The sequence below is a fragment of the Pteronotus mesoamericanus genome, unplaced genomic scaffold, assembly GCF_021234165.1.
Source record: "Pteronotus mesoamericanus isolate MK-2021 breed Mesoamerican mustached bat unplaced genomic scaffold, CSHL_Meso_final contig_55, whole genome shotgun sequence".
Lineage (NCBI taxonomy): Eukaryota > Metazoa > Chordata > Mammalia > Chiroptera > Mormoopidae > Pteronotus > Pteronotus mesoamericanus.
In genome coordinates, this window is record NW_026555198.1 from 3,863,686 (window position 1) to 4,007,864 (window position 144,179).

The following is a 144,179-nucleotide window of genomic DNA, read 5'->3' on the forward strand; positions in this document are numbered from 1 at the left end:
TGGTGTTGACAAGTGCCCAATTGCACCCCGGCTTCCCTCCTGGGAGAGGGAGGAGCTGACAGGAACAGGGCAGTGGCGGTTGGACAAGCTGCCCTATAAAGTTAATATGGATCTTCATTCTGTGACACTGGGTGGAAACAAAGCCTGGGCTCAGGGAGGGCACGGGGAGGACACAAGTTGGGGGAAGGCTCCACAAAAGGAGAGGCAAATATTTTGGCTCCACAATGGAGGGAGCTGAGCCCCTTTCTCCTGTTCTCCCAGCACAATACAGGTTTCAGTGCAGGAGTGGGAGTTGTGGCCAGAATTGTGCAGTGAGGGAAGGCTGGGGAAGCCAGGAGTCTGTGGCTCTCAAGCTGTGGAGGGATGAGGTGTGGGGAGGTCCCCAGGCAGCCCTCAAGTTAAACAGTCTGTGGCCCAGCCACACAGGACATCTCTGTCAGTCAAAAGTTGAGAACAGGCACATCAAAGTGGTCACAGACACCTTCACTCTCATCCAGGTTGGCTTGTAGATGTAATTGTGGTCCCTGGGGGTTGGAGAAGGGAGGCTAACACTTTTTAGAACATCAGCTCCTCCAGCAGCTCTGAGCTCATGCACTCTTGTGTGGGATCAAAGATTTCTGTCAGCTCTTTGGGGAGTTCCAGAATGCTTGTGGGGTCTGCCTTGATGAACTCAAAGGAGGTAGAAGGGTTGGGTCCAGATAAACTGCTGTTGCTGCTGCTGCTGTTGTTGCTGTTGTTCAGCAGAGCAGAAGACTGCAGTGGCCAGGCGTCCAGTGCTGTCAGGCCCAGTGGGAGCGAGCTAAACTCACTACTGTCCTTGCCACCAGTTCCAGAGCCGCCAGTTACTGTGATCTCAGCTGTTGGATTGGCCATACCTTGGGCTTCAGTGCTGCCAGGGACACAGGTAGTGGTTGTCATCTGGGGACTGCTTGGGTGTGAGGCAATCTGGGCAGGGCCACAGCTGGTTTGGGCGGAGGTGGAGGAGTAGAGACAGCAGGTGGGCTTCTGGAGCAAATCTTCAGGTGGTGGCACAGGCACTGCCACAGGTAATAAGCTCCAAGCCTCCTTGTTCACCAGCAGCATCTCAGTGGGGCCACACACACTCTTCAAATGAATCTGGTACTTCTTCTGCCCATTGAGGCCCTCTGGGATGGGCATCTCCAGACTGGTGCAAGATGAAGCCCGGATGGCCAGGAGGGTGTCTACAGCAAAGCATCTGTAGATGTCCTCATGAGTCACGTAGGCCAAGCAGCTGTTCTGCATGTCCTTGGTGATGTTCTGGATGACCTGCTGCATCCACACCTTGTGCTGGTTCAGTTCTTGCTTTTGCTGCTGCAGCTCCTCAATCTGTGCCTTGAGCTGAATCAGCTTGTCCACAATCTCCCAGGTATTGCAGCCAGACCCTACACCCTTTCATTGGATGCTATTCTTGGATTTTTTCTCAATCAGCCCATGTCTTCCAGCACGTTTGTAATGTTGTAAATCTGCCACTTCTGGCCTACAGCTAGGGTGTCAGCTGCCAGCTTAAGGTCAAGCACACTGTCCTTGGCTTCCTGCAGAAGTAAAATGAACTTGGTTGTGAGAAGTCCCAAGCTCTTCTCCTACCAGCTTGAAGTGCCCAGTGGCTGCGGCACCTGTGGCCCATCCACCGCCATCATGCCCCCCTCTTCCTTTCCCCCTCCCCACATCCAGGCCAGGCCAGTCCAGGCCAGGCCGGCGCCATCCACATTTTCTTATTATCATTTTCATCTCTGTGAAATCAAGAGCAACAGCCTCACATTCATTTCTAATTTTTATCATTTGAGTATTTTTCCTTTTTTTCCTGATAATTCTATTTAAAAGTGTGCTAGTTTTGTTATCTTTTCAAAGAAACAACTTTTGGTGTCTTTGATTTTCTCTATTGTTTTTCTATTTTGTATTTGGTTTATATTTACTCTGTATTATTTTCTTTGTTCTTTTGCTTTGGGTTTAGTGTGCTCTTCTTTTTCTAAGTAGTAGTTTAGGTTAGTCATTTAACATCTTTCTTTCCTTTTATTTTTTTTTTTACTATAGGCATTTACAAGTATAATCTCACTGCTCTTGTTGCAGCCCATAAATTTGGTATGCTATATTTTTATTGCCATTTATCTCAATGTATTTTTTTAGTTTCCCTGAACTTCTTTTACTTGTTGGTTATTTAGAAATGTGTTGTTTAATTTACATATATTTGTGAATTTCCAAATTTCGATCTGTTATTTATTTCTAATTTCATTCCAATTTGGCCAGAGAACATTCTTTACAGAATTTCATTTTTTAAAAAAGTTATTTAAAAATTTTTCATTTTTAGTTTTCAAAAGAATTTTCATTTTTAAAAAGATACTAATTTTGTGGCCTAATAGATGGTTTCTCCTGGAAACTGTTCCACATGCACTTGAAAAGATCGGGTATTTTACTGTCGCATGGCATGTTCTAAGAAGTCTGTTAGGTTCATTTGATCCAGAGTGTTCTTCAAGTTTTCAATTTCCTTGCTGATCTTCTTCCTGGCTATTCTATTCATTATTAAAAGTGGGATATTAAGTCTCTAAATATTGTTAAAATATTCATTTTCCCCTTGAATTCTGTCAGTTTTTGCTTCAAGTATTTATGCCCTCTTGTTCAGTGCATAATTGTGTTTTCTTGATGGATCGACCATTTTATCATTGCATAATGTCCTGTGTTTCTCATAACAATCTGGGTCTTTTTTTTTAAATTTATTTACTTTTTAAATACATTTGTCTCTGCCTCCCCCCCACCTCTTTCCCTTGCCCCCTAGCACCTTCCCTCCCTCAGCTCTTCCCCTTTGGTTTTGTCCATGAGTCCTTGCTATAAGTTCCTTGACTTTCCCCTTCCCTTCCCTTTCCCTGCACCCCCCTTCCCTCTTGTCTCTGTTGATTTCTTTTCCTTTCAGTGTTGCTGGTCATATTCACAATCTGGGTCTTAAAGTCTATTTTATCCCATATTTTTATATATAAATATTGTTTCTTTGGATAACTTTTCTTCTTTTTATACATTTTGTGTTTTAATTGTTTTTAGCATTTTATGGAATAAAATATAAGATTATTCATTTCTCCCTTACATTTCTACATCTAATTGAATTGTGCTAAAATAGTCAAAGAAGATTATTTCATGAAAGACTTTGATTTGAAAATCTTGTCCTTACTACAGATGCCACACCAGAGATAAATGTGGGCAATTCCTCAAGTTCAATACAAAAACCTCAACTGGGATGATAATTCTAATACATGAGTGCCTTGGTTTTACTTTGGAAACTGCAATGAAAATATGAAGGGTTGGTAGTTGTTCACACCACTTAAACTGAATATTTTATAGTCTTAATTTTTAAGATTTTTTTGAATTATGGTAAAAATCATGTATCTTAAAATTTACCAGCTTAACCACGTTTAAGTGTATATTTCAGTAGTGTTAACCATATTTACATACTTTGTGAAACAAATCTCCAGAACTTTTTCTTGCAGAACTGAAATTCAGTACTCATTAAACAATTGTCCTTTGCCTTCTTCCCTTAGCCCCTGGTAAATAACATTCTTTCTATATCTATAAATTTGACTACTGTAGATACCTCATATAAGTGGAATCATATAATATTTGTCCTTTTGTGACTGGCTTATTTCATTTAGTAGAATGTCTTTAAAGCTCATCCATGTTGTAGCATGTGACAGGGTTTCTTTCTTTCTTAAGGCTGAATAATATGCCATTGTATGTATGTACCACATTTTGTTTATCTGTTCATCTGTTAATGGACATTATAGTACTTCCCCTTCTTGGCTATTGTGAATAATGCTGCTATGAATATGGTTGTACAAAGATCTCTGAGACTCTGCTTTTAATTCTTTTGGATATATACCTAGAAGTGGGATTACTATATCATATGGCATATTTTTATTTTTTTGAAGATCAGATTATTTGATATATAATTCACATACTATAAAATTCACCAATTTAAGTTGTACACTTTAGTGCTTTCTAGTATGTTCAAAATACTGTGCCACTATCAGCACTATCTTATTCCAGGAGAACTCTATCATCCAAAAATGAAATTCATATCTGTTAGCAGTCACTCCTTACTTCTCCCATCCTCCCAAGCCTGAAACAACACTAATCTACTTTCTCTCTTTATGGATTTTCCAATGCTGGTTATTTCATATAAATGGAATCATATAATATATGATCTTATACAAATAACTTCTTTCACTTAGAATGATGTTTCCAAGGCTTGCATGTGTTGAAGAATGTATGAGTATTTCATTCTTTTTATTGCCAAATAATATTCATTGTATGGATAGAACTCATTTTGTTAATTCATTTAACATTCAGTAGACATTTGGATTGCTTCCAGTTTTTGACTATTATAAATAATGGTGCCACGGACATTTTTTTACAAGCCTTTGTGTGAATATATATCTTTCATTTCCTTGGGTATATACTTAGTAGTGGATTGTTGAGTTACATGGTAATTCTGTTTAAATTTTCAAGGAACTGCTGAAGTGTTTTCCAACATGGTGACATCATTTGACAATTTCACCAGTAGTGTATGAGGATTCTGATTTCTCTATATTTTTATCAAAGTTTGTGTTGTCCATCCTTTTTATTAGACTCATCCTAATGTGTGTGTGAAGTGGCATCTATGTGATTTTTATTTGAATTTCTCTAATGGCTAATTATGTTGAGCACCTTTTCATGTACTTATTGCTCACTTCCATATATTCATTGGGGCATGGTTATTCAGATCTTATTCTAAAACAAAAAGTTTAATTTTGAAAAACCTGGATCAATGTTCTACAAATCTGTGATGTGAATTACTTAGCTCTTTGGGATTTGATGACTTGCCCAATGAAGCACAGTGGATTAAGAGCAGAGATTGACTGATCTACCTACATGGGGCTTTCTGCTACCTTTTGATCCAGCAAATTACTCAATGCAGCTCACTGTGGTGGGGTGCAGGTGTCACAGGCTGTGGACACAGTCAGACCTGGGTTACATCTCAGTTCCTTCATTCCAAGCTTTGTGACCTTAGACAATTAAATTAAGGTAGCTAAGCCTCACTTCCTTTCTCTGCAAAATGGGGATGTTAATAGGACCTGACATGCAGTGTTCTCCTGAGGATTAAATGGTATAATGCATATAAAGTGCCTGTGTCTTGTTTGCAGATGAGATGATCATGTGTGTAGAATATTCTAAAGGACTGATAGAAAGAAACCTCTTGGAATTAAAGGGTGATTAGTCACAGGATAGAAAGGTTAATATATAAAAGTCACTTCTTTCATTCATACAAACATGAACAATTAGAATTCAAAATTAAAAATCAATACCATTTATAATAGCACCAAAATAAATATTTATATATAAGTCTAACAAAACACTGGCAGGATTTATATGCATAAAACTGCAAATCTCTGATGAAAGAAGTAAAAAAAAATCTAAATAACTGGAGGAATATTTCACGTTCATGGATTGAAAGTCTCAATGTTATTAAGATGTCAGTTCTCAACTTAATCAAGAAATTCAATGAAAGCCCAATCAAAATCCCAGCAAGTTGTTTGTAGATATTGACAAACTGATTCTAAAGTTTATATGAAAAAGCAAAAGGCTTACTCAGTCTTTTACTATGACTACAAGACAATGTAAAGCCACTGTAATCGAGACAGTGTGGTGTCAATGAAAGAATAGAATAGATCAATGGAATAAAATACAGAGCTCAGAAATAGGCCCAAACAAATATAGTCAACTATTCTTTGACCAAGGAGAAAAAGCAATTCAATGGAGAAAGAATAGTCTTTTTTAAAAACAGTGCTGGAACAACTAGACAGCGATTTTAAAAAAATAAAAAAAAAAAAAAGAACCTAGACGCAGACCTTGTATCTTTCAGAAAAATGAACTCAAAATAGATCATAGACCCAAATGTAATGTGCCTGGAATGTGGCAGGTGCTCCATTAATGGTCACCACGGTCATTTGGAACTGTTCTGAAGCTTTGTTCAGTTGGCTGGTCAAGAATTTGCGGTGCTTGAGGGAAGCTGAGAAGGCTTTTGGGAGGCCTGACCTTCCCCAGTGTGGCCAGGGACCACCTGCATCAGAAGTCACATGGGGTCTTTATGAGAAAGGCAAATCCTGGACCTACTGCAGGCTCAGACTCCCTGTGACTTTAGCGTTTTTGTTTGTGTTTTGTTGTTTCTTAAATAACACCCCCAGGTGATTTTTTTAATCTTCACTCGAGGACGTGCTCAGTGGTTTTAGAAAGAGGCGAAGGGAGGGAGAGAGAGAGGGAGAGAAACATTGATGTGAGAGAGAAACATCTATCTGTTGCCTTCTGCATGCACCCCGACCGGGGTCCAAACCCACAACCTGGACATGTGCCCTGACCGGAAATCAAACCTGTGATCTTTCAGTTTACAGGGTGACACTGCAAGCAACTGAGCAACACTGGCCAGGGCCACCCTCAGGTGATTTTGATGCACATTCAGGTTTGAAAAATTTAGGGTGTAGGAGTTAGTTAAATAGAGTCTGTCACCATTTAGGTGATAGACCCATCCATTGCCATAGCCCATGGTATAGTGGAAAGAAGAGTAGGTTCTGGATTCAGAGGAACTTGGGTTCAATTTCTGGCTCTGCCCCTTATTGATGGTATGACCTTAGGCAAAGCACCCTTCTCTCTGAGCCTTGATTTCTCTGTTGCTGAAAGAGGACGGTGAAATAGTGATGCTTGCCTCCTAGGCTTCTTGGGAGGTTTAAATGAGACAAAGCCTGGCCTCATTGGTATTGTTAGTGTCAGCTGAATTACATCTAAACAGCCAACCAAAGGAAGATAGGAGAGAGGGGAAGAATGAAAGGGAAAGGGGGTACTTTGTTGGTTGTGAGGGAGTTGCAGAGAGGAGCTTTTGATAACCAGAAGGCAGGGAGTGGGCCATGCATACTGTCACAGGGTAGATAGAAGTGATGCTGGAAAATTCAGTGGTTTAGCATTCTCTGGGAGCTGGGGCTGGGTGCCTGCTCTTATATAGAAATGACCCTGAGAATGGAGATTCGAGGTCTGAGTGGCTGCCTAAATTCTGTCTTCAGAATATGAAAAACCATTTAGAGACCATAGCTATCTATCCCCTTCAGGAACTGGCATTTCTCAAAGGAAGGTGTTTTTAATGTATGCTCTTGGCTTCTTCAAGATGGGGAAAAAAATTCCTGAGCCCCCTCTGCTGGCTGTACCAGAGAAGAGCAAGTGAGGAAATAACGAATGATTTCTAAAAACATGCACTTTCACAGGGACATACAGTCAAATACAATTACAGTAATAGAGAGCCACATGCACTCCCATGTCCTTGCACACAGACCACACACAAAGATATGCACAAGCATGTACTAACATAACCCACACCCACATTACTGCAGGGTGGCTGAGGGTACAGTTCAGGCCTCAGACCTGTGTGTTCCATTTTGAACTGTACAACCTTGGGCAGGTTTATTTTTTTCTTCCACCCAGATTTACTGAGGTATAGTTGACAGTTTAAAATTGCATATATTTAAGGTGTACAACTTGATATACATACACCTTGTGAAATATTCAGTGTAATCAAACTGCTTAACATATCCATCACCTCAAGTAGTTGCCATTTTCTTTTTTCCCAAGTTTCTTAACCTTTTTATTTTATTAATTTAAAATATACATATATACATACATATGTATAACTATACATGTGTATATTTTATGTGTATACTTATGTTTATCTGTATTATAATGTATGAAAACGGCCTTCTTAGCACATAGTAAGCACTTGGTAAATGGAAGCTATTACGCTTCTATTATTGTTATTAGTAAGTAAAACTCAACTTTTAAATTGGGAATATTAGCAAATGTTTTCATGTTGTTTACTATGTGCCAGGCACTGTTCTAAATGCTTTCTATGTATTTTCTCATTTCATCTTGACAACAGTCTTATGAGGTAGGTACTATTGTTACCCTCATTTTACAAATGAGAAAAATGAGTCTCTGAGAGGGTAAGTGACTTGTCTAGGGTCACATAACTAGTAACTGGAAAAGCTTGAACTCAAATGCTGACAGCCTGGTTCCAGAGATTGTTCTACATCTGCTTAATGAGTAGGATTAAATAGGATGTTGCATGCAAAGTGCTTGACATAGTACTAGGCACATGATAAACACTCAATAAATATCATCTATTACAATTCAGATTTAACCTTGCCACACTTACTAACTGGGCCTACACAGATCTATACATACATGTGAGCACATATGGAGAGGTTAACACCAGATGTGTCCACACATGAAAATATAGAGATGTATGCATAGATACACACAGGTCTATTAATTTGTTCAGTGTATTCAGTAACATTTACTGAGCACACATTACATTATGCAATGATTGGAGTTCTTCTAGGTACTGGGGATGCAGCACTGCATAAAACATAAAAATAATTATTTGCCATGTGGATCTGACATTTCAGTAAGTGAGAAAGAAAAACAAGATTAAAAAACTATATTCCGTTGATTTGATAGAGTTCAAGAGAAAATACATGCAGGGAAGAGAGACATGGAATGTTAGGGGTTAGCATTTTAGGTTAGTGTGGCCAGGGAAGGTTCAACTAAGATACACTTTTGAGTAGAGATCTAAAGGAGAGGAGAGAGTGAGCCATGCAGCTACCTAGGACAATACCTTTTGAGGGTGAGGGAACAGCAAGGTCAAGTGTCCTGGGGTGAGAGAGTACCTGGCATGTTCAAGCAATAGTGAGGAAGCTGGTGTGTCTAGAGTGGGCTGAACTAAAGGGAGAGTAGTAGATGAATGGCAATGGACTAGATCATAGAGGTCTTTGTAAATAGTATAAGGGCTTTGAATTTTACTGTAAGATGGAGAACTATGGCAGAATTTTGAGCTGAGGAGTGACATAATTTAATTTATATTTTAACAGAATAAATTTGGCTACTGTTTGAAAATAATTTGAAGCGGATCAAAGATAAAAGATCACAAACTAATTAGGATACTACTGTGGTGGTCCTGGCAAGACATGACTGTCGGTTGTCCCTGAAAAGAAGGAAGGTGGTGGAGGAGTGGTGAGGTTCAGGATAAACATGGAAAGTAGAGCCAACAGAGTCTGCTGCTGGATTGATTGGATCAGGGTTGTGAAACAAAGAGAGGAGTCAGGTTGACTCCAAGACATTGGCCCTGAGATACTACAATACAAATGTGGAGTTGTCATTAAAAGATAACAAATACTAAAGGAGGACCTGATTTGCGCTGGAAGATTGGGAGTTGGGTTTTTAACATGTTGAGATTGTGACTAGATATCCAAATGGAGATACAAATATTTACTTGAGTGTGCAAGTCTGTAGTTCAGGGAAGAAATTTGACCTGGGGATAAATATTTTCGTGACTTCTTGGAGAACAGATAGTATTTAAAGTTATGAAACTGGATACAATCACCAAGACTGAGAGTATAAAGAAAGAAAAAAAAGATTCAAATTCTGACCTTTGAGGCACTACAAAGTTAAAAAGTCAGATGTTAAGAAGGAGCCAGCAAAGGAGATGGGAAAGGATTGTCAATAAAATAAGAAAAGAGGGAGAGTGGAGTGGGGCGTTCTGCAAACCAAGTGAAAATAAAGTGTTTCCAGGAATGATAAACTGAGCCAAATGTTGCTGATGAGTCTAACAACATGAGGCATGAAAATTTACTATTGTATTTAAAAATGTGGAGGTCACAGGTAAGCTCGCGAAGGCCAGTTTAGAATAGAGCGGTGGCATGGAAAGCCTGACTGGAATGGGTTCAAGAAGAAAGAGGGGAAAGGAATTGAAAATAGTGAACAAATATTACTCCTGAGTTTTGCTATAAAGGAGCAAAGGAATGGAACTAGAGCTGGAGGAGAAGTGAGGTCAAGAGAGATTTTTTTTTTAATGGAGAGAAATCCTGGTGTGCTTGTATGATGAGTAGAATGATCCAGAATTACTGCATCCAGTAGAGAAGGGAAGATTCATGATGAAGAAGAGAGAAGGAAGAATTACTGAAGGCTCGATTTTGAGTACAGTAGCCCCCCATTATCCATGGTTTTGTTTTGTGTGATTTCAGTACCCACGGTCAACTGTGGTTCAAAAATATTAAATGGAAGATTCCAGGAGTAAACAATTCATAAGTTTTAAATTGCACACTGTTCTGAGTAGTGTGGTCCCACTCCATCCTGCCAGAGATGTGAATCATCACTTTATTCAGTGTATTCATATTATATCCAGTCCCTACTCCTCAGTTACTTAATAGCTCTCTGAAGTGTCAGATCAACTGTCACCATATCACAAGTGTTGTATTCAAGTAATCCTTATTTTACTTAATGACCCCAAATTGCAAGAGTAGTGATGTTGGCAATTTTGATATGCTGAAGAGAATCTGTGAAGTGCTTCCTTGATGTGAAAAGGTGGATGTTCTTGGCTTACTAAGGAAAAAAAAATCGTATGCTGAGGTTGCTAAGTTCTATGGTAAGAAGGGATCTTCTATCTGTGAAATTGTGGAGAAGGAAAAAGAAGTTCAATCTCGTTTAGCCATTACATCTCAAACTGCAGAAATTATGGCTACCATGCATGATAAGTGCTTAGTTTAGATGGAAATTAATTTTGTGGGAGGAAGGCGTGAACAGAAAATGAGTTCTAATGAACAACACATGTTGTACCAGAAAGCCCAGAGCCTATAGGAAGACTTCAACAAGGGATCCTCTGAAATGAGTGACACCAAGCCATTTACTGCAAGTAAAGGATGGTTATACAGATTCAGTACTAGGTTTGGACTGAAAAATATTAAAATTACTGGAGAGGCTGTGTCTGCTGATGAAGAAGCTGCTGTGACATTTACGGTAGCACTCACGGAGGTGATTAGAGTTTGGTACTACCCATGGTGTCAGGCATCCACTTGGGGGTCTGGGAACATATCCATTGTGGACAAGGGGGGACTACTATAGGTAGAAGGAATGGGACAGCATGTACAGGTGAAGAGATTGAGCTCAGCTAGGAGCCTAGACTGTTTTTCCGTAGTAACAGGATAGGAAATAGCATATATGGGGGAAAAAAGCCAAAGTGTTCTCAGAGAAACAGGAAACAATGCCATCAGCTAAGCATAGGCTGTTAGAGATTTGAAGGAAAAGAAGAAAGCATAAAATTTTCTTCAAGAAGAAGGCCAAAATAAAAGAACTCAGGGACTATAACACGGTTCTGCGGCAAGTTTAACTCCTCACCTGAGGTTAGTAATGATGAATTTAAAGTGAAACCAGCAGAATAATTGTGTTTTAGCCCTAGCTCCACTCAGGTACACAGTTGCAGACACAGAGGAGTTGGAGAGTTGGATTAAATAGGATTGTTGCTTACATAAGTGCTGCAAGAGATTCTAATGTATGACCAAAATAATTTAAGCTGGGTAAGAAGAGAAGAGAGGACATTAGATAGGTAGACAGTGAAAAGGTGGTAGGAATAATGAAATGGAGGTCTCAGTAGGGTTGAGGGATTCCTGGATTTGCAGTATAAGAGGATCAAGCTGCAAAGACAGCAGGTGGTAATCAGAGAAGGTGATTATGAAATTGAGATTGCTCATGGCAAAAACTAGGTATAGGTGATTAAAAATGGCTTCAAATTCTTTGCATCTCCTCCCGTCAAAAGTGAGGTCTCTTTCTCTGTCTCTGGAACCTGGGCTGAGCTTGTGACTTGATTTGACCACAAGTAAGTAGGAAGTGATGATCTCTGAGCCTCAACCTCAAGAGGCCTGGCAGCTTCTTCCACTTCGTCTTCTTGGTAGGCTGCCATCACCAAGGTTTGTTTTTTTCTTAAAACCCTTTGAGGATGAAAGATCGCATAGAGAGAGAGGCCCAGCTAACCCGCCATCAGGAGCATGAGTGAGCACAAGTGAGGTTAGCAGAAGAACTACCCAGCCAATCTATAGTATTGTGAGAAATAATAAACTGTGTTTGTTTCTGGCTTTTTAATTTACAGTTGATGTATGATGTTATTTTAGCTTTGGGTGTATAATCTGTTTTTAGACATTTATATAACCTATGAAGTGATCACCCTGATAAATCTAGCACCCATCTGACACCATACATAGTTATTACAATGTATTGACTATATTCCCAATGCTGCACTTTATATTCCATGACTATTCTGTAACTACGAATTTGTATTTCTTAATCCATTCACCGTTTTCACCAAGTCCCCCAAACCCCCTCTCTCTAGCAACTGTCAAAGTGTTCTTTGTATCTGTGAGTCTTTCTGTTCTGCTTGCTTGTTAATTTTGTTTTTTATTTGTTATTTTATGTTTTATTTTTCCACCTTTTGCCCATCTCCACCTATCCCTCACCCCCTTTCCTTTTGGCTATCACCATGTTGTTGTCTGTTTCTTTGTGTTATATGTGTATATATATATATATGGGGTTTTTTTTTTGGTTAACCACTTCACCTTCTTTCATTCACTCCCCCAACACTTCTCCCCTCTGACAGCTGTCAATCTGTTCCATGTATCTGTGCCTCTGCTTCTATTTTGTTCATCAGTTTATTTTGTTTATTAAATTCCATATATAGGTGAGATCATATGGTATTTGCCTTTTTCTGACTGGTTTATTTCACTTAGCATAATATTCTCCAGGTCCATCTGTGCTGTTGCAAAAGGAAATATTTACGTTTTTTTTTTTTTTATGTCCGAGTAGCATTTCATTGTGTAAATGTACCACAACTTTTTTTATCCATTCATCTACTGATGGGCACTTGGGCTGTTTCCAGATCATGGTTACTGTAAATAATGCTTCAATGAACATGAGGGTGCATATATTCTTTTGAATTAGTGTTTTGGGTTTCTTTGGATGAATTCCAAGAAGTGGATATTTATCACTGGGTCATAAGACAGTTCCATCTTTAGTTTTTTGAGGAAATTCCATACTTGTTTTTCACAGTGGCTGCACCAGTCTGCATTCCCACCAACAGTGCACTAGGGTTCTCTTTTCTCCACATCTTCACCAGCACTTGTTGTTTGTTGATTTATTGATGATAGCTATTCTGATAAGTGTGAAGTGGTATCTCATTGTGGTTTTAATTTGCATTTCCCTGATGATTAGTGATGCTGAGCATCTTTTCATATATCTACAGGCCATCTGTATGTTCTCCTTGGAGAATTGTCTATTCAGATTCTTTGCCCATTTTTCAATTGGGTTGTTTATCTTCCTGGTGTTGAGTTGTATAAGTTTTTTATATATTTTGGAAATTAACCCCTTATCAGATGTATCATTGGCAAATATGTTCTACCATTCAGTGGGTTCCCTTTTCGTTTTGTTGATGGTTTTCTTTGCCTTCCTTTTAGTTTGATGTAGTCCTATTTGTTTACTTTTTCCTTTGTTTCCCTTGCCTGAGGAGATATATCAGAAAAAAATATTGCTAAAGGAAAATGCCCGAGATTTTACTGCCTATGTTTTCTAGGATTTTTATGGTTTTGCAATTAACATTTAAGTCTTTTATCCATTTTGAGTTTATTCTTGTGTATGATGGAAATTCTTGGTCTAGTTTCATTATTTTTGCATGTACTTGTTCAATTTTTCCAGCACTGTTTATTGAAGAGACTGTCTTTACTCCATTGTATGTTCTTGCCTCCTTTGTCAAATATTGAATGACCATAAAGGTGTGGGTTTATTTCTGGGCTCTCTGTTCTGTTCCATTGATCTGCGATTCTGTTTTTATGCCACTACCAGGCTTTTTTTTTTTATTACAATGGTTTTGTAGTATAGTTTAATGTCAAGTAGCATGATACCTCCCACTTTGTTCTTCCTCAAGATTCGTGAGGCTACTTGAGGTTTTTTTAGGTTCTATATAAATTTTTGGAAAATTGTTCTAGGTCTGTGAAATATACTATTGATATTTTAATATGAATTCCATTGAATCTATAGATTGTTTTGGGTAGTATGGAAATCTTAATTATGTTAAATCTTCCTATCCATGAACAAGATATGTGCTTCTACTTGCTTACATATTCCTCAATTTCTTTTTCAATATCCTATAATTTTCCAAGGAGAGGTCTTTTGCCTCCTTGGTTAAATTTTTGTTAGGTAAATGGGATTGCTTACTTAATTTATCTTTCGGATAGTTTATTATTGGTGTATAAAATGTGAGCAATTTCTGAATATTAATTTTGTATCCTGCTAATTTTCTGAATTCATTATAAGATTTTAGTAGTATTTTAGTGGAGTCTTTAGGGTTTTCTATATATAAGATTATGTAATCTGTGAATAATGACAGTTTTACTTCCTTCTTTCCAATTTGTATCCCTTTTATTTCTTCTTCTGGTTTGATTGCTGTGTTCAGTACTATGTTGAATAAGAGTAGTGAAAGCAGATATTCCTGTCTTGTTCTTGATCGTAAGGAAAACACTTTTAGTTTTTGCTCATTGAGTATGATGTTGCCTATGGGTTTGCCATATATGGCCTTTATTACACTGAGGTATGATTCCTTTATTCCCATCTTGCTGAGGGTTTTTTTAAAAATCATAAATCAGTGCTGGATATTTATCAAATGCTCTTTCTGTATCTATTGATGAGATCATGTGTGTTTTATCCTTCATTTTGCTTATGTGGTGAATCACATTTATTGACTTGCAAATATTGTGCCTACCCTGTCTCCCTGGAATAAATCACACTTGATCATGGTGTATTATCTTTTTGGAAGGCAGCTATGCTCACCACTATACCACCAATACTAACTGCATGATCTTTTTGATGTATTGCTATATTCAGTTTGCTAATATTTTGTTGAGGATTTTAGCATGTATGTCCATCAGGGATATTGGCTTATAATTTTTTCTTAGTAGTGTCTTTATCTGGTTTTGGAATTAGGATAATGCTGGCCTCAAGTTTGAGAGCCTTCCATCCTCTTGGATTTTATGAAATAGTTTGAGAATGAGAGGTGTTAGTTCTCAGAATGTTTGGTAAAATTCACCTGTGAAGCCATCTAGTCCAGGGATTTTGTGTGTTGGGAGTTTATTGAATACTGCTTCTATTTCATTAGGTATAATCTGACTATTCAGATTCTCTGATTCTTCCTGATTTAATATTGGAAAATTGAGTGTTTTTAGGAATTTATCCATTTTTTCCAAATTGTCCAGTCTGTTGGCATACAGTTTTTCATAATATTTTCTTACAACCCTTTGTATTTCTTTGTTGTCAGTTATTTCTCCCTTTTCACTTCTGATTTTATTTATTTTGATTCTCTTTTTTATTGATGAGTCTGGTTAAAGGTTTGTCAATTTTGTTTATCTTTTCAAAGAACCAGCTCTTGGTTTCATTAATATTTTATATTTTTTAGCCTCTATATCATTTATTTCCCCCCGATCTGTATTGCTGCATTCCTTCTATTTAATCTGGGCTTTGTTTTTGTTCTTTTTCTAGTTCTTTTAGGTGTAGGGTTAGATTATTTATGCGAGATTGTTCTTACTTCTTGAGATAGGCTTGTAATGCTATGACCATCCCCCTCAGGACTGCTTTTCCTATGTCCCATAGGTTTTGGGTTTTTGCGTGTTCATTTTCACTTGTTTTCAGGTAACTTTTGATTACCTCATTGATCTCATTGTTAACCCATTCATTGTTTAATAACATGCTATTTAACACTCCATGTGCTTAAATGTCCTTCAGGTTTTTAAAAAATTGGACTGGATATCTAGTATCAACCATTGTGGTCAGAGAAGGTGCTTGATATAATTTAAAATTTCTTGAATTTATTAAGACTTCTTTTGTGTTCTAACATGTAGTATATCTTTGTGAATATTCCATGTGCACTTGAGAAGAATGTTTATTCTGCTTCTTTGGGATAAATTGTTCTATAAATATCAGTTAAATCCTTCCAGTCTAGTGTGTCATTTAAGGTTGTTACTTTGTTAGTTTTTTTTTTTTTTGGAAGAGCTATCCATTGATGTCAGCAGGGTCTTAAAATAACCTACTATTACTAAATTGCTGTCAATTTCTCCCTCAATGTCCAGCAAAATTTTCTTTATCTATTTAGGTGCTTCCTTGTTGGGTGTATATATGTTTACCTGTGTTATATTCTCTTGTTGGATTGATCCCTTTAGTATTATGTAGTGGCCTTCTTTGTTTCTTGTTATGTTCTTTGTTTTGAAGTCTATTTTGTCTGATATAAGTATTGCTATTCCCTTTTTTTTTCTTCGTTTGCATGGGCTGTTTTTTTTTTCCATTCCTTCATTTGTGTGTATCTTTCTATTGGAAATGAGTTTCTTGGAGGCAGCATATACATGGATCATGCTTTCTTATCTATTCAGCTACCCTATGTCTTTTGATTGGAGCATTTAATTCATTTACATTTAAGGTTATTATTGATAGATACCTATTTATTGCCATTTTGTTCTTTATACCTATGTTCCTCTCTATGTTGATTTCTTTCTTTTTTCTCCTTAAAGTAGGCCCTTTAACATTTTTTGCAATACTGGTTTGGTGGTAATAAAACCCTTTAGCATTTTTTTTCTTTTGGTCAGGGAAGCTCTTTCACCTGCAATGGTTATAGGTCCTTGCTTTTCATCACTTTGAATATTTCCTACAAATCCCTTCTGCCCTGAAGTGTTTCTGTTCATAAATCAGCTGATAGCCTTATGGGAGCTCCTTTGTAAGTGACTAATTGCTTTTCTCTTGCTCCCTTTAAGATTTTTCTCATTGTCTTTAATCTTTGGCATTTTTTTTACCCTCACCCGAGGACATGCTTATTGATTTTAGACAGGGATGAAGTATTGTGAAAGAGAAACGTTGACTGGCTCCCTCTTATACGTACCCCAACTGGGGACTGAACCCATACCCAGGCATGTGACCTGATTGGGAATTGAACCCACAGCCTTTCAGTTTGTGGGATGATGCACCAACCAACTGAGCCACCCTGGCCAGGGCAACCTATGCCATTTTAATAATAATATGCCTTCGTGTAGGCCTCTTTGGGTTTATCTTAAATGAGACTCTCTGTGCTTTCTGAACTTGTGTGACTTTTTCTATCACCAGGTTAAGGAAGTTTTCAGCCATTATTCCTTCAAACAACTTCTCTATCACTTGCTTACTCTCTTCTCCTTCTGATACATATATGATATGGATGTTTTCACACTTGATGTTGTACCAGAGGTCCCTTGGACTTTCCTCAATTTTTATATATATTTTTTTATCTTCTGCTTGTTTGTTTACTATTGTCTTATCATCCAAGTTGCTGATTCAGTTCTCCACTTCATCTAACCTGCTGTTGATTCCTTCTAATATATTCTTCATTTCAGATATTGTATTCTTCATTCATGACTGGTTGTTTTTTATGGTGTCTTTTTCCTTTTTAATACTTAGTGTCTCTCTCTTTTTATTTTTTTAGGTTCTTACTAAGATCATCTATTCTTTCCCTAAAGTTCTTGAGCATCCTTATAACCATTGTTTTAAACTCTGCTCTGGTGTATTGGTTGCTTCTATTTCATTTAAATCTTTCTCTGGGAATTTGACTTGTTTTTTAATTTGGAGCATGTTTATTTTTCCCTATTTTGTATCAGTATCTTAGATAGATCTGCTATGACTCCCAAACTTGTTATAATGGCTTTGTGATGGAGGTATCTCGTGGGACTCAGTGGTGCAATCTTCCAGATCACCTCAGCTCCATGTTCCAGGAATGTTGCTTGTGGGATATGTGTAACCTCCTATTGTAGTTGAACTTTGAATGCTGTTGACCCTTCCATGAATGGAGTTAACCCTTCAGTCTGGCTGACTACAATGATAAACCTAGATCACCACATATGCGACACTGTGGAGGGGCTGCCCCATGAGGCAGAGTTGTTTCCAGCAGGGTCTGGTGCTGGTTAGAATCCACCTTGAGTGTGCCACTTGTATGGCAAGTTGGATCGCGCTTTTATGTGGTCTGAAGCCCACCACTAGTTATGTTGGTTCTGGGCTCACTTGGTCAGGGTTCAGGTACAGGTCAATGTTAGACATTATGTGTAACTGGCCTTGGGATACCTATTTGGAGCTACCACACTATTTACTGTTTGTGGCTTCATCTACTGGGCCTGAGTGTGTGTGGGAGCGGTCAATCTATATACAAGGATCAACTTCATCCAGCTTAGAGTTGAGAGCAGATTTGTAAAAAAAGTGAGGGTCCCTGAGGTCTGCCTCCACCTCTCAGCTATTTCACCTCCCCCTGAGTCTTCCATCTAGAGTCTTACAAAGAAAGGCTGTGTGTCCCTGTATGTCCCTGGTGTCTTTTAAGCTGCTGCCCCAGTGCTGGGGCTCAGAGGAGTGAATCCAAGTAAGTCTGTGCATGGACCCTTTAAAAGGATCTTCCTGGGGCTCCAGAAGCCCTCTGTCTTCCACAGCCTCAATCTACTCTGGTTTTTACAGCCAGAGGTTATGAGAACTTCTCTTTCTGAGACTGGAAACTTGGGTTTGGGGTTCTGGTACAGGACTAGTACCCCAAACACTTCAAGGAGCCCTTCATAGCTGAGATATCCCTCCTGATTTTTAACCACCACATGTGGGTGTGGGACCCGTGTGTTCTGTGTCTCTGTCCCTCCTAGCAGTCTAGAAGTGGCTTCTTTATATTTTTAGTTACAGAGCTTCTGTTCAGCTTGATTTTAGATAATTCTGAATGATTATTGTTCTGTAGTTTAGTTGTAATTTTTATGTGGTTATGGAAGGTTCTGAGTACCATATTTATATATCCTGCCTTCTTGACCAGAATCAAAGTGTATTTGTTTTAAGGAACTAAGATTTTGAGTGATATTTTTCTTTTGTGCAGAAACATAACTAACATGTAAAATTTGGCTGTGGGAATAAGTGGCTGAAATGAGGTCAAGGATGCAAATGTTGAAGGGGTGGAGTTTAAGGAACTGATTAGCCAGAATGTTGGGAGAATCATTTCTGTGTATACTGAAATTGCTAATAATTGAGATGGGAGTAGTGTTGGAAGGAGGGGTAATGGGCCAGGAGTGAAACATCTTCAAGAAATGAGTGGGCATGATTTGTAGCAGTATGATCTGATAAAATGAGATTCCAAGCTGGCTATTTTTATGCAGCTAGGTGTTTCTATATGTACATGTAGACATACATAAATATCTATATAGTTATTTATACATACAAACATGCAGATATGTGCATAGATATACACACTGATAGACATGTGCCACATATTTTTTTTGGACAGACAGAATACCAAGCAATAAAGTATTCACACAAGTGCATATAAACACAGTGATATACCTTAATACATATACAGTAGACTCTCTTTATCTGTGGGTTATGCATTGTGGGTACAACCAACTTTGGACTGAAAATATTTTTAAAAATTACGCTGTTGCTGACATGTATTATGTAGTTTCTTTCAACAATAATTGCATCTGTAATGAACATGTACAGACTATTCTTCTTGTCATTATTCCCTAAACAATATAGTATAAAATCTATTTACACAGTATTTATGTCACATTAGGTGTTATAAGTAATCTAGATGTAATTTAAAGTATAAGGGAAGATGTGCATAGGTTATATGTAAATAGTATGCCATTTTTTATAAAGGACTTGAGCATTTACAGATTTTGGATTCTCCAGTGGTTTGTGGAACAAATTACCCACAAATACTGAGGGACAACTGAACATATACAGGTACATGCAAAAACCCATGAATTCAAGCCACATGTGCACAGACATGCACTCCCATATGCATGCGTAGAAACACACAAACATATGCACACAGTGAAAGACACAGACATATAGATAGATGTGCAATGAACCTGCTTACCCACACTTGGCTACACACTATCATCTAAATGCATGTACTCAAATAAATGTTAACATGGACACATAGACATCAATATGCAATACACATAACTACACATATGTATGATCAGAACACTTACACATGTACAGATGTATCCAAACACATAGACATACATACCACAGTTATAGCCACACGTTCACCAGAAGAGAAATGTGCACACATGCAGATACAGGCACCAAACATTTGTGGCCAAACAAAAGACTCTGACCGCACACATGTGTGCACATACATGTTTATGTATACACATGATAATATACACATACATGTACTTACAGGTACATAGAGGCCCTCATAGCACCAAAACACATGTGGATGCTTTGTTATATTTCAAAACTATTTTAGATTCAGATTTGTGTTCTGCCTGTATTTACCAAGCTGATGGGATAGGAGAGCTTTTCCAATGTATAACAGCCACTGGGCTCCTGCTTCACTGGGGCAGGGGGCAACTGGGGCTGCAAAGAGAGCAGACTACTGAGCTTCCAGGAAATGCAGTGGGTTGGGGGAGGGTGAAGTGGGTAGGGTCAAATACATGATAACAGAAGAAAACTAGACTTTGGGTTGTAAGCACACAATAGAGTACACTGATGTCAAATTATAATTTTGTACACCCCAAAATTATAGAACATTATTAACCAATGTTACTCCAATAGATTAAATAAAAAAGAGATGCAATAGAAATGGGGATGGTGCAGTAGGGCCTTTAGTGCTTGTAGTAACTTAACTTAGTGACTATGAATACAGACTTTGGAGTCCAATGGGACCACATTCAAGTCCCAGCCCATCCACTTGTTAGCTGTATTATCTTGGGTAAGTCATTTTATCTCTCCAAGTCTCGGTTTTGTTTCGTTTTTTAATTTGGGAAATGGTGATGCTAATAGCAATTCCTCAAAGGGTTATTGTGAGTACTAACTGAGTTAATGCTTATAAAAACACTTAGAACACTGTGTGACATGCTGTTAGCTCTTAGTATTAGCTGTTGTTGTTGGTGGTGGTATTTGCACTCAATCTCCCTCATCAGCCAGCCAAGAGTTCTGAATTCCCAAAATTATCTCTATCTGTTACTTATATCTTTGTCTTTAGAGATCTCTAGGAGCAGAATACTGAGGCCTGAGGGGACAGGCCGTGGAAAAGAGAAAGCTTGGACTTAGGGAGAGGAAGAAGGAATGAAGGGGACATTCTGGGAGGGACAGGCCTAACTGAGATGCTTCGGGGACAGGCCTTAGGTAACAGGAAGCCTAAGACAGAGCTCAGGTTCTCCAAAACCCTCTTCCAAAGACAAGTCTGTATGCTCTTAGTGGAATCTGTTCCTAGGGCTGCTGTAGGGGTGGACACTGAAGGGTTCAGCTGTTCCTGTCTTGTTAATTGTCCCAGGGCTATGATAGATTAGAACACAGCCCTCTTGTAAGACCCTCTACCTTTAAAATTTTTTAAATAATTGAAGAAAAGTACACATGTCATAAGGGTATAGCTCAAAGCATTTTTATAACTAATATATCTGGATAATTAGCACTCAGATTAAAAAAATCATAAAATTACCAGCATCCCCCAAATCTCGTAATTGCTCTCTTCTAGTCACTATACCCCAAATACAACTACTAGCCTGTGTTTTTTTTCTGCCTAAAGCTTTATTGTTTCCATTTGGTTAAAGGTATGGTAGAGGGCTCCATGGTGGTGAAAAGGATGCCTAGCAGTTTCAGGTAGAGGCTCAGTCAGAAACCAGACACCAGGGGAATGCAGAAGGGCCTGTCAAAATCCCCTGGGCTCCAAAGGCTTCAAGTTGTGACTGAGGGTGAGCCTTTCAAAGAGATATTCACCCAGCCCAGCTTGGGAGCCAGGTTGCCTGCAGAGGTGAGCCAGGTGTCGCCCATCTTCTTGATGAGTTTCATCTGCTCATCCAGGGCGTAGTTCTCCAGGAAGTTACAGAGCTGAGGGACTGTGCTAGTAGAACTCAGGGCATGCAGTTGCAAAAGAACCTGGTTCAGGTTCTTCTCCAAGGCCAAGATGGGTTCCATGGTATCCTGAGTTTTACCCCACTCATCTTGGGAAGGCCTCTGCACATTCTGGAAGAGGTGCGGCCACATCCTGGTTTTGCATCTTCAAGAGACACTTGGCACCTCCCCGCTTCTCCTCTGCCAGCTCTTGGAAGAAGTGGCTCACACCCTCCAGAGCCACATGGTCACGGTTGAAACAGAAGCCCAGAGAGAGGTAGGTGTAGGAGGCCCCGCAGATACAGGGTAGAGAAGCGGTTGATGGCAGCCTCCATGTGGGTGGGATAATTATGATGAATTTGGGAGCTCACGGTTGTTTGGCAACAAGGAGCTAAATTCAAAAAGTGGTGTTGGCTAGTTTTGGAGTCTGAGAACGGCTTACGTGGCTCCAAAAGTAGCTACTGGAAAAGAGGTTGGAGGGTGTTCAGAGGCTGTAAGAAGGTCTGTTCCATCCAAACACTGTTGAAGCAAAAGACAGATCTGGGGAACCCCCAAGGGTAGTGCTAGCCTGGTTTTAAATAGCTGAGAGTTGGTTTCCCCCTATTTCCAAATGAAATCATACACTTGTCCTCTTTTGTGTCTGGCTTCTTTTACTCAAATGTGTGTCTGCGAAGTTCATCCTTAGTGTTACACGTGTCAGTAACTGGTTCCTTTTTTATTGCTGTACAGTATTGCAGTTGGAGAATGTGCTAAACTTTATCCATTTGAATAGATGCTAATTTGGAGCTATCAGATACTATGAATGTTATAGTACATCTTTTGGTGAACATATGCTTGTATCTTACTTTTTTATTTATAAATTTTCATCCCTTATAAAAGGGCCACTCTCAATTGGATAATCTCTAGGCTCCACAAATCATGGATCTGATCCTTCCCAGGAGCCAGGTTTTTTGAAGTTTACCACACTTCCATGTGCTGTATATGAATGGCACCCCTAGGAAACGATACAATAGGTCTAGTGCCCCCTGGAGTTGTGCAATGGATGGCTCCTCACTGCTCTCTTTCCCTCTCATCCATTCTCAGGACTTGGGAGATGGTTAATTTCACTGAACTCAGGAAAACTTTTTTTTCAAAATCTCTTTTCCTTTATGTCCTTTTTGATTTTAAATTATGAGACACAGAATCACAAGAGCCATGGGCCATTGTAAACAATGCCAACAACCCATCGGCTAATTCTATGGGGAAAAAAATAACCCAAACAGTTACAACAGGTGTTTGATTTTATAGAGACCAAATCACGAGGCTGTATTTTTTTAACCCCTGCAGAGGTTGTTCAGACATCAGGTAGACACATTTCAAGTCTCTTCCAGCCCTTTTATAAAGTCAGCAAAGGAGAAACAATTTAGGTCTTAGAAAGGAAATTTTGGTTTAAAGGCAACACTCTACATTCTGTCACTGCCCTAAGTTCCAGGGTGGGTGGGTATAATATAGCAGTGGGGAACATATTCTCTGGAGGCAGATTTACCTGCTTTTAGTCACTACTGGGCCTGTAATGATCTGGGAAAGTGCTATAAGCTCTCTAGGCCTCAGTTTCCTCCTCTGAAATAAATGTTTCCTATATCATGTATAGGAAGCAAGGGTACAGGAAGGAGACTCATAACCATGGTGGACTGAGCAGCCTTGTTTATGGCAAAGAGAGTTGGCAGGCCCAGAAGTGACTGCATGGACCCTAGGCTTGGGCAGCCCAGCCCAGTGCCCAGAAGATGGGCAGAGGAGGAAATCCATGAATTCCTATTTGCCGAATTGACAAATCTTGTTGGGCAATTTAGTATCTCAAGGATTTTGCAACTGGACAGAGCACAGGGACATGACTACTTGAGCAAGATTACAAAGAAGCTTCTCCCGAGGGCCCAGAAGGGCTCTGGAGTAGGACAGAATTGCGTTCAAGCCTTGGCTTTGGGCTTTGCATCTTATCCTTACATTGATATGTTATGCTCTGAGCCTCCTATAATAAAATCTATTATATTATTATATTAATAATAAATCCTCACAGGATTGTTGTGAGGATTATATGAGGCTATACATAGAAATAAGTTTTCAGTGGGCCTACACATAGTGATTTGTAGTCATTGTTACCATTGGAGTAGAAATGATACCTTTCATTCCGTTTCTTCAAGTGTTTTCAGAACTCTGAGTTTCTGCCTAATGCAGTGGTCCTGAACCACATCAGATCCCATGCCCCCTTGATAGAACACTTATTTTGTAATGCCCTCTTTTCTGCCCTGCAATTAAATGCATTGATAAGATAGTCTCTTACTTTTCAAAGTTTGGCCCATGGACAAGAAGCATCATGAGGATCACCTGAGAACTTGTTAGAAATGCCGAATCTTGGGCCCTGATCTTAGGCTCATTGAGTAAGACTCTGTATTTTAACAAGAACCCCAGGTGGTCTTTCTGCACAGTAAAAAAAGACAGAATTTTGTACAGGCCTCTATTTAACACCATATATCATGTTGAGATGATCTGTGTACAAATCTGCCTCCTTCACTGGATTGTGACCTCCTTGAGGACTGGACTCAGGGTCTTATTCACCTTTGTGTCCTCAGTAGCTAACTCAGGGCTAGCTCAGAGTAAGACCTCAATGAAGCTGTGTTGCAAATCAATATACCGGTAAATCACTATATCATCACTTTCTGGCTTTCCTGGCATCCCAAGGCATTTGTTATCCAGAACTATACCATACATTTTGGCACTAAGTCATCTTCCTCCTGGTACTGATTGCTCTTGATTTGTTTCATAGAGATAACGCTGGGCTCCCCAACATGGCTAAATTCCTTAAGAGCAGGACATTCCTTTATGTCTTTCTGTACAGTGCTTGTGAAAATAATAAGTTGGCAACCACCACAGTTTGATTTTGAAACAGTACTGTGTTATTGGGGTGCTACCATTTCAGTGCCCAGAAAAATAGGAATCTGTTCTTTGATGGAAATGATCTCTCCTAGGCTAAGGGGTCTCTCTTCCATCTAGCTGGTAACAATGGATTTTTTTCACTACATACAAGCACCAGCAAAATTGAACTTTCTGGGTATTTGGACTCTTGCCCAATGTTGATTACATTTGGTGGGCGTGAACATCTTGATTATACAAGCAATTATTACAGACATTTGGGAGACCGATATAGCCATAAAGATATTAGAGTATATAGTGAACCATTGAGAAGCCAGTCTATAGAGCTATTGAGGGATTTGAACATCTAATGAGTGAATAGTTTTATAGGTTATTGAATGTGAGCATCAAAAGCATCAGACATTCCAACTCTTTATGTGCTTACAAATATTTATAGATATTTTAAAGATCAAGTCCGTCATTATCAGTTTCGGTGCTGTATACTGGCAATATCCACGGTGACCCCAGAGGAGCCTGTGCTGGCAGGAGTACTGCTGTGGTATGTTCAGCTCTGCTGAATCTCCATAGAGGGGGGCTGGAATGCCTTGTGAAACAGTGCCCCAGGCTCCGGAGAGCAAAGAATGAAGGGCAGCCTAGTTTGATAACCACATTAAAGCACTACCAACATCTGTTCAAGCCAAAGACAACACTATCTCCAGGAATTAACCTTCTGAACCACTGAATCATTACCCTCAGCAGAGTGAAAGTTGGACAACAAGAGCCTATTTGTCAGTGGTTCATCAGAGAGACATGGTAAGCCATATTTTACTGCAAACAGCGTGAGAAGAGCTGGCTCAGCTTTATACTTTTTAAACACAGAATATATTATATTTGTGTGGGAAATAACTAGAAATGAATGTAAATAAACTTTTAATGATACCTTGCAACTTTCAGCATTTAACCTACTCCAGAACAAATGGATTGTGGAGCGTTGTCCCAGAGAGTAGAATTTCCTGGATGTGTACTTAAATGTTTCCCCCTTATTTTAATGAAACATTAGGTATCAATAATGAGAATGTTAATAATGCGCAAGATGGCACTTCACATTTGCACTAATAGAAGCAAATTCAACTCTTTGTTGAAAGTAGCATAATTCACTATAATTGTAATAATAACTAATTGGCTGGGCTTTATGAAGCTGCATCAGATGGAGAGGGATGCAAGGAAGATGGAAAGGGAAAATCTAATGAAATAACATTTTTAGAAGGGAAGCAAGCATAGAAGAACCTGTCATCAAACTTTAGAAGACTCTACAATTTGGAGGGGTTTTTTCTTTTAAAGAAGACTTTTAAGTAAATGGCTGCACCTTCTACTATGATAGATTTTAAGTGTCACATCACACTAATTGAAAAGTCTATCTCCAACTTTTTATTTTCTGGTACATTCCTAATTGCACTGACTCACCATTAATAGACATGAGGCTTCTCTGCCAAATCTGCCTTAGGAGACTGAAATTAAACTGAGCTTTGTCCTTATATTAGTTCATGAAACATACATGTTTTATTTTATGCATTCTTTTAAAAGAAAAATGTTAATACTATGTGGCAACTGACGTCTGTAATTGCTATAAAATATTCCCACTTTTAATGATTCAAAGTATATATAATATCCATATATAAAGTATTATAGTATATTAAAATGTATAATCTACAGAAAATACATACAAAGTATATAGACTTACTTAATCAAGTAAAGTAAGGCAGAATGGCTTGTTAGGATTGGACTTACTCTACTTGCCTTCCTAAAAGTCATCAGGTCTGTAATATTGTGGATGGCTCTGGGGCAGTTGTCCTTGTAGCCTGGTTTGCTAATGCTTACACAGTGTACCTGGGTTAGTGGCATGATATCCATGAGTGAGTGCAAAATGGCATGAGACCGTATTGGGTCTGGACAAAGAGGCTGCACTGGGAAAAGCCATCCTTGTGATCACCTGAGTGGACTCCTCCCAACTAGCAAGTTGGAGAAGGAGTTTTGTTTTAGTTCTAGCCCCTCAGCTTGATCTGGAGAGCAGATTGTAATGGTAGAAAATATAACTAAGGTGTAGGGGGGCTTACAACATAGCAGGTATTTAATGAATGTTTTTGAGTGAGTAAGTGAGTGAATGAGTGAGTGAATGAAATAAATATTTGGATGCAGGATGTATTTTCCCAGTGGTTCTGCCAACATGGTCCATGGCCTCTGCAGGTCCCCAGACCCTTCAACGGAATTTGTGAGGCCAACACTACTTTTATAATAATATTAAGATATTCTATGCTTTTTTCACTGTGTTGTCAATTGCACTTAAGGTGCAGAATCAAGGGAGATAAAGCTTCTGGCATGTTACTGTGAATCATGGCAGTGGCACCAAGCTCTCCCAGCAGTGATTGTACTTCCCACTGCCAAACACTCACAGAAAAAAAAAAGCTGGTTTTTCTTAATAATATCCATGATGAAGCAGTTAAAAAATACATTATTTTAAAATTTATTTTTAAAGTATATTTTATTGATTATGTTATTACAGTTGTCCCAATTTTTCCCCTTTGTCCCCCTCTGCCTGGTACCCCCTTTCCCTCCAGCACTCCCCCCCTAGTTCATGCCCATGGGTCATACATATAAGTTCTTTGGCTACTCAATTACCTACATTATTCTTAACCTCCCCCTGTCTATTTTGTACCTACTTTTTTGCTGCTTATTCCCTGCACCTTTTCCCCCATTCTCCCCCAACCCTCCAACTGATAACCCTCCATGTGACCTCCATTTCTGTGATTCTGTTCCTGTTCTAGTTGTTTACTTAGTTTGTTGTGTTTTTTTTTAGGTTCAGTTGTTGATAGTTGTGAGTTGTCATTTTACTGTTCATAGTTTTGATCTTCTTTATGAAACATTATTTTTATTAAATTTCAACTCACATGTACTTGTATGCATAAATTATTTCTAGTGCACACTGAAGTGCAATGGTTATCTTGAGGAAAAGCACTTGTAAAATTGAACTGCTTACTAAACTCGCCACTTTTTTTCCTGGAAGACCATTTATTTACTTAAAGGACAATAGATAGAAAAACTGTCATTATACACATTTGGATATTTGGCAGATATTTTCTCAAAACTGAACAAAGTAAGCCTGTCATTACAAGGAAAGCAGCTGACAGTACTTGTTGCCAATGATGGGATATGAACTTTTAAGCAAAATTTAGAATTTTAGAAAATACATTTCGACCACAGTGAGCATGACAGTTTTCCAGTAGCTAAAGTTTTATGATGCTACTGGTGATGGTAGTAACACTTATGACCTTTTGAATGTTGTAGAATTTAAAGTGTAAATCTTTAGAAGATCTTCACAACTCAGAAGTCAGTATTTTTAAATGATCAGTATATATTATGAAAGCATTCATGAGTCAAAGATCAATGCAAAATTCAAGATAGATCAATGGACTTTGGTATAAGAGACTATGTAAAGTTAATTGATATGACTTTAAATTCCACATTGCAGGTAACTTAAGAAACTATTTGCTGAGTTTTGCTTTAATATCAAAGAAGAATATACACAGCTGTCTCAAAAGGCAATTATAAAATGCTGCTCCATTTTTCAAAAGTACCTATTTTATGAGACTGGATTTTCTTTGTATATATTAATGATAACCACATATTACGACAGACTGAAAGCAGACACAGCTATAACAATGAACTATTTAAAAAAGAAATAATCCCATTTACAATAGCATCAAAATTATAAAAACTTAGGGAAAAAATTAACCAAGGAGGTGAAAAAGATTTACAAGATATTGAAATAAGAAATTGAAGAAGACAAATAAATAGAAAGATATCCTGTGGTTATGGATTGTAAGAGTTTACATTGTTAAAATATCTGTACTACCAAAAGCAATTCCTATTAAAGTTTCAAAAGAATTTTTCAGAGAAACAGAAAAAAATTTAAATTTATATGGACTCTGAATAACCAAAGCATTTCTGAAAATGAGAAACAAAGCACTTCCTGATTCCAAACTATGTTACATAGCTAAAGTAATCAGAACAGTATGGAACTAGCATAAAACCAGACACATACACCAATGGCACAGAATAGGGGGCCCAGAAATAAATCCATACATACATGGTCAACTAATATTTGCTAAGGGAGCCAAGAAAACTCAATCTGGAATGGATAATCTCGTCAATAAATGGTGCTGGGAAAACTGAACATTCACATGCAAAACAATGAAATTGGACCCCTATTTACACCACTCATAAAAATTAACTCTAAATGGATTAAACACTTAAATGTAAAACCTGAGACTGTAAAACTGCTAGGAGAGAATATAGGGAAAAAGGTCCTTGACATTGGTCTTGACAATGAGTTTTTGGATATGGCACCAAAAGTGCAAGCAACAAAAGCAAAAATAAACAAGTGGAACAACATCAGATAAAACAGTTTCTGTACAACAACAGAAACAATAAAAATATGAAAAGGTAACCTACATAATGGGAGAAAATATTTGAAAATCATATATCTTATAAGGGCTTACTATTCAAAATATATAAGAAACTCATAGAGCTCAAAAGCATGCTCTGCCCCTCAATTAATCTGGTTAAAAATAAGGAGAGGCCATACAAATGACCAACAGGTACATAAAAAGATGCTCAGCATCACTAATCATCAGGGAAATGCAAATCAAAGCCATAATGAGATAATCACCTCACTTCTGTTAGAATGGCTATCATCAAAAGAACAAGAGATAATGAGTGATGATGAGGCTGTGGAGAAAAGGGAACCTTTGCGCACTGTTGGTGGGAATGCAGACTGTTGCAGCCACCATGGTAAACAGTACGGAGGTTTTTCAAAAAAGTAAAAATACAACTGATATTATTTAGCAATCCTGCTTATGGGTATATATACCCATAGCAAAGAAAGTAAAGAAAGTAAAGAAACCAAAGAAAGTAAAATTAATATCTTAAGGGATATCTGCTCCCCTATGTTCATTGTAGTGTTATTCCCAGTAGCCATGACATGGAAACAACTTAAGAGTCCACCAATGGATGAATGGATAAAGTGCAAGATATACAGGGTCCAGCACAAATAACTCCCCTTTTTACTCTCTGAAATATATGAAGAACTCATACGACTCAACACCAGGAAGACAAGCAACCCAACTGAAAAATGGGCAAAGACTTGAATGGACACTTATCCAAGGATGACATGCAGGTGGCCCATAGATATATGAAAAAATGCTCAACATCACTAGCCATCAAAGAGATGCAAATTAAAACCACAATGAGATGCAACTACACACCAGTCAGAATGGCCATCATCAATAAGTGAACAAACAAGTGCTGGTGGTGATGTGGAGAAAAGACAACCCTCGTTGTCCACTGTCAGTGGGAATGAAGACTGGTGCAGCCACTGTGGAAAACAATATGGAATTTCCTCAAAAAACTAAAGATGGAACTGCCTTTTGATCCAGTGATCTCACTGCTGGGAATATACCCTAAGAATCCAAAAACACCAATTCAGAAGGACCTATGCACCCCAATGTTCAGAGTGCTATTTACAATAGCTAAGTGTTGGAAACAGCCCAAGTATCCATCGGTAGGTGAGTGTATAAAAAATCTGTGGTACAGAGGAGAAAGATAGCAGAGGAGTGAATGGGAATCACGCTGACCTCCTCCTCCTCCCAAGACCAAACTGGAATTGCCACTAAATAATGGAGTAATCACCTGGAAAACAATGGAACGATAGTGGGAGAGGAGACTTGGAGCCGCGGACAGACAGTGGATTCAACTCTCACACATCCCAATGGGTAAGAAGTGTGATGGAGGCTCGAGAGGGTGGGCTGGGTGCCCACAGGCACTAGCACCAGAGGGACATTGAAACGGCCAGTTAGCTCCCCCCGAGAAGAACGGGGTCTGAATCATAAACAGGGACCTCTAAACTACAGGAGATAAAACCAGGAAAACACACAGACAAAATGCAACCCCGAAAAGCTTAGGGGTGCTCTCTGCCAGAGACAGGTGGCTGGGGATGCAGAGACATTTAAAGGGCCAATGCAAAAATTGCAGTGGCAGCCGCCCTCCTTGATCGCTGGGTAGAGGCGGCAGCAGGGTGGGCTGGTGCCTGGGAAAACACTGGTGAGGAAAACTTTGTGAAGAGAACTGACACTGCGGCCGGTGGAGCCCGGGTGATAACACACTTCCCACTCTGCAGCTACCATCTCACTCAGGCATAAGGGAATCAATTAACCTGCCTTTTGTGCGCTCTGCACCCAGCTTGTGCGTCAGTGAGCTGGGAAGCTAAGTGCAAACTGGCTGGGAGAGCCCTGAGGAAAGACTGGAGGTGGAGGCGTTGGGGAAAGAACGGGAGGAGGAACCTGCGAGTCCCCACTCCTTCTCCTTTCCCTAGCCTCCATTGTGCGGGGAAAAGGACACACCCACAAAGAGCCAACAGTCAAAAAGCACACAAGAGAGAGCCCAAAACTACCCAGTGTAGGCACGCACACCTGCACTGAGAGGACGGCTACATGCAAAAAATTGAAATTGGATCATCAGCTGACACCATACACAAAAATAAACTCAAGATGGATAAAAGACTTAAATATAAGTCGCGACACCATCAAAGTCCTAGAGGAGAACATTGGCAGGAAACTCTCAGATATCCCACCCAGCAATTTTTTCACCGATATGTCTCCTAAAGCAAGGGACATAAAGGAAAGAATAAACAAGTGGGACCTCATCAAAATAAGAAACTTCTGCACGGCAAAAGAAAACATCAGCCAACTGAAAAGGGAGCCAACCCTATGGGAAAATATATTCGCTAATGATACATCAGATAGAGGTTTGATCTCCAAGATATACAAAGAACTCACTCGACTTTACTCCAAGAAGACAAACGATCCAATCAAAAAATGGGCAAAGGACCTGGGCAGACGCTTTTCCAAGGAGGAGATACAGAGGGCCCAGAGGCATTTGAAAGGATGCTCGGCATCACTAGCCATCAGAGAAATGCAGATCAAAACCACCATGAGGTACCACCTCACACTGGTCAGAATGGCCATCATAAACAGATCCACAAACAACAGGTGCTGGCGAGGCTGTGGAGAAAAGGAAACCCTAGTTCACTGTTGGTGGGAATGCAGACTGGTGCAGCCACTGTGGAAAGCAGTGTGGAATTTCCTCAAAAAGCTGAAAATGGAACTGCCTTTGGATCCAGGGATTCCCCTGCTGAGACTATACCCTGAGAATACCAGAACGCCAATACAAAATAACCTATGCACCCCAATGTTCATAGCAGCACAATTTACAATAGCCAAGTGTTGGAAGCAACCTAAATGCCCATCAGTAGATGATTGGATCAAAAAATATGGTACATTTACACAATGGAATACTATGCAGCAGAAAGAAAAAAAAAGAACTACTACACTTCGCTACAGCATGGATGGAACTTGAGAGCATTATGGTAAGTGAAATAAGCCAGGGGGCAAAAGACAAATACCATATGATCTCACCTGTAAGCGGAACCTACCCAACAAAACAAAGATGCAAGGAAAATAAGACCAGCAACACTGAAAGGAAAAGAAACCAACAGAGACAAGAGGGAAGGAGGCGGGGTGGGGGAAAAGGAAGGGAAAAGTGAAGGAACATATAGCAAGGACTCATGGACAAAACCAAAGGCTAAGGATTGAGGGAGGAAGGGAGGGGGCAAGGGAAAGTGGTGGGGGGAAGGCAGAGACAAATGTATTTGAGAAAATAAATTAATTAATTTAAAAAAATTAAAAAGAAAAAATCTGTGGTACATTTACAAAATGGAATGCTATGCAGCAGAAAGAAAGAAGGAACTCCTACCTTTTGCAGCAGCATGGATGGAACTGGTAACTATTATGCTAAGTGAAGTAAGCCAGATGGTGAAAGACAAATACCATATGATCTCACTTATAACTGGAATCTAATGAACAAAATAATGAGAAAAATAGAACCAGAGATATGGAAACATGGAACAGACTGATAGCTGTAGGAGGGGAGATGAGTGGAGGACAATGGTGGAAGGAAGGGGAAGGGAATAGTTAAAGAACATGTATGAATGGCCCATGAACATGGACAATGGAGAGGGGATTGACTGTGGGAGGGAGGGGTGGGATGGATAGAAGGGGGCAAAAAGGAAAAAATTTGGACAACTGTAATAGAATAAAAATAAAAACTTATGAGCTGTTTAAAAAAATAAAATAAAATTGTAATGCAAGAAACCCAGTTAATTTTCATAAAATATGTGAACATGTACTACATTTATTGTTATTTTAGGTGAATTAGTAAATATAATTTAAATTTGTTTTTACTTTTAATATAGTCCTTAAAGTCATAACTTACACAAATAGAACCTCTTTGAGATCATCAATAATTGTTAAATATGTGAAGGAACCTTAAGAACAAAACATTTAATAACTGCTGCTCTATTGGGTGGTTCTTGAGTGGTCCTGAGAGCACCAGCAACATCTTGGGACTTGTTAGAAATGACCCCACTCTAAACCTATTGAATCAGAACCTCTGGGGTTGGGACTCAGCACTCTGTGTTTTAAGCAGCCCTCTAGGGGATTCTGATGCTCACTAAACTTTAATAACTGGACTTAAAAGTTGGGATTCTTTATGTGCCAAACCCAGGTCCTGCCCTACAGATCAGTGCCCATAGTTATCCTAAGGCCTGATTATTGGGGACAGTGAGGAGCTGACTTCCCAAGCCAAGCATTACAAACTGGCATTTGCTTCCACCCCTTGAACAGATATCCTTTTCCTCACCAGTTGCCCAATAGCCACTTAGGTGAGCCCTGACAGGGAACTTTCTAGAACATCTTTCTAGAACATCTAAATAGTACCTTAGCGGGTGAAAGGAAACTGTTGGTGCGGCTGTATGGAAGTAGCATATAACATTACGCTTTCTCCCTGGCCCTTGCCCCATGTGTGCTTCTACTATAGTCCTTAAGTGAGCTCATTTTCAGAAGTCTGAGACCAGAATAAGTTTTGTAATGTTGATATCATCTCTTGCCATGATGTGCCTCCATTCCTGATCTCTGGGCACTGTTGGAACAGAATCCTGAAGCCAAAGACCTGCCCAGCACTTAATTACCTGGCCGTGGCAGCATTCTTTCACACTCTTCACAGTGACTATTCCATTCATTCACTGGCCTGTCTTCAAATTCCCAGGGCCTTAGACTATAGATAGCATTGAGTCTTGGCTTCTACCTCATTAAGAAAATGCATTGACATACTCACACATTGTATATCCAGCTACCGAAGCTAGAAAATTGGGCATCATCCTTGACTCCTCTCTGTCACCCTCCACATCCAGCAGCTGACAAACCCTGCCAATTCTGCTCCCCTTCCATCCATTGATTCCTTCATTAATTCTTACTCCATCCCTCCCTCCTTCCCACATGAATTGCTGAGAACTTAGGGAGTTAGCAGAGTAGAGCTGTTAAGAATATGGATTTTGGACTCAGATTGCCTATGTTCAAATTCCAGATTCTTAGCTTCTCTGTGCTTTGTTGTTTTTTTTTTCAACTGTAAAATAAGAAGCCTTAAGATAGTAATGGCACCTACCTTGTAGGCTTGTTAAAGGGGTTAAGCAAGACTACATAAGATGCTTGAAACAATGCCTGGCATATCTATTTCATTTAATAAGCACTTCCATGTGTCCCTCACTGCTTTAGGGTATATAGTGGTAAGCCAGCAAAGTTCTAATTCAGGTCCTGGTTGTTTCTCATGTGATCTATTAGTATCCCTGTCTTTACTGGTCTATGATCTGGCTCCTTCCAATCCATTCTCCACCCAGCAGATGAAGGAATCTTTTCCATCATGTTGTTCTCTTGACTAAAACCCTTCAATGGTCCTCCATTGCCTGCAAGATAAAGTTCAGCCTCTTTGCTATGGTTTATAATGGTTAACAGCCTCTTCTTCCTCACTACTTCCTGATTTATCCTGCCTGACTAAACCATATAGATGCACACTTACAGGTTCTCTCCCCTGTATTACCATAGCACTCTTTCTCTCCCTGTTGAAGTACCTACCACTTTTGTTGTGCTTATCTCTTATTCACCCATCTCTACAAATGGACTTTGAGAGTCTTATGGACAAGGTCCATATACTAGTCACATTTGTGTTTCCCATGTCCAGTACAGAAACAAGCAGGGAGAATGGTTCGGAATAATTGTAGAACACATGAATGAATAATCATATGAGCAGCTTCTTTAGGCTCCTTGTCATTTGAATTCTATCTCAGAACTTACATGGTATTTTCTTGTGTGTGGATTCTCATGAGCCAGCCTAGAAACTGAAAATTAACTCAGGCAGGGCTTCTGCTCTTGATTGTGAAGCAGAATCTTCTCAGGAGCTTATTAAAATGCAACTCCTAGGCCCTCTGCCCTAGGAATAAACATTCAGAAAGTATGAGGAAGGGCCTGAAATCTATATTTTTACAAGTCCCCTAGGTCTGTGATGATCATCCAAGTTAGGACTCACAGATTTTAGTGAGTCCAACGCCCCCCTTTTGTAGATGGGGAAACTGAGGCCCAGAGATTACATAATTCATTCGAGGTCATGTAGCTTGTCAGTGGAAGAGTTGGGATCCATTATACCAGTGTTTCTATCCCCACTTCACCCAGAGAAACTCCACTTCCATTTGCTTTATAGATGGGAGTTCATCAAGAGAGGTCTGTCATACCTAAGGAATGGCAGTGTGGTACAATGGGCTAAGCACTAAGCAGGAGCCAGAGGGCCTGAGTTCACTGCTTCTGGCTTTGTTGCAAAACACTGCATGATTGTGGCAAGTCATTTCACTTCTTTGGTTCTGAGTTTCTTCAGTTGTGCAATGGGCACAATGTGGGCCGCCCTGCTTAATGAGCCCCTGCTATTTGGCCAACATGTTTATTTTCTCCATAGAGCCAAGAACAGGCCTTCCCTGGAGCAGGAGTAGTAATAAATGTTTAGAAAATGAAAGTGTTTGGGAAATGAGAAAGTGTGTTATCAATGTAAGCTATTACTACTAATAAATTCAAAAGCCGGCTGCTCCAGTCGCATGGCCTTAATAGTAACTTGATTCAAAATGGTTTCTTACGGTACCAAGCCAACTTAACAGACTTTTGTTTTTGAATGTAAGAAAAGGACAACTTGCACTGACCAGTAGTGTCTACAAGATGTCAAAAGAGCCAGCTAATCTGGTCAATTCAATGAAAAAGCAGGGCCAACAGTATTGGGCATTGTGCTTTAAAGGAAGCTAAGTGGCTCGGGGCCTTTCCCATTGCTGTTCATTGGCTTGGCGTTATGTACACACAGCTATCCTTTCAGTTTCCACAAAATGGCTTATTTTCATTTCTGAAATGGCAGCCACGTGGGAGCCCCCATTGCTGTGGAAATGGCAGGGAGAGGCCCAGCTGGTTGACAGCCACTGGGCTCCTTGAGCCCTCCTCTTCGCCTTGGCTGCTGTTGGGAGGCGGGAGTCCAAGGTTTTTATAGTTCCTCTCTCGAATTAGTGCTCGCAGACTCTACAGCTATGAACATGCAATTAGCCTTTGTTTGTGCACAAAAGGGAGCTTGACCCTTGCCTGTCTTTGATTGGTATGTACAACTCTTGTGGCTACTTACCTAAGGCCCTCTCCAAGGGGCACAGTGCCTTGTTCTTGCACCTGCCTTCAGCTTTTCTCTTTTGTGACTTGTTTCACATAATGTTCATCCCAACTTGCAGCAAGGTTGCAGGGACGAAGGCATCATGAAGGCACAGTAAGGTTTCCTGTTTTTCAGGGAGGTTGGAGGAGTGGGTGGGAGGGAGGTTTGCATCTGTAATCTGAGTTTTGGATAATTGCTGAGCCCCAAAACACTTAGCAGGAGCCCAAAGAACTGGTTTTTCTTAATAAATGAATACTTTGCTTGCTTTCAAAAGCAGACCTCCCATGTCATGGAAAACAAGCTGAATGCACAAAGCTTTACATTTCTTTCCTGGTTCACCTGCTTTCTTACCAACATAGAAACTTCATAGTGAAAGGCACGCAATTATTGTGGCAAGAAAATTTCTCTCTAAACCATGCTTTCCAAGACACTAGAAGAGTGCTTATTAGCAGCATGAATGAGTTAAATACTGTGGTAGTGAATTGCATTTTCAATAAATGTTTTTGAGGAGACTGATTTGTTTTGAAATGCTCTCATTTCTTACTGTCCATGCCTAAATGTGCCATGCCAAATGAGAATAAACTACTCAGCTATGGCACTTGGGGGAAAACTCCAAGAATGTATCTAGTTTGAACTAAAAACCATCTAAAACTCCCAAACCTGCAGAGAATATTTAATAAATGGTTCAAAACAATAATAGCTGGCTTTTTATGGAGTACCCATTTAGGTTCAGGAATGGTACTAGCTGATTTATACATCTTTTTCTTTCTTGTCCCTAAAATGGCCCTCCATGTGGGGTTTCATTGTCTCCATTTTATAGAAAAATCAGTATTCAGAGATGTTAAGGGACTTGACCATGTCTGGACATCTGCTGAGAGGTAGAGCAGAGAAGTGAAACAAGGTTTCTGGGTTTGTTTCCCTATGGCACATTGCTGAATCCTTTGAAAAAATAAAAAGATAGACACTGGATTTTTACATAGCCAAAAGAGTCTTTTTTAATTGAAGTAACATTGCTTAATAACATTATATAAATTTCAGGTGTGCAACATTATAATTCAATAGCTGTATATTATATTGCGTGTTCACCACCCAAAGTCTAGTTTCTTTTCATTACAATATATTTTACCCCCTTCACCAATTTTGCCCTCCCCCAACCCCCTTCCCCTCTGGTAACCACCATTCTATTGTCTTTCCAACAATGTGATTATAGTTGTCTTCAGGATGCTGCTTCTGAGCTGACTCATGCACCGCATGGGAACATCCACCTCACTCCTTATGCACACCATACTGTTGACTATCTTCGCATTGCCCAATTTGATCATGCACTTTTTCACAGATCCTGACTCTCAGTCATTTTTGGCTATTTTAAAAAATCTCCAACCTTTGAGGGCAAGAATTTGCCAAAATTGAGGACATTCAGAAGAGAGTGCTTCCAGTTGCAGAAATGCTTCTAATGTAAACGTTTGTTCCAAAAATGCCTGTGATGACATAGCTGGTGTAGGTGTGTCCGTCCTCTGAATTCATGAGCTCTGATGTGCTTAGAAAGGCATGGAATGGTAAATAGGAGTTTGCCCCTTTGGCATTACACTCCCTGCATTTGAATCCTGGTTCCACTATCTTATTAGCTGCATATCTTTGCAAAAGTTATTTAACCTCTAATCTTAGTTTTCTTGCCTATAAAATGAGGATAATAATAATATCTCCCTGAACAGGTTTGCTGTTTGAATTAAATAGTAATATGTGCAATACCCTAGGTATATAATAAATGCTCACTAAATGGTAGTTTCCTATGCTCATCCTTTCTGCTGATCGGTTTGGTAAAGCAAAGTCTTTCTTTTTATTGGGTTGATCTCTTCTTTTCCAATTCTTTATCAGCAATATGAGTTTCTACTATTGTGTTGATCAAATTTGCTTGGTATTAGATTTAATTTTATCTATACCTATTCTCCTTTAAAAAATGACATTTTTAACTCTTAATAAGTGCCAGAAACCACTCTAAGATTTATAAAGATAAATTCACTTAATCCTCTTCATTCCTATTCTTTTCACCAAGTTTTTTTTTTTTTTTTTTTTTTTTGGACAGAGCCCATATTTTAATTATCTCTGCATCCCCCACAGTGGGGGATTTACACATAGGAAGCCCTCAATTACTGCTTATTGGATTGTTAAAGAAATGGCCAGAGATAAATCCAAATCATGTTAAGGGCTAGGAAACCAAGGGAAAGATTTCTAATAAAATGTACTCTGTTTTATCAGAGTCGTCCTCTTTAAAAAGTAACCAGAGACCCTTCACAAATCCTGACCTCATTGATTTATGTCATCCTGGCATGATGTGCTTGCCTGATTTCTTAAGCAAATATAGCCATTCTAATCCCCCTTTGGCTCTTTCTCCATCATTTTAAGGAAAAGGAGGCAGAAAAACCATCTTCCGCACAGTTAATACCTCAAAATATGCAAACAATTTGAAAAGTTTTAGACTAGGTAAACGACTTACAGCCTACAGTAAAAAGCAGAAGAATGGGTGAATGTTCACAACAGTTGTTTTCTAAAGTTAACTGAGGAAACTAATATTGGGAACTTTTTTCAGAACCACAGAATTGCTATACTTTGTCAAGGAGAATAATTGAGGGGAAATAATTGAGAAAGGCTTTGAAAAGTATACTGCATCAAATTCAAATGAGAGAAAACAACATAGAGAATAGTAGGAAAATATAAGAAATTCAGGACAATTTTTTTCTCCCTTGTAAGAGAGCGGTATTATGTGGGTATGCTTCAGTAGCTAATTACCAAACATAGTAAGATAGAAGATAGAGTAATTTTATGGCATAGTATTTGCAAGGGGAAATTTGTTTTTGAATAATGTGAAAACGCTTTAAATCTTATGTATTTAACTTAATATCTTACACAATAGTATATAAGATGTACAGAAAACATTTTTTTTTCATTCCACAAATATAAGGAAATCAGAATGCATAGGTTTTTAACTCATACTTTACTGCTTTGCTTGTATTATTGGTCAAAGATTGATTATCAGAGATAGGGCTGGTAGGACTTTTTGGATTTAAGATACAATGATATCAATATTTGGAGAGTGAGTCCTGTTGTATTTGTTTTATAAGGCTTAGTCCTATTATTTCATAATCATTTGATACTAAATTCTTGACTGATGATAAAAGAAACAAAAACAGGGTTCTAATGATGGTTGTCATACCCCAAGGCCAACATAGAAATGCTTTCCATGTTGTAGATCTGGGATCAAACTTAGGCTGGTGCATGTTTAACTTTGGCCATCATCATGCCAGAGCTTTGCGGGTTTTAATCTTGTGAAAGGACAAGTTTCAAAAAATCAAAGGATGACAAAATCTGTGCAAACAGGAGTTGGTTTGTACATTTTAAGGGAGGAGGCTGTCTTGTATAACACTGTTGTACAGACCGAAGCTGCTAATGCTGATAAGATGACAGCTCAAGAAAGCAGAAACTTTGCTTTGAAGGCATCAAAAAAAGACAAATGGCATGTTTGGTTAATGCTTATTCCTGGTAGCAGACAACTTATAACATTTAGAGAAAAAAAAAGGCAACAAAACAATTACCCTTGGATCAAGTTCTTAAAAATATCATCAACTAATTGTCTTTCTATGAAATCTTCTCAATTATTTCTGGAAATTTCACCAGAGAAGCTCTTTTGAATTCTAAGATCTCAATAGTATTCCTCCCCCTCTGGATTTGTTGCAGCAAACATGAGGAGGAATTGTAAGGCAGAAGGAGAGAAAGCACTGTGATATACTATATGCAACACTAAATTACAGTTTTACAGGGTAGGGTTCCTGTGTAATCTGTTAAACTTATGTTGTACCTGCACTTGAGAAAGCATCTCTTTGTACTAAGATATCACTTGTGTTTTGTGGTTGTTTCCAGAACCATGTTTGTCATTCTGGCTCTTCTGGTACACCAGTGGTACCTGGGTGTGTCACAATCACTTGGGAATTGGATTGCAAATGATTTGTTCCTACTACTAAGTTAAGGGTCTGAAATTAGTGAATGATTGCCTGTTTTAGTAAATTAGACTTAGTACAAGGTCATCTTTATGAAAATATTGCTCTTATTCACTTCCATTCTGAAATCCAGGCTTGATTGGGAGATAATGAGATGGGAATTTGTATAACCTTGATTAAGCCTCTGGGCCCTGGGCCCTATGTGTGAACATCTTCTAACATGTGTAATCCAGCTGATATAAGGCTGAGAATGGCCATGCTATTCCATTGTTTCTAGGAGAAACTCAGATATGAATTGGAGCTCCCTTCCAGGAATATAACCTCACCTCAAGTCTGCTTACTCATCCACCGTACTGCTTCAACAACTCCTGGAGAAATTAAGCAAGAGCTTACACTAACTATGGATAATTTTATTCTTTCAAATCTTCTTAGAGGGCTAAATAACTGAGACCATTCATTTGTTCAGTCACTCAACAAACATGTATTGAGTTCTTTTTTATGTACCAAAATACTACTTTATAGGAGAGAGAGAATTCTCACTTGTTAACACTTGAAAGATAAGTTGGATCTGGTTAGTTTGAGAGGAGGACATTGCATGAGCAAAGACAAGGAAAAGCAAATGGATAGTTTTCACCGAAGAAAAGCAGTCCAGAGTGTCTGAATACTAGGGAATTTGGAGAATTCTTGGGATGTATAGCTAGACAATTTGGAAGGACCCAGGCCGATGTCTGAGTGACCTAACTCAGCCCCCCATAACTAGAATGAAGAAGTGACTGGGCTGCTACTTTCTCTGGTTTGCACTGATATGTCACAGTATGTACTCAGTATAATTCCTGCCAAAAACATCTGAGTGTGAATCTGTCTGTCACATAGAAAGACAGTCAGCAGCCCCAGTCCAGCTTTGCCCAACAGACATCTGGCTCTTGGGTATGGTACTCTTATTCTCATTTAAAAAATTGAGATACAGTTCACACACCATAAAATTCACTCAATTAAAGTATACAATTCAGTGGTTTTCAGTATACTCACAATGTTGTGCAATGTTCACCACAATCTATTTCCAGAATATTCTCATCAATCCAAAAATTGATGAAAACCCTGTACATCACTAGCGCTCACTCTACACTTCCTCTCCCCCTACCACTGTAGATAACCACTAATCTACTTTGTTTTTTTTTAAGATTTACCTGGATAAATATTTGAAATATTTCACATAAATGGAATCATACAATATGGAAACTTTCTGCCTGACTTCTTTCACTTAGAAGAATGTTTTCAAGGTTCATCCATGTGGTTACATGTATCCATACTTTATTCCTTTTTTGGCAGAATACTACTCCATTGCATCACATTTTGTTCATCTATTCATCAGTTGATGGACATTTGGGTTGTTTCCACCTTTGGCTATCATGATTAATGTTGCTATGAACATTCATGTACAAGTTTTTGTGTGGACATATGTTGTCATTTCTCTTGAATATATACTGAGGAATGGACTTGCTGGGTCATATGATAATGTATGTTTAACTTTTTCAGGGACTGCCCAACAGTTATCCAAAGTTGCTGCACCATTTTACAATCTCATCAGAAATGTGATGGTTCCCATTTTTCCACATCCTCAACAAGTGTTATTATTTGTCTTTTTGATTATAACCTTCCTAATATGTTTGAAGTACTGAAATAGCATGACATTGTGGTTTTGATTGGGATATTCTTAATGACTAGTGATGTTGAACATCTTCATGTGATCATTGGATATTAATTTATCTTCTTCAAAAAAGTGTCTTATCAGATTATTTGCTTTCTTTTCAATTGGGTTATTTGTCTTTTTATTACTGAGTTATAAGTTTTTTTAAAGATTTTATTATTATTTTTAGAGAGGAAGAAAGGGAGGGAGAGAAACATTGTATGGTTGCCTCTCACATGCCCCCTATTGAGGACCTGGCCCTCAGCCTAGGCATGTGCCCCAACTGGGAACTGAAGCAGCGACCCTTTGGTTTGAAGGCTGGTGCTCAATCCACTGAGCCACACCAGCCAGGGCAAGAGTCCTTTATGTATGCTGGATACTAAACCCTTATCAAATATAATTTGTGAATATTGTCTCCCGTTCTGAGGTTTGTATTTTCAAATATGTTCTTTCTTGATTGTATCCTTTGAAGCATAAAAGATTTTGATTTTGACAAGGTCCAATTTATCTCATTTTTTTCTTTTGTTACTTGTGGGGATGGTGCTGTTTTAAATGAAAGAATAGCCCATGGAAATGACCAGTAGCCAATGCGGTTTGCCAAGGGTTGGCATGTAGCTAGAGTCCTGAGGCTGAAAAGACTGAACTGTTTTTAATTCTGTTACTAGAGTTAGATAGCATTTTAGAATTAGATAATCATTATGTAGTTGCCAACAATTCTGTTGTTAACATGATATAGATAGGGACCTTGACAAGAATGAAAAAGACTGTCACCTCTGAGTCTCCATTTTCAATGCCCTTGGGTTGCAAGAATAGAATAGAAAGCTGAGGGTTGGACAAGAGCAAGGACATTTTGCAGCACTAAAAATTAGCTTTGAACTCAAGGGTTAATTTTCAACTCACTGTGTAAACCTTTGGCCTTCATTTGAATCAAATTTGCATTTGAAAATAAAGAGGTCCTCCACTGGTAAGATCCTAACATTTTAAATTGTGAAAGTAGTTCCAAATTGTACACATTTTAAAAAGCAAGGGGAAGCTGTTGGAATTTGCAGCTTTGGATACTGCTGTATATAGAAGAGTGAAGTAATTTTGAAGTTTTTAAAGTGAGTTCATGGTTGTGCTGAGTAGATCTATGCTATTTTCTACAGTTTGCTCTCAAGGAGCTCTCTGCCTCTAAGCACTTTGCTCAGAGAATCTTCAACTCTCAGAGTTGGAAGGAATCTTAAAAGTCATCTAATCCAAACCTCCATCCTTTTCAAATCTGCTCTCCAACAATGAGTGGAATGTGGCAGGGAAAATGCCAGTAAGAACCATGAGGGGATGGGCGGCTTAAGGAAGTTATGCCTGCTTCAGAAAGGACAGACACTAAAGGAAGGGAGAGAAATGAAGTGGGGAAGGGAGTTAAGTGAGAGAAAAATAAATAGGGTTTGCAAACTCTAAGGAGGAAGGACAGCTTTTGAGAGTTAGTAGTGTAAAAAGGTATTATTTTTCTAAACACCTTCCAATTACACTTAATAATTCACTTCTCTTGGGTCCTGTCCCATTTTGTAAATTCTGTTCTAGCATTGGTTACTCTCTGTTATCTGTGGATCTATCTGTGAGTCCTATGACAGAAGCTCCTGGATAAAAATGCCATAAACTCACTCATCTGCGCTGGCTTTTCAGTGCTTGATATTTAGGGACTTAGTTGGGAGTATTGTGACATGGCTACAAATGTGGGTTTGGTGGGTCAGTAAGACTGACTCTTAACTTTGATAGCTCCAGATTCTGGCTTTGACTGGCTCTGTGACCTTGGGCAAGTCTTAACCTGAGCCTTAGTTGTAAGGTGGGAGGACTAATAGCTGTTGTAATACCAAGTTGTAAGGATAAGAGCTGAGCAGAGTTTTTGGTACTAGGCAAATGATTGCTGCTGAAATTTGGACTAGCAGGCTTCAAGAAATGCTTGCTGGGATTACCTGTGTGGGATAGGTGAAGAGCCGTGGACTCCCGAGACACTAGTCTAGCTGGATGCCGACAGTGCTAAAGCTATCCTTAATTCTTTGAGCCTCAGATTGGTGACACACTGACTCTAATCAAGGGGGCTACTCAAGTTCAGCTAACTTAATGACACATAGCTCTGTTGTTATGCAGAGCTGTTTGATTTGGTTCACTTTTCCCTTAATCCAGGGTAACAGGTCTGGTTTCACTCATCTGCTAGGGAGGAGACAGGTAGAACTCATCCTAAGAAGTTGGGAAGCAAACCTGTGCTCCCTGTCCCCTTTCAGAGGCTGACAGAGGAATTTTACCTCTGGAGTCCTTGGGTAGTTTTCCAAGACAAAATGGCCAGCTGCCTTGTTCTTGGTAATCATAACCATAATTGCCACTGGTATTATGAATGGTTTCTTCAACAACTGTATCCATGTCTACTCTCTGCTAGGTGTTAGGGGGATAAAAGAGATACAGTTTTGTCCCAGAAGAGCACACACCCTAGTGTAGGAGACTGGAGATTACAAGATAGAGTTTTAGGTACTGTTGTGGGGGAAGCACACAGAATGTTGTGGGAGCACAGAGGAGGGGCACCATTCTCATCCCTGGAACTTTGCAGAAACTTCCTGGAAGAAGTGCCTTCTGATCTGAGTCTCAAAAGGGAAACCAAGTTATTAGATAAAAGCAACAATGGGAGTTCAGTCCACTTAAAGGGACTAGTATGTGCAAAGACAAGGTGGTGAGAGATGAGTTTAACTGCAGCAGAGTGAGGTAACAATAATAATGTGATTATTATAGCAAGTAACAATGACATAGCACTTAGCATGTGTCAGACACTGTGTTCAATATTTAACAGTTGATAACCCATTTAAATGTCAAAGCAAAAAAGCTAGTAATTTTAACAGCTAAAATGTGATGAGTATAGCTCACATATCAGGCACTAGACTGAGTGGTTTTTGCACACTAACTTAATCTTCACTATTATCCCCAATATCCAGGCCAGGCAACTGGTTTTCAGAGAGATTTCAGTCAGTGGCCACAGACCACATAGATGGCAAGTGGCACAGATAGGATTTGTACCCAGAAACTGTTTGATTTTTGACGACTAGGCTATGGAGTGGCAGTTGTTTCCTTTCAGCGCCTGTTGGGTAGATGCCACCTTAGACAGGGTAGCCTGGATACAGATTCAGCCCTTTGGAATTCTTTCTGGAATAAGGCAAGTTATAATAAAATAATGCATACCCAAATGATCTTTGAAGTCAGCAGAGAGGTGAAAACTGATTACTCCTGAAGGAGAATCTTTCTGTGCAAGGGTTGAGAGTTCAGAAAATGTTATTAGGCAGAGCCTCTGTGAGGTCTTTTAAAGAAACGAAGTCCCATCTAGCCAGAGTAAACAGTGCATCACAAATTGGGTTCCAACGCAGTGGCAAGCTCTTTGTACAAAAAAGTTCAATCTTCTTTCCAGGCCATCAAAAGCCAATTTTCTCCCTAGCAAAGCTTGCACTTCTTAACCTAGGTTGTATCCAGCTGCGCTCCCCTGGGACTTGTGAGACCACTAGGCAACTCTGGAGCTTCTGTTTTATTTGCTTTTATACCCGGGTTCTGGCTCTGGCTCTGGCTCCATTAGTTGTGTGACTATGGGTATGTCTCTTAACCTCTCGGAACTTACTTTCGTCATCTGTCATGTGGAACTCTTAGCACTCACCTTGCCTTCACAACCAGATTGTGCGGGATAAAATGAGGTGGTATACAGCCTGGGGCTTTGAGAATGCAAAAACATGAAATAAACATAAGGGGTGATTATTCTCTTCCATTTGGCTGACTTCCTGCATTGATATTTTAAATATTTTTTAATGACAAGAACACAAGTTTCTCCTTACTTTTGGGAACTTGAGAATACTAGTCTTGTTAGTCTTGATGAACATTTGCCCAGAGGCCATCTTTGTGCTTCTGACAGCTACTTTATTAGGCCTTAGCAGCTGCTTATTTCTTTCATATTACTATGACTTCATTTTGTAGAGTTTCTAGGGAATGCTTCATACTCCTCTTCCCTTTGAAAATAGTGGTTGTCCTCAAATCTCTTAAATAGCAACAAAACCCCCTAGCAGGCCTGAGCAGACTCCTTTCACTTGTGTGGGCAAGGACACTTATGGCAGTAATTAATTAGAGGGGTGTTGGCTTTGTAAACTGAGGACAAATGAGCGAGTCATGGTACACAGGCTGACCCCCTCACCTGGGCAGCCTCTGAGGACACCTGCCTTAGATCATTAAGGCTGCTTGCCCAATTGACACCGTCTGACTGCCTTCGCTGGTGGGGGTGAACAAAGCCAAGCATTTACTGGCTGCAGTGCAGAGATGAATAGCACTCGGCTCTTTGGCCAGGCCTGGCCAAGACAGCTGCTCATGCAAAGGGATTTCAAATGAACGTGTTTCTATTTAGAGTGTGTATGTTTTGACTGAATTTGAAGAAAAGCATGAGGTGCCCCCCCTTTGAAAAACAAACTAATTATGTACTCCCGCGTTGTCTGATAGTCAGAAGCTGGACAGGTCCACAACAGCACTTCATGGAAAGATTTGTCCTCCCTGTTGAACGTGAGGCTCGTCTGTAGGACCACAGCTGCTGCTTTTTCAAAATCACATGGCAAGTGGCTTAAAAGAATACTTTAAGGAAACTTTGAGTACAGTAGTATATTTTTTTATTGGGAATTACCAGTGCACAGTTTTTGTGTTCTCTTGATTTGTGTTGATACATAATGAGTTTTCCTTGGAGTTCGGATACAAGGTTTAGTGAGCCTTGTGAGCCTTAGTGAGCCTTAGTGAGCCTTAGTGAGCTGTTCTGTGTGCAGTTTAAAAGGTTCCAGGGAGGTAGAAGCTGGTGGACCAAGTGATACCCCAAAGCACTTACTGGATTGAACCATTTGCATATCCATTCAGGTCATGCTGTCTCGGCCAAGCTGTTGACTTAGCGCTGTTTTGACTTGGGTGGCTTTGACTCTTCCATTCAGGCTTTAGAAACATCATTGAGTCAACAGGCCACACATCAATTCACTTTTCTCCCTCCCTACTCTTCAACTCCTTTGTGCTAGATAAGGGGGCCTTTCCCTGCTACAAAAAGGTAGTAGGCCTAAGTTTCCATGGGCTCTGTGCCCCTTATACCACCCCCAATTTAGTCTTTGTGCAGGGCTGCTTTTGTTTCCCTCTAAGAATTAAAAGTTAATTGATACCTCAAATGGATGTTGGTCACAAGGCATTTTACCATCGAATGCAGTCCCGCATCCCATTAGATTAACCCTCTTCTGCAGTTCATTGTAAATAAACATCCCACAACAAATAGCTTACCTGCTTGGAGCACTGTATTCATTTGGGTTTTGTAGTAGGCGAAAATTCTATGACAGTGTCATTGGATTAATTAATTTAGATTAATGGCTCTTGGAGTTCTGTTTTTCTTTGCCTTCCCTATTTGTCACAGACTACTGAACAAGCATTTCCAAATGTCTGAATTTATCAGGTTATCCAGTTTCAGAGATAGGTAGTCATCTCAACCTTAGACCTCTAATTGCAATACTACAAATCTTCCCAAATGAATCAAATGTCAGACCCTGATGTGCTAATTGAATATAGATGGACTATATGTTCATATTATTCTTCTCATTAGAGTTTGTTTTCAGAAAAGAATACGTGAACTTTTTTTCTAAATGTGGAAGAAAAAATTTCCGTGAGGTCAACTGAGAGCACAGTGGAATTGACTCAGTTAAGTTGACATATAAGGAAATAAAGAACACACTCTTGTTAAACTTTTGCTGTTACTCCAAGGTGCCCAAGAATGCACACCAATGATCTGACACATCCTGGTGTTCTGGAATTTTGCATCTCAGAGGCTAATTAAGTTGTTCTTCATGCTAAACAAACTTTCCTCATTAGCTAGTTTCTGTTAATTCTCAGTTAAGGCCACACAAATAAAAATAATTTTGTTGCCATTAGAAGAAACGGTTTTCTCTTTCCTGTAGGCTAAAATAATTAATGCATTAATGTTATGGAAGGGCTTAGTGAATATTGAATATATATTTAATCAGAGTTCCTGTTTCCATTCCGGATGGTCCCACCTGCGACATAATGCTTCCTGCACCTCTTGGAGTGTCAAAATGAAACCATGATTTCTCCAATAGTCTGTCTGGAAAAAGTCCAGCCATTGTTAGTATAATGAGAATTGTTTGTGTGACACTGATGTAACCTGGCAGCCAAGGAGAGTGGACTGGAATGCACACGCATAAACAATGATGACTTCGCTGTACTAGTCAATGGGGGTGGTAGATGCTGTTGAGTGAACATGTGTACTGTGTGGCTGTCGCATTCAAAATGACTGAGAGAGTCGAGAAATGAATCTGCATCAAATTTTGTGTTAAGCTTGAACATTCCTCTGCAGAAACTATTCAGATGGTTCAGAAGGCCACAGCTATGGGCAACTGCTGATTAGCAGATTTATCACTACAACACACCCACTCATGCATCATGTCTTATGCAGAGTTTTTTGGTGAAACGTCAAATCACCTAGGTGACTCAGCCCCCCTACAGCCCAGATTTGGCGCCCTGTGACTTCTTGCTTTTCCCAAAACTAAAATAGCCTTTGAAAGGGAAGAGACGTAGACCATCGATGAGATTCAGGAAAATATGACAGGGCAACTGATGGTAACTGGGAGAACTCTGTGGGATTCCAAGGTGCCTACATGGAAGGGGACTGAGACATCATTGTTTTATGTACAATGTTTCTTTTATCTTGTGTCTTCTTCAACAAATGTCTCTATTTTTCATATTACATGGTTGGATACTTTGTGGACAGACCATATGTGTATATATATGTATATGTGTGTGTATACATATGTATATGTATATGTGGCCAATAAGTACATTGAAAAGATGTTCAGCATCATTCATTATAAGGTAAATGCAAATCAAAACCATAAGGAGAGATTACTGCACACCCACTAGAGTGGCTAAAATAAAAAATGTCAGATAATAGCAAGTCTTTGGCCAGGGTGTAGAGAAAGTAGACCCCTATTACATTGCTGGTGGTAGTGTAAAATTGTGTTGCCATTTTGGAAAACACTCTGGTAGTTCTTCAAAATGTTAAATGTAGTGTTACCCGATGACCCAGATTCCACTCATAGGTATATACCCAAGAGAACTGAAAACATATGTCAACACAAATATTTATACTCAGGTGTTACTAGCAGCATTATTTATGATAGCCAAAAAGTAGGAATAACCCAAATGTTCATCAATGGATGAATGGATAAACAAAATGTCATATATCCTTAGAATAGAATATTATTTGACCATAAAACAAAATGGAGTACTGGTACATGCTATAACATGGGTGAATTTTGAAAATATTATGCTAAGTTAAAGAAGCCAGACACAAAAAAGGCACATATTGCAGGATTCCATTTATACTAAGTGTCCATAAATAAGTGAATCCATAAAGACAGAAAGTAGATTAGTGTTTACCAGGGGCTGGGGAGGGGAAAATTGTTTGGTGATGATGGCTAAGGGATGTGGAGTTTCTTTTTTGAAGGTAATGGAAATATTCTATAATTGATTGCAGTGATGGATGCACACCTCTGTTAATATACTAAAAGCGGTTGAATTGTACATTTTATATAGGCAAGGTGTATGGCATGTGAATTATATCTCAAAAAAAGCTGTAAAAAATTTGAAATCATGATTTTGGATTTAGAAAAGCAATCTTTTAACTACAACATTCAATACCTTATAATAAACTAAAATAAGGTGAAGGCAAGACAACTGTACATAATTTTCCTTGATACGGGTACTCAAGGGCTTAAGCATGTTTGAGTGGCTCAACATTTTTGGTACTTTCTTTTAGTCTGCATTAAGATGAAAACAAATCAGCCTCTATTAGTTTCCTAAGCTATACATAAAATAAGATTTGTGATGCTGCTGAATTCAAGTTGTATTTGGTATTTTTTAAATTTTCCAGTATATTTGTTAAAAGTGATGGTATAATGACAAGTTGGCAGGTTGAACTTTTCAACCTCGAACATTTTCTCTGAGTTGCAATCAGGTTTGTCAGAGCTCTAACCTGCAATGAGACATTAAGACTTGCATATCAAAATGTTTAGTCACAAAACAAACTAACATTGCCTTCTGAAAAGAATAATCACCTGCACTTGTGTATCTGAAGATTTGAGACATTGGAAATATGCCCTTCTTTCCTAGAGCACCTGTCTCTCTTTGCTCAGAAAAATGAGCAGCCCTGTCACTGTGGCACAGAGCTGACAGAAGATATACCTAGCCCTCTGATTACATCCCAACAGTAATAGTGACCAATGTTTTAGCATTCTTACCATGCATCATGTACTATCCTAAATGATTTACACAAATCATTTAATTTTCACAACCCTATAACCCCACAGGACTGAAACACATAAGGACACACATCTACCAAGTCTTGAACTTGAGATTTGACTCCAAGTTCATATGATGCCAGAATCCTGCCCTGAGCCACAGTGTTATCATACCCCTTTGCCTTTCAGGCTACCCAGTGATCCTTGCACACTCTGTCTCTTTCTCTGTCTCTCTGTCTCTCTCATGCAAGGGGTTCCTATGGCCCTACGTATATAGTATAGGTTCTTTTTCTTTATTTTTTAATCGCATAGGTTCTTCACTGGGGGAGTTTTGGCCCCCTTCCCAGGGGATATTTGGAAATATCTGGAAATAGTTTTGGTGGGAACAACTAGGGTGAAGGAATGCTACTGGCATCTTGTGTGTAGAGGTCAGGGATGCTGCTAAACAGGACAGTACAAAGATCAATAACAATACCATACCAGGTCACTTTTGAGCCCAAGACAAAAGAAAAAATCAGCAATGCTGATCCTGCTTTTACAAAATTTTGATATTCTGTTCATTGCAAATTTTGGAGGGCATTGATTTTGATTTTAAAAAATATATTAAAATATCACTAATGTTGATTACTGGTTTTTTGGTGTCCCCTTAAATATTGTGCCCAAGGCAAGTGCATCACTTACCTCACTTGTCTCACTCTAATCCTGGCTCTGCTGCTAACCATCCTACAATGCATAGGGCAGTTTCTGAAACTAAGAATTAGCCAATCCAAAATGTCTGTCATATCAAGGTTGAGAAACACCCACCTGACGTACTGGAGGGATTTTTCCTGTGAAATGGCAAAGGGAGAATAAAACGGAAGCACCATATTGTAATTCATAATAATAGCCACTATTTTAAAAAAATATGATTTTTACCTACGTGCTGTTGCACATATGTTATCTCACACAAGTGTTGATCTATCTTTTGCCAAACCCACCTTGCCCTGCCCTGCCCTGCCCTGCCCTGCCCTGCCCTGCCCTTCAGCATCAGAGCTGTCCTTTAGCCATTAATTAGACCATTGAACTGCACTTGCATAGGGTCACAGTAAACAATGTACCATATTTTCCCAACTATATGTGTAAAATGGATTTTGTTTCCCCCAACAAAAAATATCTTCCAAATCCTCTCCTAATAAATTTGGGAGTCATTTTTCTAAAGATTGTCACTGCTGTAAATTTTGGAGCTGCTGAAGACACAGAGTATCTTTTCTGATGCAATAAGGTAGCAAGATGTGTTAACTTCGTTTTAAGCGACACAGACAGATGTCCTTAGCAAACACTTTCTGTAGCTGCCTAGTCTGCTCTGAATGGTAAACTATACAGTGCTGTGGAAAGCTGGGGGATTCAAGGGTAGACAGAACTAAGTTCAAATCTTTCCTCCAGTCTTCATTAGATATATGACCTTGGATACAATAGTTAACCCCACTAGGCCTCAGTTTTTAAGGCTGGAAATAATATTTCTAGCTGGTGAGACATTAGTGAGAGAGTAAAATGTGATAGGTTATGTAGTATAATACACAATGAATGTTAGTTCTATTCACTCCCTTAAAAAATGTATCAAGACAGAGGCTTCATTGTTTTGATTTTTTAGAAATCTAAAACTTGCTTCTATTTGGAGAAAATAAACTAGATTTCATTATCTTTAACTGAAAATAATAGCAATAATAGTGAAACAATGCAACTTGGAAACTTCTTAAAACTTTTCATTATGAAAATCCACTAAAACATGTTCCATTCTACACCTCACCATCAATTTAAGGCTAGCAAGCTATTAATTTTTTTCGCCAGTTTTTCTTGAAGTAGGTCTTTACCTGATTCCAAAAGCCATCTGGGCTGACTTAGCTCAGTCAGAGCCTAGACCTAATGAAGCCAAGGTCAGGGCTGGATCCCCATGGGGAAGGGTTAGCTTTGCTCCCTCCTTTGGCCCTACCCTGCATCCCTAACCCTACCAGCTGGCTTTCCACCATGTGTTTGCTGCAAGTGGGGTGAGTAGGACAGTGGCTGTGGATCCCTTGCTACCAGCAACACAGCTGAACCCCTGAGTCTTCATATGAAAAGGGCTGCACGTGAAACAGCCAATCCCCAATTCCACTGAACCTTGAAAACAGATGATCAGTACTGATGGTCCTATAAAGGTGCTGAACCTATATAGTACAGATTATAATTATTTTCTTTATAACTTATCCCCTTTTCCTGAATGAGTGGTCCCATCAGAGCAGCCACTTTCTGATGCACTAACATGGTGCTTGGTCATTTAAGGCCACATAACTGATGCTAACTATTGTCAGCAATGCCATGGCAAGAACCTTCAGCAAAGCTTGCAAACAAGGTTAAATATTGGGAGGAGGCTCTATCATCCTATTACTGTTGCTGTGATACATTTGTCATGTTGACTGTAGACATGAACAAAAAGCTTCCTGATCCAAGGTGGAAATAGTTCTTCATGTAGCTTTTGATTTATCTTCTGTTACGTGTGTGTCTTTTAAAGGGCATTTGCTAGCCCATTACACCTGTATCACAGAGCAGCACATGTTTAACCATATTGGTTATAAACACAACTTTTTCCATTGTATAAATGGAATACTACTTGGCTGTAAAAAAGAAGAAAATTTTACCCTTTGCAACAGTATGGATGGACTTGGAGAACATTGTGCGAAATGAAATAAACCAGTCAGAGAAAGACAAACACCATATGATTTTACTCATATGTGGAATCCAATCAACAAACTGAACTCACAAGGAAAATGGGGACAGACTCATAGACGGAAAGCAGATGACAGCTGTGAGGGGAGGTGAGTGAGTGGAGGGATTGAGCAAAAGGGAAAAAGGACTCATGGACATGGACAACAGTGTGGTGATTGCTGGGGGAAGTGGGGTGTAAGGGGACTAAATGGTAATGGAAAAATACAATAAAAATTAAATTAAAAAAAAGAAAAATTTCAGCCAAAATCCCCAGTAAAGAGTCAATTTCAACTAGGATGTCTTACCTATTTCAATCTTTAGTGTCAAACCAGAAATGAAACCAATTTAAATATTTTCTTTTTTTAGCAGCTTTTTATTTAATTTAATTTTTTTTGTAAAAAAAACATAACATTTTAATTTATTTTTATTGTTGTTCAAGTGCAGTTGTCTCCATTTTCCTGCCATCACTTTCCCTCACCTCACCCACCCACACCTCTCACCCTCCCACACCTCTCACCCTTAATCCTACCCCCTTTGGCTTTGTCCATGGGTCCTTTACACCTGTTCCTTGATAACCCTTCCCCTTCTTTCCCCCGTTATCCCCCTTCCCTCTCTCCTCCGGTCACTCTCAGCTTGTTCTTTATTTCAGTGTCTCTGTTCCTATTTTGCTTGCTTGTTTGTTTTGTTGGTTAGGTTCCACTTATAGGTGAGATCATATGGTATTTGTCTTTCACCCCCTGGCTTATTTCACTTAGCATGATGCTCTCCAGATCCATCCACGGTGTCACGATGGGTAGTAGCTCCTTTTTCCTTTCCGTTGCATAGTATTCCATTGTGTAAATGTACCACAGTTTTTTGATCCACTCATTTACTGATGGATACTCTAGCACTTGGCTATTGTCAATTGTGCTGCTATGAACATTGGGGTGCATAGGTTCTTTTGAATGGGTGTTTCAGGATTCTTAGGGTATAATCCTAGCAGTGAGTGGAATTGCCGGGTCAAAAGGCAGTTCCATATTTAGCTTTTTGGGGAAATTCCATACTATTTTCTACAGTGGCTGCACTAGTTTGCTATTTTCTAAAATGGTATCTAAATTGTTCTCAAGCATTGTCTTTAGTGTGTTCAGGATATGGACCTTCTGCTTCTTTTGGAGTCAGTTTATGGTTTCCAAGCATTTCTGGCAGCAAAATAAGTAAAAAAAGAGAGGGGCCACATTTGTATGAATAAAATAATATACAGCTCAGACTAAAGAAATTTTAAAGGGGAGAACTAAGAACATTTTTAGGCATAGATTTTTACTATGGAAAACTTCCAACATGTAAAAATAGATTAATATAATGAACCCCTGGCTACCGGTCATCTAGTTTTCATGACCATACCTGTTGCTTTCTACCCTAACTCACACCCTTTCCTGATTATTTTGAAGCAAAACCAAGATATAGCATTTCATCCATAAATACTTTCATTTTTGAAATTTAATCTTTATTATTTTCCATACCATTCAGTCTCCTTATACATGTTGCAAGTTTTTCCATAAATACTTTCAAAGATACCACTACAACATAAAGACTTCAAGAAAATTTTAAATAAATTTGCAAACTGGCAGAAAACCCTGCAGTGAGAGAAAATATCCTGAATAGGGTTGGCTCTCCTGGTATCACTTTTTTTGTATCACAGATTTTTTAACACATTTAAAAAATTTTTCAATTACAGTTAACAATCATTATTATACTAGTTTGAAGTGTATAGCATGATGGTTAGATATTTATATAAACTACACAGTCATTACAGACTTTTTAATTAAATTTGTTGGGGTAACATTGGCTAATAAAATTATATAGGTTTCAAATGTACAGTTCTATGATACATCATATGTACATTGCATTGTGTGCCTACCACCCCAAGTCAGGTATTCTTTTATCACCCTACTTTGGAACCTCTCTACCCTTCACTACTCACCCCCTAATATTTCCTTCCGGTAACCACCATACTGCTGTCTGTGACTATGAGTTTTTTTTTGTTTGTCCTGTTTGTTTATTTGTTGCTTTCAGTTTTCTATCCCACATGAGTGAAATCATATGGTTCTTGGCTTTTTCTGTCTGACTTATTGTGCTTAGCATGATACTCTCAAGATCCATTCATGTTGTCACAAATGGCATTATTTCATCTTTTCTTAAGTCTGAGTAGTATTCCATTATATATATGCACCACATCTTCTTTATCCAATTATCTATTAAGAAATACTTCAGTTGTTTCCATGTCTTGGCCACCATGAATAATGCTGTAATGAATATAGGAGTTTTTTTTGAAATATGGAAGAGGTCATATGGTAACTCTGTTATTAATTTTTTGAGGACCCTCCATACCATTTTTCATGTTGGCTGTACCAGTTTACATTCCACCAGCAATAAATGAGGATTCCTTTTTTCTCCACAACTTTCCAACACTTTTATTCCTTGTCTTGTTGATGATAGCCATTCTAGCAGGTAAGAGGTGGTATCTCATTGTAGTTTTTTTAAAAAGATTTTATTTATTTATTTTTAGAGAAGGGAAGGGAGGGAGAAAGAGAGGGAGAGAAACATCAATGTGTGGTTGCCTCTTGTGCGCCCCCAACTGGGGACCTGGCCTGCAACCCAGGCATGTGCCCTGACTGGAATCAAACTGGCTACCCTTCGGTTCTCAAGCCGGCACCCAACCCATTGAGCCACACCAGCTAGGGCTCATTGTAGTTTAAAAAAATTTTTTTATTGATTGATTTTAGAGGAGAAGGAGGGGAGAGAAAAAGAGAGAGAGAGAGAGAGAGAAACATTGATCTGTTGTTCCACTTATTTATTTATGCATTCATTGGTTGATTCTTATATATGCCCTGACTGGACATCTAACCTGCAACCTTGGCATATCAGACAACACTCTAACCAACTGAGCTACCTGACCAGGGCTCATTCTAGTTTTGATTTGCATTTCTCTTATAGCTAGTGAAGTGGAACATATTTTCATATATCTGCTGTCCATTCGTATGTCTTCTTGGGAGAAGTGCCTGTTTAGGTCCTCTGTACATTTTTTAATTGGACTGCTTATTTTTTTGTTGTTGAGTTGTATGAGTTTTTTTATATTTTAGATGTTAACCCCTTGTGGAAGCTGTTGCTTAAAAATATCTTCTCCCATTCAGTTGGTTTCCATCTTGTTTTGTTGATAGTTTATTTTGCTATCCAGAAGCTTTTTAGTTTGATATAGTACCATTTATTTATTTTTACTTTTACTTACCTTACCTTTGGGGTCAAATTCATAAAATCCTAAGGCCAAGTTTTATAAGTTCAGTACCTATGTCATTTTCTATATAATTTATTTTTTCAGGTCTTAATTTAGTCTTTGATCTGTATCTTACTTCCTGACTTCAAATTATCTTATGAAGCAACAATAATCAAAACAGCATGGGATTGGCAGAAAAACAGACAGAGGCCAAGGAAACAGAATTAAGAGCCCAGAAATAAACCCACATGTATATGGGCAAAAAAATTTCAACAGGGGAGCCAAAAAACATACAATGGAGAAAAGAAAGCCTCTTCAATAAATGGTGCTGGAAAAATTGGAAAGTCACATACAAAAGAATGAAATTTGACCACTGCTTGTCCTCATATACCAAAAATAATTAAAATAGGTGTCACGGCCTTTTAAAATCTAATTAATTGATTGGAGGGGCCAGAAGGGAACAGGATATTTGCTTACTGGATGAGGCAGTGACACTGATACTAAGATAAGTATTCCAGAAAGTGTCGGCCACAGGTATCCTAGAGCCTATATAGCTGGGAAGAAGTCAGAAAGAAGAGTTGGACCAATAATAAGAAGGGAAGCTAATCAAAAGGAATTTACCAAGTGAGATTTGAACACTGCTTTTATTTCTTTAAAAGTTGACCCAAAGTCATCATAATAGTCATTAACATTTATTAAGCACTTAATATATACCCTATGCAGTTCATGGATTATCTCTTGTAGTCCTCAAAATATCTGTGATAGGTGTTGTTATTATCTCCATTTTATAGATAAAGAAACTGAGGCCTAGAAAGACCTGAGAACAGGGTTCAATTTGAATGCATGGAATCTGACTACAATGCCATTGTTTGTAACTACTATGCAGCTCTGCCTTTCAACCAGCTTTGAAAGTAGTAGGTTGGTTAATGGTTAAGAGTAGCTGTTTTAATACAGTCAGCTCTTTGTATCCATGGGTATCACAACTACAGGTTCAGCCAGCTTGGGATAGAAAATATTTGAAAATAAAAATCCCAGAAAGTTCCAAAAAGCATGAATTTGTTCATGCACTGAAAACTGCACTGAATCCATGCAAATGGAGTGATATGTAGGCATACCCTGTTATAACCTATATGCAAATATAGGTTATATGCACATTTCACACTATTTTATATAAGGGATTGAGCATCCAGATTTTGGTGTCCATTGAAGGTCTTGAAACAAATCCCCCCCCTCCAAAGATACTGAAAGACAACTGTACTTTTATTTTTTTACCAGTAAGATTTAGAAAATGTATAGTTATAAATTTATGGGCATTGAGCCTTATCCAAATTTCAGCTAAGAAGGCTCATGCCTGATTTGAAACACATGCCTCCATTAATTTATTCATTCATTCATTCAGCAAACATTATATGAGCATCTACCACTAAAGTATATGCTAGACACTGCTGGATGCCAGGATCATTCCTGTCTAGGTGGATCCTTGAGTGTAAACTCTTCACTTTAGGGTGAGTTTATATCTTTCAAAAGTGAAGAACGTGAAAATTAAATTTTCAATGTGCAGTCATTTGGAATCTTACTTATAAGTAACAGAGACGTGCTTTAACTAGTTAAGGCAAAAAGGAGGAATTTATTCTAAAGACCCAAGGATTATCAAGGAACCCAGGGGTAAGAATACAGCTAAGCTTCATGAATGACCTGGGACCAGAAATTGGGTTAGTGGTCGGGACTTTCCTTTCACTCCCTCTTGTCTCTGCTTCTCTCTGCATGTGAGCTTGAGTCTTTATTTCTCTGCTCCCCAGGCTGCATGACAGTAGATGGCTGTCCCTAGCACTTGCCTTCACATTATAAGCCCAGCTACCCAGAGTGAGACCAGATTTTTTTAGTCTCCTTTACAAATTCATGGATGACTACCCAACCCTAACCTGTGGTCAAGGAGGGGCTCATGTTATACAAACATGGCTGCCAGTAGCCACCCCTATAACCAAGAGGACTGAGGAGGGAGAGGAGTACTTAGGAAAGGAAGATCAGGATTGCCAGTAAGACACTGTAATAGGTATTCAATGAAAAAAGAGCTAATAAATACTATAGAAGCACATTAAAACATGTATATTCAAGTTTCTTAACGTCTTTCTGAGATGAAAATTAAGAATCCAAATCAAATGTTACTCAAGCATCTGCCTTTTGTCCACAGGCACAATCATGGCAATTATTATATAACACATATATTGTAGTTTCAAATCCCTTATCTTGATTCTGTATAGAAACATTTGAAGTCAATGGCAATAGGATTATAAAAAAATGTAACCGAACACCTCCATGATCAGTTGGAACCACTTTCAGTTTTATTGCAGGTACCTATAAGTTCCTAAATAGGAGAGGAAACTTGTAAACCATGTATTGATCCAAGTCCCTGAGACACCAAAAGGAATTAGCTTTTTGCTTTGTACTACAACTGGGAGAATACAATGAATGATACATGATTAGTCTTTTAGCACTGGTAATTGTGCTTTTGAAAATAATAAGATTTCCAGCTTCAAATTATATTCAGAATTAATCTAATAATACTCCACAATATGCACAGCATTCCTGTAATGGGTGTCTTTCACCTCTTAGCATTAGCTAATATGTCATTGTATGTACTTCACAGATAATACTGCATAGTGTATACACTACTTTGCCTATAAATATGTTGTTTAAACTGGGAAAAATTTCATGTCCTATGTGTGGTGGTGATTTTCAGCTATTTAAACCAATTTTACACTCAGTGAAGGAGATGCAAGCGCTTATAACAACATGTTCTTGAAGGTGGCATTAGTTATCAATGGGCTCAAATATTTGGCCAGTGGTATCTGGCAGCAGTTAAGATGCAGGCTACACGAAACCAAACAGGCTCTCTGTGTTTCCCTTCCCCTTTTGTCAGAAGAGGGGGAGGTTCAACTCCTCAGGAAGGAGCTTTATGCAAAAAGGAGCTGACTTTCTAGTTTAGACTCATGAAGAGTCATTGAGGGGATGCATGTAAGTAAAGGTTGCAGGGTCAGTCCTTCAGTCTTAAAGCCAGAATGATGCTTAACATTCCAGACCATGGCCTTCTGCAAAACACCAGATGCCTCTTCAAAGGCCACCTCTGCCCTGTTCCCACCCTGTTAGCACAAAGTGGAAATTCCATTTTAAATTCCATAATAAGAACAATCAATAACATTTTTATACGGCTTCACCATTTACAAATCACTTCTAAGTGCATTTCATTGGATTAGGACCATCTATTTTACAGGGAAGGCTATTTAGTGTAAGAGAAGTAATTTGTCTATGGTTACAGAGCCATTAAGTCACAAAGGCAGGACAGAAATCTAGGTTTTTGGCTCCAAATCCTACCTTTTCCCAAACATGTAACACATTGCTTCTCTCATGGGTATGTGTTGTTAGAAAATCTCCAAACCAAAGGATACCATGGCTTCTTGTCTCATGAGAATGAGACAAAAAAATTTAGGACAGTTGTACAGAGCAAGGATAAGGAAGTTGATACTTTACAGTCCAAAGTTTGGTAAACGAGCGACCACAGTCAATGATACGTTAAGATTCCTCACAACTACATCAAAAAACACACCTTGGGACTTTAAGGAGTGATGTGCAGGGGGGAAAAAGCCTATTCAGATAAGATGTTTGAAGACCTTTATTAGTATTTGCTTACCTACCTCATCTTCCTGTTTTCCCTCCCCCACCAAAAAAGTGGGAAGGACATTGAGAGGTTAAATTTTCTTATTTACATAATTTTATTTAGACAGCAGATCTAGACATCCAGCTTTGGGGAAATCCATAGCACCACTTTTAAAAAGTGAGCTCCATTTTCTGATTTTTTTTTTTTTAGTCTAGTGGTTAGGATTCATTGCTCTCTCATGATTTTAAAATGACTCAATTTACTAAAACATAACCAATTTCTCCAGAAGCACAGCAGTAATGTGAAAGGGGATCAGCCTCTAGTTCTGAGATGTTTTTTCTTACGAGATTGTCTGCCTTTCTCAGTTATTTTCTTCTGCCTTGTGGATGCTGCCGAAAAGCTACTGCTAGTCTGATTTTTACTAATGAGCAGAACATCAGAGACTCCTAACTCCTATTTTAACTCCCATTATGGGTTCCTAACTAGAGAGACCTCTGAGAACACAGGCAGGATATACTGCTGAACCTCTCTACGTTTATGTAAACATTAAATACAGGGTGGTGCAAAAGTAGGTTTACAGTTGTGAGTATGTGAAACACAGAGTTTATTCTTGTATTATTATTTATTCTTGTATTATTTTCTATATGAACAACTATAAACTTACTTTTGAACCACCCTGTATAAATACCAACCTCTTCGTGCCCCCACCCTCTGGAAAAGGAAAATTATGGTGCTTGCAGTCAGAATTTTCTGCATATAAATCTGAGTGAAAGAGGATGGGGATTTTAATGGCTGATAATAGTTGCATTATGGCCAGTTAGTGGCCTCTTGAGTGTGTGTGTAGCAGAGTGAACCATTTGCTTGATACATTCCCACCTGAACCAAACACTGTTATCTTCTTATTTCTTACACCCTCTCCCACTCATCTGGAACCAAACACTTCCCTTTGTTGTATCTTATCTAGGGACAAGGAAATACCACTAGTTACAGGTAAATATGACCTTTGTGAACTGGCAGAAACCTTCCTCAATAGCAGGGCTTGGATCTCTGGTTTCCGACATGAGATTCATTTCAAAGTGGTCTAGTCAGAGTTTATACTTAACCATGGATTCATTGGTAGTTGGTGGTTTGTTGATACAGTTATCAACTGTATCAGTTATGCTTAATGTTACTAACATGCATAATGTTACTAACAGTTATGCATAATGTTACTAAAAGCCATATTACTTGCATTTATAGAAACCTTGTTAAAATTTCTTAAAACAAGGAGTCCTATCATATTTAAAAGTATAATCAGTTGACTTTGTAATAGAAACTAGGAGTACTGACTGTTAAATTGATATTCTTTTTTAAATATTTTATTTATTTATTTTTAGAGAGAGGAGAAGGGGAGGAGAAACAGAAGGAGAGAAACAGCAATGTGAGAGAGAAACATCAATCAGTTGCCTCTTACACTCACCCCAATGGGGGACTGGTCCCGCAATGCAGGCGTGTGTCCTGACCAGGAATCGAAGTGACAACCTTTCCGTTTGCAGGATGAGGCCCAACCAACTGAGCCACACTAGTCAGGGCTAAATTGATGTTTTTATAAATTATCATCATCATTCATATATTTAGAAAGTTGTAAGTAAAGATGAATATTTGTACAAAAATAGGGTAGCCAGATGAAATACAGAGTGGTCAGTTAAAATAGAATTTCAAATAAACAATAAGTATATTGTTTTGCATAAATCTGGTCCCTGCAATATTTGGGACCCATTTACACTAAAAAAAAATAGTTATTGTTTACCTGTAATTTATATTTAACTGGGCATCTCGGTTTTTTTTAATTTGTTGAATCTGGCAAGCATAGTAAATAACACCTATTTCTCCATGATATGAAGCCATCAGATCAAGTAGCAATTATTCACAGCTCAACTGAAATAAGCCTGTTAATAACAGGCAACTGACTGGGAAAGAGTGTTTCAGCTGAATCTCTATTAGCTAGTCTATTCTTACAAATAATGACAGAATTGTGCATGGAGAAGTATATGATTTTATTCATTCTCTGAGTTCTATGATTCCATATTATAATTAACCATGTAGTAGCAGAGGGAATCTTGGCACAATGTGTCTTTCAGCTCTGACAGAGAGCCAGGCAGCAATTATGAAAAATTGCAGGAGCATACCAGGCATATGTTTGGATTTCTTTTTCTACTATTAGGAAAGACTACAGATCTGTAAAGGTGATTAGTCCACAAGTACTCGACAGCTTCAGTCAAGATGAAAAACATATATAGTATTCCTGCTTTTAATGTAAAGAAGATTTTAAGACTTTTCTGTGAAAAAATTAATTCATACTGAGAGCAGTAGCAGCAGCAGCAGCAGTTGCTGTTTGTTGAAGGTTGACCATGATGGGCCAGGCACTGCGGTGGGCTCCTGACTTCCTGTTGGACTCTGGCTGATTGAGGAGTCCGTGCCTTTTTTAGTAGACCGCTGTGCTTTCTCTTATACAGGTGGTACTGGAAAGATTGCAGATAACCAAAAGGACCTAATTTTTTATATTTTTTGTTTTGTTGTTATTATTGAAAGTTATTTTTATTATCAGCAACAATAACATAAGGGCTCTATCTGCCAGGCTCTGTACTTTTAATGCCTTTTTCATTGGCTTCTCATATCAGATCCATGAGTAGGCATCCTTTTTCTTCTTTTTAAGATGATGAATCTGTAGCTCATGGAAGTTACACAATTTGCCCAAAGTTACTTGGCACAGATAATTCTAGAATTCTAACTGGGTGGAAGTTCCTAACACTCTGCTGAATTCCTTCTTGTAAATGACTAACTCTATACAGTAGTATCTCAACTTAAAATATGGGCCATGCTTTCACAAGTTACTTAAATGCCTGTGATTTAGACAAATGGTGGAAAGTTCTGCCTTGGGTTTTTGGAATTTACTCACAGTATAATATCAATTTAAGGATATTATACTTGAACAGTCAAGAAACTTTTGAGAGAAATTAATGCCATCAATTTCTTTAATTTTATTTTCTACCTTATTGCAGAAAGGATTTAAGGCAAGTTGTTAACTTTTGTGGTTATTGATTTTCTGTTAAGAGCATATTTAGTTTTGCTAGAAATGTGCTACTCAGTCATTTCTTTAGCAATCCATTTTAGCACACCTCTGTGCTTGACTCTTACTCTTAAGGAACATCACCTGGTCTGGGAAAGAGACAAGTAACACAGAAGTACAACAAAGTGATCCTCTCAAAGATGTGGAAATAATCCAGAGATTAAATCTGTTTGAACGTGACCTGACACAAGAAGAACAATATAAATAATTCCATTTCCACTATCCCTCCTCCAATTCAGAAATTACCACAAAGTTTGTCTTTTGCAAGAGAATGGCAGTAATCTCTTGTCTGTTTTCCATTTTACCTCTGAACTCAGAGTGTTAGCACTGTCTGGGCTTCGCTTCCTTCAAGAACTAACTGATTGCACTTTCTCAGATGCCCCCTTTGTCATCTGATCTAGGATAAAAAGGAATTGTAAACTTTTGATGAGTGCTCCTGCAAAACCAATTCTGTTGGACTGGCCTGAGGTGGGAAGATGAGCTTCTTGATGGATAATCTCACTTAACCAAATAGCCTTCCCATTATATTACATTCAAGGTGTACTGGCTCCTGTCTTTCCTCCTTATCTCAGTGAAATTCCACAGAATTAGAAGAACTCTCATTTTCTGGATGAGGGGATTGACTAAGGATCAGAAAAGGCAAAGGGATTGATTATAGAAAACATAACTAGTTGTTAGTTACACAGGCAAAACTAGAATCAGAGCCATGGATTCTTGGTCTTATACTCTGCAGCTTTGTGCTGTCTTCAGACTTAGTTTGGGTCTTTAAGGTCTCTTCTTTGGTCTACAAACAGATTCTATAGAGTTGCTAATAGAATGTGACTGTCATTTACAAGAGCAGAAGCATGCAAGGTGAAAGTCATGAAATAAAGGGATGGGCAAAAGTAGGTTTATGGTTGTTCATATAGAAAAAAATGCAATAATAAATAATAATACAAGAATGAACTCTGTTTTGTGTACTCATAACTGTAAACCTACTTTTGTCCACCTCTGTAAATTACATAATCTTTCAGGTTTGAGAGCTTTCATATTTAAAGGCACAGATTTGAAGAATAAATGAGAATAACAACCCCTTCACACCAAAACAAAGCAGTTAGTGATTTGTTATTATTCCTGGGGGAATGCCTTTTTAAAACTGTTTTTTTTTTTGTTTTTTTGGGGTGTTTTTTTTTTTGAGTACTTTGAAGGAAGAAACGAGAAAGCTGGTGATGGAGGTATAGTCATAACCATGTTGTATTGCAGAAGGTAAATTACAACTGGGATACTATATAATACCCTAGTCACTTCTGTTGATTGAGAATGAGGAAGACGGATTTCTTTTTAAATGCAATTGCATTCTTTATATATGAGTTCTAAGTAATAACATTTGATCCTCAATTTTATCTGAGCTCTCCTTGAATAAACCTGAAACTGTGACTAAGCTGTTTGAAAATAGCCAGCTAGAGAAAAAGACAACAAGCAGTTATTTGGTAATGCACACACCAAGCTGAATTTGTACGGCATTTAGTAGACCTTGCTTTGGTCAGGCAAGCAAGGATCAATAATCAACATTTCCCAAATGCTTTAAAATTATTCATTGATCACAATAACAGATCTGTAAAGACATTTCCATATGAGAAGCATAAGGCTATGATCTGTTAAGATTGGACCACCTGGTCCCCAATTGGCAGCCCCCATTGACAAATGAATCATGTCATGTTCCAGGCATTATTATGTAAGTCAGTTGGAAACCTGGAGCATGTTTCCCCATAGAAACATGGTTAGTTTCTTAGCCTAACTGGAAAACACCATTGCCCTTGGATGACACTGTAGATTGGCTTACAAGTCTATTTAAACCACAGTGCAATTGATGGGCAATAGTGTCCTCTAGTTAGCCTAACAAACTAGAGGAGTAGACCCATACTTCTCAGAAGATACTGGTGAGGAATTGATGTGGGTGCTATGATTAGGTTGCAGAACTCAAATCAACTTAGTAGTAATTCCCCCAAGTTTGATTTGCCCCTATCATTCCTCATTTGTAAAGGGCTAAGCTAGACTAACCTGGTGTGGTGCTGTCAGGGAGGCAGCTGCTGTAGGGAGACCTGACCTGAGCAGTCAGCCTTGAGAATTCTATGGCTTAGGTACTGCCACTCATGTGCTTTGTAATATTGGACAAGTGACCTCCCTTCCCTGAATAGCACTCAGGAAAGTGGAGTAAGACCCATGGGGAGATGTGCCTCTCATCACCTTGTGTTCCAGTAGATGCCCTGCCCCATCCTGGCCCCAGCAATTCTACCTGGAGAAAAGGATGAAGGAATGGAAGAGAACTCATGAAATAACAAGGTGTTCAAGTTCTTGTTTTTAAAATTAAAAATAGGAATGTATATGTACTTACATGTATATGTATACATACACACATGCATGATTATAGATGTGAATATAGAAATAATGTGACAGTTGTGAAAAATTGACACAAATATTAAAGAAAAAAAATTGTTCATAATTCTATCACCCACAATCACTAATATTTTTGTGTATGTGCTTAAGTATTTTATTCTGTTTGTGATTATACACATACCTTTTTAAAAGTTGTAATCAGATCATACTGACATTGTTTGGTGACTTAAAAATTTTGAATAATAGCATATTGCTGATATTTCCATGTCAATAAATATAAATCTACTTATTTCAAAAGAGAAGACAATTTATAAATAAATAACTATAGATCTATTTCAGCATTTTTAGCAACTACTTGTTTGACCTTTGTGTGGATCAACTGTCATTTGTTTTACTCTCCTATTGATGGAACAAACTTCTTTCTTTATGCACCATACAGACTTCCCTGCTTTGCTTGTGCTGGCTCTGAAGAATTATTGTTAATACTGTACTTCTTCCCAACTTCACATTTGGTGAGGTCACACTGGTAGCTTGAAACCTGATAAGGTGGGTGTATTTAAATCATGGAAACTGGCAAATGTTACAAATAGGTTTTTTTTTTCTTTCTCCCAGAGAGCTACTTTATTAGCACATTATGCAGAGCCCCTCAGCTCTTTCCCTGGCTTGACATTGCCCAGTTCAGCTGGGCCAGTGAGGGGGATGATGAGAGAAAAGGGACTGACAACAAATAACCACAGTAACAAGCGGATTTGTGGCTAATGCTTCAGTCACAAAGTACAGGCATTGGATCTTAACAATGATGTATAAATAAATAATAGTAAGGTTTTGGAAGCCAAGTGTTTTGGCAAATAAATTAAAGCAATGCTATCTGTTAACCTAGTGATAGCTTTCAGATTGAATTACTTACAGGTGGGTAGCAGAGCCAGCAATAAGAAGAGTCTAAAAGAAGGCTACAACTGGTGTTTTGGCTCTTTAGGGATTTTTGTTTTCTCCCCGGGGAAGCATGCTTGCTGGTAGAATGGCTCCTGTGATCCCCAAATGTTTGTTCTGTATATTGTGGGACTATAAATCTGTGGGTGCAATACCAAAGATTTGGGGCAGCACTTTGGTTTCTTCTTTTCTGGTCAAGGTAGGACTTACCAGGTTCCAGTTTTTGGAAAGAGTGAAGAGAACCAAAAAAATGTGGGACTTACTACCCTTATGGATGCCACAGACATGTCACTTCACTACAGCCTGTTTTGTTTTTTTGCCTTGACGAAGAAGCAAGGATATAGTGTCACAGGACACCTCATTAATCTAAGGGTTGTTACTTGTATCAGTTCATGTCTCTCTGTCCCTCATACAGCACAGTACCTTGAGTGCCTCCGAAACTCTGCTCTACAACATTCCTTTTCTCCCCCTCACATTACTTTTTGCAATATAGTGCATGGTGATGAGTGTTGGCTTTGGGGTCCTGAGAGATCTGGGTTCAAAGCCCAGCTCTGCCACTTACAAACGACATGGCCCCAGACATGTAAATAAAATCCACCCTCTGCCTCAGTTTCTTCAGCTATGAAACGGGGATGTTTATCTGTGTGTTATTGTTTTGTTGTGAGACTCAGTTTTGATGGTGCATATAAAGTGCTTGTTACAGTGACTGGCATTTCAAATAAGTCCAGTACCATCAGGATTGCCTGCACTTTCCATACATTTTACAGAAACACAATCAAAAGGACCCCTGACTACTTTCATGGGCCACTCTCTAAGTGATCTTCAAAATGATCAAACCCCTGCTCTGATACAACTCATTTCCTGCTGAGCACAATACACACCCTAATTCATATCAATGTCAGCTTTTTCTCATGAAACAGGTTCTTGAAATTTTCTCCATCATCCCCATCCTTCTACATCGATCTCCTTCAGGGAGCCTTTCCTGATCACCCCAGTCGACAATGCTTGTGTACCCTCACGTAACTGATGACCTTCAACAATTCAACTCCTTCCTCCTCTCAGGGTCCCCTACTTGTCTCTGAACATTGTCCTATCTAGTGACAGACCTGGAGCTGCTACAACAGAGTGGTCATCTAGCCCCTTCTTCAGTGATAACTGCTACAGATTCCTCAGACACAGCAGCAAGACCTGCATCAATCCAACTATTTAGCAAATAAAAACACAGGATTCCCAGTCAAATTCAAATTTTAAAAAAGATTTTATTTATTTCCTTTTAGAGAGAGGGGGAGGCAGAGAAACATCAACTGGTGAGAGATACGTGGATTGCTTGCTTGCCCCCATCTGGGGCATGTACCCTGACTGGGAATTGAACCGGTGACCTCTCGGTTTGCAGGCTGGCACTCAATCCACTGAACCACCCCAGCCAGGACTAAATTCAAATTTCACATAAGCAGCAAATATTTTTTTAGTATGAGTATATCCCAAATATTGTGTGGGGGCTTACTAAAACTAAAATTTATTAGTTGTTTATCTGAAATTACAATTAAGTGGGTGCCCTGTTTTTTAGCTGGCAACCCCAATTGGGAATTGAGGAGAAAGACCCTGACAAGGCAAAAGATCTGTGACAAATCCTGGGCATGCTGGTGGCCTAAGACAATTGACTCATTTACTACAGACCTTTTAGCCCATTTTGTTATCTGGTTTCTCTGTCTACCAGGCCCAATGTGTCTAGTTGTGCATGGGGTGCTCACAACATCATTTTGTCTTGGGGGTACCATTCATAATGTTGATATTAAGATTTATTTATACCTGTTTTCTGGCAGATGGCAGTAGAGTGTTTTACTCTAATAAAATTAACATATATGACAATTTTTTTCACAAATGGAATTCAGCATCTTGAGGAAGGGACACCTTTTTCCAATTTATACCAAGGCATCATATGGCGGTTGGTGACCGTGTCACAGATTAGCCATAAAATGGGCTGCAAGGTTTTTCACACCATAGGTTGTGACCCATTAATGGGCTGAAAATCATTTCAATGAGTCACAACCAACATTAGTAATTATAATAAAGATGATGATGATGAAACAGACTATAACATAAGAATATATTCTATGTAATAAATGTGTTGCTGTTGGAGGTTTTGATTCTGTTACATACGTGTCTACTGGATAGCGATAAAAATATATTTCTGATTGTACCTCACTGTCAAAGAGGTTTGAAAGGCCTTGATGTGGCGGGAAAGACCTTGAAATCTTGAGAGCAGCAGTTCATGGTCCAAATGCTGGTTTTGCTATGTGCTTGCTATGTAACTGTAGGCAAATGACCCTTCTGGGTCTTGGTTACCCCATCTGTAATTTGGGGATAATCACTGTACCTGCCTCAAGGGCTGTTCTGAGGATTTAATTAATTAATCCATACAGAGCACTTAGCACGGGCCCTGGCATGTAGCAGAGGATCAATGCAGTTTTTGCTGTTATTATCAGTGATTAGTGAAGAGCTGAGAGGCTTGGAAGAGACAGGCTCATTAACTGTGGGTGAGCAGTGACAGCTGACAGCCAGATGTGGAAAGAAAGAGAATTCAGAATAATGCAAAAGCAGATGAGCTACAATAAAGGATATTCATATTGATGACCTCGAGTCATCAGGAAAAGGTTAAATTATGCCCAGAATGTTCCATTGAATAAAACAAATTTGTAATACATTTAGAAGGCTTTCCAGTGAATATGATCCAAATAAATGGGATAAACTCTTAAAAGAAAATATCAATTAGACAATTAATTTATATGAAAGTTCTGCTCCTACTGCTAGTCTGGATAAATGAGATAACTCCAGTCCTGTGTTTTTCCTCTAAGTAAGTCGTGACTCCCAGCTAGGTTCAGGCTCTCTGAGGGTACAGAATGAATTTTGCACTCTTGTGGACTACCCCCTGCAGAGTCAGAAGGGGCCAAGCACACAGCTGTTGTTCCTCGGCTCCCCATTCTCTAGGCTAAAATGTGGGGGCAGTCCCTCACCATGTATATTAGGGCACTTCTGCAAACTGGACCAGGCACTAGCCCACACTGTGGTTGGAGGGGTCGTAGTCTTCCCTTCACCCTGTTCCTATCTAGCTTTGGGAGATAAGAGATGGGAACAGGGTAAATTTGCAACCCTTCTCTTTCATAGACATGTTGCTGCTTGCTAATACTAGCCAAATGCTCGTGTGTGTGTGTGTGTGTGTGTGTGTGTGAGAGAGAGAGGGAGAGAGAGAGAGAGAGGAAGGTGAGAGAGAGAGAGTGTGTATTATAATTTCAGAGATTTATTAGATTGGTGGTTCAAAATTATTTTGCATATGAAAACCCCTGTTTAAATAATGGTGATTTTTATTGAGCAGATCAAACAGCTAATCTTGTGGAATCTTTGATAAATAAATTTTTTAAAAAATGGGTCAACAATTACTTCCAAATCCATTTTAGGTTTTTGGCACAACAATCCAACATTCACTTAGAAAGCCAACGGTTCTTTCAAAGTGTGGAGAAGGGGGGTAAAGACCCCCTTTTAATGTTTGCAATTTTCATGAGGAATCTTGTCCCACCCCACACTCCCAACTGTCACATTGATTATAGTTGTGCTATTAGAATTTGGTGCTTGAGAAAACATATACAGGCAAAAAGTCACTATGCATTCAACAGCACTTTAAAGGAATCAATTATAGCTACATCTATCTGCATTAAAAATATATATAGCACGCTTGTGGAATATATTGCTCTGATAGCTCCCTGCACTCTTCCTTCTTTGCTGCTTCACAACTTTTAGTTATTTCACTTATTCACTTGTGAACTAATTTAATGACCGTCTTCTCCACTACACTGTAAACTCCACGAGATCAGGGACTACCTCACTTTCTGCTCACTCTCATTTCTCCAAGGCTTGGCACACTACCTGGGACCTGGTAAATATTTGCCAAATGTTTGGCATGGGTGACACATTTTCTAGTGCAGTTTCTGGGTTTTTCTGTGGTTCTGACGGAACTAGTCAAAATTGAGCTTGCCTAAGTTTTCCAGAAGGTAAGAGGCAACATCCTCCTAGGTGAAACTGCACACATGTGGTTGTCAAACATTGTCTGTAGAATAACTTTATTCAATAAATACAAGTAAGTACAATGTGCAACTAGGAGATGAAACAGAGGATCTAAGTTCGTCGCAGTGGTGGGGAGATAATATTCAAGCCAATATCAAAAGGGTATGTATGAGTTTTCTGGACACAAGGGACGGCGTGCACCCTGGCCCTGAAATGGTAAAGAAGGATGAGGTGCTAGAAGGATAGAGAGAAGGCTGGTGGTGTGCCTACTGAGGAAACTGATGGTAAATCATTGGTCTTTGAGTTTGTAGTTCTTGAGATATAACAGTTAAATTTTATTTCTTATTTTGAGTTAGTAATGTGCATGTGATAAAAATTTCAAAAGGAATAAAAGGAAAGAGTGAAAAGTGTATTTCCCTTCCTGCCAGTCGTTCCTGCCACTGCCTACCCAGTTTCCTTCCCTAAAGGAACTGTTGTTACCAGTTTTTTAAGAGAAAATGTCCCCTTAAGGAAATTTTCAGGTTCCACATGTATAAAATGAATAAGTTAACAAATGAATATTTTTCTACTTTTCACCCCTGTTGAGATATACATCATCTTGCTAAGCATTCTTTCTTCCTTCTTTCTCTGCATGCGTGTGTGCAAGTGAGCATGCACATGGACACACACAGTTTTACAGAAATGGGGCTATAAAATAAAAGTTTTCACTGTGGACACCTTTCTTTAAAAAATTGACATCCTTTTTTCTTTACACTCTATACAAAAGTAACTAATGTGAATAAATTGGTACAGATCTTTGCATGCCTCCCTCCATGCTTATATAATTATATAAAAACATTTATATTACACATAGATAAGGAATGGTTTATACATTTTATTTTACAACAACGGCATCCTAGTATATATTTACACTACCACATCTTGCTATTCTCATTGAACAATACACCATGGAAACCACCTCATTCTGTGAAATGCTGGTATAAAAGGCCATGGATTGGATGTGTGATTCAATCAGCCATACTTCTCCTTACAAACACCCCTTGCATTTCTAGTGCTTTTATTTCTATGGAATAGATTCCCAAGAGTGTATTTGCAATTCTGAAGTGTACCTGTATTTTTAGTTTTAGTAGATAATACCAGATTCCTCTCCAGATAAGCTGTAAGTACTCGTTTTTTCACCAGCAATATATTAGAGTATACTTTCTTCAACATTTCTGCATTCAGTTTGGTAAAGAACAAAGTTAAGATAACCTGTCAACATGTTATCAGCTATTTGTTGGCCCAAATTGTGATATATGTTGAACACTGAAGATGCATGGGTAGACTCATCTTTGAAGCCAGAGCTCCAAGAAAATGCTTTCATTTTATCCATTTTATTTCAGCTTAGGCTAATAATCAACATGATACCTACCAGTTGTTGAGTGCTTCTGCTGCATCCAACATTTATTAAGCAGTATCTCATTTAAACCTTAGCGCTATGAGGAGATACCCTTATTCCTTCCATTTTACAAATGAAGAAATCTACACACAGAAGTTGAGAAATTTAGCAAAGATCACACAGCTAGTAAGTAGCAAAATGTGTCTTAGTTCAGCCTGAGAGCCTTAACCTTATTGCCACTAGACTTTGATTAGGATGTATACCTTTGGGCTACCAGAGGTTGAGGCTAGGCCTGATCTTTGTACAGGTACACCTTTGCCCTTTTATAAAGATAGCGAAAAGTAAAGTAGGGAGACACCCAAGGTCCCAAGTGCTCCATGTTTGGACCAGGCCAACTGGATGTAGGTGGCTTCATATTGCAACTCTTGAATGCCAAGCCCCTCCTGAGGGCCATAAAGCTGAGGAACGCATGATCCTAGGATGAGAGGCTAGAGTTGATGTGTGCAGTGAGCTTTGGGACGATTTTTATCTCCTGTCCCCAAGCAGAATTTCAGTCATTCAGGAACTGGAAGTCTTTCCTTAGGTGCTCTTCCTCCACAGCTACTTCGCTGCAGAATCTTTCCAGCCTATCCCAGCAAAATAAGGCAGGCTTCTGGGGAAAAAGTCTTGGAGCAACTAATCACCAGGTCTTAAGTGTACATTCTTGTAGCTCTGTCTCTGTGCTCACAAGAACAGATCAGGATGAATTCTTTAATGTCACTGTGATAGCACAATTACCTATGTAAATGGATTTGCGGAGGCTATTAATTTCCTGAGTGCAGAATTCCAGCCAAATCTTCCTTGTGAGAGAAAGTGATGGACACATTACAATTCTACCCCAAGAGATACTTACAAAGAGTTCGTAAGATGCAGATTAGTTTGCCAAATAAGGGGGATCATTGATATTAATGGTTTGGCTGGAAATTGTTTCACCTTGAAAGGATAATCAAAGTAACTATCAATTATTGAGCACCCAATAAATGGCAGGTGATTTACATACATTATCTCATTTGATCCTCACTACAACCCTAATGAAGTAGGTACCATTACCGTACCCATTCTTCAGATGAACCAACTGAGGCTCAGGGAGGTCACGTATCTTTCTGTCTATGATCATACAGCAAGTAAGTGATGGAAGCTGGAATTGGAATCCAGGAGTGTCTTAGCCTTCCTTAGCGTCCTACTAGGTTCCTAGCCTTCTCAGGCTTCTAGACCATCCCCTTTTCTTGGACAATGGCATCTAAGCATCATCAGACATTTATTATGACAATAGTTTTCATTTATTAAAGACTTTCTATATGCTAGACACTTAACATCTATCCTACCCATGGCTCCAAAACATGTGCTTTTTTTAAAATTTATTCTTCTCACTTCATCTCCAAAGGTAAAGTTTCCCTCTGCAGGATAAAACGACATGCTTCGTATTATTTGCAAAGATGATTGTTTTTACATAACCCGTCACAGGTAGGTCTTATGTCTGAGTCTTCTAAAACAGCAGTCCCCAGCCTTTTTCATTCCAGGGACAGGTTTTGTAGAAGACAATTTTTCCAAGGACCTGGGGTCAGGGGATAGTTTCAGGACAATTCAAGCACATTACATTCAAGCTCACCTTCAGCTCTGTAGCCTGGTTCCTAACAGGCCCGGAGGTTGGGATCCCCTGTTCCAAAGTACAAAGCAAACCTTGTGTGCTCTTGTCTCTCGGCCCTCAGGAACATTATAGAAATTAGACTGACAGACCTGTTGACCAAACTCCTCAAGGGAATTATTTCTGTGGTGAAAAGCAGTAATGACTATGGGCCAATTTAGAGTACTGTGGTGGGAAGTTGGAAGAAACCTTATTTTCAAGATAGTTCCTCTAAAACTCTCAGCTCTTCCATTTTTCAGCTGTATGTCCTTGTATAAAGGAAGGCACAAAATCTGCATGAGCTCTCACAGATGTAAGAGGAGATTAGAATGGGAATTCCCAAGTCCCTAACCAGCCTTTTTCATAGCAGAACCAAGGGCTGCAGGCCCCCAAACCTTACCTTAAATCTCACTCTCTTGAGCCTACTAGATTCTAGTACTCCTTGCCCATTCTGTTTGAAATGCCAACCATTTAATCAGTGGTACTCAGTCCTGACTGAACCCCAGAATCATATGGGGAGCTTTTAGAAAAAGCAGTCATTCACTGAGTATCCAGTAAGTGACAGGTGATTTACATACACTATCTCATTTGATCTTCCTAACCCTAATGAGGTAGGTACCATCATTGTGCCCATTTTACAGGGGACTCAAGGGATTCTTGTCCTCTCCCCTAGCAAATTTGATTCAATTGATCTGGGCCTCAGAATTTTTTTAAAAAGCTTCCCAGGTCATTTTAATGGCAGCCAGGTCTGAGAGATCCTGACTGAGATTTAAAGTGTTGAGTCCTGTTATGGCTTGAATGCTTGTGTCCCTCCAAATTTATATGTTGAATTCCTAACCCCTCAAAGTGATAGCATTTGCACATGGGTCCTTGGGGAAGTAATTATTTTTTTTAATATTTTATTTCTTTATTTTTTACAGAGGAAGGGAAGGACAAAGAGAGAAACATCAATGTGAGGTTGCCTCTTACTTGCCCCCTACTGGGGTCCTGGCCTGAAACCCAGGCATGTGCCCTGACTGGGAATGGAACCGGCAACCTTTTGGTTTACAGGTTAGCACTCAATCCGCTGAGCCACACCAGCCAGGGCTCTTGGGGAAGTAATTATATTTAGATTAGGTCATGAGGGTGGAACCAATAGGGTTAATGCCCTTACAAGAAGAGGAAAACAGAGCTCCCCTTTCTCTCTGAGAATACATTAAGGAAAGCCTGTGCAAGTATAAATTCATTTGTAAAGGTAAATATATAGACAAATACAGAATACTATATTATTGTAACTGTCATGGGGAAATAGGGGAAATAATTTTTCATTTAATAATAAAAGTTAAAAGTCAAAAGTATTAAAACAACCAAAACTATACATATATGTTAATGGATACACAACATAAATAGGTGTAAATTGTGGCATAAATATCTAAGTGTGGGATGAGAGTAAAAGTGTAGTTCCTGTGTACAATTGAATTAAGTTGTTATAAGCTTAAATATACTTATTACCATAAGTTATTTTATGTAAACCCCATGATAACCACAAAGAAAATACATATAGAAGTTACACAGATGACAAAGAGAAAGGAATCAAAGAATATCAATACAAAAAATTAATGAAATATAAAGGAAGACAGCTGGAGAGAAAAAGAGGGACAAAAGAACTATAAAACAGAAAACAATTAACAAAATGAACACATTACATCCTTCCCTAGCAACAATTACTTTAAATGTAAACAGAATAAATTTTCCAATGAAAAGCCACAGAGCAGCTGAATGGATGAAAAAAACTACAAAAGACTCACTTTATTTTTCTTTATTTCTTTTTTATTTTTCAATTGTAGTCCACCTACCATATTATATTAGCTTCAGTTGTATAACATCGTGGTGAGATGTTTATATAACTTATAAAGTGATCAACCCAATAAGTCTGGTAGCCATCTGATATAGCTATATTTTATTATATACTCTAGTCCTTATGTTGTACTAAATAGCCCCATGATTATTTTTATTTAAATAATTTTTAATTTCTCAGTTAGAGTTGATGTACAATATTATATTAATTCCAGGTGTACAACACAGTGATTATACATTTATATAACTTAAAAAGTGATCACTCTGATAAACCTAGTAGCCACCTGGCACCATACATAGTTATTACAATATTTCTGACTATGTTCCCTATGCTCCCTGTGACTATTCTATTTTGTAACTACCAATTTGTACTTCTTAGTCCCGTAATCATTTTTACCCATCTCCCAAACACCCTCCCATATGGCAACTATAAATTTGTTCTCTACATCTATGAGTCTGTTTCTGTTTTGCCTGTTCATTTATTTTTATTCCACAAATAAGTGAAATCATCTGGCCCTTATCTTTTTCTGTCTGACATATTTCACTTAGCATAATACCTTCAGGTCCATTTGCATTGTATAGATGGCAAGACTTCATTTTGTTTAATGACTGAATCATATTCCATTAGAATATGCAACAGTTCTTTATTCATTGATCAGTTGATGGACACTAAGGTTGCTTCCATATCTTCTATATTGCAAATAATGCTTCAATAAACATATAGCTATATATATCATTTCAATTTAGTGTTTTGGGTTTCTTTGGATACTCAGAAGTAGAGTTGTTGGGTTCTTCTTTGCCTCTTGTTATAACCTTTGTTTTAAAGTCTGTTTTGTCTGGTATAAGTACTGCTACCCTGATTTTCCATTTGTTTGTTTGCTTGTCTCCATTTTCATGAAATATCTTGTCCCTTTATTTTTAGTTAGTTTTTCAACCTGAAGTAAGATATGTAAGGGTCCTGTTTTGTCTGTTTTGTTATCCATTCAGCCACGAGATGTCTTTTGATTGAATCATTTAATCCATTTGCATTTAAAGTAATTGTTTTTTTCCCCCTCTTAACACATTTATGCATGCATGCATGCATGTATGTATGTATGCATTTACCATTGTTCAAGTACAGTTGTTTCAATTTTCCGGACACCACTTTCCCACCCACCCCCACCTCCCATGCTCAATCCTACACCCACTTTGGCTCTGGCCATGAGTCCTTTATACATGTTCCTTGATGGCCCTTCTCTTTCTTTCCCCTGTTATCCCCCCCTCTCCTCCCCTCTGGTTACTGTCAGTTTGTTTTATATTTCCATGTCTCTGGTTATAATTGGCTTGCTGCTTTATTTTGTTGATTAGGTTCCACTTATAGGTGAGATCATATGGTATTTGTCTTTCACTGCCTCGCTTATTTCACTTAGCATAATGTTCTCCAGTTCCATCCATGTTGTCATGAAAGGTAGGAGCTACTTCTTTCTTTCTGCTACATAGTTTTCCATCGTGTAAATGTACCATAGTTTTTTGATCCACTCATTTACTGATGGGCACTTGGATTGCTTCTACCACTTGGCTATGGTAAATTGTGCTGCTATGAACATTGGGGTGCATAGGTTCTTTTGAATTGGTGTTTTGGGATTCTTAGGGTATAATCCCAGCAGTGGAATTGCTGGGTCAAAATACAGTTCCATTTTTAGCTTTCTGAAGAAATTCCAAACTGTTTTCCACAGTGGCTGCACCAGTCTGCATTCCCACCAACAGTGTACTAGAGTTCCATTTTCTCCACAACCTCACCAGCATTGTTGTTTGTTGATTTGTTTATGATGGCCATTCTGACCTGTGTGAAGTGGCATCTCATTGTGGTTTTAATTTGCATCTTTCTTGCTGAGCATCCTTTCATATGTCTCTGGGTCCTCTGTATGTCCTCCTTGGAGAAGTGTCTCTTCAGGTCCTTTGCCCATTTTTTTAATTGGATTGTTTGTCTTCCTAGAGTGGAGTCGTGAGTTCTTTATATATTTTGGAGAACAAACCCTTGTCTGAGGTATCATTGGCAAATATATTTTCTCATATGGTTGGTTCCCTTTTCATTTCAGTGATGGTTTCTTTAGCTGCGCAGAAGCTTTTTAATTTGATGAAGTCCAATTTGTTTATTCTTTCCTTTATGTTCCTTGCTCTAGAGGATGTATTGATGAAAGTATTGCTGTGTGGAATACCTGAGATTTTCCTTAAAGTAATTGTTTATAGATATGTTTTTTTATTGCCATTTTATTATTCATATTTTTAAAATATTTTTCTTCTTGTTAAAGAATACCCTTTAACATTTCTTATAATACTGGTATGGTAGTGATGAACTTGTTTAGCTTTTTCTTGTCTGGGAAGCACTTTATCTGTCCTTCAATTCTAAATGATAGCCTTGCTGTGTAGAGTAATCTTGATTGTAGGTCATTGTTTTTCATCACTTTGAATATTTCTTGCTGATCCCTTCTGACCTGTGAGGCCTCTTTTGAGAAATCAGCTGACAGTCTTATGTGAGCTTCCTTGGGGGTACCTAACTACTTTTCTCTTGTTGCTTTTAAGATTCACTCTTTGTTTTTAACCTTTGTCATTTTAATTATGTTGTGTCTTGGTGTGTGACTCTTTGGGTTCATATTGTTTGGTATTCTCTGTGCTTCCCAGATTTTATGTCTATTTCCTTATCAGGTTAGGGAAGTTTTGCATCATTATTTTTTCAAATAGGTGTTCAATTCCTTCCTCTCTCTTCTGCTTCCAGCAGTCCCATGATGCAAATATTGGTATGCTTAAAGTTGTCCAAGAGGCTTCTTAAAATATTCTCATATTTTTTGGATTCTTTTTTATTTTAAAAAAACTATTTTGTTTATTTAATTTTAGAGAGGGGAAGGGAGGGATAAAGAGAGAAACATTAATGTGTGGTTGCCACTTGAGTGCTGTCTACTGAGGATTTGGCCTGCAACCCAGGCATGTGCCCTGACTGGGAATTGAACTGGCAACCCTTTCGTTCACAGGCTGGTGTTCAATCCACTTAGCCATACCAGCCAGGGCCTTCTTTTTGCTCTTCTGATTGGGTGTTTTTTGCTTCCTTATCTTATCTTCCAAATTGTTGATTTGATCCTCTGCTTCATCCACTCTACTGTTGATATCATGTAATGTATTTTCATTTCAGTTATTTTTCTTATTGTTTTTAAAAAAGTTTTCTATCTCTGTTTTTATGTTTTTTAACAGAAAAACATATTTTTGTTGAGGTCCTCACTAAGTTCAACTAGTCTTCCCCTAAGTTCCTTGAGCACCCTCGTAACCAGTGTCTTGAACTCTGCATCTGGGAGATTGCTTGTCTCCATTTGGTTTAGTTCTTTTTCTGGAGTTCTGTTCTGTTCTTTCATTTAAGCATATTTCTTTGCCTCCTCATTTTGGCAGCCCCCCTGTGTTTGTTTCTATGTGTTACATAGCGCTGCTATGCTTACTGGTCTTCATATAGTGGGCTTATGTAGTAGGCATCCTGTTGGTCCCAGTGGCACAGCCTCCCCTATCACCTAATCTGGGCACTCCAGACCCACTCCCCATGTAGGCTGTGTGTAACCTCTTATTGTAGTTGAGTCTTGATTGTTGTTGTTATGTCAATGGGAGTGATTTAACTGCAAGCCAATATGATATGAGGACTAGCCACAACCTCCATGGAGCATCTTCTATGCAGGTGCTGACTCCACAAAGCAGGACTTGCTTCATCGGGGCTCTGGTGCCCACTGAGTTCACCCCTTAAGTCTATCACTTTTCATGGTAGTAGGGTGGTGCTTTGGAATGGTATGAAGCTGTCTACTGGGTGCACTGGTTCTGTGGCCTCCTGTGAGGTACAGGCCAAGGTCAACCATCAGCTGTGCCCTGCCCAGGGCCACCAGGCATGAGTTACAATGTGATCTGCAGATGGCTCTTACTTGTGCTATGCTTGGAGGTGTCCAGGAGAGGCCAGGCTTAAATTCAAGAGCAGCAGTCACTAGTGCCAAGCCTTGGGCTACTTAGCAAAAAGTAAAGGGCACACTGAGGCCAGATGCTGCTTGTTTGAGAGATTTTAGGAAAGTCTGCAGCCTGAGCCAAGACAGGCTGTTTGCATGGATAAGCCCCTGGAAACTGCTTGGGTGGTCCCACAAGTTGGGTGGGGCAGGATCTCAGGGAGTCACCAGGCAGGTCAGGCCATGTTAATCAGGTTGATGAAGACTCAGATATTGCACCTACCTGCTGGCTCTGTGATGGGGTAGGCTCAGCAAAAGAACAAATGGCACTGCCAACACTTCTGTCTGGGAGAAAGCTGTCCTTCTTGCCCTCGCTCTGATGCCAGACAATTCAGTTTGTCCCTACATGTCCCTGGCACCTTTTAAGCTTCTGTCCCTGCACTGGAGCTCAGAGTCAGTGATTTGTTCAGTAAGTCCATGAACAGGCCCTTTAAGAGGAATGCCTGTTGCTCCAGCCACCCTCCATCACACTCATCCCTGTTGGTTTTCATAGCCAGAAATTGTGTTCTCTCTTCCTGGCACTGGAATCCTGGGATGGGGGGCCTGGTGTAGGGCTGGGATACCTTGCTCCATAGGGGAGGATTTTTATCTGCCACAAGTCAGTATGCAGCCTGCTCTGCATCTCTGCCCCTCCTACAGTCTCCATGTGGCTTCTCCTTTATATCGTTAGTTGTAGGACTTCTGTTCAGCTAGATTTAAGGCAGTTTTGTATGATGGCTGTTGTGTATTTTAATTGTAATTTTGATACGGTTGTGGGAGGATATGAATACTGCATTTACCTACACTGCCATCTTAACTGGAAGCCTGCAAGAGACTCACTTTAGATTTTAGGACATAAAAGGGATGGAAAAAGATATTCCATGCAAATGGTAACTAAGAGAGATAGGGTTGGCTATATTTATATCAGACAAAATAGACTTTAAGTCAAAAACTGTCACACATGACAAAGAAGGGTATTATATAATGATAAAAAGGCTCGTTCAGTTCCATGGTTGCCTGGGGTCTCTGGCCAGTCTTCCTGGTCAGGCAGAGCTGAAGGCTTTTCTCTACAGTTGTATGCAACCTCCTCAGACAAAGAGACAAAGTTTGCCTCTTTCACTGTGTGGTATGAGCTCTGTGACTGGTATGGACCATGAGCTTCGGATCCAAACCAGATAGATCCCTGGCTAATCAGGGACACTGGCTTAACTTTGAAAATGGGCAGAACCACTGACTGGGATCTCTGTGTGGGTGCTGCTGTTAGTAGCAGTATGGTCCATTGAGATCTGTGGGCTCATTCCTGTAAGCCTCACTCCCTTCTCCATATCTATTTGATCCCCATTGATCTGATCCTGCCAATTCCCTCAGCTGTCGCTGTGAGGCGAGGTCCAATTTGGCCTCCTGGTGTGCATCTACCAGTGCCAGGAAAGCTGGATGCCCACTTTGGGCTTGCTTTATTCCTGTGGAGAAGCTATAGGCCTAGGGGTCCTCTTGGTGCTGTACTGTAATATCCTGGGGGAGGAGTGGTGCAATCAAAACAAATCTGTTCCACTTACCTCTCTAACACAGCCCTTCTTGGTCTCTGTAGTCGAAGGGTGTGATTCAGCCTCACCTCCAGGTTGTGGGATTTTCACAAAGGTGTCTTGTCTATGAATAGTTTCTAACTGCTCATTTTGTGAGGAGGAGACTGAAGTCAAGAATGACATATTCTGCCATCTTGACCTTTCTCTCTCTTTACTCTTCCTTCTTTCCTTCCTTCTCTTCCTCTCTCTCTCTTTCCCTTCCCGCTCTCTCTGCCCTCCCTTCAATTGTTCCCTCCCTTACTTTAGAGTGCTTATTACTCTCTGGAGTAATTTAGAGTACTTATAAGATGTTCCAGTCTCATCTTGCATATTTCCTGGTTCTGAACTGCAATCCCAGGAACCATGTAGGAGCAACATGAAATGCCAATAAAAGTAAGCATGGGATATAGAGAATGTGGAAGAGGACCAAAATTATATTCTATTCAATATGAGCCTCCACACCAAAATTTCAAAACACATGTAAAAATACACTAGGTAAGACCACCATGGAAATAATCAATCAGAATGTGAATTTATTCAGGATGAAGAGATTTTACAGTAAGGACTGTCAAAGAGTTTTTTAAAAAGTATATTGAGGATGTTCAAAGAGGAATACAAATAACTTGCATTAAAAATGGCAGGAAATTATGAAACAAGCATAAATTATGCATACATTATGAAAAAAACAAATGAAAAATGAGACCAGATAGATATGAAAAAAGCAATCAGAAATTTTGGAAAAGGAAATAAAGTCATTTAACTGCAAACTCAAGAGAATTTAAACTTGGGATTAGACACACAGAGAAAATAGTGAAATGTAAGACAGTACTGAGGAATTTTAAATGTAGTACAGAAAGAGAATATTGTTTAAAATGCAACATAACAGTGATGATATATAGACTATAAATTGAGAGGCTTCAACAAGTATTCCACAGAAGTTAGTGAGACGGCGAAGAGGATTGCAGAGAAATAGTATTTGCTGATATAATAACAAAAATTCCCAGTATTGAAGAAACACCTGAGTCCTCAGTTCTGGAGTATACTTCGGGTATTGTGCATGATAAATGAAAGTAAATACACAGCTAGATGCAGCAAAGTAAAACTGTACAGGATTAAGATAATACTTTTAAAACTACAAGAAAAAAGATTGATTACTTTTGAAAAAACAGCAATTAAACTCATAGTAAAAAGGCTATTATCTTGAAAGTGCTAAAAAATAATTCTCAAGACTGAGAATGAAATAAAGTATTTTGGGGCATGCAAAGACTCAACAACTTTAGAGCACAGAGACCCTTAAAATTGCTCACTTTAAACATGGATGGTTTGTTGTTAAGTCAATTTTACCTCAGTAAAGCTGTTCAAAACAAAAGTGAAAACAAAAAGAAAACAAAAAGCTCAGAGACTAGAGCCCAATTATGAAGGGCTTCAGACAATGAAATGCATCTCTCCTATGGCACAATTAGTGTATTTGTTACCTGGAGAGGCAAAATGTTTTTTATCAGTTTTACTGAGACATAATCCACATGTCCTATGATTCAACCATTTAAATGTAGAAATCAACATTAAAATGTACAATTAAGCACCTAATGTTCATAATTTAATGACTTTCAGTGTATTCACCGAGTTGTATTTTTAGTAATATGCATGAATTAAAACAAATAATTATAATCAGGAAGAAAATACAGTATAATTTTCTTTTATAAAACATTTTATGTAAAATTATCATAGTAAAAAATCATAAGAAAATTTTAATATCAAAATGTGCAAAAGGTACAATTGAGGCAACTATTGCAATACTAAATCATACAATTGATGAAAGACTTTATTTTGATTTTTATGTAGTATTCAAATAATTAATCATTAAGGCATACATTTCGTGTTTAAATATATTTTTCAGATTTAGTGTTACATTTATTTTCAAATGTTGTAGAAGTTTCATTACTTTCCAAATGCTACCCTTCGAACTGCACACTGTTTTACTGATTTACACATAAATAGAAACAAGCGATTACACAGAATCAGAGCTAAAGTTACACAAGTTGCTCTTTGTCTTTATGATCACTGTGCTCTAATTTTTAATACAGAATCTACTTCTTAAACATGGAATATGTATATTATATTATTAGCACAGGGACTGAAGTCTAGATGTGTGCTCAAAGCAAGCTCAAAGACTTCAAAATTGTTAAGAACTTACTTTAGAAAATAACAGCCTGGGTCTGGGGCCAAGGATTTAACAAGGATTTACCCAATTTAACTTCACTGTAGAATACAATGTTTAAAACAGGAGTACTAAAAATTGGCTGATTTAGACCTTACATACACAGTATCCCTTATCCGTGTATTCACATACCCGCGGTTAACAGCGGTCCAAATACATTAAATGGAAAATTACAAAAATATACAATTCACAAGTTTTAAATTGGGCCCTGTTTTGAGAAGTCTGGAAATCTTGTGCTGTCCTGCTTCCACCTGCATGAGATGTGACTCATCCCATTGCCCACTGTCTCCACACTGTATACCCTACCTGCCTGTTAGTCACTTAGTAGCCATCTCAGGTATCAGAGAGAGAGAGAGACCACATTCACATAACTTTTATGACAGTATATTGTTACAATTATTCTATTTTATTATTAGTTATTGTTAATCTCTTACTATGCCTAGTTTATAAATTAAACTTTATCATAGGTATATATGTATGAAAACGAAAGAACATAGTATATATAAAATTTGGTACTATCTGAAGTTTCCGATCTTAGAACATATCCCCTGCAGACAAGAGGGGGCTAGTGTGTGTGTATGTGTGTGTGTGTACACATATACATATATATTTTGATTTTTAATTTTTGAATCATGTTTATTCTATTACAGTTGTCTCAGTTTTTCCCCCTTTGCCCTCCTCCACCGATCCCACCCTGCCCCCCGCCACAGTCAAAGCCCACTCTGTTGTCCATGTCCATGGCTCATTCATACATGTTCTTTGTTTAGTCCCTTCTCCTTTTTTCTACCATCATCTTCCTTCCCCATCCCCTCTGGTCACTTCCAGTCTGCTCCAGATTTCCTTCCCTATGGTTAATTTTGATCATTAGTTTCTTTTGTTGAATAGTTTCCACTTACAGGTGATATCACATGGTATTTGTCTTTCACCAATTGGCTTATTTCACTTGGCGTAATATTCTCCAGTTCCATCCCTGTTGTTGCAAAAGGTAAGAGTTCACTCTTTCTTTCATTTTAAAATGCAGATTTCTTTTATTTATTTATTTATTTATTTATTTATCTATCTATCTATCTATCTATATGTCAAGATCCATTATAAAATATTAAAAAAATTAAATCCATTATAAAGTCTCAGCAATGAAAACAACATGACACCAGCACAGAAATAATCAAGTAGATCAAAGAAATAAAATGAGCATCCTAGAAACAAATGTATATATCTGTCTAACAATAGAATATATGATTAAGCTGATATTTCAAATCGATGGTAAAAATAAGGCTTATTCAACAAATAAGGTGCATGGACCACTATTACTTGAAATAAAACTAATACAGAGCCCTATTTCACATATTATACAAAAAATATTCAAGTGAGTTAAAAATCAAAATGAAGTATCTCAGGAGTTTTAGGAGAAAAAACAAAATAATATTTTCCTGACTCTGAAGTAAAATATTGAAACCCAGAAGCTATAAAGTAAAATATTGACAATATGACTATATTAAACATTTAACACTAGACAGTAATATACATATGCAAAAATTAAGGGACAAGGAATAGAATAGGAAAGTATTCACAACACATCTAAAAAAATGTTAATAGTTCTTTTTTTCAGGGAAAAAAATTCCACAGACATTTAATCAAAAAATGGATAAAGAATAGCAAAAAGTCATATAAAGCTTTTTAAAAGTAATAGAAATAAGCGAGAAATATACAAAAACAGATTTAGTTTCAACAAGCAATAAAGGAACAATTAAAATAACACATCATCGTCACAATCATATTACTGAGTATTGAAATTATTGGTAATATCGAGTATTGGTGACTGTGAAAGGAACTGGGTATTCATAGACTCTTTTTCTTTATCTTCTTAAAGCAGTCCCTTTAGCATGTCTTGCAATGCTGATTTACTGGCGGTGTATTTTTTTAGCCTTCTTTTGTCTGGGAAACTCCTTATTTCACCTTCCCTTTTAATTGAGAGCCTTGCTGGGTAGAGCAGTCTTGGTTGCAGGCCTTTGCTTTTCATTACCTAGAATATTTCTTGCCATTGCTTTCTGGCTTGTAGTGTTTCTGGTGAGAAGTCGGCCGCTAGCCGTACCGGGGCTCCCTTACATGTTACTGCCTCTTTCTCCTTGCTTCCTTTAGGATTCTCTGTTTGTCTTTGACATTTGCCATTTTAATGATGACGTGTCTTGGAGTGGGTCCCATTGAGTTCCTCTTGAATGGGACCCTCTGTGCTTCCTGGACTTGTGTGACTTTTTCTCTCCTCAAATCAGGGAAGTTTTCCATCATTACTTATTCAAACAGGTTCTTTATCTCTTAGCTCCTCTTCTCCTTCCGGTATCCCTATTATATGGATATTATTACGTTTCAGGTTGTCCTGCATTTCCCTCAATGCCTCTTCATTCTTTTTGAGTCTTTTTTCCATTTTCTTGCTCTTCCTGGGAGCTTTTTTCCTACCTTATCTTCCAGCTCACTGATTTGATCCTGTGCTTCATCTAGCCTGCTTTTGATTCCTTCTACTGTGTTCTTCAATTCAGAAATGGTATTCTTCGTTTCCTCTTGTCTCTTATTGATAGTTTCTATGTCCTTTTTCACGGTGATATAGTTTTCAATAAGGTCCTCGTAGTTTCCCTGTAGTTTTTGGTAATTCTCTCTAGCTCCCTGAGCTCATCGAGCTTTCTTAGGACCATTGTTTTGTACCCAATATCTGATAGTGTACTTGCCTCTATTTCATTTAGTTCTCTTTGTGGGATTCCTGCTTTCCTTTTGACTGCAGAGTGTTTTGTTGTCATCCCATTATTTGTGAGGCTCTTCCCTTTTGCTCCTGCTTCTTAAATTGATCTCTTGATTTCCTGACTTTGTGGTGTGAGCTTCTATGGTAGGAGACCGCGGTTTTTTTTCTTTCTCTAATAAAGCTTTATTGATGGGTACTGAAATTTGAATTTCATATAATTTTCACATATCATGAAATATTTTCCGTTTGAATTTTCTCAATCATTTAAAATGATTTTCTTAGTTCTTGGGCCATAAAAAAAACAGGCAGAAAAGGAACATGGATTGATTCATACCCTCCCAGGTGTGAATCAAATAAAATTAAATAAGGACACATCATGTTGGAGGGATTGTAGAAAAGATATCCAAAGTGGAAGCATATGGTAAAGAATGGAAGGGGACAGAACAAACCACTGAATGCAGGTGGCTGTGGGGAATGTCTTGGAGAAAATACGCCCCCCGCCAACCCCATCATGAGATCCACCAGAATTGAACATGGGGAAATGAGGAAGGATAGCAGGTCATTTTGGAATGAATCTTCAGCGGGTATGGAGGAACCACCCTGTTTCTCCAACCATAGCACTTTGGTCTCCCTGCCCCCAAAGAGGTGTCAGGAGCAGTGCTTTGTGATCTCTAAGCCATGTCAATGTTGCCATAGGCTAGGAACCACTGGCCATTTCCTCAGTGACCAAATAAAGCTGAAGGGTGTGGCTCCTCATCACCTAGCAGAGGGCATATATCTCCATGTAGAAGGGCCAACAGCACTGGGGGATGACCATTGGGAGGCCTAATTTGGCTGCGGAAATCCACACACCTGAGGACCTTAGGATAAATATGGAACAAAAAACTATAAGAATAAAACAACAAACCCCAAGAAACAAAAGGAAGAAAGAAATGAAGATTCCTTGTCAGCCAAAGACCAAGGGCAGTGGCAAGGTCAGATAACCCTACCCATACTCCTCTTCTTTCCCACTGATCTCCTTAAGACTCCTGCTCTACCCTTGCCTGGCACAAACCCCTTCCTCAGCCCACATCTCTATTTATGATGCCCCCCTTCCTACACATTCCCATCCTTTTCTCCCAAACCAATGCCCTGCTGACTTACCTGATTGCCCTTCTAGGTGCAGAAGAACACCATGAAGGTAAAAAGCTCCATTCAAAGAAATTCAAGAAGAAAATCTTCTCAATCATCCTCCTCTTGTTCAAGGATGTCTGGCAGAGCAATAAGGCCAACAATATTCATCTGTTCCCACAAACTGCATAAGACACAAAATGGAAAGGCACATAGCAGGAACAAGGGCCACTGGAATATCACACCATTCCAAGTAACATGCTGTGCAGCCAGTAAATACAAAGCCTGGGCAAGAAATGTAGAACGAGCTACAGCATCTTCAGGAGGCATTGTGAAGAAATGGCTACATACCAGAACCAAATCTCAGACCACGAGGGTGAACTGATATTCATTAAAATAAAGTCAGCACGTTATGAAATGGAGATTTGTGTGCCTGTCTGTGATATGGAGGGAGGAAGGGAATTAAAGGAAGAGTCAGGAATGTGAGAAGAAAGGAAGGTGGTGCTCCTGGAGGTTTGGGGGCCAGACTGGCAGGTCCATAGTTAGCCAAACATTGGAGGATAAGGACTGGGTGAGGGCTGAGAACTGAAGACAAATGTCCTCAACACTTTGTCCCACAGGCAAGAAGAAAGGGACTTTGGTGGTTCTACATGTGTTTGGGGTGAAGAGGGAGGGTAATTTCAGAGTTGTGGTTGCCAGAACCCAGGTCGCTTATGTAATTAGAGTAGGTATGTTGTGCCTTACCTGATGCTGTACGTGACTAAAGGCCCTCAGAAGGACAAGATACTGACCCTACAGAAAGCCAAAGACAGCACCCCCCATATTAAAATAGTGAGGTTTGGAGGCCAAAACCCAACACTGATTAGGTCACTTTCTTGCTAAGCTTGGGGTGGAGCAGCGGTCTACCAGGGGTGAGGCCGTGAGGCCCACCTGCAGGCAGTAAAGGAAAACACTGTCCACAGAGAATTTTAATGTAAGAATGATAAACATGAGTAAAAGTCAGTCTTGGTTTTATAAGCATCATAACCAAGCATTTCTACTTTTTTGCTCTCCCCGACCCTGCCACAACACACCAGTCTTTCTTTGGTCTAAATTCTAAAAGAGGTGTTGTGGTTAATATTAAGTTTTAATATATACTAGTCCCGTGCTCACTCCGGCAGCACATATACTAAAACTGGAACGATACAGAGAAGATTAGCATGGCCCCTGCACAAGGATGACATGCAGATTTGTGAAGTGTTCCATATTTTTGAAATAGAGGCAAGTACACTATCAGATATTGGGTACAAAACAATGGTCCTAAGAAAGCTCGATGAGCTCAGGGAGCTAGAGAGAATTACCAAAAACTACAGGGAAACTACGAGGACCTTATTGAAAACTATATCACCGTGAAAAAGGACATAGAAACTATCAATAAGAGACAAGAGGAAACGAAGAATACCATTTCTGAATTGAAGAACACAGTAGAAGGAATCAAAAGCAGGCTAGATGAAGCACAGGATCAAATCAGTGAGCTGGAAGATAAGGTAGGAAAAAAGCTCCCAGGAAGAGCAAGAAAATGGAAAAAAGACTCAAAAAGAATGAAGAGGCATTGAGGGAAATGCAGGACAACCTGAAACGTAATAATATCCATATAATAGGGATACCGGAAGGAGAAGAGGAGCTAAGAGATAAAGAACCTGTTTGAATAAGTAATGATGGAAAACTTCCCTGATTTGAGGAGAGAAAAAGTCACACAAGTCCAGGAAGCACAGAGGGTCCCATTCAAGAGGAACTCAATGGGACCCACTCCAAGACACGTCATCATTAAAATGGCAAATGTCAAAGACAAACAGAGAATCCTAAAGGAAGCAAGGAGAAAGAGGCAGTAACATGTAAGGGAGCCCCGGTACGGCTAGCGGCCGACTTCTCACCAGAAACACTACAAGCCAGAAAGCAATGGCAAGAAATATTCTAGGTAATGAAAAGCAAAGGCCTGCAACCAAGACTGCTCTACCCAGCAAGGCTCTCAATTAAAAGGGAAGGTGAAATAAGGAGTTTCCCAGACAAAAGAAGGCTAAAAAAATACACCGCCAGTAAATCAGCATTGCAAGACATGCTAAAGGGACTGCTTTAAGAAGATAAAGAAAAAGAGTCTATGAATACCCAGTTCCTTTCACAGTCACCAATACTCGATATTACCAATAATTTCAATACTCAGTAATATGATTGTGACGATGATGTGTTATTTTAATTGTTCCTTTATTGCTTGTTGAAACTAAATCTGTTTTTGTATATTTCTCGCTTATTTCTATTACTTTTAAAAAGCTTTATATGACTTTTTGCTATTCTTTATCCATTTTTTGATTAAATGTCTGTGGAATTTTTTTCCCTGAAAAAAAAGAACTATTAACATTTTTTTAGATGTGTTGTGAATACTTTCCTATTCTATTCCTTGTCCCTTAATTTTTGCATATGTATATTACTGTCTAGTGTTAAATGTTTAATATAGTCATATTGTCAATATTTTACTTTATAGCTTCTGGGTTTCAATATTTTACTTCAGAGTCAGGAAAATATTATTTTGTTTTTTCTCCTAAAACTCCTGAGATACTTCATTTTGATTTTTAACTCACTTGAATATTTTTTGTATAATATGTGAAATAGGGCTCTGTATTAGTTTTATTTCAAGTAATAGTGGTCCATGCACCTTATTTGTTGAATAAGCCTTATTTTTACCATCGATTTGAAATATCAGCTTAATCATATATTCTATTGTTAGACAGATATATACATTTGTTTCTAGGATGCTCATTTTATTTCTTTGATCTACTTGATTATTTCTGTGCTGGTGTCATGTTGTTTTCATTGCTGAGACTTTATAATGGATTTAATTTTTTTAATATTTTATAATGGATCTTGACATATAGATAGATAGATAGATAGATAAATAAATAAATAAATAAATAAATAAAAAGAAATCTGCATTTTAAAATGAAAGAAAGAGTGAACTCTTACCTTTTGCAACAACAGGGATGGAACTGGAGAATATTACGCCAAGTGAAATAAGCCAGTTGGTGAAAGACAAATACCATGTGATATCACCTGTAAGTGGAATCTATTCAACAAAATAAACTAACAAAAAAATTAAAGATAAAGTTTTATTAGAATGCAACTATACTCATACAAATAATATCTATGGTTTCTTCTAGCTACCACTGACAGTCTGCAATCTATAAAATGTTTATCTGTCCCTTTACTCATGCTCTATTGTGTTCCATTGATTTATTTGCCTGTCCTTATGCCACTGCAATTTTATAAGTCCTAAATTGAGCTGCTATATCATATTCAAATTTGTTCTGGTTTAACAAGATAATTTTGACTATCTAAACCCTTCACATGTACATATATATTTTATTTTTAAAAAATTTTAATTCAATTTTACTTGTCCCCATTTTCCCCCATTACTCTCCCTGGCCCTACCCACCCCCATCTCCCAAATTCAATCCTTCCCCACGCATTGTCTTTGTCCATGGGTCCTTTATACATTTTCCTTGCCTTGACCACTCCCCTTGTTTTCCCTATTATCCTCTCCCCCCAACTCTGGTAACTTGTCAGTTCTTTATTTCCATGTTTCTTGTTCTATTTTGCTTGCTTGTTTGTTTTGTTGATTAGGTTCTACTTACAGGTGAGATCATGGTATTTGTCTTTTGCCCCCTGGCTTATTTCACTTAGCATAATGCTTTCTGGTTCATCCATGCTGTCGTGAAGGGTGGTAGCTCTTTCTTTCTTTCTGCTGCTTACTATTCTGTAGTGTAAATGTACCATAGTTTTTTGATCCACTCATTTACCAATGGGCACTTAGGTTGTTTCGAGCTCTTCACTGTTGTAAGTTGTGCTGCTATGAACTTTGGGGTGCATAGGTTCTTTTGAATTGGTGTTTTGGGATTCTTAGTGTGTAATCCCAGCAGTGGAATTGCTGGGTCAAAAGACAGTTCCATTTTTAGCTTGCTGAAGAAATTCCAAACTGTTTTCCACAGTGCCTGCACCAGTCTGCATTCCCACCAACAGTGCACTAGAGTTCCCTTTTCTCCACAACCTCGCCAGCACTTTTTGTTTGTCAATTTGTTTATGATGGCCATTCTGACTGGTGTGATGTGGTATCTCATTGTGGTTTTAATTTGCACCTCTCTGATGGATAGTGATGCTGAGCATCCTTTCATATGCCTCTGGGCCCTCTGTATGTCCTCGGAGAAGTTTCTGTTCAGGTCCTTTGCCCACTTTTTAATTGGATTTTTTGTCTTCCTGGTGTGGAGTCATGTGAGTTCTTTATATATTTTGGAGATCAAACCCTTGTCCAAGGTTTCATTGGCAAATATACTTCCCCATCCAGTTAGTTCCCTTTTCATTTTGCTGATGCTTTCTTTAGGTGTGCAGTAGCTTTTTAATTTGATGAAGTCTCATTTGTTTATTCTTTCTTTTATGTCGCTTGCTCTAAGGGACATATTGGTGAAAATATTGCTGCATGGAATATCTGAAATTTTCCTGCCTTGATCTCCTCTGGGACATTTGTGGTGTTACAACTTATTTAGAATCAGCTTATAAATGTTAAAATCTATTATTTTTTTAATGTTGTGGTGTTGAATTTATAAATCAATATAGGGAGAATTGAAGTCTCAACAATATTGAGGCTTTTAATCTGTGAACATGTTAGATCTCTTCACTTATTTAGTTAATTTTGCTCTATAATATTTTTAAATATTTTACTTATTTATAGAGAGAGGGGAAAGGAAGGAGGAAGAGAGAGGGAGAAACATCAATATGTGATTGCTTTTCACACGCTCCCTACTGGGTACTTGGCCCACTGCCCAGGCATTTACCCTGACTGGGAATCAAACCAACGACCTTTTGGTTCACAGATCGGTGCTTAATCTACGGAGCCACACCAGCTGTACAATGTTTTTTCATTTTCAATGTAAAGCTCTTATATGATTTTTGTTAAATTACTGTAATTCCTAAGTTCTTTATATGTTGATGCCATAGTAAATGGAATTGCCTTTAATATAATTTCTGATTTTTTGCCAGTATTAAAATTGTATAGAAATGCAATTAATTATTATATGTTGATTTTATATTCTATAACCCTTATAAGTTAACTTATTGGTTCTAGTTATTGTTTTGTAGATGCCTTTAGTTTTTCTTCCTAAATAATCAGGTTGTCTGTGAATAAATGCAATTCTAATTCTTCTTTTCTGATACTTATGTCATTTATAATTTTATTTCCTTATTGTACTAGGCTACATCCTTCAATGCTGAATACAATTCATAAGAATTAAACATTTTACATTGTTGCTGATATTAGAGGGAATGTATTAAATATTTAACCATTAATTATGCTACTGGTTATAGGATTTCTTGTTGATCCCCTTTATCAGACTGGGAAAGTTCCCTTTGTTTCCTTGTTTGCTGAGAGGTTTTATCATGAATGTGTATTGAATTTTCTCAAATGCATTTTCAGCAACTTTTTAACCATGTTTTTCACCTCTATTTTATTAATGTGGTGAACTACATTAACTAATTTTTAAATATTACAACAAATTTGCATTCCTGGAATAAACCTCCCTTAGTCAAGATATATAATATTTAAAAAATAAATTACATTTGATTTACTAACATTTTGTTAATTTTTTCATTAATTTTTATGAGTGATTTTGCTTTATAGTTTCTTTCTTTGCAATTTCTTTGTCAAACTTTGATTTCAAGGTCATGCTGGCCTCATAAAAGTAGTTTAGAGGACCTCCTACCCCTAGTATCTGAAAGAGTTTAAGATTGGTATTATTTTTCCTTACATATTTGGTAGTATTCACAAGTAAAGCCTTCCACTCTTGGAACATTCTTGTGAGAAAATTTTGAATTAATTTTGATATTTGCATTATTTAAAAATTCTATCATGCTAAGTAAAATAAGTCAGATGGAAAAAGTCAAGAACCATATGATTCATTCGTATGTGGGATATAAAACTTACAGTAACAAATGAATGAACAAGAAACACAAAGAAAAACTAATAGACACAGATAAAGCATGGTGGTTACCAGAGGGAAAAGTGGGGTGATAAGGACATAGTACAGGGTAAAGAGGATCAAATATATGGTGATGAAAGATCTGACTTTGGATGGTAAATACACAATGCAATATACTGATGCTGTGTTATAGATATGCGCACTTGAAACCTATATAATTTTATTAACCAATGTCACCCCAATAAATTTAATTTAAAAATATTTTTAAAAATTTCAAATCTTGTATTAGTTTTGGTAAACCTTTTATTCAAAAATAAAATTTTTAAATTAGTACAACCACTATAGAAAATGTTATAGAGATTCCTCAAAAAATTAAAATTACCTAGATTATGACCTGGCAATTCCACTTCTGGGTATGTATCAGAAGAAAACCAAAACACTAATTTGAAAATATATATGCACCCCTGTGTACATTGCAGCATTATATAGAATAACCAAGATATGGAAGCAACCTAAGTTCCCACCAATAGACCATTTCATGAAGAAGGTACACATATATACAATGGAATACCACTCAGTCAAATAAAGAGTGAAACCTTATCATTCGAAACAACATGGATGGAGCTAGGGGTTATTATGCTAAGTAAAATAGAGAGAGAAAGACAAATATCATATGATTTCACTTATATGTGGACCTAAAGTACAAAATAAAATAACAGACAAATCAGACACTAACTCATAGATACAGAGAACAAACAAACCCCCAGATGGGAGGAAGGTTGGGGAGCTAAGTAAAAAGGTGAAGCTATTAAGAAGTATAAACTGGTAGTTACGATACAGTCATGGGATGTAAAGTACAGCATAGTGAAAACAGTCAATAATATTGTAATAACTATGTATGGGGCCAAGTGGGCACTTGAATTATTGGGGACATCACTTCATAAATTATATAAATGTCTAACAACTATGCTGTGCACTTGAAGCTAATATAAAATAATATAAAATGTCAACTATTATTGAAAAAATAAAAATGTAATAAATTTTCATCAAAGTTATTGAATTTGTTGACATAAAATTGTGTCTAATATTCACTTCATAGTTTTTAAGTGACTGTAGCATGTGTTGTGATGTCACCTATATAATTCCCAAGATCAGTAACTTGTTTTTTGTGTCTTTTTTCTTGATTACTTTTACCTAGGTTTTCATCACTTTTATTAAGCATTAAAAAAGTACTTTAGGAGATCCAAGATGGTGACAGAGTAGGTAAAAGTTAAACTTCTTTCCTTCCAGGACCAAACTGAAATTACAAGTAATATATAAAACTATCAACCTGAATGACCAACTGAAAGCTAGCTGAACAGGAATATTATTTCCAAGGATTTAGTAAAGAAGCCATATCAAGACTGGTAGGGAGGAAGGAGATGCAAAAAGGACTGTTCCTGCTCTTGGATCTTAGAGGCTGCAGCTGAGAATTTGGAGGGATATCTCAGCTGCAAATGTTCCCCCTGAGGAGTGTGGTGTCTCAACTCTATGCCAGGATTCTCAGCGCAGACCACCAAGCCCAAAAAGAGAAGTCCACAGAATATCTAGGTGTGAAAAATCAGCAGGGATTCTGACCAACAGGGAGAGAAGGGAGTCTGCTTTAAACACAGGTGCCCTCTTAAAGGGTCAGCACACTCGTTCATTGTCCCTCACTCTTAGCTCCAGTGGAGGGAGGGTGGCTCAGAATGTAAAAAAAAAGTCCTGTGAGGAGAAACTGTTTTTGTTTTTGTTTTTAACTCTGGATAGACAGCTGATGGGACAGCTGCAAGGGCCTCTGTTCTGAGTTCCTCTCCCATACCACCCACAAATGCCATCCTTCTTGAGATGAACGTTCCCCTCCATATTGCATCACCTTTGGGGAATATAATAGCCCCATCCTTTGGACTCCTCATGGAGTTCATGTCCTCTGGAGGAGTCAGTTGCTTAGGCCTGGTGTTTGGAAGTCCAGATGGACTCAGGGAGGTATCAGAGATTGAGTTGTGTGGCTCTGGTGTGGGGGCCAACACCCTACCTTCCTGTGAATCTGATCAGCACCACTACTTCACAGAATATCCGCTAGCCTTACCCTCCTGAATCCCAGCAGCTCACTCTGCAGAGGTTAGGCTCTCCAGGAATTCCAGGCAAAAGCCAGGACAACTTGTTTTGTGTGGCTCTAGGATGGGGACCATGTTTCTTTTGCATGGAAAACCAGTGCAGAGCCCTGCCTTCACATGGCCAAATCTTGGTCTATTTGGACCTGATAAACTCTGCTGGCTTCACCCTGATGATTCGCTGAGACTCTGCCCCACTACAGATGTCTGCAGGCACCCAGCATGTTGAAACTAGCCTTGGTGTACCCTGGGACTTTGGGTGAGTGGCCTCAGACCCAGCCCTGGTACTGAATGTGAACCTGTGCCAATCTGCTGAATACCACTTGTCCCTACCTGGTGACTCACTGAGAACCTACCTCACACAACTCATATACAACCAGAGGGTCTTTAAGTGACTGAGCCTAACAGACAGTTGGAAGACAGAGGCAGGCAGAGGCAACTCTCAGAGTTCCTTGGGCCTTTTGCTGACTTGACTTTGTGCTTAGTACTGGTGTAAGCTGGACTTGGGGAGCAGATTGGGCATTTCCACATGCACTCAGACCCAGAAAAGCCAGCCACAAACTGGATTGCTTTGCAGCTCCAAACAAGTAGCCCGGCCACAGGTAGTATCTGATACTGAGTCGCACAAGAGTCCTTCCCAAGAGGCCCCAGAACAGACAGACCCAGTGGACAACTTCAGAAAATGTCAGAGCAGGATCCCATTAGCTACACATACAGCACTTCCAAAGGCAGATCTTAGCAGGCACCAGACCCTGTTGAGGTGAATTCTGTACTATGTGTTCAGCATCCTCCAAGCAGCTCATACACGGGGGTCAGGGCCAATCCTCAAAGTCAGCCAGCCTGAGGGTCAACCCCATGCATGGATGTGTCAACAGTGATTAAGAAACAATTATAACAGGAGGGCTCACATAACCCACACAAGGGACATCTCTGTAATACCTAGCTCAGGTGATCAAGGAGACTATGGTCCCACAGAACACTTACTACATAGGCCACTCTAACAAGACTGGGAGACATTGATGATCTACCTTATACACAGAAACAAACACAGACAGGCATCCAAGATGGAGAGACAAAGATACATGACTCAAATGAAAGAACAGGAGAAATCTCCACAAAAATAATTAAATGAACTGGGAGCAGGCAATCTATCAGATATAGGGTTCAAAACAATTGTTATAAGGATGCTCAAGGAACAGAGGGGAAAAATAGATGAACTCAGAAATTAAACAAAAAGATAGTAACCATGAAAAAAGGATATGGAAACCACCAAAAAGAACTGGTCAGAAATAAAGAATACAGTATCTGAAATGAATTATACTTTAAAAGGAATAAACAGTAGTATAGATGAAGTAGAGGATCAAATCAGTGATTTGAAATACAAGGTAGCAGAAAACATCCAATCAGATCAGAGAAAATAAAAAAAAAAGAATTTTAAAAATTGGGGATAGTTTAAGGGACCTTGGAAACAACATGAAGTGTAAGAACATCTGCATCATAGGTATATTAGAAAGAGAAGAGGCAGAGTAAGGGATTGAGAACTTATTTGAAGAAATAATGACTGAAAAGTACCCTAACATGGTAAAGGAAAAAGACACAAGTTCAAGAAGCACAGAGGGTCCTAAACAATATCAGCCCAAAGAGGCTCAAACCAAGACATGTCATATTTAAAATCACAAAGACAAAGAGAGAATCTTAAAAGCAGCAAGAGAAAGACAGTTACCTACAATGGAGCTTCCATTTCAGTTGAAGGTGATCAACTGATTTCTCAAGAGAAACATTTCAGACAAGAAGGGATTGTCATGCAACACTCAAAGTAATGAAAAGCAAGGAACTGCAACCAAGACTACTTAACTCAGGAAGATTGTCATTTAAATTTGAAGAGAAAATATAGAGTTTTCCAGACAAGGAAAAAGTAAAAGACTTCATTACCACCAAAGCAGTATTACAAGAAATTTTTTACTTCTTTAATAAGAAGAAAAAGAAGGAGAAACACGGACAGTGTTGGGGGACTGACTGTGGGAGTAGGGGGGTGGGAGTGAGCAATGGGGACAGAGGCAGGACAACTGTAACTCAACAACAATTAAAAAAAAGAAGGAGAAACATAGTTATAAAGAATAAAATAAAGGACCCATGGACAAAGACAATGAGAGAGGGAGGATTGGAGGTGGGTGGTGTGGGGTGGGTAGGGCAGGGGAGAGTAATGGGGAAAAATGGGGACAACTGTAACTGAACAATAATAAAAATATTTTTAAAAGATTAAAAAGTCAATAAATACATACTTATCAATAATCACTTTAAATATAAATGGCTATAGTAAGGTAAAACAGAAGTACACTACATAGTGATAAAGGGAGCAATACAATAAGAAGATATAATCCTTGTAAATTACGGACCCATCAAAGAGCACCTAAATATGTAACGCAAATCTTGATGGACATAAAGGGAGAGATTGACAGGAATACAGTCTGATGTATCATTGGATATATCTTCCAGGAAGAAAAATCAACAAGAAAATGGTGGCCTTAAGTGACACACTAGATCAGATGGATTTAATCGATATCATCAGAGCACTTCACGTATATAATTGTATTTACCAATATTACCACAATAAAGTCAATAAAATAAAAATACAAGAAAATAGCAAGGCACTGGTTAAAAACAGGCATATAGATCAATGGAACAGACTAGAAAACCCAGAAATAAACCTGCATCTATCTGGTCAATTAATATTTGACAAAGGATGCAAGAAGATACAATGTGATGAGGACAGTCTATCCCATAAATGTTGTGAAAATTGGAAATATACATGCAAATTTGAAACCAACCTTTTTACACTATAAATAAAAATAAGTTGAATTAAAAATTTAAGTGTAAGACTCAAAACCATCAAACTTCTAGAAGAAAACATAGGTAGTAAAATCTTGGACATTTCTGTTAGCAATATTTTTTTCTGATATATCTCCTCAGGAAAAGAAAACAAAAGAAAAATAAACAAAAGGGACTGCATCAAACTAAAAAGTGTTTACACAGCAAAGAAAACCATTGACAAATTAAAGGACAGTCCTTTGGATGAGAGAGCATATTTGCCAGTGATACATCTGATATGGGGTTAACATCCAAAATTTATTAAAAACTCATACAACTCAACATCAAAAACAAACAGTCCAATTAAAAAATGGGCAAAGCAGCTGAATATACACTTTTCCAAAGAGGACATACAGACAGCCAAAAGGCATGAACTGATGCTCAACATCACTAATCATCAAAGAAATGCAAATTAAAACCTCAGTGAAATATTGCCTGTCAGAATCACTATCATCAAATCAAAAAAAATGACAAGTGTTTGTGAGGATGTGGAGAAAAGGGAACCCTCATTCACTGTTGGTGGGAATGCAGACTGGTGCAGCCACTACAGAAAACAGAATAGAGATTCCTCAAAAAGTTAAAAATGGAACTGTCCTCTGACCCAGTGACTTCACTTCTGGGTATATATCAGAAGAAACTCAAAACACTAATTTGAAAGAATATGCATCCCTGTGTTCATTGAAGCATTATTTATAATAGCCAAGCTATGGAAGCAAACCAAGTGGTCATGAATAGATGAGTGGATTAAAAAAATGGTGGTATACATATTATACAATGGAATATTACTCAACCATAAAAAAGAATGAAATTTTACCATTTGGTACAGCATGGATGAACCTAGAATGCATTATGCCAAGTGAAATAAGTCAGTCAGAGAAAGGCAAATATCATGTAATCTCACTTTTATGTGGAATATAGGGAACAAAACAAATGAACAAACAAAACAAACAGACTCATAGATACAGAAAAGAGACTGAAATTTACCAGAGTGCAGGGGTATTGGAGGACTGGGTGGAAAGGTAAAGGGATTGAGAAGTACAGATTGATATTTACAAAATAGCCATGAGAATGTAAAGTAAAACATAGGAAATATAGTAATTAATATTGTAATAAATATGTATGTTGTCAGGTAGATATTGGAAATATCAGGGGGAACACTTTGTAAAGTATATGACTGTCTAATCACTATGCTGTATACCTGAAATTAATACAAAATATTACTGAATGTAAACTGTTACTGAAAAAAATAATTTTTAGAAAGTACTTTTAAGCTTTCTTGATTTTTCTCTATTGTTTTGTCTTTTTCTATTTTATTGATTTCTCCTTGACTTTCTTTTTTTCTTTTTAGTTTAGATTCAATTTGCTCTTTTTTATAGCATCTTAAAGTGGGGTAGAATAAAAGATATAATATAAAAATGAAATGATAAATTTCCTACTTAGAAATGATTTAGCTGCAACTCACAGTTTCTTATTTTGTGTTTTCTTATGTAGTTTGATTTATTTTCTAAGTTCACTTGTGATTTCTTTTTTAACCATGGGTTATTTAGAAGCATATTGCTCATTTCCAAACATTTGAAGATCATACAGGTATGTTTTTGCTATTGATTTCTAATCTAATTTTTCTGTGGTCAGATAGTATATTTCTATGATTTAAATATTTTAAAATATATTGAAAATCATTTTATGGCCTAGAATTAGTTCTTAATTTACTGTAGGTCGAAGTTGGTTGATAGTGTTTTTCAAATATTTTATAGCAGGCCCTTGAATAAATTTTATTATAACATTGATGAAAAACCATAGGAAATTAATTCTTTTTTGTATCAATTAGCTGATGTTATATTGGTTTTGTTATACACTATTTCATTTAAAGTCACACAACCTGTCTATGATGTTAAGTGAGGACTTACTGGACATCCTTACTGATTTCTTCATCTTCCTGATTTATCAATTACTAATATGAGAAAATAAATATCCAGCTATAATTGTTGATCTACCTATTTTTCCTTTAGTTTTGTAAATTTTGCTTTATGTATTTGGAAGCTCTATTATTGCACACTCACTTATGTTGATTGTTATTTATTCTTAATATGTTAACAGTTTTATAATTATTGAATGATTTACTTTATCTCTGATAATACTCATGTTCTGAAGTCTACCTTGTCTGATACTAATGTAGTCACAAAAGCTTTTTTATTCCTTGTGTTTGTATTGTTTACCTTGTTCCATTATTTTGGTACATTTTTTTAAAAGACATTTATTTTTAGAGAAGGGAAGGGAGGGAGAAAGAGAGGGAGAGAAACATCAGTGTGTGGTTGCCTCTCATGCGACCCCTACTGGGGACCTGGCCCTCAACCCAGGCATGTGCCCTGACTGGGAATTGAACTGGTGACCCTTTGGTTTGCAGACTGGCGCAGAATCCACTGAGCCACACCAGCCAGGACTATCTTGTTCCATTCTTTTACTTTCAACTTAGCTGTGTCTTTCTATTTCAAGTGTGTTTGTTATGAGCGTAGTGTTTGATATTATTTTAATAAAGTCCATCAACCTCCATTTTTGCTTAAGTTGGATCATTTAAGCCATTTATATTTAATGGAATTATTGATATGACTGTGTTTAAGTCTATTCCTTTTTTATCTTTTCTGTTATATTTTTCTTCTTTCTTGTCTTCTTTCATTCTCTTTCTTCTATTGGCTTTTTAGCAATAACTTTTTGTGTTATTTTAGCTGTTGTAGGGATTACAATATACATACTTGTCACATTTTACAAAGAAATATTATATCATTTAATGTATAATAATATTAAAATATCATTACATTTACATCCATTCCATCCTTAGTGCCATTATTGTCATATATTTTACTTTTATGCAAGGTATAATGCCCAAAATACATTTTTTTTTGCTTTCAACATTCAATTGCCTTTAAAAAATTGAATGAAAAAAATAGTGTTTTATATTTACTATCTGAGAAATATTTTTCATTTCTTACCTTATATCCCAATTTTCTTCTCATACCATAATCCTTCAACTTGAAAAACTCACCTGAGCATTTTCATAGGGTAGATATACTGGCAACAAATTTTTGCAGCTTTTGTTTTTCTGAAGTTTTTTGTTTTGCCTTAATTTTTGCAAGTTATTTTCACTGAACATAGGTTTCTATATGAACAGAATTATTTTTTTAATTTCAGCACTTTAATGTATGTTATTCTTTGATTTTCTGGCCTCCATTGTTTCTAATGTGAAGCCATATGTAATTCTTATTGTTGTTTCCCCTGTTTATAATGTGCCTTTTTTTCCTCTGCTTTTAAGATTTTTTCTTTATCTTTGTTTGCTCCAGTTTTCCTATGGTATGTTTAAGTGGGATTCTCTTTTTAGGGTTCACTAACTTTGACCTGTGGGCTAATGTTTTGATCAAACTTTAAATATATTTTTGACATTCTTTCTGGGATTACAATTGCACATATCTTAGAGGCCTTGATTTTCCTTCATAGGTAATTGAGTTTCTCAATTTTTCAGTATTTTTCCCTTTCTTCATCATTTAGAATAAATTTATTGACCTGTCTTCAAGTTTACTGATCTTTATTTCTATTTTGTTCCAATCTACTGTAGATTTTTTTTAATTTAATGAGTTTTGGTTTAGATACTGTGTTTTTTAGTTCCAGGATTACCATTTAGTTATTTTTATAGTTTCTGAATCTCTCTTGAACTTCTCCATCTTTTCCAGTTTTATATCCATCTTTTCCTATATACATTTTCCCATGAAATGTATAAAGCATATATTATTTCATTTTAACTCCATAATAACCCAGTGTAAGTATAGTAACATGTCTATATCAAAAACAAAGAAAGAGATGATTTGTCCACAGTCAACCAGTTAGCAAAAGGTACCATCAGTTTTTAAATCTTGATCAATGGACTTTGAACGCATACTCTAAAGGTAGTCCAATTTTTGTTGTCATCATTTTGCTTTGTTTTCAAGTCTATGTACAATCTCATCTTGCCAGGATACTACTTCAAATCTTGAAAAGCATTTAGCATATGAATATGTCATTGCTACCCCGGGATGATAATTTGAGGTTACATGATTAATGAATGATGTGCACCTTTTAATAAAATGCTGATGACCTAAATAAATAAATAAATAAATAAATAAATAAATAAATAAAACATAGAATTACCCATTTTATTTATATAAAAAATTGTTTTTATCCCCATTTGAGAACATTTTTTTTACATTGCTTCTATAGACAGAAGGAGGGAGAAAGGGGGCACGGGGGAGAGAGAGAGAGAAACATCAATGTTTGTGAGAGAAACATCGAGAGGTTGCCTTCTTGTATGTGTCCCAACTGTATTTGAAACCTGCAGCCTTTCAGTCTATGGGATGACACTCCAAACAACTAAGCCACACTGGCCAGAGTGAATCGCCCACTTTAAAATGTACAGTTCAGTAGCATTTAATACATTCACAATGTTGTGCAACCATATGTTCTATCTACTTGGTAAATATTTTCATTACCCCGAACAGAAACCCCATACCCGCTGAGCAGTCACTTCCAACTTTCCCCAGCCCCTAGAAACCACTAAGCTTCTATGGATTTTCTTGCTGTACATATTTCATACAAATGGAATCATACGATATATGACCTTCGTGTCTGGCTTCTTTCACTTAACATAATTTTTGAAGGGGCATTTGTGTTGTGATATGTATTAGAACTTCATTCCAATGGAATACTACACAGCAGAAAGAAAGAAAGAGCTACTACCCTTAATGACAGAATGGATGAAACTGCAGAGCATTATGCTAAGCAAAAAAAGCCAGGTGGTAAAAGACAAATACTGTATGATCTCACCTATAAGTGGAACCTAATCAACAAAACAAACAAGCAAGAAAAATATAACTGGCAACATTGAAAGAAAAAATAAACCGACAGTAATGAGAGGGAAGGAGGGAGGAGAGTAAAGGGAAAAGGAAGGGGAAGGGTCAAATCAAGGAACATGTATAGAGGACCTGTGGACAAAGCCAAAGTGGGGAAGGATTGAGGGTGGGAAGTGGCGGTGGGTGGGGCAGAGGAAAGTGGTGGCAGGAAAATGGAGACAAATGTATTTGAACAACAAGAAAAAAATTAAAAAATTTTAAAAAAGAACTTCATTCCCTTTTATGGCTGTAAAATATTCCATTATGTTAATATATGACATTTTGTTTATCTATTAATCAATTTGTAGACATTGGAATTGTTTCTAGCTTTGACTACTGTGTATAGTGCTACTATGAATATTAGTGTGCAAGGTTTTTTTTTTTGTTTGAATGCCTGTTTTAAATTATTTTTGTTATATACATAGTAATGGAATTGCTGTATCACATTGTAACTCTATATTCAAATTTTTGAGAAACAACTAACCTGTTTTCCACAGTAGCTGTACCATTTTGCATTCCTATCAGCAATGGATGAGGGTTCTGATTTCTCCACATCCTTGCCAACATATGTTATTCTCTGTCTTTTTTATGATTGGCATTCTACTGGGTACCTCACCGTGATTTGATTTGTATTTCCCTAACGACAAATGATGTTGAACGTCTCATATGCTTATTGGCCATTTTCTTTGGAGAAATGTCTATTCAAGTTCCTTGTCCACTTTTAAATTGGCTTGTATGTCTTTTTGTTTTTGAGTTGTGTGAATTCTTTATATATTCCGGTTACTAGATCTTTCTCCACTATATTATTTGAAAATACATTCCCCATTCTGTGGTATGTCTTTTCAGTTTCTTAACAGTGTCCTCTGATGCACAAAATTTTAAAATTTTGATTAAGTCCAATTTCTGTATTTTTTTTCTTTTGTTCCTTGTGCTTTTACTGTCATGTATAAAAATCCATTGCCAAATCCAAGGTCGTAAAGGTTTATCCTGGTTTTCTCCTTAGAGCTTTATGGTTTTAGCCCTTTTATTTAGGCCATTGATGCATTTTGTGTTAGTCTTGGTATATGTCATAAGGCTTTTGGCTGTAGCATTAATTCATTTATTCAGATTAAATCAGCCACTACTAATGATTTCCTGGAAGGAATTTTTTTTAAGTCTTGAGAACTGTCACAAGCTTCATCTTCTGTTGCTTAATCACTACTTTGAACATATGTCAACCCAGCTGAAGAAAGAATGGCATCAAGAGCTCAGAGCGCCCATAGCTATCTGACATCCTCAGCTATCTGACACTAACCTTCACTTGCAGATGTATTTCCTACCGTTTCTCTAATAAGGTCTTCCAATCCAGGCAGATTCTCCATTCCTACCTCAATCTCAACAGCCCTTTCTTTTGTACGCATCTTGCTAAAGGTCATGTCTGTCTCTTTGACCGCTCTATTGCCAGCATCTAGCGTGATGCCTGACACACAAGAGTCACTCCTTACTCTGGGGCAGATCTTAAAGTCAGCATGTAAAATTAAAATCACATGCTCAAATTACTTTTGATGATGTCTTAGGGAGGTGCCATCCTGGAGAAAGATATTCTCCCAGAAAGTCCAGCGTGGCCAGCATTTTTTCCAGTGTGGATGCAGATCATTGGTTGTTTTCTTTGATCTCCAGATTAAGTATTTGTCTTGCACTTATAGTTGGCCATACTATATGAAAAATATACTTTAACCAAAAGAATGACAGTTAGCAAAGTGAGGTATTTACATAAAGAGATGAAAGAACAGCTTTATGCTTCTTAATCTCACACTCAATCTAGGGTATGTATTAATTGAGTGTAATGGTAGCAAGATTTGCCCATACCATTCAAACAGTTCATGGAAGTAAAATAGGGCTATGAATGCCAATGTCGTAGACACTCCAAAAGTTGCTTTGCATGAGTGACTTAATTAATTAAAATTGTTCTCTCTACTTCAACATTGTCTTTTTGTCTTTGCCTATCAAAATCCAATACATTTCTCAGAGCCAAGCTGAGACCCACTTATCCCCCTTTGCAAGCTATTTCATTTATTATGTGCCTTACTCTACAGCAGACAATGCAAAACACCTTATATGCTTTGTCCTCCTTTAATGCTCACAACAATCTTATGAGACAGAAATAAGGAATATTTTTCCAGTGTTAAGGATGAGAACATTGAAATTTAGAGAAGTTAACTATTGCGCCCATGGTAGGTGTAATCTACTTTTCTCATCACTGTCTCTCCAGGGCCAGGAACAGTTTCTGGCACACAGTGTGTGCTCAACAAATATCTATTGACTGTGTAGAATGACTGTCAGATTCCGAGCGTGCATGCTTAGCCCCTCTTTCAGGTCTTTTGTCTGGTTCCGACTCATGGCCCCAGTCATACTTTCTTACTCTGTTATTCGAATATTGGCACCAGCCAATAATATATCATGGATCTTCATTTGCTTTAAATTTGTATCACAAAAATATAGGTATCTTAAATATTTTTCAAAGTCCATCTGCTCCTGGAGACCCTGATATGCTTTTCACCTACTATTCTCCTTTCTCATAGCTCCCATAAGATATAAGGTCTGTATCATTCAGATGGCATTTAACAAGACATTTCTTTCTGTTGCAGAGACTCGAATGCATATCTCCCCTCCTCTCTTAGATAGATGCTGACTAACCAGTATCCCTCTCTGAGGCACTGATTACTGAACCCTACTCTTGATAAGCTAAATGTCTGGAGATAATTCTCTTCTGCCAACATGTTCAATACCTTGACAATCTGGACCAACGTAGATTTCTGACTCTCGAAGCCTCCAGGTTTCTCCCACATAAGCATTCCTTGTGCTGCCCATACTGATAGGAATTGGTCAAAGGATGATCATGCCTAAGTCTGCCTGGTCAGGTAACTGGCAACTTTTGAAACATCAGAGATTTACAAAATGCATTCTACTGCTGACTGAATGTGCAGAAGAGAAGAGAAAAGGATGACTTCTTAAATGCTGGTGTAATCTATTTAGAGCTTCTCATTTATTAATGATGTGGACGAGTCTGTGCCTATAGTTTCATGAAATCTTTAGATCATTCTGAAGTTCTAGAATAGTAATATGTTTAGATTTCATTAATCAGAAAAAGTGAGACACAATGATAATCATCAGCCACAACTCTCATCTTTTTTTAATAAGCAACCTTGTGGTGAGATTTGTAAATACAGAAATCAGGGTTAGAAAGAACTGCATAGTAAAAGGATCCAAGTTTCCATTCAGGAAATTATAAACAACAAAATATTGATGTGAACTGGGTAGATATGACTAATGTATACTTCTAGTAGAGTTTTTCATAGGCAGAAAATTATTCCTAGGTAATCAATAATTTCAGTTACTACAGTGGAGGATCAGAAGGAGTGGGTAAATAGATTTTGGTATTGCATAATAAGTGCTTACTGCATGTCAAGTCCTTTAATGTATTATTTCATTTAATTCTTATAATTCTGGGATGTAGGTACAGTTTTCACTACCATTTTACAAATGAGGAAACAGGTTCACAAAATGCAAATTGTTCATGATCATAGCCTTTAAAGAGAGAGCTGGGATTTGTATCCAGATTTGACTCCAGATCCTGTCCTCATTTTACTATACCACACTGCCTCTTAGTGGTCCCTATTAACCTATGATAATAATAGGCAGTATTTCGGGGGAACTATAAGAGCAAATGAATGGAAAACTGGATGCATTCCTTGTGCTTTATAAATAATAGTTACAATTTACAGAGTCCTAGGCATGGTGATAAGGGCTTTACATATAATAACTCATTTAATCATCAGAACCACTCTCTAAGGTAGGCATTATTGATATTCCCATTTTATAGATGAGGGCATTGAATCTGGGTGACCAGGGGTAGCTAAAGTGAGCATAGTTACTCAGCTAGAAATTTTCAGGGCCAGATTTCAAACCTGTTTTTCAGTTGCCAGTGCTAGAGCCTATATACCGCTATTTCAAACTAGTGAATGTGCAATAAGAATCACCAGTTGAGGGTGTTAAAAATATGGATTCCTTGGCCCCATCCCTGAGAATCTGATTGAATAAGACTTTCTAAAAATAATATTTCTGGGTTTATTGAGGTATAATTGACAAATGTGATATAGTGGAAATCATATAGCCTTTTCAGACTGACTGCTTTCACTTAGCAATGTGCAAACTGTTGAGACAATAAAAAAAGATAGTGGTTGCTAGGGGTTCAGGAGGAGGCAGGGATGAATAGGTGGAACATTGGGGATTTTAAGGGTGGTGAAATTACTCCATATGATACTATAATGATGGATACATGCCATTATGCATTTACCAAAATGCATAGAACTGTACACCACAAAGCAAAAACCCTAATTTACACTAATGACTTCAGTTAATAATAATGTAGCAATATTATTTTACCAAGTGTAACAAATGTGCCACAATAATATAAGATGTGATGTCTTTGCTGAATTTGTTTCTTTTCTTTGATGACTCTTCAGTCTGGGTAGTATTGGCCTTATAGACCAAATTTTGAACCATTCCCTAAGGTGGTGGCCACGCTGCATTCTTGGTTGCCCCTCCCAACATGGGAACAACACACCACCAGTGAACTTCAGCAGGGGAGATCAGGGCCCATTATATTCAATAAAGCTTCTGTGCTACAAGTGCAGCCAGGGTGCAGGAAGGGGCTGTAGACCTCTCTGCCATGCTGGCCTAAAATAGTTTCTGTAACTCTGAGCTAAGGCCTGCCCCTTCCACAGAGAAAGCGTAGCCCTAGACTGAGAGTTGAGAGTAGAGGAATCCCTATTTTCCTGACAGTATGTGCCTAGAGTGGAGCTCTCAGAGTGGTTTCCTCCAAAATGAAGCTGGCAGTGGAGAAAAGATAGAGCAGGTGATAGCTCAAATGCCAGAGTCACTATTCTTACCGTGATTTAGTAGATTTTCTTGAATGTGTTTTTCTCTATTTTTTTTTATGTCCTTAGGACAATTTCCAGAAACTTTAAATGATTATTTTTTATAATTTTATCCAGATAAGAGGTTGTTTATTTGGCAGTGAGTTAACTGTGCTCCTCTCTCTACCACTCAGGAAATCTTACGTAAGATTTTTTAAAAATATTTTTAAAGGCTATATTTATTTATATTTAGAAAGAGGAGAAGGGACGGAGAAAGAAGAGAGAAACATCAATGTGTAGTTGCCTCTCTCGCACCCCCTACTGGGGACCTGGTCTGCAACGCAGGCATGTGCTCTGACTGGGAACTGAACCGATGACCCTTTGGTTCACAGGCCAGTGCTCAATCCACTGAGCTACACCAGCCAGGGCATAAGATTTTAACTTCTGTCATGCTAGCAGATTCTCTCCCTTGCTGACCTTGATGAAGCAAGCAGCCATCTTGTCAGTTACTCTGTGGAAGAGAGCTATGCTGTCAGTTATCCTCAAGTAATTGAGTACAGCGCTGACTGACGGACATAAAGCAACAAGAAACTGAGACCCTCAGACCAACAGGCAGAGAAGAACTGAATTCAGCCAACAACCATGTGAGCTTCGAAATGAATCTTTCTCCAGCGGAGCCTCAACATGCAACCACAGACCTAGCCCATACTTTGATTGTAACCTTTCTGATATCCTGAAACAGGACCTAGCAAAGCTGTGCCCAGAATCCTGACCCACAGAAAGTGTGACCATAAATGCCTATTGTTTTAAATCACTAAGTTTGTGATCATTTGCTATGTGGTGATAGATAAATCATGTGATGGCATAAAATAAAATGCATACATTTTGCAATATAATATTATCTGCGCATCCTTATAAATGCATTAAATAACAAGAGAGTGCAGTGGATTTAATATTTGCCATTATTTAAAAGTAGTTATGAACCCTGGCTGGTGTGGCTCAGTGGGTTGGGCATCGTCCCATGAATCAAAAGGTTCCCAGTCAAGGCATGTGCCTTCGTTGTGGGCCAGGTTCCCAGCTGGGGGCACATGCGAGAGGCAACTGATTGATGTTTCTCACACACATCAATGATTCTCTCCCTCACTTTCTCCCTCCCTTCCTCTCTCTCTAAAAAATAAAAAAAAATCTTAAAAGTAGTGATGAGCATTAAATATATTTCAAGGTATCCGCAACAATAGTAATGTAGAAAGAACATATGGGTGATTTATTTTGGTGACAGGGTCACAAGTATTGTTAATACAACTATGAATTGTTGCCTACCTTCGTATGTGAAAGAAATGTTAAATTTTATTTAGAGGTTAGTGAGAAATAAAGATTTAGAGTTTTCTTCTCCTAATTTATATAAGCTCTCTGCATTCCATCCTCAAAACCACAAGTTTAAAAATTTCTCATATTGACCCATTGTTTTCTGGACTCCTCTAGTATCTGTCTTTTTTATTGCTTTTTAAGTAGCTTCTCTGCTCCATGTCATCCTGTTTCCTGATGTCCTGTGGAACATGCCATCTGGAGCAAGGCTTGTCTAATATGCCAGCTGAAAACTTCCTCTCTCTTGCCTAAACTTATTTTTAGGTGTATGTGTGTACCAGTTAGTTGAAATTAACCACAACAAACTTAATATCTCTCAAAATTTGAAATGTACATAGCACTTGACCCATAAATTATCTTTCTAGAATTCATCATGCAGGTGGACAAAGATATATGTAGGATAGTCATTACAATGCTGTTAGAAATGCTGAAAAACTAAATGTACATCAATAGAAATCTTGTGGCATAAGTTACCATACATCATGTAATGATTAAAAACAAAGAATTCTTATATACTGTTAAAAATTTATTCCAGGCTATATTAATCACAAGAACACAGATCAGAATGGTAAGTATAGTGTTTTTCTGTTGGGTATATGTCAAAATTTTCTAGAGTTATACAAAAGGAAGGTTAATACTTTTCCCATGTACCCATGGGAAAGAGGAATGAGAACTGCTTTGGAGGGATGTGTACTTTTCAGTGTATACCCATGATTCCCAAATTGTGCACCAAGTTTCCTTGGGACATTGGAGGATAATTGAAAAACCTGAGGCGCAGAGATAGTAGGAATCTGTTGTACATTGTGAAAACTACTAGGTCAAGGTAGTTTATAGTTTCAACATTAGATTAATATATTTCTCTCAATGATGCTATATCTTTACAAATTTGGGTTTTTGGCAGTTGTTATGCTAAACTAACAAGTGATGCTGTTGGATCATCTAAAAGATACACCATTACAGCTCAATTTATCTTCACCTGAACTGACTGAAGAGGCCCTGCTAGGTAAGGTAAAAAGATCCAGAGGATATTCTCATTACTAAACAAGGAAAAACTTCCCAACCCCCCAGATAGCATTACTATAAGTTTAGGTATGTATCATCATCAATTTATGTTATAGAAAATTGGGACTTTGTTAGCCATAGTTAGTAGGAGTTGACTTTGAAAGCTACTCAGATAATGGTAGCAGGATATGAAGTTTGAGGGAGAATAGAGATGAGATTAATGTGTATATTTCTATCTTGGAAGCCATTAAGGGCTATTGCTACATTTTGTAGTTGAGCAGCTAGCTCAGTCTTTTTGGTTCAGCCCCTTTGATCGAAAGTGATGCCACAATTTCTATTTGGTATGTTTGTTTATATTGTTCTTTAGATTCCATGTATAATTAACATCATATGGCATTTGTCTTTCTCTGACTGACTCATTTCACTTAGTATAACACCCTCTAGGTCAATCCATGCTGTCAAAAATGGTAAGATTTTATTCTTTATGTGTCCAAATAATATTCCATAGTATTGTAATAACTATATATAGTGCCAGTTAGGTACTGGTAATATTAGGGGGAATACTTTATAAAATATCTGATTGTCTAACTACTATGCTGTACACCTGAAACTAATACAAACTAGTATTAAATGTACACTGTAATTTTAAAACAAATTTTAAAAATATTTATCCAGTAAAGAAAAAAAAAAAGAAAAAAGTGCCCTCACTAGACTGACCAGGTTTTCTCATTTATGACATTTCCTCTAAGTGTGTTGAAGCTAACCACAGGGAATCAGCATTCATGGCCTGGCTTTCTTCCCTTGAGAGCTGGGCAGGAGCCCTGGTTCTAGGGACTTGACCGAGGTCACCAGACTGTGGCAGAGCCAAGACTACGAAATAGGTCCTCTGGTCTAAGTTCAAGTCTTCCTCCATTCCACATCACTGCTTCTAATGTAAATTAGAACATGAGGGACTGAAGTTCCATGCTTTGACAAACCTCATTTTCTTAATTTTTAAATAATATTTCAATTACAGTTGATCTTCAATATTATATTAGTTTCGGGTGTACAGCATAGTGGTTAGACATTTATATACTTTACAAAGTGATCCTCTGATAAGTCTCTCCCCTGACACCAAGACCAACTTTAGACTTAGGAAGTCTAGCAGACATCGTGTTAAAGGTCTAATCGTGAGACTTCTTAATCCTCATTTCCCTCACTTGTTTGATGGGGAGGATAATAATATGTACCCCTTAGGATTTTATGATGATTAAGTGAGATAATGTGGGTAAAGCACTTAATGTAGTGTCTAGCTGGGGTAAATTTTGAGTAAATGTTGACCCTTAATCTTAGCTAAAACCTGGAAATCTGGAGCCAGTAAGACCAGGTTTCAAGTTCCAGTCCTATCACTACATGTGTGACTTTGAGCTGCTGGTTACTTCAGTCTTTCTGGGTTTCAGTTTCCTCATCTGTCTCATAGGATTGTTGGGAAGATACAATTAGACCATACATGTAAAGCAGTGAATACTGTGCCTTTTACAGAGGAAGTACTCAATTTAGATAGTGTTACATGATTATTAATGGGGGTACTAACAGAAATTTGATGTGAGTTTCCTTCCTGGAACAATCTTGACTATTTAATGATGAAAGTCTACCATTAGAAATTATCATGGGGTCCTCCATATTCTACCCTTTCCTGCTCTCTGTCCAATTCCATTCACAGATCCTTTCTTCATACTCAAATATAAAGGGCCAACAGCATAGAACATGACTTCTCTCCATGGGATTTGCATTTTTCAAGGGACCAAAATCCGAAGATTGAAGAAGGAAACTCTATGTTTCAAATCCCAGCCCTGGTTTACTTCAGAGTTTCTCAATCTCAGAATTCTTAACATTTTGGGCTGGATAATTGTTGTGGGAGACTTTCCTGCACATTGTAGGATATTAAACAGCATCCCTGGCTTCAATCCACTAGATGCCTGTAGGTCAACATTCCCCTCTCAGTTATGACAACTAAAACATGTCTCTAAATATTGCCACATATTTCCTGGGGAGAAAAAGCACTCACAGTTAAGATCCATTGGAAGAGGATTCTCTGGAGAAGTGATGTCTTCCAGGATATATTAAAATCATATCAGATGTCATAAGTGTAAAATATCTTTAGGGGTCAGGCAGAGATGAAAATGCAAGGAATCAAAGAAGTATAACTACAAGGAGTGGTGAGACTTGTGGCAAACTGGAGAGTATATGCATTATCTAAAGGCATTCAAAAGGCATAGAAAACATCTCTGCAAGCCAAAGTACATCTGAGGATTGAAATAAACTGCCAGTTTGGATCCTGAGATGCCGGCTGTTCCTCAGGATGGCACAACTCTGGTACACGCTCTCTTCTTTTGGGCTAGTGATCCCTCACCCCAATTTCTGTTCTTTACCCCACCCTTTCCTGCCTTCAAAATAAAAATGCTCCTAAATAATCAAGGCATACTAAGTCATCCTAAAAGATTAAAATAATTTCAAATTCCATTAAAATTTTAAAAACATAGATGTGCTATTCAGATGAACACATTTCAAAGACTATCCAATAATTTGAAACTGCCTATATGTTATATGGAAAGAACAGTAACAGCAGGAAAGGAAATCACAAAAGAACACCAAAAAAAAACAGAGATCAAAATGTCAACTGGGGTTGTATCTACATGGATTTTTTTTTCTTTCTATTTTTGTTTTCGTATTTTTTTTTTTAAAGGGCAAATGTTATACTGTAAGAAGTCTACAATGAAAGGAGAGCTTTAGGTCACCCAGTACTTGTCCAGGTTGGGGAAGGTGTCACAAAACCAAATGATAAAAATTCCAGTGGCTAAGCTAGCCTTCCCCATCCCTGCCCTGTTGGATGCATTGTGTCTGGTGAATGACAAGAGAACCTGGAGTTCCCCACGTGTGCTTATTAACATTTAATAATAATTGGAACACTAATCTCTGCCCACTGTATTCTGTTCTCCAGTTGCTTTCTGCTGCTTTTTAATAATGCACTTTTGCTTTTTCCCATGTACGCTGCATTATACACACACACACACACACACACACACACACACACACACACACGCTGTAATGCTCTACCTTTGCTCGATTTATGCGTGTCTCTAGCAGATGGTTAGGCCAGTCCACCTCCGGTGCTTGTTTAGCATAACAGAGAGCTCAATGACTGGGGCCACTCACAAGGTTCAGCTCCCATTTCTGGATCCTGGTGGGGTAAACACATGGGGTAAAGGGCAGCACTTGCCATCCCTGACCCACCTTCACAGCAATTAAGGATGGGTTTCCCTGTTTGTATTTCACGAGTTGTTTTTCCTCTCTCCTTTATTCTGCCTAGCCCCCATCCTTTTCCTTGGTCCTCCCTAGATTTCTATAGCACTTCCCATGGTGGTGGTGGGAGCAGGGAATTTTCCAGGAAAAGAAATGTCATATTGAAAATCCAGAATTGAGAGTTCCTGTCTAATCTCTGTTTTTGGTGACTGAGTCTCAGTGAGGATTGGCAGGTCATACCTTACTTACCCATTCCTTTCCCTGTCTAGAGAAAAGTGTGCCACATCAACCATCCAGTCTCCTCAGTATGTAGGACTTTTGAGCACATGTGGATGTGGGTCATTGAAGAATTTGGGATTGACATCAAATCACACACTTGCGGTCTCTTGAAGCCTTTGGAGTAGTTCGAGTCACCTCCCAGGAGTTTGGCCTTCTGGCTGCCTCAATTCAGAGCTCCACTCCTCTCCATGCTCTTAGCATGTTGATTTTAAACTCCTGTGGGTCTAAGGAGTACTTATGGATACTTACTATGGCAAAAAAAGTTTCATTTTTGTTCATATGACCTGGGTCCTAAGATCTAGGCTTTCATGGTAGGGACTTCTAAGGAGTTGAAAGTTGTTTTTGTTCTAGGATGCTACAAGCTTTCCTTAACCACTTAAGATGTACACAGCTGGAGATGAGAGAGCTGTAAAGTGCCAGACTGAAGTTTACTATAATACGTTATTTCTATGTGGATGGAAAAAAAATTGATCTCTAATTCATAAAAGATATCCCCAGATGCCAGTCATTACGTACTTTTCCAGTTTCAGCTTAAAAGTACTCTGTGCAATATATTCACAGAAGGCAGAAAAGGGGGGCTTCTTCACTCTTACCCCAGGTGAAGAAGGAAAAAAATGGAACTTTGTGGAGAGGAAGCCAAGGAAAACGTTTGGGGTGGTGTGATTGTTGGGGGAGGAGTCTGGATAAATGGTGGTCTCCATATATTTTCAGGACGTCTCTTTTCTCTCCAGAGCTGGAGGAAAATCAATATCTTGTTTTCAGATGGGTAAATGGAGTCGCCTCTTTAAAGTGCCCCGGTCAGTTCACCACACGTCGGGCAGCTGCTGCTTTCTAGGCTGCCCCGCGATTCCCAGGCTAGGAGGATTGACAAGGCGATGATAAACTAACGTGCCCCCTCAGCTCTGGGTGTGCGCCATTGTTCCCGCAGCTGAGACCCTCTGCTGCTATTTGCTTTCTCCCACATACATTATTCAACAGCCCAGGAAAAGGCCAAGAACCTCTTTCATTCAGGAATTCTGTATTAAAATAATCAATTTCAAACTGAAGCCGGGAAGGCCAGCTTGCTACAGGGAGAGCCTATTAATAAGCCACCAGTCTTTTCCATTTGCATTGAACTCATGCCTGTATTGTGGTAATATGGGATTATTTTTTTTTTCAGTTTCCTCCAAGAAACTAAACATCACATTGGTTCTCCTGCTCTTTCATAAAGAGCATGTAGAAGAGCTTCTTCGTTTGATCCCGTCATTAATGGAACACTAGAGGCCATATTTGTGCCTTCTACTCTGCACTGCCTAATTCTGATTTTGAAAGTACTTTTAAAAAGCCATTAACTCTCCATGAAATGTACCAGGAAGGAAAGTTTTCAAGTGTTTTGTTTTCCATTCATTGGCCTTACATTTCTTGTCTTGCTTCTCCTGCCCTCTGCCTCTAACCCTCCCCACAAGTGCGCGCACACACACACGTTGTGATATTCCAACACCAAGTCAAAAAATTAGAAACCTTGCACGCGCGCGCGCGCATGCGCACACACGTAAGAATAAATTTTAAGTGTCTTCCAGCAGCACCATGAGATGCTTTCCCAAATGGGTGAGCTTTTCCTACTTGGTTAATAAAGGGTTAATCAGAAACTTCCTTTCTGTGGCTGCCTTATTGTCAAAATTCTTTCTAAGTTTGTGTCAGTCCTCTTTTGTGCCTGTGAATAACTCGGAGACCAAAAAGTAATTATTAATAATCATCATCATGTAATCAGTTCAACTAATGTTTATTGAACTCCAATTGTATATACAGGAAATCCTCAGGGCCTTAACTTGGGGCACTGCAATGAATCAGTTATGAGTCCCCAAGTGCCTTGTGAAACACAGATTTTTAACAAGGTTGCCAGGTTCAGCAAATAAAAACACAGGACACTTAAGTAAGTTTGAATTTTCAAGAAATAACAAATAATTGTTTAGCTTGACTATGTTCCATGCAATATTTGGGACATACTTACACTAAAAATGTCGTTATGTGTCTCAGATTCAAATTTAAGTGGGAGTCCTATATTATATCTAGAAACCCTACTTTTTAAATGAATTCTTGACATGACCTGGAGGTTTTTGATGTTGGTATTTCCTACTTCCCTCTTACCTTCAGAATTTAGAACAGAGAGAAGTTGCTTTACTGAAGGCTTATTTAGTAGGATTCAAGTTAATAAAAATTTATCTTTTTCATGTGAGGTTTTTAAACTAATTCGTAGAGGGTTTTTCCCCTCATTTTTCTTCCACAGGTGGCATAGAATAGATATTTTTCTATTTTTCAAATTTTTGTTACAAAATAAATTATTAAAAGTACTAAACTATTTTCAAGCAATTGTAAAATAACTCATAAAAATAAAATTTCTATCCCAGTAGTTTATTGATTTAATGAAAATAAAGGAGAGTTACCCAAAATAATTCAATGTGTATCCCATACAGTGTCAAGTACTACTAAGAATTTGAGGGACAAGGCAGAGGTGAATGTATCCATGAAAATGTCCAGTGCATGGATACTCAATGAATAATAGCCACAGCTGACTATGAGCATGTCATGTCACAGGAAAGACACAGAGGAGCAGTCACCCGCAACCAATGGTAGGGGTCCATCTCAGAGGATGTTGGATTCACTCAGTCTAGATTTTGGAAAATAGGAAAAATTAGAACTGCCAAAGCACAGGACTAGTGTGTACAACAGTAATTTTCAAACTTTTTCACCTCCTGGCACATATAAACTAATTACCAAAATTCTGCAGCACACCAAACAATACATTTTTGGCCTATCTGACAAAAAAAAAGTATGATTTTGCTTCATTCACACCAGATGACTATTGTGTTGGCTGTTGTAATTTTTTAAATTTGACGATCTAAGGGAAAATAGGTCAGTGCCCCGACTATATAATCAGGTGCTGCATGTTTTAAAAATTCTTGTGGCTTACCAGTGTGCCTGCCACAGCACACCGTTGAAAATCTCTGTTCTCCAAGAATAAATCCTGGTTAATCTTTTATTAAGGGCAGTCTAGGTGCTGAAGGAGCTAAGGCACAGTGACTGCCCTCCACGAGCATAAAGTGGTTACTAAAGGCAGACATCACGCATGCAAGACAGGATAGTTAAGTGTCAAGAGAGAGGGTATAATAGCAACTACCCTTTATTACAGGCTTACTATGGGCCAGGTACTTTACTAAATGTTTTACATTACTTGTTTCCTTTATCCTCACAATATCCCTTTGAAGTGTCCGTGTTCATTAGGGGCCCAGAGATAGGAGAGAACTCCTCTGAAAACTTGGGCTCTCAATGTAACAAGTATATGATTTTCTTTTCTGTGCCCTTTATCTAATGTGTCTAGTCCAATGCTGATAATATAGTCATTTAATTAGGTTGCTGTGGCTTTATAATATGTTTGAATATCTGGAACTACAACATGGTATTTTAATTTATTGAGGAAAAAAGTGATTTAACAAATGATAATGCATCTGACATCTTTCTAGAGGAAAATAGCATTGCATGGACACAATCTTTCATCATATATTAAAATAAATGGCACATAAAGACTTACATATTATAAAAATAATCAATATTGCAGGAAATTCCTGGCGACTGCACATACAAGACAGGGCACAAGGCTGGATACCCAGAAGCCGTAAAGGAAAAGATGAGCCTACTAGATATTATATGAATTTAAAACTTTTTATGACAAAAAAAAAACAGACAAAATCCACAGACAAATTTAGAAACTTATTTGTAATGCAAAGGAAGAGAGAAGGTATATTTACAATATACAAAAAGTTCTTGTAAATTAACTAGAAGATGACAAACACCCTAAAATAAAAATCAGTAAAGCATGTGAAGGGACACATTTCACAGAATAATAATTTAAAAGACTAAGCAAACTTATGACAAGGTGCTCAAATTCACTAGTGGCCAAGAAGACCCAAACTAAAGTGATAATATCTTATCAGCTCACACCCATCAGACAGGCAAATTTTTAAAAATGTAATATTGCCTTTTCCTGAATGAATGTTGAATGATCCTACAATATACCTTACTTCAGTGACCCAGCCCCTGAGAATATGTCCCATGGAAATAAAAATAAAAGCACAACACACAAGCTTCTATATACAAGCATGTTTACTGCAGCACTGGTAATACATCAATGCAAGGAAATATTATGAAGACATCAGAAAGAATGAAATAGAGTTCTACCTGGTGATTTTTTAAAATTTCCTTGAGGGATTGTTTAGTATGAAAATAAGATTCAGAAAAGTGTGTAAAATATCTAATTTTATAACATGCATATTTCAAAGTTTGTGTAATTTCTATATAATTATTTTGCCATCAAGAAAAATATGGAAGGATACATACTGAATTGTTAGTATAGCTTAGAAGGGTAGAATGAGGATATGGGGCAGTAAATGATGTGGGTGGAAGAGTGAATCATATAAAGGGGGGAAATACAAAGATTGCACTGAAGAAAAACCCTACGTGTGTGTGTATTTTTCTTCTTAAAGAAAAGTTTAGAAATTTTTTCCTGCAACTTCTCTTCTGTATAGCCCTAAAGAAGGTAATCATTGTTAGATCTGTTACTGGTGTCTGCAGCTGTATGAGGCAAACTCCCTTGCTGAGGAAGGAAATTCCAGTTGCTGCAAAGTGGAAACTTCACTACAGCACAGAGACCATCGCTTTGCCTAAGGCCATGAAAATTCACGGGGTGCATCAACTTAAAAAAATACTTTTAAAAGCTTAACTCTTAGTTAGCAAGAGCCACTAGCAAAAATGGGAAACTCCCTCAATGTCACGTGTTGCAATATAGCCCATCTCTGGGACATGTCATGAATTATGGAACTGATTTCAGGGTTGTTCCTCTCTACCTCCATGCCAAAATGGCTCTGACCCCCAGGATTCTGTTTTCTCAAATTTTCTGTGGCTGGCAACATTCCATTTTAGTGATAGGCTTTTGGAAACTGCATAGGTTGTGCAGGGTGGGACAAAAGTAGGTTCACAGTTGTGAGTACATCAAACACAGAGTTTATATTTGTATTATTATTTATTATTGTATCATTTTCCATATAAACAACTGAAAACCTACTTTTGCCTCACCCTGCTTTTTTAAAATAAAACTAAAGTAAGAAAAAGTATCCTGGAAGAGTTCTAAGATATCTGTGCTGCATTTCTTAAAAGGTGCTTGCAGTGGTTAATGGAAAATTTCCCACTCACAGTTCCTACAGCCAGAGAGGAGGTCCATCCCACCAAAAAAAAGCAATGCAATACAAAGCTGCAGGATGCAGCCTTCTTCATCTCTTCAGGAAAAACAATGACAAGATCCTGAGCTGAACCTCTGGTTAGTGGGTATGGAAAAGATATTCTGCTTGTCAATGTCATGTGAGTATTTTGAAGGGGGACTTAGAATACCACTTATGGAAACAGTCTGGAAGAAAAGGTTTGAGTAGATGAGAGATTGACTGTCCTTACGTGATAAAGGTTGAGCAGGGACTTGGAAATGTGAGACTTGAATTTAGGAGACGGGTAACATCTGAGAGAGATGAAAATAGAAGCCTGAATCACCAAGAACATCTAGAGAGAGAAGAGAGGAGGGGAAGGACTGTAAATATCACTTCATTTTAGGAATGGGTAGAGGAAGGAGAGCTGGAAAAAGATAAAGATGTTGGGAGAGGTGGGAGAGGCAAGCCAGAAATAGGAAGGGGCGATATTTGTTACCAAAGCCATGGTTTCATGAAAAAGAGCTTGATCAGCAGTGGAAGATCATGCCCAGAGGGAAGAGGTGATAAGGACTGGTAGGAAGTACTTGGAATGGGCAATTAGTAGTAGTGATTTTTAGGAGAGCACATCAGCAGAATAACTGATTTGAAAGTGATTGTCAAGGTTTTGTAGGGGTGTCCAACCCGTGGCCCACGGGCCTCATGCGGCCAAGATGTCTATGAATGTGGCCCAACACACAATCATAAATTTACTTAAAACCTTTGTTTTACTCATCAGTTTCCATTAGTGTTTGTGTATTTAATGTGTGGCCCAAGACAACTCTTAATCCTCCAGTGTATCCCAGAGATGCCGAAAGGTAGGGGTGGTTGGTAAGGATGCAAAGACAACATGAATGAACCTAGAGGATATTATGCTAAGTGAAATAAGTCAGAGAAAGGTAAATACCATATGATTTCACTTATATGTGGACTCTAAAGAACAACATAAATGAACAAACAAAACAGAAACAAACGCATAGATGCAGAGAACAATCTGATGGTTGCCAGAGATGGGGCTTTGGGGGACAACATGACAAAGGTGAAGAGATTGAGAGGTTCAGATTGGAAGTTACAGAATAGTTATGGGGATGTAAAGTACAACATAGGGAATATAGTCAATAATGCAACAACTACATTTAGAGCTAGGTGGGTACTGGAAACATCACGGGGACACTTTGTAAATTATGTAACTGTCTAACCACTATGCTGTACACCTGAAACTAATATAAAATAAATTGAATGTCATCTGTAATTAAAAAAATAAAATTTTAAAAAGAGGCAAAGAAGTCAATGTGGACTACATTTAAAAGATGTTCATAGTGAAAGGTGGGGCTAGCAGAATGAGAGCACGGTTCAGTGAGAATGATTTGGGGCTAGTAGGAATGTGATCACCTGTAAGGACAGAGAGAAAGGAACCCATGAGAAAGGAGAGAAGAGCATTATAAGGGCAATAATTGATAGAACCATGTCTCCTTGGCAATGAGATAAGTAAGCGTAGGATAGGAGAAGGAATACAGGTTTCCTTAAGATTTGAAGGACTAGAGGGAAAAGGGGATGAGTGGGTCGTATTTAAATAGCCAGCTCTCCAACATGGTTGAAATTTCAGTCCCTACAGTGTATTAACTGTGAGTAATTAATATAAAATACCAACTTTCATGCTATCTCTTCAGTCCAGGAATCTCTTATGCTAGGTAAATAACAGAAGCATGGAATTCTTAATAACCAATCACATCACTGCTTTCAAAGCCTGGAGGCGATTGGTCATGTGCAAAATTGTAGTGTTGCCTCTTTGTCTCTCAGTGATAAACTCGTGTAGCTTTTTACAAAAATGGGTAATCAAAAGAGTGAATTGGCCAACAAAGATGAAAGTTCAGCAAAGAAACAAAAAGTGATATTGCTAGAAAAGAAATTAGACTAGAACATATATACAGTTACAGTAAAAAGTAGTCAACCCTTGGAATTTTATCACTGCTGCCCATGGAGAGATCCTAGAAATGCAGCTGGAAGAATTTAATGACATAATCGACATAAATGTGGTTATGAAAAATTATTGTGACAAAAAGGATGATGATGTCCCAGAGACAATGATGCCAGCAAACATCTACACATTGAAGAAACTCTTGGAGATATTTCACAGCATTGAAAATGCAAATGATAAAATCTCAAATGTTGATCCAAAACTTTAAAAATTATGTGACAATTTGTCAAGTCATAAAAAATATGCGCACTTGTGTCTTAAATTTTACAGGAAGAAAGCAAGCACTGTTAAAACTAACATTGATAAAGAAGCTTCTGCACGGCTAAAGAAAACATCAGCAAAATGAAAAGGGAGCCAACCATTTGGGAAAATATATTTGCTAATGATACATCAGATAGAGGTTTGATCTCCAAGATATACAAAGAACTCACTCGACTTGACTCCAAGAAGACAAACGATCCAATCAAAAAATGGGCAAAGGACCTGGGCAGATGCTTTTCTAAGGAGGAGATACAGAGGGCCCAGAGGCATTTGAAAGGATGCTCTGCATCACTAGCCATCAGAGAAATGCAGATCAAAACCACCATGAGGTACCACCTCACACCGGTCAGAATGGCCATCATAAACAGATCCACAAACAACAGGTGCTGGCGAGGCTGTGGAGAAAAGGGAACTCTAGTCCACTGTTGGTGGGAATGCAGACTGGTGCAGCCACTATGGAAAGCAGTGTGGAATTTCCTCAGAAAGCTGAAAATGGAACTGCCTTTTGATCCAGCGATTCCTCTGCTGGGACTATACCCTGAGAACACCAAAACGCCAATACAAAAGAACCTATGCACCCCAATGTTCATAGCAGCACAATTTACAATAGCCAAGTGTTGGAAGCAACCTAAATGCCCATCAGTAGATGATTGGATCAAAAAATTATGGTACATATACACAATGGAATACTACGCAGCAGAAAGAAAAAAGAAGTACTAAACTTTGCGACAGCATGGATGGAACTGGAGAGCATCATGCTAAGCGAAATAAGCCAGGGGGCGAAAGACAAATACCATATGATCTCACCTATAAGCGGAACCTAACCAACAATGCAAAGAAGAAAGGCAAATATGACCAGCAACACTGAAAGGAAAAGAAATCAACAGAGACAAGAGGGAAGGGGGGGGGCAGGGAAAGGGAAGGGAAGGGGAAAGTCAAGGAACATATAGCAAGGACTCATGGACAAAACCAAAGGGGAAGAGCTGAGGGAGGGAAGGTGGGAGGGGGCAAGGGAAAGAGAGGGGGGAAGGCAGAGACAAATGTATTTAAAAAGTAAATAAATTAATTAAAAAATTAAAAAAAAAACTTAAAAAAAAAACTAACATTGATAAAATATTCTGTTCATTTACTTTGTGTATGTGTAGCACTTTTTATGTTATTAATTTTTAAATCAGTACTTTTAATGGAAAAACTTGACTAAAAATCTGCCACAAAATTTTGAGACCCATAAAAACAAAGTTTATGAGAAAAAAAACTAACATTGATAAGATTTTTACAAAGTAATACAATACTTTAATTCTCAGTGTTTCTAATGTGTAAATGACAGTGTACTAAATAAATAATACTTTTATTATTTTTCATTGCCCTCTATATTTATAATGGAATGCATAGTAAGAGAACTTTTGGTGTTTTGACAAAAATTTTGGTGTTTGACAAAAAACAGTCATAATTTTCCCATTGATTATTAAGGTTGCTTTGCATGGTTTCAACATTTATGGTCTTTTTTTGTGGTCCTGTACTACCTTGCTTGTATTATAATTTTCTTCATATAGCCTATCCCATACATGCATTTCTTAATAAGATTTCTCCCAGTTGTTTTAACTTCATTGTTGCTGCTGGGAATGGTGAAAGCAGAAAATAATACTGGTATTATTTTCTAACAGTATACTGCTGATAGGTTAGGAAGCTCTTGCTTTTTGTATATTTACTTAGAGTCTTAATACTTTGTTAAGCTCTAACTATTTCTAATAGGTTCTTGGTTGATTTGATGCCTCTCCTCTGAGAATTATGGTTCTTGGTGTCACATGTAACAGGTGCATGAAAAAAAAAAGCCCTGGCTAACTCAGAGAGAGGGTTGCTTACTTTCTTCTGCTTTGAAGATGGTTCTCTGTTTCTGACATCATAGCTCAGTGGGCTTGTTTCCAGGGCAATCTAGGTGGCATGGTTGATCGTGCTCAGTTCAAATCTCCAGTAGTCACATACTAGCTGTGTGATCTAAACCCATGTGAACTAAACTTCACGGAGGCTGTTTTCTCATTGGGAAGTGAAAATAATTTTATCTACTATATAGATTATTAGAAGGGTTATGTAAGATATTGCATGTAAAACACCTTCCTGGGAGTTGGTCCAAAGAACAAGATCAATAAATGTTATTATTCTCAATCTTTTTTTATTGAGATATAATTGACATATAACATATTAGTTTAAGAAGTACATTTCTGATATTATTAATTTGGGTCCTCTCCCTTTTATTCTTGATGAGTCTGCTTAAAGGTTTGTCCACTTTATGAATCTTTTCAAAGAACCAGCTTCTGGATTGGTTGATCCTCTGAATTGTTCTTTTTGTCTCTATGTCATTCAGTTCTGCTCTAATCTTGACTATTTCCTTCCTTCTACTTGCTCTGGGATTTATTTGTTGTTGTTTCTCCAGTTCTTCAAGTTGTAGTGTTAGGTCTTTTATTTGAAATGTTTCTATCTTTTTTAAGGTAAGCCTGTATTGCTATGAACTTCCCTCTCAGGACCGCCTTTGCTGTGTCCCATAGGTTTTGGACAGTTGTCTGTTCATTTTCATTTGTTTCCAGAAATTTTTTGATTTCTTCTCTTATCTCATTATTGACCCATTCATTGTTTAAAAGTGTACTGTTCAGTCTCCATGAGTTTCCAAGTTTTTGAAGTTTCTCTTTGAGTTTGATTTCGAGTTTCAAGGCCTTGTGGTCTGAGAAAAAGTTTGGTATTATTTCAATTTTCCTGAATTTACTGAGGCTTGCTTTGTGTCCTATCATGTGGTCTATCTTTGAAAAACTGCCATGAGCATTTGAAAAGAATGTGTATTTTTCTTCTTTGGGATGTAAGATTCTATATATGTCAGTTAAGTCTCTTTGATTCAGTGTTTCATTCAGCTCCACGATATGTTTATTAATGTTTTGTTTGGAAGATCTGTCCATTTTGGACAGTGGGGTGTTGAAATCCCCTACTATCAGTGTGTTGCTATCTATATCTTTTTTGAAGTCATCCAACAATTTCCTTATAAACTTGGGGGCTCCTATATTGGGAGCATATAAGTTTACAATATTGATGTCTTCTTGATAGATTCTTCCTTTAAGTATGATAAAGTGCCCCTCTGGGTCTCTCTTTATGGCCTTTGCTTTGAAATCGACTTTGTCTGATACAAGTATGGCAACGCCAGCCTTTTTCTCATGTCCATTTGCTTGGAATATTATTTTCCATCCCTTTACTTTCAATCTGTGTAGGTCTTTTGCTCTGAGGTGGGTCTCTTGTAGGCAGCATATGTGTGGGTCATGTTTTCTTATCCACTCAGCTACCCTGTGTCTTTTGATTGGGGCATTTAGTCCATTCACATTGAGAGATATTACTGATAGAAACTTACTCATCTTTTCTCTTTGTACTTGTGTTCCTCTCCGTCTCATTCTTTTCCTTCATCTGCTTAAACCAGTCCCCTTACCGTGCTCATGGATTGGAAGAATTAATATCCTTAAAATGTCCATACTACCAAAAGCAATTTATAGATTCAACGCAATCCCTATTAAGATACCAATGACGTATTTCACAGAAATAGAACAGACATTTCAAAAATTTATATGGAACCATAAACGACCTCGAATAGCTGCAGCAATTTTGAGAAAGAAACACAAAGTAGGAGGGATCACAATACCGGACATCAAACTCTACTACAAAGCCACTATACTCAAAACAATCTGGTACTGGCACAAGAACAGACCCATAGACCAGTGGAACAGAATAGAAAGCCCAGAAATAAGCCCAGGTCTCTATGGACATCTAATATTCGACAAAGGGGGCAGAAGCATAAAATGGAGCAATAACAGCCTCTTCAACAAATGGTGTTGGGAGAGCTGGATGGCTACATGCAAAAAATTGAAATTGGATCATCAGCTGACACCATACACAAAAATAAACTCAAGATGGATAAAAGACTTAAATATAAGTCGCAACACCATCAAAGTCCTAGAGGAGAACATTGGCAGGAAACTCTCAGATATCCCACGCAGCAATTTTTTCACTGATATGTCTCCTAAAGCAAGGGACATAAAGGAAAGAATAAACAAGTGGGACCTCATCAAAATAAGAAGCTTCTGCACGGCTAAAGAAAACATCAGCAAAATGAAAAGGGAGCCAACCATTTGGGAAAATATATTTGCTAATGATACATCAGATAGAGGTTTGATCTCCAAGATATACAAAGAACTCACTCGACTTGACTCCAAGAAGACAAACGACCCAATCAAAAAATGGGCAAAGGACCTGGGCAGATGCTTTTCTAAGGAGGAGATACAGAGGGCCCAGAGGCATTTGAAAGGATGCTCTGCATCACTAGCCATTAGAGAAATGCAGATCAAAACCACCATGAGGTACCACCTCACACCGGTCAGAATGGCCATCATAAACAGATCCACAAACAACAGGTGCTGGCGAGGCTGTGGAGAAAAGGGAACTCTAGTCCACTGTTGGTGGGAATGCAGACTGGTGCAGCCACTATGGAAAGCAGTGTGGAATTTCCTCAGAAAGCTGAAAATGGAACTGCCTTTTGATCCAGCGATTCCCCTGCTGGGACTATACCCTGAGAACACCAAAACGCCAATACAAAAGAACCTATGCACCCCAATGTTCATAGCAGCACAATTTACAATAGCCAAGTGTTGGAAGCAACCTAAATGCCCATCAGTAGATGATTGGATCAAAAAATTATGGTACATATACACAATGGAATACTACGTAGCAGAAAGAAAAAAGAAGTACTAAACTTCGCAACAGCATGGATGGAACTGGAGAGCATCATGCTAAGCGAAATAAGCCAGGGGGCGAAAGACAAATACCATATGATCTCACCTATAAGCGGAACCTAACCAAGAATGCAAAGAAGCAAGGCAAATATGGCCAGCAACACTGAAAGGAAAAGAAATCAACAGAGACAAGAGGGAAGGGGGGGCAGGGAAAGGGAAGGGAAGGGGAAAGTCAAGGAACATATAGCAAGGACTCATGGACAAAACCAAAGGGGAAGAGCTGAGGGAGGGAAGGTGGGAGGGGGCAAGGGAAAGGGGGGGGGAAGGCAGAGACAAATGTATTTAAAAAGTAAATAAATTAATAAAAAAAAAAAAAAAAAGAAGTACAACATATTGACTCAATATATGTATATAGTGCAAAATGATCACCACAATAAGTCTAGTTAATACCCATAACCACACATAATTACAAATTTTATCTTGTGATAACTTTTAAGATTAACTTTTAAGATTTTAACTCTCTTAGCAACTTTCAAATATACTATACGGTATTATTAACTATAATCACCATGCTGTATATTAGATGTGCAGAACGTACTCATAATTGGAAGTTTGTACTCTTTGACCACCTTCACCCATTTCCCCTACCCTCCCCCACCCCTAGCAATCACTAACCTACTCTTTTCTGTGAGTTTGTTTTTTTCAGACTCCATATATAACAGAGATCAAATGGTATTTGCCTTTATCTGTCTTATTTATCTCACTTAGCATAATGGCTTCAAGGTACATCCATGTTGTTGCCAATGGCAAGATTCCTTCTATTATGGCTGAATAACATTCCATTGTGTGTATATTAAAAGATAAAGAAAATCAGATATATATTGCATTTTATCTTTTTTTTTTAAAGATTTTATTCATTTACTGTTGGGGGGGGAAGGGAAGGAGAAAGAGAGGGAGAGAAACATCAATGTGTGGTTGCCTCACGTGCACCCCCTACTGGGGACCTGGCCTACAACCCAGGCATGTGCCCTGACTGGGAATTGAACCAATGACCCTTTGGTTTGCAGGCTGGCACTCAACCCACTGAGCCACACCAACCATGGCATTTATCTTTGATTATTTTAAAAATTATTATACTTCTGGCCCAGCTGAATGCTTTGGAACCCACCTGTGTTTTACTTAAGGACAGTTTGTCAGGACTAGGGAAGATGGTTGTGACATGTTACTGATTTTAACTCTCCTGCACCTCTTTATCTCTTTGTGTTTTCTCATGTATTTAAATAAGGAAGGTGGCTTCCATATTAACCCAAAAGTCAATAAGATGAAATATTAGCTGGAAAGAAGGGTGTGATTTCTTTTCTTTAAAAAAAAAAAACCCATTTGGATCTTCATTGCTTAGAGGATCCTGAGTGAACTCTGGGCACCGAAATTCAAGAGTCTATCATCTGATTGCAAACAACCTTTGCAGTTACATTTCTAGCTGCTATCAATATTGAACGCTCTCTCAGTTCCCCAACATACCTTCTCACTATTGCTAATATAATTAGTAGTTTCACCTCTAAACACAGCCAGTCACTTCCCATTCCCCAATTATATCATGTGTTTTTCTTCCTCCATGTGTACTCACATTGTTTCTCCAGCCTAAAATTCTCTCCCCATCCCACCTCCATCTTTTAAAACCCTGTTCATCATCACATCATGCCTTCATGAAATACTTCTAGATTTTTCTTTTCTCATCTTCTCACTTGGAAATCAGAATGAATCACTTCTTCTTTCATGTTCTGAACATACTTGTTTGTACTTCTTTCTGTACATTGAGTTCATCTTTCTCCTTAGAAGTAGAGTAGATCTCTGTAAACTGGAAGTTTCTCAAGTACAAGAGCTACATCTTCAGCATCCAGATAAACCCTAAAGGATATCCACATCGTTTTATTTGCCTACTTGTCTTTCACCCATTTCCCCATTAGCCTCACACATTTGAAAACAGTGAGAACCATTATCTTGTTCATCACTGTATCCCAGGTGCCAGATACAGGGCCTGGCACATAGTTGGTTCCCAATATAAGCTTATGGGATCAAATAATAGCCCTCTCATTTCATTAAACCTGTGTTTTGGGCCTCCTGTGTGTTTCATCAACCACTACTATCACTTCCAACTGCCTGCTTCACTTCATAGATCTTGAACTTTAAAATGCCTTCCAGTTACCAGAACTTTCCATCTTTTGGTGGACTTGTTCAACCCCATTGCTGTGACTGATGGCCCCCTGACCTCTCTCTATTGTTCCAGTCAGTCCCCCTCTGACTTCCCTCACCTCCCTTCCCAGTTCCACATTCTGTTCTGTTCTTTCCAGAGCCCTGGCTAGGATGAGGTCACTGGGGCACAGAAACTTAGAGGGCACCACATTTTTCTCCCACCACCTCTCTGGTCTCTGTTGGAAGCCTCACCCTGGCCCCAGGCCAGCCCCGTTGGCAGTCGCAGAGATGGATGGAGCGAGAGGCCTGAGGTCAAGGGCTGGGAGCGTACCAGCCAGGGGTCCTTTTGTGTACAGGGTTGCCCCTCCCCCTGCCAAGAGCAGCTTCCACTGAAGAGAAGGCCAGTTTCACGCTGCTTGCCCCGGGCGCCAAAAATGTTAGTTAGGGCTCTGGTACTCTGGTTCTGTCCTCCTTTCCCTCACCCCTTGACACTGTGCCAATATCCACGCTGTTTTCCCTGATTCAGAGCTATATAGCAAGACCTGTTGCTTCCTGGGACCACCACTAGTTCCAGATGCCTGCCCTTGCTGGCTGCTTGACGACTGCTCAGCCATCTTTTTAACTGCCAAATGTTTAGTCATAGGGAATATTAGTATGAAGGGATATTTGTGTTGCAGGATGCAGGAGACAGAGAGGGGTGGGGGAGAGGGAGAGGGAGAATGAAAATAGGAATCTGAGGCTGAGTTTTATAGTAATGACAGAAGAGGCAACAAATCACCTCTCTAAGCCTCTGTTACTTCATCTGCAAAATGGGTATGATAATGATATCTATCTCATAGTGTTATTGTAGGGGAAAAATGCACAGCAGAGTGCCTGGTACATGCAATAAGTACCCAATAGATATGAGTTCCCCAAGTGTTAAACTATCCTCCTGCATTTACTCTTTCCAAGACAGTCGTGAGGATTACATAAGAAAACTAGTGAATTCACCTGTTAAAGGAGGACTAATAAATCTTAGTTAAGACCCACTCCAGAGGCCAGGCAGCAACTCAACTCTTAGTGTCCGCCATAGCACCCCTCCCATCAGTGATCTGAAAAGCTGAAGGGCTCTGAAGAGAATTTCCCATTCAGGATCTAGAAACTCAAAACTTTCTGAGCTAGTGCCAAGAATGTTCACTGTAATCAACTTTGTCTATCATAAGGAGGCCAGCCTTGGGTTTCAAATTCTACCACTGAATATTGGTCCCCTCCTTGAGTGCAGTGGGAGATTTAAGTACAGTTGAAATCAAAGCCAGTTCTTTCTTCCTATCAGTGGGCTTCAAAGACCCAGGGACATTCTTATCCATGTCTTTGAAATTGCAACCAAGTCTATGGTCAGAATTGCAAAAAGAGAGGCTGCTATAAAGTCCTTTACATAACTTTTACCCAAATGTGTTTCTTTTCCAAAGCCTGTCATTCTATATGCATGTTCATTATATGTTGTTTCCAGCTGATTTACCCTTTAGAAAAGTCATAGCCACAGGAAATGCATGCCCTGGAAGTGACTCAGGCACTACAATAGCACATATCCTGCATACTTAGCCTCCAAGGAAAGTTAGCCAGTGGACTTACCATTCCACATAAACTAAGCTGAGCAGTCTCTATTTGCTGCATATGGATACACCTGACCATGTTAACATTTTCTTTATTTTTTTTAAAATAAAAGAGTGAGGTTTTAAACTAGCAGAGATCGTAGCATTTTCAGAGCAAATTATTTTAATTTTGATGAGGTTCAATTTTTCATTTTTTTTTCTTTTATGATTTGTGCTTCTGGTATCAAGTACAAATAACCCTGGTCCCAAGGATTTTCCCCTATATTTTTTTCCCTGAAAATAATATATTTTGCTTTTAAGTTTATGACCCATTTTAAGTTCATGTTTCTTCATTCTTTTGCCTATGGGTGTCCAATTGCTCCAGTATCCCTTGTTGAAAAGACTATATATTACCTCTGTTGAATTGCTTTTGCACCTTTGTGAAACAGCAGGTGAACACATTGGTATGAATCTGTTCCTGAGTTCTCTATGCTGTTCCATTGATTGGTGTGTCTGTCTTTTAGCCAATACCACAGTCTTGTTTATGATAGGTATAGGATAACCCTTAGTATCAAGTGGAGTGATTCCTTCCATTATTTTCCTTTTCATTCAAGATTGTTTTAGCTACTGTAAGGCCTGTAACTTTCCTTATAAGTTTTAGAATATGCTTGTCTTCGTCTATCAAAATTCTTGCTGGCATTTTGATAACAATTGCATTAAACCTACACAGAACAGTTAGGGGAGAATTGACATCTCTACTATACTGAGTCTTCCAATCCATGAACACAACATCACTCCATTTATTGAGGTGTTCTTTCATTTCTTTCATCAACATTTTGTAGTTCTAACCATACAAGTCCTGTATATGTTTTGTTAGATTTGTACCTATTTCATTTTTCTTAAAATTAGTATAAATTATATTGTTTTTCATTTTGGTTTGCAGATGTTCATTGTCAGCATAAAGAATGCAATTGATATTTATGTATCTACCTTGTATCCTTATGGCCTTGATGAATTAATTTATAAGTTCTAGGAGCTTTTGTGTCAAAGCCTAGGAATTTTCTACATATACAGTCACGTCATCTGCAAATAGGGACAGTTTTATTTTTCTTTTCCAATCTATATGCCTTTTGTTTCTTGTTCTTGCCTATTGCAGGGCAAGAATTTCTAGTACTGTGTTGAATAAGAGTAGTGAAAGCTGTCATCGTTGCTTTGTTTTGGATTTTAGGAGAAAAGCATTCAGCCTTTCACCATTATTACTGTTGTTGGCTGTAGGTTTTTGTAGAAGCTCTTTATCAAGTTGAAGTGGTTCCCCTTTATTCCTAATTTGCTGAGAGGTTTGTTTTTTTTAATTATGAATTTTTTTATATCTCTGTTCCTTTCCTTTTTTGCAAACTGATTTAGCCAGTCTCACAACTAATTGCTATTCTAACACCCAGCCCAAGGTACATTATAACTGATGCTAATACATAAAGAGTGATGACTTATTTGATTTTATTCCTTTTACAGAGTGACAGAGCATCTGTATGTACACTAGGGTGGGGCTGGAGGCTGGTCTATGGGAAACAGGGAGAAAATGGTCACTAGTGAATGTTTTGCCCTTCTTCCTAAGGCTTTATTGTACCTTAGATGGAGTGACCTTAGGTATAGATTGTATGACAGGAAGCTTAGAAGTCTGTATGTTTGGTTCAATTCTGATTAATTTTATTAGTATCTTTCTAAGTGGTTGAGCAAATTTTTACTCTCTTGCCTCTTACTCTCCAGCTTCTGCTATTCAGTGGATGATCTTGGTAGAATATTTTGGCCTCTGGTCTCCTGGGGTATTTTGTCATACAACCTGAATCTGTAAGCAGAAGCCCTAGAAAATTGTATATTTTCTATCTATTAGCCATGTGATTTAGCTAGCCAGCAAACTGGCTAATGGAGCCACCATTTCTTCAACTATGTACTAAAAATAATAGCATGGTTACAGAAATGAAATAAAATAACATAGATTAAAATAAAATTATGAATGATTTTTAATTTTGTCAAATGTTTTTTCTGAATCAATTAACATGATCATATGATTTTTCTTCTTTAGCCTGTTGATATATAGATTTTATCAACTGATTTTTATTAATTGGTTTTTGAATATTGAATCAGCCTTGGTTAAATAGATCCCATATGATAATTGCTTGAATTCTTTTTACATTATTGTATTTGAGTTGCTAATATTTTTTGAGGATTTTTTTAGTCAAAGTTCGTAATAGGTATTGGTCTACAGTTTTCTTTCCCTTCCTTTTCTTTTCTTTTCTTTTCTTTTCTTTTTTAGTACTCTGTCTGGTTTTGGTATTAAGGTAATACTTGCCTCAGAAAATGAGTTGGAAAGTGCTTCCTCTTCTATTTTTTGAAAGAATTTGTATAAGATTGGTGTTATTCCTTTAAATGTTTAGTAGAATTCTCCAGCAATACTATCTGAACCTGGATATTTTCTTTTTGGGGGAGTTTTTAATTACAAATGCAATTTCTTTAATGGTCATAGGACCATTCAGGATGCCTATTTCAATGTGGTTGAGTTGTGGTAGTTTGTGGTTTTCAGGAAACTGTTTCCATTTATTTCAAAGTTGTCAAATTTATGAGCCTAGATTTGTTTGTAGTGTTCTCTTGTTTTTCCTTTTATGTATACATGCTCTGTAGTGATATCACTATGTTCATGCCTGATGTTATTTATTTGTATCTTCTCTCTCTCTCTTTAAAATCCTCACTTGAGACTATGTTTTTCATTGATTTTAGACAGAGAGGAAGAGAGAGGGAGAGAGAGAGATGTGAGAGAGAAACATTAATCAGTTGCCCTCCATATGCAACCTGACCAGGGAATGAACACACAAACTACGTATGTACCCTAACTGGGGGACAGACCTGCAAACCTTCTTGTGTAGGGGATGATGCTTCAACTAACTGAGTCACTTGGCCAGGGTTATGTCTTCTCTTTTGTCTTTCTCAGTCTTTTACTGATTCTTTCCAAAGAACCAATCCTTTGTTTCGTTGCTATTCTCTACTGTTTTTCTATTTTCAGTTTTATTGATTTCTGCCAACATGAATGTCATTTCTTTTTTCCTTCTGCTTGTTAAGTTGGGTTTGTTTTACTATTCATTTATAATTTCCCAAGGGAGGTATTTAGATTATAGATTTGAGACTTAACTTTTCTTTTACAGTTTCTTTTAACTTATTCTATTACAGTTGTCTCAATTTTCCCCCCTTTGCCCTCCTCCACCCATCCCAGCCCACCCCCTGTTCCAGAGTCAATTCCCACTCTGCTGTCCATGTCCATGGGTCATTCATACGTATTCTTTGTCTAGTCCCTTCCCCTTCTTTCCACCATTGTCCTTTCCCATCCCCTTTGGTGACTTTCAGCCTACTCCATGTTTCCATGCCTGTGGTTTATTTTGTTCATTAGTTTATTTTGTTGAATAGATTCCACTTATAGATGAGACCATATGGTACTGGTCTTTCACCAACTGGCTTATTTCACTTAGCATAATATTCTCCAGTTGCATCCATGGTGTTGCAAAAGGTAGAATTTCTTTATTTGTTTCTCTCTTTTTTTTTAATTGCAGATTGATTTCATTTATTTATTTATTTTAAATGTCAAAATACATTATAAAATATTTAAACAATTAAATCAATTATAAAGTCTAAGCAATTAAAACATCATGACACCACAGAAATAATCAAGTAGATCAATGAAATAAAATGAGCATTCTAAAAACAAATATATATTATCTGTAAAGTAGAATATTGACAATAAGACTATATTAAACATTTAAGACTCTACAGTAATATACATATAAAAAAGTTAAAGGACAAGTAATAGAATATGAAAGTATTAGCAACATGTCTAAAAAAGGGTTAATAGATTTTGGTTTTTACTTAGGGAAACAATTCTACAAACCTTTAATCAAAAAATGGATAAAGAATACCAAAAAGTCATTTAAAGCTTTTTAAAAATAATAGAATTAGGCAAGAAATCTACAAAAACAGGTTTAGTTTCAACAAATAATAAAGGAACAATTAAAATAACATGTCATTGTCACAATCAGGTTAATAACTATTAAGAGTATTGGTAATACCAAGTATTGGTGACTATCGAAGGAACTGAGTATTCATAGATTCTTTTTCTTCATCTTCTTAAAGCAGTCCCTTTAGCATATCTTGTAATGCTGGTTTAGCGGAGGTGTATCCTTTTAGCCTTCTTCTGTCTGGGAAACTCCTTATTTTGTCTTCCATTTTAATTGAGAGCTTTGCTGGATAGAGCAGTCTTGGTTGCAAGCCTTTGCTTTTCATGACTTGGAATATTTCTTGCCATTCCCTTCCAGCTTGGAGTGTTGCTGGCGAGAAGTCAGCTGCTAGCCATATTGGGACTCCTTTATATGTTACTACTTGTTTCTCCCTTGCTGCCTTTAGGATTTTCTGTTTGTCTTTGATATTTGCTTTTTTAATGATGATGTGTCTTGGAGTGGGCCTCATTGGGTTCCTCTTGAATGGGACCCTCGATGCTTCCTGGACTTGTGTAACTTTTTCTCTCCTCAAAATAGGAAACTTCTCCATCATTACTTTTTCAAACAAGTTCTCTATCCCTTGCTCCTCTTCTCCTTCTGGTATTCCTATTATATGGATATTATTTTGTTTCAGGTTGTCTTGCATTTCCCTAAATACGTCTTCATTCTTTTTGAGTATTTTTCATTTTCTTGCTTTTTCTGGGAGCTTCTTTCTACCTTATCATCCAGCTCGATGATTCGATCCTCTGTTTCACCTAGCCTGATTATGATTCCCTCTACTGTGTTCTTCAATTCAGAAATGGTATTCTTCCTTTCCTCTTGTCTCTTATTGACAGTTTCTACGTACTTTTTCATGCTGATATAGTTTGCAGTAAGTTCCTTGTAGTTTCCCTGTATTTTTTTGTAATTCTCTCTAGCACACTGAGCTCATTAAGCTTCTCTAGATCCATTGTTTTGAACTCAATATCTGATAGTTTACTTGCCTTTATTTCATTTAGTTCTCCTTTTGGGTATTCCTCCTTTCCCTTGGATTGTACGAGTGTTTCTTTGTCTTCCTATTATTTGTGAGACTCTTCTTTTTTGCTTCGGCTTCTTAAATTGATCTGTCTTGATTTCTTGTCTTTGTGGTGTCAACTTCTATGGCAGGAGACAGCTCTTTTTTCTTTCTGGATCTGCCTCTGATGATGTCAGATGTTGACTCTGTCTGATCTTAGGCAGTCTGTTCAAGACTTCCAGTAATATATTGTCTGTGGCTGTCTCATTCAGTTGTTAATCTAGTCGCTCTGCACCCAGCAGCCAGGGTTATACACCACAGGGCAGGGTAGAGTCCCTCCTGGCATGGGGTTATTGGGTCCTCTCATGCTGCAGCTGCTCAGGAGAGTGGCCTGCCTGAGCCATATGGCTGCTGCCTTATGGGGGAGGAGTCAGCACCAGCATCTAACCGGCTACTCTCTCCATTCTCTCCCTAAAGCCTCTGTCTCCAGTCTCTCTTCAAGTGTCCTCAGGCCACTCTACTCTCCCTCTAGCCAGGGACTGACTATCTGTAGCTGCCACTCTGTACTCAGCAGTCAGGCTTTAGCATCATTGGGCCAGGGCAGAGTCCCTCCTGGCGGCAGGCCTATTGTGTCTTCTTATGCTGTTGCTGCTCAGGGGAGTGGTCTCCCTGAGCAAGACGGCTGCTGCCAAATGGGGGATGAGTCAGCACCAGGATCCCGCCAGCTACTCTCTCAGTTCTCTCCACAAAGCCTCCTTCCCCAGTCTCTCCTCAGGCTGCTTCAGCCCACACTGCCCCCACCTTTACCAGAGCCCAGGGTAAATGGCTACAAATAAAAATATGTGCATTGGCCATTTAAATGGATCTTTGTGTCTCCAGCCTCCTGTCTCTGGCAGAGAGCAACCCTGCCATATTTTGCCACTGGCTGTTATCTGTGTACTTTTTGGTCTCTGGTGATATAGGCTGGAGATCCCTGCTTATGGTTTAGACTCCTCTCTTCTCAGGTGGATCCAACTGGCCATATAAATATCCCTCTGGCGCTGCCACCCGTGGGCTCCCAGCCTGCCTCCTCAAGTCTTTCCTGCACTCTTTACCAGTCAGATTGTGTCAAAGCTTATTCCTTTGTCCGAGGTTACAAGGCTCCACTCTTACTATTGTTCAGTTGTTTGTTCCAGGTGATTTCTCCACAATTGTAATCCAAGATTGGTCCTGAGGGGAGGTCAGTGTGACTTCCATTCACTCCTCCACCATCTTGCCCCCTCCCGAGCACTTTTTAATATGTCTATGGGTGATCCGTATGTCCTCTTTGGAGAAGTGTCTATTCCAGTCCTTTGCCCATTTTCTAATTGGATCGTTTTTATTCCTGTCATTGAGTCATATGAGTTCTTTATGTATTTTGGAAATCAAACACTTGTCCAATGTTATCATTTCCAAATATGTTCTCCCAAACAGTTAATTTCCTTTTCATTTTGATGATGGTTTCTTTAGCCTTGCAGAAGCTTTTTAATTTGAGGTAGTCCCACTTTTTATTTTTCTTTTATTTCCCCTGCCCAAGGAGATATATCAGCAAAAATATTGCTACATGAGATATCTGAAATTTTACTGCCTATGTTTTCCACAAAGACTTTTATGGTATCAGGACTTACATTTAAGTATTTTATCCATTTTGAGTTTATTCTGGTGTATGGTGTAAGTTGGTGGTCTAGTTCCATTTTTTTTGCATGTACCAGTCAAGTTCTCCCAACACCATTTATTGAGGAGGCTTTCTTTACTATATTTTATGCTCATATCCCCTTTGTTGAATATTAATTGACCATGGAGACATGGGTTTATTTCTGGGCTCTCTATTTTGTTCCATTGATCTGTTCTTATGCCAGTACCAGACTGTTTTGAATACAGTGGCCTTGTAGTATAGTTTGATAGCAAGTATTGTGATCCCTCCAGTGCAAATAAAAACTACAATGAGATACCACCTCATACCAGTCAGAATGGCTACCATTAATCAATCAACAAACAACAAGTACTGGTGAGGATATGAAGAAAAGGTAACCCTAGTACTGTTGGTGGGAATGCAGACTGGTGTAGCCACTGTGGAAAAGAGTATGGAATTTCCTAGAAAAATTTAAAATGGAACTGTCACATGTCCCAGTGATTCCACTGCTGGGAATAAACCTTTAGAATCCTGAAACATTATTTCAGAAGAACTTATGCACCCCTATATTCATAGCATCACTATTTACAATAGCCAAGTGTTAGAAACAGCCTAAGTGCCCATCAGAAGATGAGTGCATTAAAAAAAAAACTTATACATGTACATGATAGAATACTACACAGCATGAAAAAAGAAGGAATTCCTACCTTTTGCAACAGCGTGGCTCTCAGAACTGTAGACTATTGTAAGTGAAATAAGCCAGCTGGTGAAAGACAAATACCATATGATCTCATTTATAACTGAAATCTAATGAACAAAATAAACAAAGAAGAAAAATAGAACCAGAGACATGAAAACATGGAACAGGCTGACCACTGTAAGAGAGGAAGAGGAAGGAGGGAATGGAGGAAGGAAGGGGAAGAAATTAGTCAAAGAACATGTATGAATGACCCATGGACATGGACAATGGAATAGGGATAGACTGAAGGAATACGGGTTGGACTGACTGAGGGGAGTCAAAGGGGAAAAATAGGACAACTGTAATAGTATAAACAATGAAAAAACTAATAAATAAATAAATAAATAAGGAAAATGTAGATAGAAAACATAAAAAAGAACCAGTCAGAAATGAAGGATACGCTAAATGAAATAATAAATACATTACAGAGAATCAACAATAAAGTAGGTGAAGCAGAGGATGAAATCAGCAACTTGCAAATGGATTAAGTGCTTCAATCAAAAGACTTAATGGTAGCTGAATGAATAACAAAAAAAGACCCTTACATATGCTTTCTTCAAGAGACTCACTTCAGATTGAAAGACAAACAGGCTTAAAGGATGGAAAAAGATATTTCATGAAAATGAAAACAAAAAAATTCGGTAGAGCAAACAAAAAAAGCTAGACAAAATAGATTTTAAAACAAAGAAGAGTCCAGCAATTCCTTCCGAAGAAACCAAAAACACTAAATTGAAAAGACATGTGCATCCATATGTTCACTGAAGGATTATTTAAAATAGCCAAGATATGGAAGCAACCTAAGTGTCCATCAGTAGATGAACGGATAAAGAAGAAGTACATATATAGAAGGTCTGTCCAGAAGATATCCAGCCGTGTATTATGAAAAATAGAGACATTTATTGAAAGATACAAGATACAAAAAATGTACATAGGACAGTGGCACCTCAGTACCCTTCAAAGTAGGTACCTTGTGATCTCACACAGTCACCATCAGCTTCTCCCAATTGCCATCAGCTGCCCTACCATATTTTCCTGAATCTCATTAATGGTTTGAAATCTCTTCCCTTTGAAAGGTGACTTTAGTTTTTGGAAAGGCCAGAAGTCGCAGGGCACCAAATCTTGGCTGTAGTAGGACTGAGTCAGCTGGGCAATTTGATGTTTCACAAAAAAATTCTGCATGAGACCTGGTGTGTGAGCAGGTGCATTGTCTTGATGAAGCTGTCAATCACCAGTTGCCCATAGCTGTGGCCTTCTGAATCATCCAAATAGTTTCCGCAGAGGAATGTTCAAGCTTAATGCAAAATTTGATGCAGATTCATTGTTCTACTCACGTAGTTATTTTGAATGGGACAGCCACACAGTACACATGCTCTCTCAACAGCATTTCCTGGCCCCACTGACTAGTACAGTGAAGTCATCATTGTTCATACATGTGCATTCCAGTCCACTGTCCTTGGTTGCCAGGTTACATAGATGTTGCGCATTCTGTTCTTATTATGTTAACAATGGCTGGAGTTTTTCTGGACAGACCTTGTACAATGGAACATGATTCAGTCATAAAAAAGAATGAAGTTGCCCTGGCTGGTGTGGCTCAGTGGATTGAGTGCTGGCCTAACCAAAGGGTTACCAGTTTGATTCCCAGTCAGGGTACATGCCTAGGTTTCAGGCCAGGTCCCCGATAGGGGGTGCATGAGAGGCAACCACGCATTGATGTTCCTCACCCTCTCCTCTTCCCTTCCCCTGTCTCTAAAAAATAAATAAAATTTAAAATCTTTAAAAAAAATAATGAAATCTTGCCATCTGAAACAACATAAAGGGACCTATTTGGTATTGTGCTGAGTAAGTCATACAAAGAAAGACAAATGCCAGATGATTTCACTTACTGTACTTTGCCGTGTATAATGTACTCCCATGTATCATGTGCAGTGTTTATGGCCCAAACTTTCAGGAAAAGAAATCGTTCATTTTAATTTTTTAATTCAATTATTATTTATTTATATTGAGAAACCAAACCTATTATCATATTCCAGGGTATCATTTTGCATATGGATATCATTATTGCTTTCTAGAGTTATACTTTTAACTCATAAATAAAAGCACTAAAAACATTTATATAGATATGCAATTAGTACTCTCCATGTATAATGCACATCCTTTTCTTTTTCAAAAATTTGGGCAAAAAATGAGCATTATACATGGCAAAATATGGTATGTGTGGAATCTAAAAACAAAATAAATGAACAAACAGAACTGAAGCAGACTCATAGATACAGAGAACATTTTGAAAGTTACCAAATGGGAGAGGGATTTAGGGGATGGGTGAAAAAGTGACGGGATTGAGTACAAATTTGTAGTTATAGAATAGCCATGGGGATGTAAAGTACAGAATAGGAAATAAAGTCAGTAATATTGTAAAAAGTACAAAATGGATGGTACAAAATGGGTACTAGACTTATTAGGTTGAACATTTTGTAAGTTATATGTATCTAATCATGGGGTTGTACACTTGAAACATATATAATATTGTACATCAACTGTAATTTTGAAATAAAAATATATTTCAAAATACTTTGCTAGGGGTCTGGAGGGATCAAGCAAAAAAGAGAAAGGACTCATGGACATGGACAACAGTGTGGTGATTTGCAGGAGGAAGGGGGTGGGTGGTGGAGGTGGAAGACGGTATTAGAGGCATAAATGGTAACAGAAAAATGCAATAAAATAAATTTTAACAAGTAAACAAACTTTGTAACTCTGAGCATTCAAACCTGTTTTCTACCTACAAAAACACATTAGACTTTGATGTAATTTTTGAGTTATATTCATGGAACAACTTTTTGTAACTATTAACATCAGGCTTATAAACAATTATATAAACAGAGCCATTTTAAAATGAAGCTGGAGCTGCAGTGCCAGAGGAATGTCCTTTCAGGTCTATGACTTTGGAATGTTAAAACAGGACAAAACAACTTTTGGACTGGCTCTAAGGTAAGGTTGTATCCCAAAGCATAGTTTGCAAAGATAGCAAGAAAGCAGTTATTATGACTAATGGACTGAAAATTAAAAACATCGTTTAGAATTAGTACCTCTATGCTTTGTTATCTGCACCAATGGAAAAGACTTCCTTCTATTGTTGTAATTATTCCCTTTCTCTTTCTCATAAATACCCATTGCCTGTTTCCTATTGGGACACTATTTGGGCTTCTGCCTGAAGCAGTGCAGCCTCATCTAAGATAGTTTCTACAAAGAAATGAATATAGACAATAGGAATTTGTTGCTAGAATAAACTTTAGGGCTCTCAGTTTATGGACCAAGAATTTGAGGCTTAAAGCCATCAGTCATTTAAAGACAAGATTCTTAATCATGCCCTGTTCTAGAAGTGGGCAATCCAAATGCTGACATTTCTCTAAAACTTAATTTTCCTTAAGCTTATTCTTTAATTGTGAGCCAACTATATGTCCTTTGTAATGGTCAAAACCATGACACAAGCTTTGCAATCTAACATCAGGCTGAGGGACATTAGAGCTCTGTGCTTTCCTTTCCTGATAACAGAACATGCCTAACAGCCAGTAAGAGTGATGAGTCTTGGAAGGGAATTGCTACAGTAGTGTGATGAACAGTGCTTGTTATAACTGTAAACATGCTATGTTAGCTCTATGGACCAAGTCTGTTGAACCCTGAATTCTAGGATGGTAGCAGCAGACCCCACATTAATGACTCACATTTGAGTGGGGATATGGCTCTTACTCTTGGCACATGGTCCTCAGGATTGTAATCTTGAAATCCTTTCCTCCCATCCTAGAGGCACACTTTTTGGAGCTCCTTTTATCATCAGCTGGAGGGGGTGGGTTTAAAGTTGTGACTGTACATGTTTTCTGTGCTAATCTGAGAGCTGGACTCAACCCCAGGACTTGGGTCATTTAGACACAGAGATCTCATTGTGAGAGGGGAAGAAAATGGCAGCTCCTCAGCTGCACTTTGAAATTCTGTATTAAAAAAAAAACTCTAAGTATTCATAAGCCTTTTATTTAATGAATGAATCCCTTTGTATTTACATCTTTCACAACTCAGGGTACAAATAGGGTTTAGTTGCTAGAAAGTGAAAACTTCAAGCTCATCTAGAATGGGAAAAATAGTAGGCAATGTAGATGAACAGTGGAAATGGCTCTATCCCAATTTCTTGATACCTGCTCTTAAGGGCATGCCAATCAATGCTTTATTTTTCAGTGTTTCCACATCCAGTTTAGGGTGTTATCCAAAAAGGAGTAGTAAGATTCTGACTAGCATAATTTCACTGGTGATGTGTTCACCTGTAATGAGGAGACCAGGGAACACAACAACTAGTAAGATTTGGTAAGTGCCAATTGCCAATGTATGGCTTGCCTAATTTCTGCCTTCTTCTTGCTCCCTCCTCTTTTATCTTAGATTGTTGTTTACTTCTCCAGAATAAGCAAATGATTGAGGAAGCATTTTAAAGGCCCAACACTATCAGAACAGATCCAAAAGAAATTTTGAGTTGACATGATTTCAAAATGAAAATGGGATAAATTGATTCTTGGGTTCTCCCGCTCATATGGGTAGTTTCAAGAAACTCTTCAATATTAATTAGTAGGCTGTGAATTCAGTTCTATGCAATTATGATGAGCCAGATTTTAGAGTATGAAAGAGCTAACTTATCATAGTTTTGAATTACTCATCTAGAAGCCTGAATATTTTTGTATTTCCATATTTCTCGAGTAGCACTTAATTTAATCTTAGCCCCATTTCTTTCAATAAACCATTGTTGCATCTCATAAGCAGCACAGCTTCTTCCTCTAACTCATCTCCCCGTGAAATTGGTTTAATGAAGCAGAAAGGTATGAAGCATTAGCAACAGTGGAATCCATGTGGTAGCACTTCATTTTTCAGAGGCACTCACATTTCTACCCTAATTTATAAAATCAGCACACAAATGATTTTTATCACGGCCATTACATCAGTATAAATTACTGCCTTTTCTATAGCACGGCAGTTAGTCAAACTGTTGAAATGATATCTATTAGTCTAGGGATGGGGTGGGGGGAGAGGTGGGAAAGAGTTAGTGAAAATGAGGGCTGATGGTTGTCTTACAGGAACACTAATATTAATTTACCATAATGAACACCGATGGGGTATTTTGCAAATGTACAGTTGAAAATTAAATGCACAAAGTGAAGCAAATGGGTCAATTTGTTCAGGACAAAGAAGGGGACCTTCAATAAACAAGTGGTGCCATATAGAGACAGGCAGCAATGCAATTAGTCAGGCACTCCTCCTGTCCAGTGGGCAGGCCTCAGCTGCCCTGGGCCAGAGCCATTGTTGTTCTCTCCCGCGTGGGTGTCTTCATTTATCTCATTGTAGGAACTGTCATCCTGGTTTTGTGCCCTGCAGCCTTACCATGTCAAATCCATCCTGCCAGAGTCTCCTTGGAGAGTACTACCCATTGGCATCTCTTCTTTTCACCATTACCACCTAAGTTGCTTACCAGAACCTACTTTTGCCCCCCTTTCAAGTTAGGCAACCCTTAGTCATCTGACCTCTCTAATACAGGCCATGCAATTGTTTGGGTGGAATTAGGATGATGTTTCCCTTTGCTCTATCTAGCTGTGAGCAATAGTTGATTAAGCAGATTACCAGTCTGACACTTTCTTTTGGAGAGAAGGTATGGATGGATGACTGTAGGATGAGTTTAACCTTAAAAGAATAAATTGTTCAATACTTAAACATAGACAATTTGTGCATAAGTTGGAAGTCATTCTTGTCTATTGAATGGCTGGTTGCTCTGGGTAGACTTCTGTGCTGTGAATTCTATGTGACAATAATTAAACAATATTGAAAATGTATTCCCTTTTTCATACTAGCTTCACTACTATACCAATCTAACTTACTGAGAATATATAAAATCTTTATTGGCAGTTCTGAGTTCTGTATTTATTCAATAATTTATTCTGTTAAATATTATTGACCATGTACTATTTCTAGGGACTAGGCTAGGTGCTTAGGACCCAATGGCAAATGAGCCTTCTAGAGGAAAAAACAATCATTGAATAATAATTCCAAGCAAGGTTTATGGGGTTCCTGAGACTGGTTGTAATTCCACACTGGTTTCTATTATCCCTCATTATCCTCATCCAAGGTGTATTCAGAGAATACAAATTCACTGATCATAGGCAGTGGCCATGTCTATTTAGCTCTTTGTAATTTCTGAAAAAACAGGAGCATACTGGAGTATACTGATTTTTACCAAATTGGTACACTATTGAATGGTATGAAATTACAACTTAACATTGAATTTTTTGGGTCTCCTCCCTGCAATCCAATATATCCTGGTATTTTCAAAGAGGCAGCTCTTCACCTAGGTCAACATCACAAATATTTGCTTGTACTAAATGAGGTCAGTAGTTCATAAGCCCTTTAATCTTAATATTGGGCAAGCCAAAAGTAGTGATATCTGGTATCAAAAGTCCTATAACAGAATCTAAAATATTTTGCTTTAAACAGATACAGACTCACAGATGGAAAACAGGTAACAACTAGTGAGTGGGGAGTTTTAGGGTAGAGGGATTGAGCAAGAAGGAAAAAGGACTCATGGACATGGACAACAGTATGATGTTGTGGGAGGGAAGGGAGTATAAGGAGACTAAATAATGATGGGAAAATATAATAAAGATTATATTAAAAATAAAACATTAAAAAATAAAATATTTTGCTTTGGTACTAAGTTAACCATTGTTTGAGATTACGCGCACACACACACACACACACTTTTTTGATCTTATTTTCTGTCCTCATATAAGAGAAAGGATCTCTTCTTTAGATGATGGCCTTAGAGATGCAACTCTGTCCTTAGTTCCTTCAGTACTCTTTCTTGGTCCTAAAGCATGGGAAATAATCACATCCTGCCAATGGTTTTAAATGAGAGGGCTTTCACTTTTTCTGTAAAAAGGGCCAGATAGTACATATTTTTTTAGCTTTGCTGGCCATACAATGTCTGATTCAACTAAGCTGTTATTACTCAAAAGCAACCATAGATAATACATAAATAAATGGATGTGGCT

At 38.2% G+C, this 144,179-nt stretch overlaps 1 non-coding gene and 2 pseudogenes across 1 annotated transcript; 1 reads left to right on the forward strand and 2 right to left on the reverse strand.

Moving 5' to 3' along the window:
* Positions 1-436: 436 nt before the first annotated feature.
* Positions 437-1,655, reverse strand: LOC129075447 (transcription factor E2F4-like; annotated as a pseudogene).
* Positions 1,656-21,586: 19,931 nt separating this feature from the next.
* On the reverse strand, positions 21,587-105,679 carry LOC129075529 (ferritin light chain-like; annotated as a pseudogene).
* Positions 88,062-88,168, forward strand: LOC129075549 (U6 spliceosomal RNA). The gene has a single exon (XR_008529650.1). It is a non-coding gene; the product is annotated as a U6 spliceosomal RNA (small nuclear RNA).
* Positions 105,680-144,179: the final 38,500 nt, after the last annotated feature.